This window comes from Hyperoodon ampullatus, assembly GCF_949752795.1.
Source record: "Hyperoodon ampullatus genome assembly, chromosome: 6".
Taxonomy (NCBI): Eukaryota; Metazoa; Chordata; class Mammalia; order Artiodactyla; family Ziphiidae; genus Hyperoodon; species Hyperoodon ampullatus.
In genome coordinates, this window is record NC_136919.1 from 125251628 (window position 1) to 125395806 (window position 144179).

Below are 144179 nucleotides of genomic sequence, written 5' to 3' on the forward strand. Positions count from 1 at the left end.
TAATCAAATTTCCTCAAGTCACATCAGACCACATGTGATCAGATACATCTTTTCAGGAATCCAAGTTTCCACTCAGAATCCATTTTAAGATAAATAATGTTTGAAACATCCATTCACCATTCAGAACATTGTTTCCAGGGGGACAAAATGTTGTTTTGTTCAATCAGCCAAAAGATGAACTCCCGCCCACAATGTCTTTAAAATTAGGAACTTGCTCACCTCAAAGCTTGTTCATTAATGACCACTTGCCTTTCCTCAAGCCAAATCTTCAAGCAAAACATGCACACCTATGTGCTCTGGGAATGCCGGGGGGAACCACAGGCCCTAACCCTTCCTGAGAGAGGGTGCCACACCCAGAGAGAGTAATGACAGGAAGGACAAGGGAAGGAAAGTCAACATTCTCCTGCCCGGGGACCCCTCAACTCCATCTCCCCTTCCTCCCATCCAGCCGAGAGCTGCGCACAAGCCCAATGCCCGCTGGTAGCTTGGAGGACAAGTTCATCTCTGCAGTTGAATGTGGTCACGCTCCTCCTCTTCTTTACCACCACCATTCTAGGACTTGCCCAAATTAGCAACAAAAACCAGTGGAAATCCACTTCTACATCCTCCCCCAATGCATTCAGTACATTTGTGAGTGCAGTGGCCACCGCCATTCTTTCCTCTGGGACACTGATTTATGAAAAAATAATAGGAGTCCTGTCATTCCTTCTAGACCCGCAATCGTCCCACCCGAATCTAAGCCTCTTCCCATGATCCCTACCTCAGTAAATAGCACCACTGTCCACCTAGCTCTGCCAACCAGAAACTTGGAATCACTTTTGTCACTTCCTTCTCCCTGGAACCCATTTCCAATCCATCAAGTACTGTCAGTGTTACCTCCTGGTCTGTCCATTCCTCTCAGTTTCCACCATCATAATTAATTCTCAGCTAGATAATTATCGTAATCTCCTAATTGGTCTCCCTTCACCCACTTTTGCTTCTTCTAATTCATCCTGCGCGTCAAAGGCAAAAGGCACTTATCAAGTTGCCCCTCCAGCTCTTCTGCAGCCCCACCCCACCGCCATCCTGACCTGTATCCTTCAACGTGAACCTTTCAATAGCTCCCTTGTTCTTGGGATAAGAATGAGGATGTTGCCTGTAGCCAACAAGGACAGTATTCTTTGGCCTCTGCTCTTTCCTACTTTCATCTCTTCTCACTCAGCTCTTCAGCCTCTGGCCTCCCTTCCCTTTCGTGAATTCACCGTGTTTCCTTCATCTGGGAAATCTTTGCACATTCTGTTCCTGCTGCTGGGAGTGCTCTCCCCTCATCTACTCTGTCTGCACCAACTTCTACTCAGCCTTTCGACCTCAGTGGAAAGATATCTTCCTCGGAGGACTATACCCCCCAAGACTGCACCCCATGTCATCCTATATCCTCATGCACTGAGTGCCTTTCTGCTCAGCCCTGACCACTGCATCTCAAAGCACCAAACATAGGGAACGTAAAACAAACCTTGTCCAGTTCAGTCTTTGCCCTGGGGGCTTCAACTTGCCAAGAAGAACAATACTTTGCTGCCCATCTTGAATCTTGTTTCCACTGCCACCTGCATACTTCTTTTTGCCCTTTCCACCCCCCACCCCCCCAAAAAAAAGTCAATGGTAGGTGAGATAGTATCACCTCTCTTTACTACAGATTTTAAGCCCAGAATGCTCACCAATAAGCTTGGTTGTCTAAAACTTAAATCTCTCTCAGATCATGGATAGATTCTGGGGTAAACATGTTGGTGAGAAACAAGGATCTCTTTTAAAATTAAGCACTTGATCTTTGTGCTCTATATGTGCACTATGCTCAGACAATTTATACATTTCACTTTGTTCTCTCATTATTTTTTGACTTTTGGAAATGACACATACATTTACTCATCAATAATAGGAACTGTGTGTTATGTGTCTTAGTAAAATCAGTCCACAGTTTGCACTTGGTAAACATTTAATAATCATTTTTAATATAATGGATTTAGTCCCCTTAAGCTTGAGGGAAGAATTTGAGATACATCCTTCTTAAGTAGGATTTCTCAGAATATTCTGAGTTTCCCCTTTTATCATTATTAATATTGCTGATAAGAATGAAAACACCTGACATTTATTAGCACTTATATATCAGAAACTGCAAGGCATATTATGCATTTAATATTCATAATAAGCCTATGAAATAGGTAACATTTTTCACCTATTTTACAGCCTAGGTGATATAAAGAGGTTAAGTAATTTGTCCAAGGACACACAGAGTGTAAGTGATAAAGCTAAGATTTGAAACCAGGCAGTGTGATTCCAAAGCCGTGATCACTCACCACACCACACTGCCTTTTATCACTTTAAAAAAGCCACCACCATAGTTTTCCACTTTGGATAAAACCAACTATGCTCTTACCTGACCCAAACTTCCTACAGATAACAAATATGAGTACTGTCCAAAGTACAAAAGAGAAGGAAGGAAGGAAAGAAAGAAGGAAGGAAGGGAGGGAGGGAGGGAGGTGAATTCTACCAAACATTTAGAGAAGAGTTAACACCTATCCTTCTGAAATTATTCCAAAAACTGCAGAGGAAGAAGTACTTTCAAACTCATTCTATGAGGCCACCATCAACCTGACACCAAAATCAAACAAAGATATGAAAATAAGAAGAAAACTACAGGCTAATATTACTGATGAACACAGATGCAAAAATTCTCAACAAAATACTAGCAAATCAACTCCAACAATACATTAAAAAGATTGTACACCATGATCAACTGGATTTATCCCAGGGATCCTAGGATTTTCAATATCTGGAAATCAATCAGTGTGATATATCACATTAACAAATTGAAGAATAAAAACCATATGATCACCTCAATAAATGCAGAAAAAGTTTTTGATAAAATTCAATATACATTTATGAGAAACACTCCTCAGAAAATGGACATAGAGTGAACACCAACACTCCTCAGAAAATGGACATAGAGTGAGCACACCTCAACATAATAAAGGCCATATAGGGCCTCCCTGGTGGCGCAGTGGTTGAGAGTCCGCCTGCCGATGCAGGGGATACGGGTTCGTGCCCCGGTCTGGGAGGATCCCATGTGCCGCGGAGCGGCTGGGCCCGTGAGCCATGGCTGCTGAGCCTGCGCGTCCGGAGCCTGTGCTCCGCAACGGGAGAGGCCACAACAGTGAGAGGCCCGCGTACCACAAAAAAAAAAAAAAAAAAAAAAAAAAAAAAAAAAAAAAAAAAAAAAAAAAATAAAGGCCATATAGGACAAACCCACAGCTAACATCATACTCAATGCAGAAAAGCTGAAAGCATTTCCTCTAAGATCAGGAACAAGACAAGGATGCCCACTCTTGCCACATTTATTCAACATAGTTTTGCAAGTCCTAGCCACATCAATCAGAAAAGAAAAAGAAATAAAAGGAATCCAAATTGGAAAAGAAGAAGTAAACCTGTAGAAAATCCAAAAGATGCTCCCAGAAAACTACTACAGTTCATCAATGAATTCAGCAAAGTTGATGGATACAAAATTAATATACAAAAATCTGTTGAATTTCTATACACTAACAACAAAATATTGGAAAGAGTAATTAAGAAAACAATCCCATTTACCACTCCATCAAAAAGATTAAGATACCTATGAATAAACCTACTAAGGAGGCAAAAACCTCTACTCTGAACACTTTAAGATGCTGATGAAAGAAACTGAAGACGACACAAACAGATGGAAAGATATACCAGATTCCTGATTTGGAAGCATCAATGTTGTTAAAATGATCATACCATCCAAGGCAATCTACAGAATCAATGCAATCTCTATCAAATTATCAATGGCATTTTCACAGAACCAGAACAAAAAATTTTTTAATTTATATGGAAACACAAAAGACCCCAAGTAGCCAAAAGAATCTTGAGAAAGAAGAATGAAGCTGAAAGACTCATGCTCCCTGACCTCAAACTACATTACAAAGCTACAGTCATCAAAAAAGTATGGTACTGGCAGAAAAACAGACATATAGATCAATGGAACAGAATAGAAAACCAGAAATAAACCCACTCACTTATGGTCAATTAATCTATGACAAAGGAAGCAAGAATATACAATGGAGAAAAGACAGTCTCTTCAACATGTGGTGCTGGGAAACCTGGACAGCTACATGTAAAAGAATGAAATTAGAGCATTCTCTAACACCATATACAGAAATAAACTCAAAGGCACGTGAAAAGATGCTCAACATAGCTAATTATTAGAGAAATGCAAACCAAAACTACAATGAGGTATCACCTCACAACAGTCAGACTGGCCACCATAAAAAGTCTACAAATAATAAATGCTGGAGAGGGTGTGGAGAGAAGGAAACTCTCCTACACTGTTGGTGGGAATGTGAATTGGTACAGCCACTATGGAGAACAGTATGGAGGTTCCTTAAGAAACTAAAAGTAGAGCTACCATATGATCCAGCAATCCCACTACTGGACATATATCCAGAGAAAACCTAATTTGGAAAGATACATGCATCCCAATCTTCACAACAGCACAATTTCCAATAGCCAAAACATGGAGGCAACCTAAGTGTCCATTGATGGATGAATGGATAAAGAAGATATGATATATATATATATATACACACACAAGGGAATATTACTCAGCCATAAAAAAGAATGAAATAATTCCATTTGCAGTAACACGGATGGACATGGAGATTATCATACTAAGTGAAATAAGTCAGACAGTGGATGACAAATATTATATGATATCACTTTATGTGGAATCTTAAAAAATTACACAAATGAACTTATTTACAAAACTGAAATAGACTCAGACATGGAAAACAAACTTATGCTTACCAAAGCAGATAGCAGGGGCATAGATTAGGAGTTTGGGATTCAAATATATACACTCCTATATATAAAATAAGTTCCTACTGTATGGCACAAGGATCTATACTCAATATTTTTTAAAACCTATAATGGAAAAGAATCTGAAAAGAATATATATGTTTAACTGAATCACTTTGCTGCACACTTGAAACTACCCAAATTTGCAAATTAACTATACTTCAATTTTAAAAAAAGATACTTTGTAGTCTTAACTCCCACTACCTAGGAATGTGACCTTATTTGAAGATAGAGTCCTTGCACAGGTAACCAAGTTAACATGAGGCAATGAAGGTGAGCCCTAGTCTAATGTGACTGGTGCTCTTATAAAAATCCAGAAGTTTGAAAACAGGGACCTGCACACAACAGGGAGATGCCAAGTGAAGATGAAGACAGAGATCAGGGTGATGCAACACAAGCCAAGGAACATTAAAAATTACCAACGGGCTTCCCTGGTGGCGGAGGGGTTAAGAATCCGCCTGCCAATGCAGGGGACACAGGTTCAAGCCCTGGGCCGGAAGGATCCCACATGCCGCAGAGCAGATGGACCTGTGCACCACAACTACTGAGTCTGTGCTCTAGAGCCCAAGAGCCACAACTGCCGAGCCCGTGTGCCGCACCTACGGAGCCCACATGCCTAGAGCCCGTGCTCCACAACAGGAGAAGCCACCGCAATGAGAAGCCTGCGCACCGCAGCAAAGAGTGGCCCCCACTCGCCACAACTAGAGAAAGCCCACGCACAGCAACAAAGATCCAGTGCAGCCCCAAATAAATAAATATAATAAATAATTTTTTTTCTCAATTACTAGCAAACCACCAGCATCTAGTCGAGAGGCCTGGAACAGATTCCTGGTCACAGGTCTCAGGAAGAACCACCCCTGCTGACACCACCATCCTGCACTTCCAGCCTCTGTTGGGGACAGTCATCCGTCATCTCTTTAAAGGTGTTACAGCCCCCAGCACAGAGGAAGCACTGAATAAATGTTTAGAGGATGACCGGGTCCACGCGCCCTGGCCCTTTCCTACATTCGGTCCCCAGGAGTCCTAAGCCAAGTCTGTAAACGGCAGCCTGAGCTGTGACCCTGCTCACTCACCCCACACCGGGAAAGAACTCCTTCTGCGGTTGCTCCTGACAAGTTCAAAGTCTGCTCTGTTGGATTTCTCTGGCGATCAGCTATCTCTTCAGTTTTCAGCTTCTGGTTGTCACGTAAGCTGTCCCCAGCTTAGCCCTTGCCTACCTTTTCCCACCACTGTGGCCCTTCTCTGCCTGCATTTTCTAAGCACAACCCTCAGGTCCCCTGCGTTCCAGTAGCCGCCCTGATGGGCCACTTCTCTGCCTCCCTACCTGACCTAAATCATCACCACCACCTCATAATGAATCAGCACCCTCAGCCTCTCACCTGTCCAACTCCAGCAGCCAAGGAGAAAATTCAGCAAACCCATGAAGCTTGAGAGCCTGCATCTTATGACGAGCTGGCCTGAAATCTCTTTAGTTTTGGCTCCTTTAGTTTTATTGCCATTGATTGGAAGTGTGTGTGTGTGTGTGTGTGTGTGTGTGTGTGTGTGTGAGGGGGTCACGGGATGAGTTCCACACTTCAAAAAATTGTTTGTATGTAATAAATAGTATAAGAAACACAGACCTGTGCATGAATATGGCTACAAAGGCTAAACCTTCCTTTTTTTCTTGGCTCAGAACATGAAACACCTTTCACCAAACAGTTTCCTAGTGACAAAGGGAAGAAGTGTAAGTTGTATTAAGTATCTAAGGGAACCACACTAATTAAAAGGGGAAGAAAAATCCTGAAGTCTCTAGTAACATCAGTATCTCTAGTTTTATTCCATAATTAACTATGGTCTCTAACTTAGTTAGATGTTAGAGCTTCTTGAGGTAATTTCCAGGAACACTCAGAGGCAACGCTTTTTAAAATAGATAACCTCACAAAGATCCTTAATTGTGTCCACGAATTAACTAAGAACATAATTTGCCTTAAAAATTTCCATTTGGAGGCTGAGTCCTTAAGTTTTGCTAAGAGCATTGTTACTATTTGTAACAACAGCTAACAGCCACTGAATGCTTTTCCAGTGAGCAGGCCGTTGTGCTGAGAAGCTTCTGAGATTCTCTGATTTCATCTTGCCCACAGCCCTGTGAGCAAACGGATGCCCAGAAAGATTAAGTACCTTGTGCAAAATACCCAGCTGGCCAATCATGAAGTGGGACTTAAAACAGCAGTCCCCAACCCTTTTGGCACCAGAGACCGGTTTCGTGGAAGACAGTTTTTCCACAGAGTGGGGAGTGGGGTGGGAATTGTTTGGGGATGATTCAAGCGCATTACATTTATTGTGCACTTTATTTCTACTATTATTACATTGTAATGTATAATGAAATGATTATACAACTCACCATAATGCAGAATCAGTGGGAGCCCTGAGCTTGCTTTCCTGCAACTGGATGGTCCCCCTGGGGGTGATGGGAGACAGTGACACCCGAAGTGTGTTGCTATGTCCACTCTACTCGGTGATCTCGTTTCGGTGGCCATCACTGCAGAAAACCCTGCTTCACAAGGATAGGATGCTGGAAATGGAAGCAGGCTTTTCAGTGCTTTTGTGGCAATCTCAGGATATCCCACCTTGACTTTAATCCAGAACACATGGAGATATGAAGTTGTCTCAAGCATACTTTTAAGGCCACCGTCACTTGCGATCTCAAGCAGTTGATCCTCTTCTAGCAGGGACAAGGTCAATTCACCTGCCTTATTCACAAATGGGTCGCAGATCCATTCCTTCCCAGTTCAGGGGTCTTTTGTGGGAAAAGTAACGCTCAAACTCTTCTGAAAGCTGAGATAGGTGATCATGCACCAGCTGGGAGAAAGAAGGCCCTGGCTCAGTCTCTTTCAAAATCTCTGCTAATGTTTGAATCATGTCAAAAATCCCAGTGTTCACTCCTCACCCCCGTAATTCCAGTTCGGCTTTGAATGCAGCCACTTTATCTGCTGACTTGAACACAGTTGTCGTTCTCCCCTGAAGTGACAGATTGAGGTCGCTGAGCAGGTGGAATATGTCACACAAGTAAGCAAGTTTTGTGACCCCATCTGTGTCACTGAAATGTGCTGCCAGTGGTGACTGTTCTTCTAAAAGAAATCTCTGGGGAGCAGCTCTCAAAACTCAGAAACTCTGGCCAGTGATCTGCCTTTAGAAGCCATCTCACTTCTGTGTATAAGGGAAGATGCGGATGTTCTGTGTTCAAATCCTCACAGAGCTGCATGAACAGACGTGAGTTAAGGGCATGTACTTTAACGTGGTTGATAATTTTAATCATATCCTGCAAAATGTTGTTAAATTAAGGTGACATTTTTCAGCTAGCCAGCATTTCTCTGCGATGACACGGTGTGTGGACTCACATTCAGAAGTGACCCCTTTGACCCGAGTAGTGAAACCAGAAAGCCGTCCAGTCACGGCAGCCGCTCTGTGCATGCATATACCGACGCAAAACGACCCATTCAGTTTTCCTGACATGTAATCATTCAAAGACTTGACTAGTTCTGCAGCTGTGGTGTCGGTCGGCAACAAAAGTGCACCTAACATATCCTCAGGCACATCCTCATGAAAAATATATCGCACAAAAACAAGCACTGTTGCCATGTTGTCAACAGCGGTAGACTCGTCAACCTGGATTGCGTGCCGTGGTGACTCATTGATCCTAACAATTGTGCCTCAATATCCTCTGCTATTTCATCAATTCATCTAGTTAGGATGCTAGCCGAAAGAGGAACACGTGCCGCCTTTTGAACTGCAGCCTCTCCTAAAAGTTCACGACAAACGTCCTTAGCAGCAGGCAGGGTCTACTCTGCACCAACAGTAAACGGCTTCCTAGCTTTAGCAATGCGGTCAGCCGCTAAGAAGGATGCTCACAGTGCAGACACATGTGATGAAGTGGTGGCCTTCAGTAATTGCTTCTGTTCTTCGTGTTCATGTTTTTTTCTTTTGAAAAACTCCAAAGCCTTGTCTTTTAATGCAGGGTGCTTGGTCTCCATGTGGCAAAGCAGTTTTGAAGGTTTCATGGCTTCATTGGATAGCCGGTAGCCACATATTATATAAAGCGGGCTTGGAGAATGTCAATCACCTGTTGCGATGAACCCATAATTTAAGCAGGACTCTTGGTATTTTCTCTTAAATGCAGCTTTCTTCTTGTTGGCAGCCTTAGCGTCTTCTGCTGTCTCATCACTGGGTCTTTACCCCTTTGCAAAGAAGCTCTCCCGTGACGTTTGTTTTTTACTCATTTTGGCTCGGGTTAGCTTGTGGGCTTACTAGAACTGTGACTGAGACAAGTGCGCAGTGCGGGGAAGAGGCACGGATGGAAGTGGTAAATAAAATAATGGGCGGGTCACACACGGACTAAAATAAGTGTCGGATTCTGACGTAAAGCCTGCCACCAGATGCAGCTGTACAGCTGAAGTACATCAACTCACCTGCCACTATAACGCCTGCCACCAGATGCAGCTTGTCACTTGCCACTCACTGATAGGGTTTTGCTATGAGCCTGCAAGCAGCTGATTTATGATGGTCTCTGTGCCGTCAAACCTCTCTGCTAAGGATCATCTGTATTTGCAGCCGCTCCCCAGCACTAGCGTCACCACCTCGGCTCCCCCTCAGATCATCAGGCATTAGATTCTCATAAGGAGCGCACAACCTACATCCCTCGTGTGCACAGTTCACAGTAGGGTTCGCGCTCCTGTGAGAATCTAATGCCACCGCTGATCTGACAGGAGGCGGAGCTCAGGCGGCAATGTGAGCGGTGGGGAGCGGCTATAAATACAGACGGAGCTTCACTCGCTGGCCCGCTGCTCACCCCCTGCTGTTCCTAACAGTCCATGGACCGGTACTGGCCCGTGGCCTGGGAGTTGGGGACCCCTGATTTAAACCACTTGAAGTCCCTGAATCCAGAACTCCATCCCCGCTTGGGTTTCTAGTAGCTTTCTAATGATATTCCCTGTGTTCCTCAGCTGGGGCCATAAAGATTTCCCTGGGTTATCTTATCCTGTGGTTGCCAGGACCTACTAAGGGCAGACGTGTCTCCAAGACCAAATGACTTATGTCTAAGAAAGCCCTTGGCCGAGGGTCAATACTCACTCATGCAGGAAGAATTCAATAATGCTTACCGAATGAATGAATCCAGGGTGGAATTTGGTGAAAAGAAATGATTCTTTAATACCCACTTAAGAATTAAAAAAGAGAGACTGTCTCCAAATCTTCTCTCATTCAGGGCTCACATGGAAGCCTGTGCATTCCATTTGGATGATTCAGGAAGGAGAAATCACGGCTAAAACTGGTGGGAGTGTGAGGACAAGGATTATTCTGTGAGAAAAGGGGACAAGGTGCTGGCCCCAAAGACAGGCATCTTTTTGGATCGACACTTGCAACCTAAATCTACACTGAGTGGTCAAAAAAACCCACGCGGAGGGGAGACGCTAAAATTTGAGGAGACCCTCAGAGTGATTCTCCCAAAATTTCTATCATTGCTCCATCCTCACTCTAAAACGCTCAGATCTTGAAAACAGTGGCGCTGGAAGTCACCCGCGTCGCTTTGGTGACTTCCCAGGAGGCTGTCTACAGTCATCCTTCTGAGGGGAGTCTTGCGCCCTGTTGCTCAGGCAGCCAGGCCGTGCGGCTGGCCCTCGAGGACCTGGGCACAGAGGACTCAGGCCCCGCGCCACCAGCCCCTCAGGGAGATCCCCGCCGGCGCCCCGGCCAACCCGGCGCTTTCCGGAGGCGGCTCCAGCTGCAGGGTCAGGAGTCAGACCGGGTTTTGGATTGACTCAGGCCCTGGTTCAGGCAGGCGGCCAGCCTCCCCGCACCTCCTGCGCCAAGACACATGGCCAGGTTGGAGGCGCGTGGCCAGGTCTCCAGGCGGAGCCGCGGCCTGGGGCGGAGACCAGTGTGCAGGCGTGGAGGGCGGGCCGGGCCGTGAGGCGCTGCCGGGGGGCGGGGACGCACTGGATGCCCGGCCGGGGTGGGGATCGGCCAGGCGGGGCGAGGCCAGTGGGTGTGCTGAAGGGCCTGGAGGCGTGGTCACAGGGCTGGAAACCCGCTGGAGGGGGGGCCGGTGGCCATAGGCCGCGTCGCGCGGGGCGGGAGGGGCACGCATCCTAACCTGCCAGCGGACTTTGCCAGTCCTGCTACGCGCCAGACCACACTCGGAGGACAGCAGAGGTGGCCTTTCCAGGGCCGGTATCAGGGGGCAGGATTGACGCGGATCCTTGGTTTTCCCAGGCTTCAACCACCTAAGGCGGGGCTTGCCGCTTGGAATCCGAGAATGAATTACACACGGTTCATCACGGCTGCGAGCGCGGCCAGAAAGCCTTCCGCCCTTCGAGTCATGGGTGAGTCCGGGCCCTGCTCTCCCGCTGGAGGGGGCGGTCCCCGCACAGCTGCTCGGGGCGGCCTGAGCCCGGCTCTGCGCAGACCTGGCACGGAAGGCGCGCTGGAACGGGCACGAGGGCGGGCCATCAGCAGTGGAGAGAGGGCAGGCCGCTGTGGACACGTCCTGCTTCGGCTCCAGAGGGCTCTTCCGGGCACAGGAGTCGGGGTTCGGCTCGGCGTGCGGGCGCGTGCGGAGTGGGGAAGGCGGGCTCGCCGGAGAGAGAGGGGTGCGCGCGGAGCCGGGCAGGGACGGGCCGAGTGGAAGACCGTTTTCTGGTACTGTGGCCCTTGGCTTGTCTGCCTGATCACTCCGCCTTCTTAGACGCACGTGTCTATTCCTTAGTTCCTCCACCGGTGAGGTCGGTCCACAAACAAAGGCATCTTCTATGTTTCTTTCGGACTAGCATTGTATCACTAGAAACCGTTACACTTTAAAGTTTTACTGACTTTAATGCAACATGCTGAACCATCGCTGTTTAGGAAAGCCTTCACTGTTTCTTCTTCTCCTCCTTATTTGTTGTAGCTGAGATATTGGGCAAGTCATCGAAATCTGTCCTCTCCCTGGCGACTGGAGCACCAAACCCCAACATGTTCCCTTTCAAGTCTGCGATTATCACCACAGAAAACAAAGAGACCATCCAATTTGATGAAGAGATGATGAAGAGAGCGCTGCAGTATTCTCAGAGCGCCGGGTACTGATCAGTAGACAATGTAACCTTGTTGGGTCATGTTCATGAGCAATATTCTACAGCCCGCTGATAGAGTGACGTGTGCGTTTTTTAACTGGGTATTCAGCAGTGAGGAAGGTTTGGGGAAGAGCTTTAGAAGAAAAAATAATTGCAGCAATGATAGTGAATGCCTAAGACGCCAGGGACTGCTTCTCAACCTTACACGACTAGGAGAGGGAGAGAAGGCTTTTGAAAGTAGGTGCCATTTGAGCTGAGACTGGAATAAAAGAGAGAGAGAGACGATAGCTAGGTGAAGCAGGGTAGGAGAAAGGAGGAAAAGGATGACCCAGGAAGCAGCTAGTTTAGGTCCTGGGGAATTTTTTTAATGATTATGTTCCCTTTCTAAACAGGCAGCTATGTAAGCGTGTTGCCCTCAGTTCAGATGTGTTTAATTTCATAAAGGCAACTGGAACACATATTCTAAGGCTTTCCTTAGCTGGTCTTCTTCCAGTGATAAAGGGTAACTTGCAGAGTGTCTATGAATTCTACTTTATTAAAGCCTGTTTGCTCTGTGATTCAAGAATAATGCATGTTGGGGGCATAAAAATTGTATCGTATATAATGTATACCTAGGCTTTTCTTTCCATGGTGCAAAGAACTTACTGAACCTGCACTTCCAGGTATCCTACAGAAATCTCCCTAAGGGAAACAAAAAATGAATTATGCAGTGAGTGCTCTAATGTAAAAGAAAAAGTACAGGCTTTGGAGTGAGAAAGCTGTAGATTCAAATCTCAGCTCTTTTAATCACCAACTGATTAACTTTATGTGGATTTCTTAATCTCTAAGTCTGTTGCCTTGTCTTTTAAGTAAATATATTAATATTGGCAAAAAGCATTTGAGGACCTTTAAAGTGCCTGGTATAAAGCCACCATTTAGTTCCTGTCTACTATTATTATGATTTTCACTACTGTCAATTTTTACATGCATTTTATGCTTTAGCGTCCCAGAGCTGTTATCTTGGCTAAAACAGTTACAAGTAAAATTGCATAATCCTCCCACCATCCATTATCCACCCAGCCAAGGACAAATGGACATGTGTGTCACATGTGGCAGCCAAGAAGGTCTCTGTAAGGTAAGACTGGAAGGAAAGGCACCCGCGGGAAGAATCAAATACTATGTTCACCCATACAGCCATCTCTCCCTTAGCCACAGAGCATCATGTTCTGTGGATTATGAAGGCTTCCTTGTCTTCACCTAGAACCAGAAGTGGAACTTAAAGACATTCACCAACCTGATTTCTCTTAAACAGAGATCCCACCATCAATGACCCAGACCTCTGAGTCATTAGGACAAGAGGTTGAGGAAGAACTCAACCCCTACCTGCAGCTTAGTGAGCGCTGCTTACTTTCATCTAGCTTGGAGATTCAGGCTACATTTCAGCTATGTTTGTGGTTATGACATTTCAATGCATGACTTTTAAATTCTTCGAGGGTGTATCCTGATACCCCTGAGATGAAACGTCATTCCTTTGTGTGTCTGCTGGTGTTATCATCTGTGCCGGCTGCCTCTTGTACCCTGACTCCCTCTTGGCTGTGGTTCTCCAGGTCTATGTATATGTCTGTGTCTGTGGCTGACTTCTCCTCTGGGTTACTTTCTCTCTCTCCTTCTCTCTCTCTCTCTGTTTCTGCCTCTCTCCTGGGTTCCAGGAACTCCACAGAGGTAACCACCACTGGGGGATCCCCCGATGAAGAGACTGCATATATGGTTCTCAGTTTCATCTATTTTTTCTTTTCTTTTTCATGAATAATTAGTCCTGGATAAGGAGGCTCTACATTCAGTCCTCACATCTAGATGAAAGCATGACTCTTGTTTATCTCAAAGCAGAGTAGCTTTCTTGCTCTTCTTTTTTATGTAAATGTGAAAGCTGGTTAGTTTTAATGAATTTTAATTGAATTATTATTACATAATAATGTGTTAAAGTAATAAGACTATAATTTTCCTCCCTCTTTTTGGACTGAGTTAGGAAAAACAAAAGGATTAGCTGATGTTTCAGTTTTATTGTTGAAGAGAAATATTTGTGATGCCCCAGACAAGTAGGGAAAAAAAGGACTTCAGTGAATTTCTTTTCTTAGGAAGACACTATATGCCTTTTTTTTTTTTTTTCCAGAAAGATGCACAAGAAAGTTTCTTCTTTGTCTCTTGCAACATCAGTCATATCAAAGAGGAAGAGAGCATAGACGGCCAAATGCATCAGTAACTCACTGGCTTAAAGCCATGCTTGTTCCCGAGGCCTCCTGAGAATCCGGTTTAATATTTCTCCCACTTTGTTCTCCAGGATGGATATTATTTTAGGTGTCTGTGTCTCAGATAATAAACAGCCCTCCCTCCTCATTTAGGATATTTGACTTTCTCATGTCCCCTAATTGACATGGGCAATGAATGTGCTGAGGTTTTCATCTGATCCACAGGTGATACACAAGCCACCCCAGTGATCCGTTTGGTCCTAGGAGGCCCTGTAAATCCTGAATCAATGAACTTATCAGAGGAAGATACTGTTTGTCATAAAATGCCAAAAGGTCATAAGGAAAAGTAAATGGAATATCCTAATCCAAATTGGAAAAAAATGTCACATCTTCTGTCTCAATGGATAGTGGCCGTGCTGTTTGTCAAGAGATCTAATTTGTTATAATGATATAGGGAGGAGAGGCTTGACCTGGGGATTGTGAAATGTCACAGGTTGGGAAAGGATTATTCTCTGACTCCTGTAAGATTTAGTCAGAATGGACCCCTGTGGTTTAGGCTGGAAAACTCTCTTGTGTGGCTCTACTGATGTCACGAGGCATCATACTGTCCTCAGGATCCCCCGAGATTCGTGGGCCTTGTCTTCCCTGACCTCTGAGTCTCCTTCACCCTTGCTGAGCCCCCCTCCTTTCTGGGATGCTCCCGTTCCGCCTTGCCCTGCCGCCCCTGCAGTGTCCCTTATGTATGGGAGCCCCGTGAGGCTGGGCCCCCAAACCTCTTTCCCCTTCACACACACACCTTCCCTGGGCATCACACCCGGGCGATCACGTCCATGCCATTAACTCCAGGCTCCCTGCACATCCACGCATCCACCGACCCACCTGATCCATCCCAGGCTGTTCCAAAGGCCCCTCAGACCAAAACACACTCATCTGCTTCTCCCTCAGAACAGACAGCGTTGGGGGCGTTTTTCAGTCAGTGGCACTCCTCCCACCACCTCCCCACCTGCACAGCCAGAAATCCAGGGGTCCCTCCTGACACCTCTCCTTCCTCGCGCCCCCTCAGTCCACAGTTAGGTCTGCTGGTTCTGATTTCTTAAATGCCGCTCCGTTCTCTCCAGCCCCACCATCATCAACCCATCCAGACCTCCCTTACCTTTCCCAAGGACTGCAGCAAAAACCTCCCAAATGAGCCTAAAAACTTCCCAGACTCCACCTGTACTCTCGTTCCTTTTTGATACTTTGAGTTTGCAGCCAGAATGACTTTCTCAAATGCCTGTCTGGTCACCTGACTCCCCGGTCCCGCCCTCGACTTAAAATTCTCACTGGGCTCACTTGGCCCAAAGACCTCCCTGGACGCTCTCTGCCCACTTCCCTCTGACCTCCTTCCAGTCTCCTCTTCACACTCCACCTCAAGGCACAGGATTCTTTCAGTTTCTCAAACTGTGTACGTATTGTCATCCCTCCTTCTACTCGTCACTTCCTCAGGGAAGCCCTCCCTGAATGCTCTAAGTTCCCTGAGTGCCCAAGTCCTCCTACAATGAGCACGTAGGGTGTTGGCATCTATACGTAATAGCGCTTATCACTGATTTTACATATGCATTTATCTGAGTAGTTATTTGATTAGAATCTAGCTTTCAGTGGGCTAGCACCTCCACGAGGGTAAAAACCATCCCACTATACTCATCAGTTTGTCTCCATAGGTCCTGGCTTATAGCAAGGATTTTTAAATTATTCAAAGAAGGAATACATGAATTTTAGGAGCCAAACCAGTTATATATATATATATTTTTTAAACCTAGAATGGAGGTTTGCAAACTATGGCTTGAGAGACAAGCCAGCCATTGTCTGATTCTGTAAATAGAGTTTTATTGGAACTCAGCCACACCATCGGCTGATGTACTGTCTACAGCTTTCTCACCATAGAGGCAGAGATGAGTAGTTGCAATGGAAACACCAGGGCTCACAAAACACGTCCCATCTGTTGGCATTTACAGAACACTTGCCAACTCCTTCTCTAGAATCCTAGTGAGCCCAAACCAAAAACAAAAAAAGGTGGTGGGGGGGGGTGTTTCTAAGACCAGAAATCAAACTAACCAAGCTAACCTATGCTTCTTTTGTTAGGTATTTGAAATGATCGTTAATCCTGGAGATAATATCCTCGTCAATGAACCTATTTATTCAGGAACAATTCATGCTGTGAGTACACATTTCTACAAAAGGCAACTCTTTCTTATAAGAAATAAGAAACCACTGCACCTTGAGAATTATCTGTCCACTGAAACATAAAATAGCATCTTTCTTCTTCAACATATGCAAAATATGTGAAATGTACCCTCTGCTTTATACATTTCTCCTTACAAAGTCTAAATGTAGAGGTGCTAAAATTGGGTTGTGCAAAATCATGTCCAGATTGCTTAATATTCCACCTGAAATGTGACTTAATTTACAAAGACATTTTTCACTACCATCTATACTACCACATGCCTAAGGATGATCATATGTCAGTGTAGAATAACTGTACAGGAACATGGTATGATTAGGAGTTTCCTCTCCAGTGTTAATTAATGGGACTTTAATATCCAGAATGGGGAATCGGATCACCTGCTCTGCTGTGCCCTGGGCTGAACACACCACTGTCGGGGGCACAATACTTTTGGGTCGATGTGAATACAGCCTAGAGCACAGTCGGAGAAAAGCGACCAGAGTGAACAAAGGAATGGAAGTAATACCATAGGTTGAATTGTTTTAGGAACTATGCTCTTTTCTGAAGAGAGAGAAGACTCCACGGGGACATGAGAATTGTCCTTAAATACATTAAAGCTAGCCATGTGACAGAGGAGTTAGATTTGTCTGTGCATGTCCTCAGGTTCGTACAGCTGGAATCAAAGGATGGAAACTACAGGGAAACAGTTTCAACTCAATGTAACAACTGTCTAACCATCAGCCTTCCCAGCTCTCTGAGGAGTACAGCACTGCCCATCACTGCAGGGGCTCAAAGAAAGAAGCCAGACACAAAAGGACAAATATTGTATGATTCCACTTGTACTAAATATCAAAAATAGGCAAATTCATAGAGACAGAAAGTTGATGAGAGGTTACCAGGGCCTGGGGGAGGGGGAAATGGGGAGTTGTTGCTTAGTGACTACAGGCTTTCTGTTTAGAGTGATGAAAAGATTTTGGAAATTGCTAGTGAGAGATGCACACATTAGGAACGTAATTAATGCCACTGAATCCCACACGTTAAAATGGCAGATTTTTTGTTATATATATTTTACCACAATTTGAAAATCTAAAGTAAAATAATGGCCTTAATCATTGGATACTAATTATTCATTATTTTCCTGAACTCCAAAGATGTAAGATTACACAATGCCTGTAAATGTAAAACTTGTATCTATGTAAAAATAGCACGATGCACACACGTTTTCACACACCCAAACAGAAACCAGTGCCACACTGTGAGGGAATATGCTGACGAGTCATGTGTGTTTACCTCATGGCCCAATATGAACTTGTTTTATTCATGTAGATGTGTTTTTAAAGTCTAAGACCTTTAAAATTTGCCATAAGTAGGGTCTGGATTATTCTCACTTAGTGCATAAGTCTACATTTGACCACTAATATGTGTGTTTGCATATCCTTTGAAAAATTTTCTTCTGAGAACTTCACTCAATTATTGGGGTTTTTTTCTTAATTTTTATTGAAATATAGTTTATTTACAATGTCATGTTAGTTTCAGGTATACAGCAAAGTGATTCAGATATATGTATATATCTGTTCTTTCTCACATTCTTTTCCATGATAGGTCATTACAAAATATTGAGTATATACTTCCCTGTGCTATACAGTAGGAGCTTGCTGTTTATTTATTTATATATTGTAGTGTATATATGTTCATCCCAAACTCCTAATTTATCCCTCCCCACCCTTCCCCTTTAGTAACCATAAGTTTGTTTTCTATGTCTGTGAGTCTGTTTGTTTTGTAAATAAGTTCATTTGTATCCTTGTCTTAGACTCCACATGTAAGTGCTATCATATGATGTTTGTCTTTCTCTGACTTACTTCACTTAGTATGATAATCTCTAGGTCCATCCATGTTGCGGCAAATGGCATTATTTCATTCCTTTTTATGTCTGAGTAATATTCCATTGTATATATGTACCATATTTTCTTTATCCATTCATCTGTTGATGGACATTTTAAGTTGCTTCCATCTCTTGACTATTGTCAATAGTGCTGCTATGAACATTAGGGTGCATGTATCTTTTTGAATTATACTTTTCTCCAGGTATATGCCCAGGAGTGGGATCACTGGATCATATGGTAACTCTACTTTTAGTCTTTTAAGAACCTCCACACTGTTCTCCATAGTGGCTGCACCAATTTACATTCCCACCAACAGTGCAAGAGGGTTCCCTTTTCTCCACACCCTCTCCAGCATTTATTATTTGTAGACTTTTTGATGATGGGCATTCTGACTCATTTGAGGTGTTACCTCATTGTAGTTTTCATTTGCATTTCTCTAATAATTAGGGGTGTTGAACATCTTGTCATGTGCCTGTTGGCCATCTGTATGTCTTCTTTGGAGAAATGTCTACTTCAGTCTTCTGTCCATTGTTTGATTGGGTTGTTTATTTTTTGGTTTTTTGTTTTTTGATATTGAGCTGTATGAGCTGTTTGTATACTTTGGAAATTAATCCCATGTCAGTTGCATTGTTTGCAAATATTTTCTCCCAGTCTGTAGGTTGTCTTTTCATTTTGTTGATGGTTTCCTTTGCTTGTTATTAATAAGTCCCAATTTTTTCTTTATGAACATAAAACATAAAAATACAAGACTTTTATAAAACTATGTCTATAAGCAAGACCACTACTTTCAACTTCAGCCTCTGCAATTGGTACAGTATTGAAATACTTCCACATGCCTTGATGAGCCACTGCCATTATGCTCCCTGGCTCCCCTGGCCCCTCTCCTAAGACCACCCTGAACCCCCCATGGTACAGAGCTAATGCTGGCCTGGCATGGGGCCTACAGGATGTATCTGAAGTGCCCATGCTATATCACTTGTCCAATATTTTGAATATCACCTCTGCTTATAACTATTTTATGTATTAGCATCACAGATGCTTTATATGATTAATTTACTTTGTAAAAAAATTCCTTAATAAACTCGTATTTTATGAAGCAGTTGTAACCATAATTATAAAGATGATACAGTCAGAAGAGGCTGGGTTATGCTATGGAATATCTGACTCCTTATCTCGCTGGCCTATGGCTGCAAAGTCCTGTCTTTCTCTCACACACCGTGTCCACGGTCAGGCCATCGAGCTCTGTGCCATGCCATCTTCATCCCAGGCCCCAGAGTGACAGAAGCAGCCTCACCTGGACCGCTGCCAGTCTTAGAGCAGAGGGAACAGGGAACGAGAGACCCAAGCTGGGATTTAAAGCTTCTGCTTGGAAGGAACACCCATCACTTCTGCACGCAATTTATTGACCAAAGCCAGACCCCTGGCCAAGCCTGACATATATGAGCAGGGATGTCTACCCTTCCTCTAGGAATTGACAGGGAATATATTTGAACCATAATGGAAGCTTAACGGGAGCAACAATAGAATCGGAAAATACAACCTCAGCCCTTGGGTGTAGGGCTGAGTGCAGGTTTGTGTTTAAGGGTATAAATGGTCACATTTTCATTACTGTAAGATCCAGTGACTATGATATTTTGTATCATGTCTGAGTCTTGGGCTTTCTTTTCTCCTGTCCTCCGCAGATGCAACCACTGGGTGGAAACATTATTAACATTTCCAGTGATGAACACGGGATTATTCCAGACTCCCTCAGAGAAATACTTTCCAAATGGAAACCAGAAGATTCAAAGAACCCCGAGAAAAACACCCCCAAATTCCTTTATACTGTCCCAAATGGCAACAACCCTGCCGGCAACTCATTAACAACTAACCGCAAAAAGGAAATCTATGAGGTATTTTCAAAGAATGTGCTCCGTGGCTGTGTTCTTGTTTCTCTCTGACCCTTCAGAAGAGTGCGCTCAAGCTCCTTCTCTGATTAGCCTCTTGCTCTCAAGGAAGATGATTTTTAATAAAAGGGTCCCCCTAAATTTAAACTCAAGAAACTATTACACTCTTGCTATGAGGCTTTCCTTGCCCTTTAATGGATATTTTCGTTGAAAGAGATGTTACTGTTGGTGTAGTGTTAAACTCACCTCTTCCTCGCCTCTCTTCCTCCTGTCTTCCCCTCATCCCCACCTCCAATCCATCCCGTGGCTCCCAGCACCAACGTTATCCCAACCCACCGTCTCCTTGGCCGCCCGCCCTCCCGGACCCCGTGACTGGCCCCCTCCTCACAGCTCCCTCCCCCGGCTCGGGGCGTCTGTCCTGCTCAAGTGTAGATCTGCAACCCTTCCTCCAGCTGCTTCCCTGCACTTAACACAAGATCAGAGTCCTTCACCTCCATGCACAGCGATGCGGCCTGGGCCTCGGTTCTCAGGCTGGGGTCTCTCACAGCCTTCTTGGTGCAGCTACACAGCCTGCCTTCTGTCCCTGACACACCTATGCCTCTTCTACAAACGTCTGTCCCTTAAACATGCCAAGTACTTTCTCAGCCCCAGGGCCTTTGCTCCTGGTCCCTCAGTCTGAAACCTTCGGCCCTGTCGTCGGCACGCCGGGTCCTTCCGGCCGGCCTGAGCCCTCCGGGAGCTCCCGTGTCCCTGTCTCTCTCTCACACATCACCCTCTTTAGCCTTCGGCCCAGCCCTCAGAACCCCCTCCTCACCCTCTGCTCACTGTCTACTGGCTCATGTTCCCTCTGTCTTTCCCGCCAGAACGTAAGTTCCCTGAGGATGGAGCTTTTAGGGCTGCTTCCTGTCCTCCTCCTGCTCCTAGGACACGGAGCCCTCAGGAGCTTCTTGGATGAATGAATGAATGAGTACCAAGAACTAGGATTCCAAGTGATTTTCAGCTTCGAGCGCTCTGAAGAAATAAATATGCTCCTTTAACCTTTTTTAGCTCGCAAGAACATATGACTTCCTCATCATAGAAGACGATCCTTACTATTTTATGCAGTTCAACAAGGTAAGTGCAGGGTCACCTCAGCCCACAATCAGTAGATAAGTGGCTGTCAGTTCCTGTGCTGATGAGAGTTTAGCCCCGGGCTGCGGAGGGTTTTCAGCTCTGGTATTACTGCGCTTTCCAGCTATCCCTTCCCTTTAGAATAGTGGCTGGCGCTCTGTGCGTGGCTCCTTAGACACCGGGCCAGGGTTACGGAGTGGGTGTCTCCTTGGGTGTCAACCTCAGTCTCTCGGGGGTGGCTGATGGGCGGAGGACTTGGGAGGCGTGTCCAGACGGAAGGAGAAGGAGGGCCGCGCTCCCTCAGTGAGGCGGTGCTGGGCAGGGGAGGGGCGTTCCCAGCATCACGCTGCCTGCTCGCCATCCCTGTCACTTAGGCTCGGGGACCTTCCTGCAGAATCATGGGCTTTTAGATCCTTTCCCACTATATACGTACACCACTGTCCACGAGCATGGTGTCCTAGGAGACAACAGTAGTGGTACAGACCCCAATGCCCAATTCCTCAAAATCCAACACTGTATTTGCTCTAAGGGCTGCACAGAACAAACACATGCACTCAGTCCCCACTCTGTATCTACGGAGAAGAAACAGAACTCTTGGCTTTTTATCTAGTTTGCCTGAATACCATGTCTGCCTGCCGCCCACCTTCAACACGACCCTGGCCCCCTTTCTTGTTGGCATTTACTTTTGAAGTAAATATGGAAGTTTCAGCACTGCATACTGACTACACGGCTCATCTTCATCTGCACCTTTTTCGTGTTTCTAGTTGGTCTAAGGGGCAGCATTCTCTTCCTAAACAGCCCTGAATGCTGATGGCCCTCTTCGTTTTGGTCTTTTCCAAACGAGTTTTTCTTGAATCCTTCCTCGAAATCTGTTCCTCCTGGATCTCAAGCCTTGGGACAAGGAGGTCCCGTGTGAGGTTTCTCTAAACTCACGGGAGTGGCATCGTGAGCAAGTGAGAGGACGTGTGTGTGTGTTTGGCAGAAAAGCCGTGAAGATCGGCAGATACGAACAGAAGAACACGCATCTCTGGTTCTTACTCCATTTCAAGGGGCTGAGATGAAGACAAGAAAAAGGATGTTTGTCCTACTGTTCTCCAAATCCATTCCTCCCCACTCTCCGCACAAAGTAGGGATACGGTGTCTAACAGACTTCCCAAACCAACAGTATTTTTCTTCCATTTCAAGCCCTGGGCACCAACTTTTCTCTCCATGGATGTTGATGGGCGTGTCATCCGAGCTGACTCATTTTCCAAAGTCCTGTCCTCTGGGTAAGGCCCTGGCTGTGCCTTCAGGCTGCATCTAAAGGTGACAGAGGCTGCACCTCAGCATCTTTTACTGCAAACAGTTCTTCTCATTTAAGATGCTTGTATCCCCATTTGATTGACTTAATACCAGGCTTTTCTCCCAATCTGTCCCCAGTGGTCAAAGATACTTGGCCATTAAATTATAGCTGTAGGGGGACTGGTCAGGTTTTTGGTTCATATATGAAAGAGCACATGTAGAAATACATGGTTCATTTTAAGTGTACAATTAAGTTTAAATGTGTATTTTAAATAAGTAGTTTTATTAGAATGTGTTAACTGTCTAAGTGTGTTTGTCCCCAGGTCACAAAATTCTTCCCCATGAAATCACTAACATGGTATTAATTGTTAATGCAGGGTTGGTATTGTGCCTTTTCTCTCTTTGTGCAGGTTGCGAATAGGGTTTATAACTGGTCCAAAGCCCTTGATCGAGAGAATTGTTTTACACATACAAGTTTCAACAATGCACCCCAGCACTTTTGCCCAGGTACGGACAACTTAGGAAATAGGAATTTTTTTGAATCAGATCATAAAACAATATACATGTTGGCAAATAAGACTGAGTGAACATGGCAGGGAGAGAAATCACTGATTGCATCTCTAGTTCCACATGGACTGAATTAGGAGACCACACACAGCAGATGTTTGCTCTAAAAGCCAAAAGAGATTTGAATGGACCTGGTGCTGTTTCACAGTGTAGACCAAACTCCTTGAGGGTCAGAGATCTTATTCAGCTGTGTCCTGGTATCTAGCTCAGGAATCCCATAAAAACTGTGTTGGACTTGACAGGACAGAAGAGGTTTGGTGAAGTAACACACCGTTAGCTTCATTGTCCTGGAATCTGAGAGCAAGGGTTCAAACCTGCATGGCGGCCTGACCTCTCCCTTCACTGCCCATGTGCTAAGCTCCCTACAGACAGCGGCTGGAATGTATTTTAATTAAATACAGTAAAATTATTTGCGGCGAATGTATAAATTTCTTCACAAGCTTTGAGCAATGATTGGACCCATCCCTAAGGCAATCTTGAGAACCAACCATAAGGACAGGGCTGCTACCTAACAACTCAAAAGGCGTAGTTTATGTAGAATGGACATTTCTTTGACATTATACATTCCACAAAGTGCACGTGTCCCCGTGTTTTATCAAGTTGGGGACTTTTTCCATATTTTCTGTATCTGTTATCAACCAAATTTCACTATCCATCTACAACATTTAGAACTTCCATTTTGGATAGAAAATCTCTGAATATATTATATAACTTCATGTATTGACTGTAGGTGTTTTGGGGGCTCTTTTTGTTTTTTTGTCAATTTATCTCTTTATTTTGATCATAACATTTATTCAATTTCTGGAACTAATTTTTTTTTAAACATCATTATTGGAGTATACTTGCTTTACAATGTTGTGTTAGTTTCTGCTGTATAGGAAAGTGAGTCAGCTATACATATACATATGTCCCCATGTCTCCTCCCTCTTGCATCTCCCTCCCACCCTCCCTATCCCACCCCTCTAGGTGGACACAAAGCACCAAGCTGATCTCCCTGTGCTGTGTGGCTGCTTCCCACTAGCTATCTATTTTACATTTGGTAGTATATATATGTCCATGCCACTCTCTCACTTTGTCCCAGCTTACGCTTCCCCCTCCCCGTGTCCTCATGTCCATTCTCTATGTCTGCGTCTTTATTCCTGTCCTGCCACTAGGTTCTTCAGAACCTTTTTTTTTTTTTTTTTTTAGATTCCATATATATGTGTTAGCATACAATATTTCTTTTTCTCTTTCTGACTTACTTGACTCTATATGACAGACGCTAGGTCCATCCACCTCACTACAAACAACTCAATTTCATTTCTTTTCATGGCTGAGTAATATTCCATTGTATATATGTGCCACGTCTTCTTTATCCATTCGTCAGTCGATGGACACTTTGGTTGCTTCCATCTCCTGGCTATTGTAAATAGAGCTGCAATGTATACTGTGGTACATGAGTTTTTTTGAATTATGGTTTTCTCAGGGTATAGGGGTTGCTGGGTCATATGGTAGTTCTATTTTTAGTTTTTTAAAGAACCTCCATACTGTTCTCCATAGTGGCTGTATCAGTTTAGATCCCCACCAACAGTGCAAGAGGGTTCCCTTTTCTCCACACCCTCTCCAGCATTTATTGTTTGGAGATTTTTTTTTTTTTTTTTTTTTTTTTTTTTTTTTTTTTGCGGTACGCGGGCCTCTCACTGTTGTGGCCTCTCCCGCTGCGGAGCACAGGCTCTGGACGCGCAGGCTCAGCGGCCGTGGCTCACGGGCCCAGCCGCTCCGCGGCACGTGGGATCTTCCCGGACCGGGGCACGAACCCGTGTCCCCTGCATCGGCAGGCGGACTCTCAACCACTGCGCCACCAGGGAAGCCCCTGTTTGGAGATTTTTTGATGATGGCCATTCTGACTGGTGTGAGGTGATACCTCATTATACTTTTGATTTGCATCTCTCTAATGATTAGTGATGTTGACCATCCTTTCATGTATTTGTTGGCAATCTGTATATCTTCTTTGGAGAAATGTGTATTTAGGTCTTCTGCCCATTTTTGGATTGGGTTTTTTTTTTTTTGATATTGAGCTGCATTAGCTGCTTCTATATTTTGGAGATTAATCCTTTGTCAGTTTCTTCATTTGCAAATATGTTCTCCCATTCTGAGGGTTGTCTTTTTGTCTTGTTTATGGTTTCCTTTGCTGTGCAAAAGCTTTAAGTTTCATTAGGTCCTACTTGTTTATTTTTGTTTTTATTTCCATTTCTCTAGGAGGTGGGTCAAATAGGATCTTGCTGTGATTTATGTCAAACAGTGTTCTTCCTATGTTTTCCTCTAAGAGTTTGATAGTGTCTGGCCTTACATTTAGGTCTTTAATCCATTTTGAGTTTATTTTTGTGTATGGTGTTAGGGAGTATTCTAATTTCATTCTTTTATATGTAGCTGTCCAGTTTTCCCAGCACCACTTATTGAAGAGGCTGTCTTTTCTCCATTATATATATATTTTTTCTTTTCTTTGCTGTATGCGGGCCTCTCACTGTTGTGGCCTCTCCCGTTGCGGAGCACAGGCTCCGGACGCACAGGCTCAGCGGCCACGGCTCACGGGCCCAGCCGCTCCACGGCATGTGGGATCCTCCCAGACTGGGGCACGAACCCGCGTCCCCTGCATCGGCAGGCGGACTCTCAACCACTGCGCCACCAGGGAAGCCCTCTCCATTATACTATATTCTTGCCTCCTTTGTCAAAGATAAGGTGACATATGTACGTAGGTTTATCTCTGGGCTTTCTATCCTGGTCCATTGATCTATATTTCTGTTGTTGTGCCAGGAGCATACTATCTTGATTACTGTAGCTTTGTAGTATAGTCTGAAGCCAGGGAGCCTGGTTCCTCCAGCTCTGTTTTTCTTTCTCACATTGCTTTGGCTATTCGGGGTCTTTTGTATTTCCATACACATTGTGAAATTTTTTGTTCTACTTCTGTGAGAAATGCCATAGGTAGTTTGATAGGGATTGCATTGAATATGTAGATTGCTTTGGGTAGTGTAGTCATTTTCACAATGTTGATTCTTCCAATCCAAGAACATGGTATATCTCTCCATCTGTTTGTATCATCTTTAATTTCTTTCACCAGTGTCTTATAGCTTTCTGCATACAGGTCTTTTGTCTCCTTAGGTAGGTTTATTCCTAGGAGTGTAAATTGGAGTGTTTCTTTAATTTCTCTTTCAAATTTTTCATCATTAGTGCATAGGAATGCAAGAGATTTCTGTGCATTAATTTTTTATCCTGCTACTTTACCAAATTCATTGATTAGCTCTAGTAGTTTTCTGGTGGCATCTTTAGGATTCTCTATGTATAGTATCATGTCATCTACAAACAGTGACAGTTTTCCTTCTTCTTTTCCAATTTGGATTCTTTTTATTTCTTTTTCTTCTCTGCTTGCTGTGGCTAAAACTTCCAAAAGTATGATGAATAATAGTGGTGAGAGTGGGCATCCTTGTCTTGTTCCTGATCTTAGTGGAAATGGTTTCAGTTTTTCACCACTGAGAATGATGTTGGCTGTGGGTTTGTCATATATGGCCTTTATTATGTTGAGGTAAGTTCCCTCTATGCCTACTTTCTGGAGAGTTTTTATCATAAATGGGTGTTGAATTTTGTCAAAAGCTTTTTCTGCATCTATTGAGATGATCATGTGGTTTTTATCCTTCAGTTTGTTAATATGGTGTATCACATTGATTTATTAGCGTATACTGAAGAATCCTTGCATTCCTGGTATAAACCCCACTTGATCATGGTGTATGATCCTTTTAATGTGCTGTTGGATTCTGTTTGCTAGTATTTTGTTGAGGATTTTTGCATCTATGTTCATCAGTGATATTGGCCTGTAGTTTTCTTTCTTTGTGACATCCTTGTCTGGCTTTGGTATCAGGGTGATAGTGGCCTCGTAAAATGAGTTTGGGAGTGTTCCTCCCTCTGCTATATTTTGGAAGATTTTGAGAAGGATAGGTGTTCGCTCTTCTCTAAATGTTTGATAGAATTCGCCCGTGAAGCCATATGGTCCTGGGCTTTTGTTTGTTGGAAGATTTTTAATCACAGTTTCAATTTCAGTGCTTGTGATTGGTCAGTTTATATTTTCTCTTTCTTCCCGGTTCAGTCTCAGAAGGTTGTGCTTTTCTAAGAATTTGTCCATTTCTTCCAGGTTGTCCATTTTATTGGCATAGAGTTGCTTGTAGTAATCTCTCATGATCCTTTGTATTTCTGCAGTGTCAGTTGTTACTTCTCCTTTTTCATTTCTAATTCTATTGATTTGAGTCTTCTCCCTTTTTTTCTTGATGAGTCTGGCTAATGGTTTATCAATTTTGTTTATCTTCTCAAAGAACCAGCTTTTAGTTTTATTGATCTTTGCTATTGTTTTCTTCTTGTTTACTTGAGATTTTTCTTGTTTCTTGAGGTGAGATTGTAGTTAGTATGATTTTAGGCAGCCTCTCTGCTAATGGGAGAGGTTGTGCCCCTGTCTTACTAGTTGTTTGGCATGGGGCGTCCAGCACTAGAGCTTGCTGGCCATTGGGTAGAGGTGGGCCTTAGCGTTGAGACAGAGATCTCTGGGAGAGCTCTTGCCAATTGATATTACATGCAGCCGGGAAGCCTCTGGTGGTCCAATGACCTGAACTTGACTCTCCCACCTCAGAGGCTCAGGCCTGACAACAGGCTGGAGCACCAAGACCCTGTCAGCCACACAGCTTAGGGAAGCCTTCAGCCAAACAGAAACATGGCGAACGGAGCACACACCTGTAGAAACCCTCTGCGACTGTATGTGTTTTATATTTAGAGACCATCCAGGGTGGCAGTTATTGGGTGGGTCTGAGACTGGACAGTCTGACTTAAGTCCAGGCTCTTTGAGGAGCAGTGACCTCAGGAAAGTTAACTTCACCTCGTGCCTCAGTCTGTTCCTCAGTATATTAGAAATCATGACCTGCCTAATAAGGGTATTACGAAGATCAGCTTAGCTGAAATACGTTCATATGGTACAGCAGTTTCCGGCACATAGGAAGGACCATATAAATATTTTGTTATTTTTACTATTATTCTTGTCATTGTTAATAATCAACCTTATTATAAATCGCTGGCTCTACAGAGCTTGGTACAGCTTGTAGCATCCTCTTAGGGTGGTTTGCACATGATCAAGAGTGGTTTGCTTTTATGTTTGGGCAAAAAACACATTTTAGAGGATGAATGATGACCTTATTACTGTCTCATCCCGTTTAGCTCCTGGTATCACAGCTTCTGTACCAATGGGGAGGAGAGGGCTTCCTGGCTCATGTAGACAGGTATTGTATTTTAGCTTCCATACTTTACATAGAAATGGACTTCACTCTATTAATTTTCATTTTTGAATTATTCCAAAATAATGGAAAAACCACAATGGTAAAAAGTTTACCACCCAAGAGGTCAAATAAATATGCTCTATTCCCTCATCAAGAATTCAACATTTTCATCAAGATAGAAAATAGATTCTTACAGACTGGACTTCAGAGCCTTTTAATTTCTGCCATCAATGTACTAAACACATCCTTTTCATTTTATTGTTCTTTTAGGGTTATTGATTTCTATAGGAAGCAGAGGGATGCATTATTGGCAGCTGCAGACAAGTGGTTAAGTGGTGAGTGGAACTTACATCCTGTCCTGGGATGAATAGTAGCCCTTATATGAGTGAGTGATACACACCACAGGGTATTGTTAATAACCCTGGGGAAGGAAACAGGGTCCAGGAGTATTCTTTGTCAAGAAAATGTTACCTTATAAATAGTCTCAGAAGTAACAGCACAAACCCTGGCACAATTCTACGCATTTCTACTATACTTGACTGCTGCAAAGAATCTGTGGTTTAAAGAAAAATGGCCAATTAGTCTAACACCAGCAATAATCTACTTAAAGCTAAATAATATCTGTACTCAAAAGGTTTTCAAAATTTTGCTCCAAATAGAAGAGGAATTGTGACATGACATATTCCTTTTCTAACTAGACTCTATAAAGACAAAACAGTACAATAGTACAAACTAAGTACAGTCTAAGGTGGGTTTCTCATTACAGATGATTTGACTTTTAATCATTTACCTCATTAATCAGTAGTATTTCTATTGCTAATTTGATTTCAGAATGCTTTAGATTTAATTTTCTATTAAGGAAGAAAGTAAAATTAATTACCTGGCTTTAATTACACCACTAAAAATGCCTTTTGTAGGAATAATAGTAAATACAAAGTATTCAGTTCTTATTTCCCTCATATCTTGTTCCCTCTGTAGTCCTGGTAAAAACACAATTACTATCTTTTTGATAAGAGTACTTAGTCTACCACTTCCTATAGTGAAGTTGAAAAAAAGGTTTTAATCAACATCAAGGTTTTTTTTTTAAAGGTAATAATCAAAATCAAAATAACTCTTGTTCCTTCTTGGTTTCTCTATCCTTATATTCAATGAAATATAAAGCCTACAAATACACCAGGAATTCCTGAATTTTAAGTACTTCTTAATTGCATTGCAATAAAAACTTCAATTCATTGGACTTCTGAACGATTATGTAAATGATAGGATTTATTGAAATGCTAGAAGGCTCTAGAAAGGGTTGAGGAATCCTCTTCTAAAATTGAAAGAGCCACGTTTGGCTTAGGGACAATTCTAAGAAAGGGAGGTGGGCATGGCACTGGATTTCCTGCACTGCCCTGCGACCCACTAAAATCAGAAATATACACGAGTTCCCTCTCTCCCTTTCAAACCCTCCCCTCACTTTTTAAAATAAAACTCAGAACACCAATTTTCAGGACTCCTAAAACTATATTTTTAAAAAATGCTATCACCAAAGGAACTTTTCTGGAAATACTGGTTTACAGTTACTGCAATTTGTCATTTCAGCGATATAGTTGACATCATCAAAAATGGTCTCAGGAAACATTTCTTCTCTTCTTTTGTTTGTAGGTTTGGCAGAATGGCATGTTCCTACTGCTGGAATGTTTTTATGGGTCAAAATTAAGGGCCTTCATGATGTAAGAAAACTGATTGAAGAGAAAGCCTTTAAGAAAGAGGTAAAACAGGAAGGAAAGCTATATTTTTTCTTTAAAGTAATATCTTAATAAAAATGGCGAGAGATGTTTATCACTGCCCACCAACCCAAGGGAAAATGTTTGCCTATCAGATACATTATCTCCTTACTAAGATCATAATAGATTTTGGGTTACAGAATTAGTCTCCTGGTCTAAACCAGGGGAAATACTGTCATTCAGCTCAGCTACTGATTAGCTTAGTGGCTAAGAGCGTACACTCTCTGGCGCCACGTCCTTGGGTGTGAATCCCAGTCCTGCCCCGATATGTGGCACTGGATGAGCTGCCCTTCCTGAGTTTCATCTGGAAAATGCAGATAATAAGAATCCCTCCCTCTTAGGGTGGCTATGATGAAAGCAGTCAATATGGATAAAGCACTTAGACTAATACCTGGCGTATAGTAAATGCTTGATAAATATAAGCCATTAGTATTTACAATAGAAGGATTTTTTTCCTGATTATGAAAGTAAAGCATACTCATAATAGCATTATACTTCATTAAAGCATAATGAAAATTTTTTAAATAGCCCATAATTTGACCACCCAGATTTTATGATCACTTGTGATACATTTTCTTGAAGAGGTTGTATACATCTAGTATTTTGGCTATGAAATTATTGTTTTATTACAGTACAGTTGATTTACAATAGTACATTAGTTTCAGGTATATAACATAGTGATTCAGTATTTTTAAAGATTAGACTCCATTTAAAGTTATTATAGAATATTGGCTGTATCCCCTGTGCTGTATAATAAATCCTGTATCTTCTTTATTTTATACCTAATAGTTTGTCCCTCTTAATCCTCTACCCTTATTTTGTCCTTCCTCCCTTCCCTCTTCCCACTGGTAACAGCTAGTTTGTTCTGTATTATCTGTGAGCCTGTTTCTTTTTGTTGTATTTATTCGTTTTATTTTTTTAGATTTTGCATATAAGTGATAACATGTTATTTCTCTTTTTCTGACTTATTTCACGAGGCATAATACCCCTCAAGTCCATTCATGTCACAAATGGCAGGACTTCATTCTTTTTTATGGCTGAGTACTATTCTAGTGTGTGTGTGTGTGTGTGTGTGTGTGTGTGTGTGTGTGTCTGTGTATGTATACACACATACCACATCTTCTTTATCCATTCATCTGTTGATGGACACTTCGGTTGTTTCTATATCTTGGCTATTATAAATAATGCTGAAATGCATACTGGGGTGCATGTATCTGTTTCAATTAGTGTTTTCTTTTTTCCGGATATATACCCAGGAGTGGATTGCTGCATCATATGGTAGCTCTATTTTTAGATTTTTAGGAACCTCAGTATTGTTTTCAATAGTGGCTGCACCAATTTGCACTCCCACCAACAGCGGAGGAGGGTTCCCTATTCTCCACATCCTCGCCAACACTTGTTATTTGTGTTCTTTTTGTTAATAGCCATATTTACAGGTGTGAGGTGATATCTCTTTGTGGTTTTGATTTGCATTTCCCTGTTGATTAGTGATGTTTAGCATCTTTTCATGTACCTGTTGTTCATCTGCATTTCTTCTCTGGAAAAACATCTATTCAGGTCTTCTGCCCATTTTTTAGTCTGGGTTTTTTTAAAATACTGCTCTGCAATTATGTTACATGACTAAAATAACACAGAAAAGTTTATATCCTGCTTTTTTCACTTAAAATTAGCCCGCAAGGATTTCTTCTAGGTTTTTTTTCTCCTTTTGTACTTAAATCATAAGTCTACTTAGATTTCATTCAGAGGCACTAATTAAGCTGAGACATCTAAATATGCTTCTCTGTAGCTTTCCAATTTACAAAATCAATCAACCGTTCTCCATTAATTAATTCCTTTATCATGTTCGTCACTCTTTTGTAAACACCAAGTTCTGTTTCGAGTATCACTTTTGTCTTGAGTCAGTGAGTACAAAGAATAGATCATGTTGTTGTTGGCAAACTCCTGTGCTAGAGCATAAGAGACAGTCTAGAGATCAGAGCTGGGAACTGGCTGCCTGGACCCAAGAGCCAATCCACTCCCCTGGGAAAGTCATTCATTCCCTGTAATCATCATACTTGACTGCAGGACTCATGCTTTATTAATTGTTTTAATGCTAATAACAGCACATAGAAAGTGCTTAATAAATACTTAAATGACTTAACTCATATAAGTGCATTTTAGTACAATAAATCAATTTTATTACTTTTTTTTTTGCATTCTTATCAATGCCATTATTCTCCAGAACATTTGATGTGTGTATCCCTGAACTAGGAGCTAAGGATACAGACTTCATATTTATTGTCATTTTTTTTCAGTCCCTTTCTTTTATTCCATATACCCTGTTGCACGTACCTTTACCTTTTCTAAGTAATCTCTATCACTGCTGCCTTAGCCCAAATTTTGGTTATCTTGCAAGGAGATTATTACCATCCCCTCCTTCTCTACAGAAACTTGCTTCTGGCACATCCCTAAACTGTTCCACAATATTGGTAGAAATTATGGTTTTCATTTCATTGTTAATCAGGACAAAAAAAAAAACTCATCTTCTACCTTGAAATTTCCTCCCCAGAACGCCCCCAAATCATTTCATTCCCAGCTCACCTAACTTCAACAACCAGGGGCCAGATTTACACCATGAAAAATCAAGCAGTTTCTTAAAGTTCTGAATGTCATGATTTTACTAGACAACAACCTCAAAGACTTAACAGAACCCAGCTTAGTTCTGACTCACGCACAGTTTTCAAAGACATGGTCTACAGGCTCCTCTGATCCTGCCGTGAGTCAGAGACCCGGGTTCCATTTTAGTTTCACTGATCTTTTCTATTGTCTTCTTAGTCTCTATTTATTTCTGCTCTGATCTTTATGATTTCTTTCCTTCTACTAACTATGGGTTTGGTTTGTTCTTCTTTCTCTAGTTGCTTTAGGTGTAAGGTTAGGTTGTTTATTTGAGATTTTTTGTTTCCTGAGGTACGACTGTATTACTATAAACTTCCCTCTTAGAACTACTTTTGCTGCGTCCCATAGGTTTTGGATCATAATGTTTTCATTTTCATTTATCTCTCGGTATTTTTTGATTTTCTCTTTAAGTTATTCCATGATTCATTGGTTGTTTAGTAGCATACTGTTTAGCCTCCACATGTTTGTATTTTTTGAGTTTTTTTCAATATCCACAAATCAATCTGTGTGACACACCACATTAACAAATTGAAGAATAAAAACCATATGATCATCTCAATAGAGACAAAAAAGCTTTTGATAAAACTCAACATCCCTTTATGATAAAAACTCTCTAGATAGTGGGTATAGAAGGAATACGCCTTAACATAATAATGGCTATATATGAAAAACCCACAGCTAACATCATACTCAACAGCGAAAACCTGAAAGTATTTTCTCTAAGATCGGGAGCAAAACAAGGATGCCCACACTCACCACTTTTATTCAACAAAGTTTTGGAAGACCTAGACACAGCAATTAGAGAAGAAAAAGAAATAGAAAGAATCCAAAGTGGAAAAGAAGAAGTAAAACTATCACTGTTTGCAGATGAGATGATGCTATACATAGAAAATCCTAAAGATACTACCAGAAAACTACTAGAGCTCATCAATGAATTCAGTAAAGTTGAATGATACAAAATAAATACACAGAAATTTGTTGCATTTCTATACACTAACAACAAAAGATCAGAAAGAGAAATTAAGGAAAAAATCCCATTTACCATCACATCTAAAAGAATAAAATACCTAGGAATAAACCTACCTAAAAAGGCAAAAGACCTGTAATTGGAAACCTATAAAATGCTGATGAAAGAAATTGAAGACAACACAAACTGATGGAAAGATACACCATGTTCTTGAACTGGAAGAATCAATATTTTCAAAATGACTTTATTATCCAAGGCCAATTACAGGTTCAGTGCAATCCCTATCAAATTACCAAGGTCATTTTTCACAGAACTAGAACAAATAATTTTAAAATTTGTATGGAGACACAAAAGACCCCTAACAGCCAAAGCAGTCTTGAGAAAGAAGAACGGAGCTGGAGGAGTCACATTCCCTGACTTCAGACGACACTACAAAGCTGCAGTAATCCAAACAGTATTGTAGTGGCACAAAAACAGTAATATAGATCAATGGAACAGTATAGAGAGCCCAGAAATAAACCCACACACCTATGGTCAATTAATCTATGACAAAGGAGCAAGAATATACCATGGAGAAAAGAAAAGACAGTCTCTACAATAAAGGATGCTAGGAAAACAGTACAGCTACATGTCAAAGAATGAAATTAGAACATTCTCAAAGATCATATACAACAATAAACTCAAAATGGTTTACAGACCTAAATGTAAGACTGGATATTATAAAACTCCTAGAGTAAAATGGTCAGAACACTCTTTTTTTTTTTTTTTCCTGCGGTACGCGGGCCTCTCACTGCTGTGGCCTCTCCCGTTGCGGAACACAGGCTCCAGATGCGCAGGCTCAGCAGCCATGGCTCACGGGCCCAGCTGCTCTGCAGCATGTGGGATCTTCCCAGACCGGGGCACGAACCCGTGTCCCCTGCATCAGCAGGCGGACTCTCAACCACTGCGCCACCAGGGAAGCCCTCAGAACACTCTTTAACATAAATCACAGCAATATCATTTTTGCTCTGTCTCCTAGAGTAATGGAAATAAAAACAAAAATAAATATATGGGACCTAATTAAACTTAAAAGCTTTTGCACAGCAAATGACACCATAAAGAAAACAAAAAGGCAACCTACGGAATGGGAACAAATATTTGCAAATGATGCGACAGACAAAGGATTAATTTCCAAAGTATAGAAACAGTATATACAGTGCAATATAAAGAAAAAAAACCCCACAAATAACCCAATCCAAAATTGGGCAGAAGACCTAAAAAGACATTTCTCCAAAGAAGACATGCAGATGGTCAACAGGCACATGAAAGGATGCTCAATATCGCTAATTATTAGAGAAAATCAAATCAAAATGACAATGAGGTATCACCTCATACCAGACAGAATGCCCATCATCAAAAAGTCTACAAATAATAAATGCTGGAGAGGGTGTGGAGAAAAGGGAACCCTCATACACTATTGGTGGGAATTTAAATTGGTGCAACCAGTATGGAGGTTCATTAAGAAACTAAAAATAGAGTTACCATATGATCCAGGGATCCCACTCCTGGGAATATATATATGGAGACAGGTATAATTCAAAAAGACACATGCACCCCAATGTTTCCTTGCATCACTATTCACAATAGCCAAGACATGGAACCAACCTAAATGTCCATCAACAGCTGAATGGATAAAGAAGATGTGGTACATATATCCAATGGAATATTATTCAGCCATAAAAAAGAATGAAATAATACCATTTGTAGCAACATGGATAGATGTAGAGACTATCACACAAAGTGAAGTCAGACAGAAAAAAAGCAAATATCATATGGTATCACTATATGTGGAATCTGAAAAAATTATACAAATGAACTTATTGACAAAATGGAAATAGAACCACAGACATAGAAAACAAACTTATGGTTACCAAAGGGGAAATGGGGGAAGGAATATATTAGGAGTTGGGGATTAACATATATACACTACTATGTATAGCATAGATAACCAACAAGGTCCTACTGTATAGCACAGGGAACTATACTCAGTATTTTATAATAACCTATAAGGGAAAAGAATATGAAAAAGAAAAGATAGATAGATAGATTGATATACATACACATATACATGTACACATATGTGTAACAGAATCACTATTCTATATACCCAAAACTAACACAACATTGTAAATCAGCTACAGTTTAACTTAAAAAAATGAAATAAAAATTTTTTAATGATATTTCATTGTTTGGATTTATTTTACTTTTCTAGTTATGTTAAACATTTATTCATGTTTATTACCTATTACCATTTCTCTTTCTTGAATAAGCTGTCCTTGTCCATTTTAAGGTTTTTCCTCTGTTTCTGTGCATTCTTTATACTATATGGAGAAGACGTAGAATTGCCGTATTTATTGTAAACACTGATTTCTATGCTTTTAGTTTTATTGTACGACATGCAGTAATTTTATATAAATTGATTTTTCTCTTGTGATTTCTTTCACTGCTTTTTAAGTTTAAAAGTCATCCTCCACTCTGAGATTAATTTCACCTATATTTTCTTTTAGTTTTCTTTAACGGTACATCACCTGTTTTCCATAAACTCTCTTAGATATTCATGGTTCCTGGATACAATTTCTACCTTGATAGTTCAGCTCCTTGCCCCTACTTCAGAGCATCCTTCTCTTTAGCTTCTCCAGAGCAGATGGACATGGTGAGTACAATATTCTCTTCAGAGTAAAACTAGATATCCATTTATTTTTTGTGTTCATTTTGTGAGTTACAACATTATTTGATATCTTCTTGGGTTTCTGCAAAATGGGTATTAGTTGGAAAGTCACAAACTACCATTCAGAGAAGTTGCCAGGTTTCTATAGACAAATGATGCGACCAACTTGGAGTTGAATTTTATTGCTTTCATGAATACATGTCAGACCTGCTCAAAAGTGTTAGCAAATTATCAACACGTTAAAAAGAGAACCTCTTTCACTCCTTCATAGAATTAACATGAGCCATAGTACAAATTCATGAAGCCATCTATCTCTATCTCTTGAGGAAGGGTCAAATAGAATAAGATTAATGATTAGAGTTAAGTAATTGCTTAATCACAAACTCCAGCTTTAACCAGGATTACAGGAAACCAAGAAGCAAGTTCCTAAGAACTGTGTGTCGGGAACCCACAGAAGAGCCATAAACTGAAGAGTCCAGTAAGTGTAAGAAGAGTGTATACTTATCCTTGGAGATGGGTTGTCTCCGGGTGTGTTCTTGATTGACTTGCTTTCTCATGTCATTAAATATGCTTTTCATAAGTTATATATGCGTAGAGCTGGACAACTGAAACTATACAGAAGGCATGTGAAGGTGAGAGAGTATATGAAAAAAATAATTTGTGTTCTGGGAGAAAATGATGATCTTCAGGAAATAAGGATTTGAAAAATTTCCTGGGCCTCTGATGTGCTTCCATCTATGTATATTAGTGGACATGACGGCCTCTGACCCAGATGAAACTGAGGTTAATCCTGACCTTTCACTGTCTGATCTCAACCTAAGATGGATACTCTTTGTTTAAATTTCTAAAGTTATGACAGACTTTTCCTAAACAGCGTCCTAATTTTATTAATTCTTCTCTCTGTTCACTTTTAGGCCTTCCAGGGATTAGCCCAACTTATAAAGGAATCTTTATGAAGAAATCGAACTCTTCACAGCACTCACGGTTTTCAGATAAATTATTTCTATGTTTTAGCAGGAAGAAATAATTGTTGGTGTCAGACTTATAGATTGGGTTTCACCAAACACGTCATATTTGTAGTAATTTAACTAGACAACTTTTAAAGTGCCCTTGAACCCATCAGATTGCCAAAATATATTTATAATCCACCTATACATGTTGATGAATTTTCAACCCACAAAAAAATATTTTTATTCTGGATTTTATTGTAAAGATTTTTGTAGTTGCTTTATCATTTCCCATAAATTTTCTTTGAAAATAACATTTTTACAGTAAATTATTTGTAAGCAAACAATCATGTTCAAAATGGTATGTAATGTGAACTTTTCCTATTTTGAAGAAAATGTAATGAGAGCTTGTTGCAAAAATTGTTAGAATTTGACTGTTATACATAATTTTTAGTAAGAGTATCACAGACATTATGTTATGGCACAGAAATCCATTTAAAATAAAATTCTGAATCTAAACATACCTAAACGTCTGCCTATTAATTCTAAGTAAGGAGGAGAGATTAAGGACTGAGAAAAATGTACTACATTGTATTTTTATGAAACTACACAACTTTCAATTCAGACCGTCTTTGCAACAAATGCTAAAGGAACTTCTCTAGGCAGAAACAAAAAGGCCACAACTAGAAACAAGAAAATGATGAATGGAAAAGCTCACTGGTAAAGGCGAACATACAGTAAACATAAGAAATCATCCACAAACAAGTATGATAGCAAAACCAGCAATCATGAGAAGAAAAGAGCACAAATGCAGGATATTGGAATACATTTGAAATTAAAAGACCAGCAATTTAAAACAATCTTGTTTATATACAGACTGCTATATCAAAACCTATGGCAACCTCAAAACAAAAATCTACAATAGATACACACACAAAAACGAAAAAGGAATCCAACCACAACACTAAAATTAGTCATCAAATCAGAAGAGAAGAGAAAAAGAGGAAGGGAAGAAAAACGACCTACAAAAACAAACCCCAAACAATTAATAAAATGGCAATAACAACATACATATATCCATAATTACCTTAAGCATAAACAGAATAAATGCTCTAACCAAAAGACACTGACTGGCTGAATGGAAATGAAAACAAGACCCTTATATACACTGTCTACAAGAGACCCACTTCAGATATAGGGACACACACAGACTGAAAGTGAGAAGTTGAAAAAAGGTATTTCATGCAAATGGAAATCAAAAGAAAGCTGGAGTAGCAATACTCATATCAGACAAATAGACTTTAAAATAAAGACTGTTACAAAAGACAAAGAAGACACTACATAACAATCAAGGGATAAATCCAAGAAGATATCACAATTGTAAATATATATGCACCCAACATAGGTGCACCTCAATATATAAGGCAAATAGGAACAGCCATAAAAAGAAAACAGTTGTCATCTGGCATGGTTTCCTTCTGAATTAAATTTAAATATTGACTTGTCCACTTTAGGAAACCGCTGCCCCCCCATGTAAGAAAGTCGCTGATGCTTCCCTATTGATCAATGAAACTAAAAGCTAGTTCTTTCAAAAGATAAACAAAATTGACAAACTTTTAGCCAGACTCATCAAGAAAAAAAAGGGAGAGGACTCAAATCAATAAACTTAGAAATAAAAAAGGAGAACTTACAACTGACACCAGAGAAATACAAAGGACCGTAAGAGACTACTACAAGCAACTATACACCAATAAAATGGACAACCTACAAGAAACAGACAAATTCTTAGGAAGGTACCAAGACTGTACCAGGAGGAAATAGAAGATATGAACAGACCAATTACCAGTACTGAAACTGAATCAGAAACTTTAAAACTTTAAAATCCAGGACCAGACAGCCTCACAGGTGAATTCTACCAAACATCTAGAGGAGGGTTAACACCCATTCTCTGAAACTATTCCAGAAAAAATTGCAGGGGAAGGAACACTTCCAAACTCATTCCATGGGACCACCATCACCCTGACACCAAAACCAGACAAAGATATCATTAAAAAAAAAAGAAATTTACATGCCAATATCACTGATGAACACAGATGCAAAATTCCTCAACAAAATACTATCAAATCAACTCCAACAATACATTAAAATGATCATACACCATGATCAAGGGGATTTATCCCAGGGATGCTAGGATTTTTCAATATTCGGAAATCAGTCAATGTGGTACGTCACATTTACAAACTGAAGAATAAAAACCATATGATCAGCTCAATAGATGCAGAAAAAGCTTTTGATAAAATTCAACATCGATTTATGATAAAAACTCTTCAGAAAGTGGGCATAGAGGCACCATATCTCAACATAATAAAGCCATATATGACAAACTCACAGCTAACATCATTCTCAACAGTGAAAAGCTGAAAGCATTTCCACTAAGTTCAGAAATAAGACAAGAATGACCACTCTCACCACTTTTATTCAACATAGTTTTGGAAGTCCTAGCCACACCAACCAGACAGGAAAAAGAAACTAAAGGAATCCAAATTGGAAAAGGAGATGTAAAACTCTCACTGTTTGCAGATGACGTGAAGTATACATAGAAAGTCCTAAAGACACCACCAGAAAGCTACTAGAGTTCATTAATGAATTCCATAAATTTGCAGGGTACAAAATTACTTTACAGAAATCTGTTGCATTTCTATACATGAACAAGGAAATATCAGAAGAGAAATTAAAGAAACAATCCCATTAACTACAGCACCAAAAAGAATAAACTACCTAAGAATAAACCTACCTAAGGAGGCAAAGACCTGTGCTCTGAAAACTATAAGATGCTGATAAAAGATATAGAAGACAACACAAACAGATGGAAAGAGATACTGTGTTTTGGACTGGAAGAATCTATATTGTTAAGATGACCATACTATGCAAGACAATCTACAGATTCAACACAATACCTATCAAATTACCAATGGCATTTTTCACAGAACTAGAACAAATAATTTTAAAATTTGTATGGAAACACAAAAGACCCCTAAGAGCCAAAGCAATCTTGAGAAATAAGAACAGAGGCAGAGGAATCAGGCTACCTGACTTCAGGTTTTACTACAAAGCTACAGTCAGAACAGTATGATATTGGCACAAAAACAGAAATATAGATCAATGGAACAGGATAGAAAGCCCAGAAATAAACACACAAACTTATGGTCAATTAATCTACGACAAACAAGGCAAGAATATACAATGGAGAAAAGACGGTCTCTTCGGTAAGTGGTGCTTGGAAAACTGGACAGCTACATATAAAAGAATGAAATCAGAACACTCTCTAACACCATAAACAAAAATAAATTGAAAATGGCATACAGACCTAAATATAATACTGGATACTATTAAACACCTAGAGGAATACATAGGCAGAACATTCTTTGACATAAATGGCAGCAATATCGTTTTGGATCGTCTCCTAGAGTAATGGAAATAAAAACAAAAATAAACAGGTGGGACCTAATTGAACTTAAAAGCTTTTGCAGGGCAAAGGAAACCATGAACAAAACAAAAAGACAACCTACAGAATGGGAGAAAATATTTGCAGAAGATGCTACTGACAAGGGATTAATTTCCAAAATATACAAAGAGCTCATACAGCTTAATATCAACAAAACAAACAACCCCATCAAAAAATGGACAGAAGACCTAAACAGATACTGCTCCAAAGAAGACCTACAGATGGCCAACAGGCACATGAAAAGATGCTCAACATCGCTAATGATTACAGAGGTGCAAATCAAAACTACAGTGAGGTACCATGTCACGCCAATAAGAATGGCCATCATTAAAAAGTCTACAAATAATAAATTTTGGAGAGGGTGTGGAGAAAAATCAACCCTCCTACACTTTGGTGGGAATGTAAACTGGTGCAGCCAGTAAGGAGAGGAGTATGGAGGTTACTTTAAACACTAAAATGGAGTTAACATATGGTCATGCAATCCCACTCCTGGGTATATATCTGGAGAAAACTCTAATTCAAATAGATACATGAACCCCAGTGTTCATACCAACACTATTTACAACAGTCAGGACATGGAAGCAACCTAGCTATCCCATGACAGATGACTGGGTAAAGAAGATGTGGTACATATTACTCAGTCATAAAAAAAAGAATGAGGGCTTCCCTGGTGGCGCCGTGGTTGAGAGTCCGCCTGCCGGTGCAGGGGACAAGGGTTCATGCCCCAGTCCGGGAGGATCCCACATGCCGCGGAGCAGCTGGGCCCGTGAGCCATGGCCTCTGAGCCTACGCGTCCGGAGCCTGTGCTCCACAACAGGAGAGGCCACAGCAGTGAGAGGCCCGCATACCACAAAAAAAAAATAAAAATAAAAATAAAAAAAGAATGAAATAACACCATTTGCAGCAACATGGGGAGACCTAGAGATTATCATATTAAGTGAGGTAAGTCAGACAGAGAAAGACAAATATCATATGATATCACTTATATGCGGTATCTTAAAAAAAAAGATACAAATGAACTTATTTACAAAACAGAAACAGACTCACAGACATAGCACACAAACTTATGGCTACCAGAGGGGATCCCGAGGGGTGGGGGCAGAGGGAGGGCGAGGTTACATTAGGAGTTTGGGGTTAACATGTACACCGTACCATACCTAAGATGGACAACAAGGTCCTACTGCATAGCACAGGGAACTATCTTTGAAATTGTGTAATAACCTATAATGGCAAAGAATCCGAAAAAGAATAGATACATATGTATAACTGAATCACTGTGCTGTACGCTTGAAACTAACAGAACACTGCAAATTAACTATACTGCAATTTAAGAAAAAAAGATACTTTGGAGTCTTAACCTCTAGTACCTAGAAATGTGACCTTCTTTGAAGATACAGTCCTTACAGAGGTAACCAAGTTAACATGAGGTGATGAAGGTGAGCCCTAGTCTGATGTGACTGGTGTCCATGTAAAACAGGGAAGTTTGAACACAAAGACATGCACGCAACAGGGAGACACCATGTGAAGATGAAGATGCAAACACAAGCCAAGGAACATTAAAAATTACCAGCAAACCACCAGCATCTAGCCGAGAGGCCTGGAACAGATTCCTGATGACAGGTCTCAGGGAGAACCACCCCTGCTGACACCACCATCCTGCACTTCCAGCCTCCGTTGGGGACAGTCATCCGTCATCTCTTTAAAGGTGTTACAGCCCCCAGCACAGAGGAAGCACTGAATAAATGTTTAGAGGATGACCGGGTCCACGCGCCCTGGCCCTTTCCTACATTCGGTCCCCAGGAGTCCTAAGCCAAGTCTGTAAACGGCAGCCTGAGCTGTAACCTTGCTCACTCACCCCACACCGGGAAAGAACTCCTTCTGCGGTTGCTCCTGACAAGTTCAAAGTCTGCTCTGTTGGATTTCTCTGGCGATCAACTATCTCTTCAGTTTTCAGCTTCTGATTGTCACGTAAGCTGTCCCCAGCTTAGCCCTTGCCTACCTTTTCCCACCACTGTGGCCCTTCTCTGCCTGCATTTTCTTTCTTTCTTTTTTTTTTTTTTTGTGGTACGCGGGCTTCTCACTGCTGTGGCCTCTCCCGTTGCGGAGCACAGGCTCCGGATGCGCAGGCTCAGCGGCCATGGCTCACGGGCCCAGCCGCTCCGCGGCATGTGGGATCTTCCCAGACCGGGGCACGAACCCGTGTCCCCTGCATCGGCAGTCTGCCTGCATTTTCTAAGCACAACCCTCAGGTCCCCTGCGTTCCAGTAGCCGCCCTGATGGGCCACTTCTCTGCCTCCCTACCTGACCTAAATCATCACCACCTCATAATGAATCAGCACCCTCAGCCTCTCACCTGTCCAACTCCAGCAGCCAAGGAGAAAATTCAGCAAACCCATGAAGCTTGAGAGCCTGCATCTTATGACGAGCTGGCCTGAAATCTCTTTAGTTTTGGCTCCTTTAGTTTTATTGCCATTGATTGGAAATATGGGCGGGTATTAGTTCCGTACTTTAAAAAAAAAGTCTCTGTGTAATAAATATTATAAGCAGCGTAGACCTGAGAACACCAAAGACCTTTCACAAACAGGTTCCTACAAGCAAAGGGAAGAAGTTTAAGTTTGTGTATCTAAGGTATCTAAGTATCCAAGGGAACCACACTAATGGGGTGGGAGGGGAATCCTGAATCTCTAGTAACATCAGAGTCTCCACTTTTATTTCATAATTAACTATGGTTTATAATTTAGAGGTTAGTTAGAGCTTCTTGAGCTAACTTCTAGAAAAATGCAGAGGCAACACTTCTTTAAATAGGTAACCTCACAAAGACCCTTAATTGCCTACATGAATGAACTAAGGACATAATCTGCCTTAAAAGTTGCCAGTTTCTCAGGCAAAAACCATTAGGAAACTGAGTCCTTAGCTTTGCTAAGAACGTTGTTACTAGTCATAATAGCTAACAGTTACTGAAGGATTTTGTAAGATCAGGTCACTGTGCTGAGGAGTGTCTGAGATTCCCTGATTTCATCCTGCCCACAGCCCTGTGAGCAAACTAATGCCCGGAAAGATTATTACCTTGTGCAAAACACCCAGTGGTAAATCATTAAATGCGGCCTCCCGCACTGCCTGCGCCAACAAAGAGAGCAGGCTGCAGGCGCGTGGTCAGGTCCCCAGCAGGACAGGCGGTCACAGGCGGGACTGGCTAGAGGCATACGAGGGCGGGGTCGGGTCTGGAGGCGCGGCCCGGGGCGGGATGGAGGGGCGTGGCAGGGCGTGGCAGGGGCGGGGCCGGGATGGAGGGGCGGGGCGGGCGTCGCCCGGATGGAGGGGCGCGGCAGGGGGAGGTACCAAAGGGAGTGGGGCGGGAGGGGCACGCATCCTAACCTGCCAGTGGACTTTGCCAGTCCTGCTACGCGCCAGGCCGGATCCTAACCAGGCTCTCGCGCAGCCACCAGCCGGGCCTTCGGCGGCCTCTCCTGGCTCCGCGCGCCAGACCAGACGCGGGGGACAGCAGAGGCGGCCTTTCCAGGGCCGGGATCAGGGGGCAGGATTGACGCGGATCCTTGGTTTTCCCAGGCTTCAACCACCTAAGGCGGGGCTTGCCGCTTGGAATCCGAGAATGAATTACACACGGTTCATCACGGCTACGAGCGCGGCCAGAAAGCCTTCCGCCCTTCGAGTCATGGGTGAGTCCGGGCCCTGCTCTCCCGCTGGAGGGGGCGGTCCCCGCACAGCTGCTCGGGGCGGCCTGAGCCCGGCTCTGCGCAGACCTGGCACGGAAGGCGCGCTGGAACGGGCACGAGGGCGGGCCATCAGCAGTGGAGAGAGGGCAGGCCGCTGTGGACACGTCCTGCTTCGGCTCCAGAGGGCTCTTCCGGGCACAGGAGTCGGGGTTCGGCTCGGCGTGCGGGCGCGTGCGGAGTGGGGAAGGCGGGTTCGCCGGAGAGAGAGGGGTGCGCGCGGAGCCGGGCAGGGACGGGCCGAGTGGAAGACCGTTTTCTGGTACTTTGGCCCTTGGTTTGTTTGCCTGATCACTCCGCCTTCTTAGACGCACGTGTCTATTCCTTAGTTCCTCCACCGGTGAGGTCGGTCCACAAACAAAGGCATCTTCTATGTTACTTTCGGACTAGCATTGTATCACTAGAAACCGTTACACTTTAAAGTTTTACTGACTTTAATGCAACATGCTGAACCATCGCTGTTTAGGAAAGCCTTCACTGTTTCTTCTTCTCCTCCTTATTTGTTGTAGCTGAGATATTGGGCAAATCATCGAAATCTGTCCTCTCCCTGGCGACTGGAGCACCAAACCCCAACATGTTCCCTTTCAAGACTGCGGTTATCACCATAGACAACGGAAAGACCATCCAATTTGATGAAGAGATGATGAAGAGAGCGCTGCAGTATTCTCAGAGCGCCGGGTACTGATCAGTAGAGAATGTAACCTTGTTGGGTCATGTTCATGAGCAATATTCTACAGCCCGCTGATAGAGTGACGTGTGCGCTTTTTTACTGGGTATTCAGCAGTGAGGAAGGTTTGGGGAAGAGCTTTAGAAGAAAAAATAATTGCAGCAATGATAGTGAATGCCTAAGATGCCAGGGACTGCTTCTCAACCTTACACGACTAGGAGAGGGAGAGAAGGCTTTTGAAAGTAGGTGCCATTTGAGCTGAGACTGGAATAAAAGAGAGAGAGAGAGAGACGATAGCTAGGTGAAGCAGGGTAGGAGAAAGGAGGAAATGGATGACCCAGGAAGCAGCCAGTTTAGGTCCTGGGGAATTTTTTTAATGATTATGTTCCCTTTCTAAACAGGCAGCTATGTAAGCGTGTTGCCCTCAGTTCAGATGTGTTTAATTTCATAAAGGCAACTGGAACACATATTCTAAGGCTTTCCTTAGCTGGTCTTCTTCCAGTGATAAAGGGTAACTTGCAGAGTGTCTATGAATTCTACTTTATTAAAGCCTGTTTGCTCTGTGATTCAAGAATAATGCATGTTGGGGGCATAAAAATTGTATCGTATATAATGTATACCTAGGCTTTTCTTTCCATGATGCAAAGAACTTACTGAACCTGCACTTCCAGGTATCCTACAGAAATCTCCCTAAGGGAAACAAAAAATGAATTACGCAGTGAGTACTCTAATGTAAAAGAAAAAGTACAGGCTTTGGAGTGAGAAAGCTGTAGATTCAAATCTCAGCTCTTTTAATCACCAACTGATTAACTTTATGTGGATTTCTTAATCTCTAAGTCTGTTGCCTTGTCTGTTAAGTAAAGATATTAATATTGGCAAACAGCATTTGAGGACCTTTAAAGTGCCTGGTATAAAGCCACCATTTAGTTCCTGTCTACTATTTTTATGATTTTTACTACTGTCAACTTTTAAATGCATTTTATGCTTTAGACTCCCAGAGCTGTTATCCTGGCTAAAACAGTTACAAGTAAAATTGCATAATCCTCCCACCATCCATTATCCACCCAGCCAAGGACAAATGGACATATGTGTCACATGTGGCAGCCAAGAAGGTCTCTGTAAGGTAAGACTGGGAGGAAAGGCACCCGCAGGAAGAATCAAATACTAGGTTCATACAGCCATCTCTCCCTTAACCACAGAGCATCATGTTTTGTGGCCTACAAAGTCTTCCTTGTCTTCACCTAGAATCATAAATGGAACTTAAAGACATTCACCAACCTGATTTCTCTTTCTTTTTATCACATCTTTATTGGAGTATAATTGCTTTACAATGTTGTGTTAGTTTCTGCTGTACAACAGTCAGTCAGCCATATGCATATATACATCCCCATATCCCCTCCCTCTTGAGCCTCCCTCCCACCCTCCCTATCCCACCCCTCTAGGTGGTCACAAAGCATCCAGTTGATCTCCCTGTGCTATGCAGCAGCTTCCCACTAGCTATCTGTTTTACATTTGGTAGTGTGTATATGTCCATGCCACTCTCTCACTTCGTCCCAGCTTCCCCTTCCCCACTCTGAGTCTTCAAGTCTGTTCTCTACATCTGCATCTTTATTCCTGCCCTGCCACTAGGTTCATCAGTACCGTTTTTTTTTTTATTCCATATATATGCATTAGCATACGGAATTTATTTCTCTTTCTGACTTACTTCACTCTGTATGTCAGACTCTAGGTCCACCCACCTCACTACAAATAACTCAATTCTGTTCCTCTTTATGGCTGAGTAATATTCCATGGTATATATGTGCCACATCTTCTTTATCCATTCCTCTGTCGATGGACATTTAGGTTGCTTCCATATTCTGGCTATTGTAAACAGTGCTGCAATGAACATTGTGGTACATGTTCCTTTTTGAATTACGGTTTTCTCAGGATATATTCCCAGTAGTGGGATTGCTGGGTCGTATGGTAGTTCTATTTTTAGTTTTTTAAGGAACCCCATACTGTTCTCCATAGTGACTGTATCAATTTACATTCCCACCAACAGTGCAAGAGGGTTCCCTTTTCTCCACACCCTCTCCGGCATTTGTTGTTTGTAGATTTTTTGATGATGGCCATTCTGACCAGTGTGAGGTGATACCTCACTGTAGTTTTGATTTGCATTTCTCTAATGATTAGTGATGTTGAGCATCTCTTCATGTGCTTCTTGGCCATCTGTATGTGTTCTTTGGAGGAATGTCTATTTAGGTCTTCTGCCCATTTTTGGATTGTTTGTTTTTTTTGATATTGAGCTGCATGAGCTGCTTGTATATTTTAGAGATTAATCCTTTGTCAGTTGCTTCATTTGCAACCTGATTTCTCTTAAACAGAGATCCCATCATCATGGACCCAGAGCTCTGAGTCATTAGGACAAGATTCCCATTCAGGGAGAACTCAACCCCTACCTGCAGCTTAGTGAGCGCTGCTTACTTTCATCTGACTCAGAGATTCAGGCTAAATTTCAGTTTTGCTTGTGGCTATAACATTTCAGTGTATGACTTTTAAATTCTTTGAGGGTGTATCCTGATACTCCTGAGATGAAACGTCATTCCTTTGTGTGTCTGCTGGTGTTATCATCTGTGCCGGCTGCCTCTTGTACCCTGACTCCCTCTTGGCAGTGCTTCTCCAGGTCTACGTATATGTCTGTGTCTGTGGCTGACTTCTCCTCTGGGTTACTTTCTCTCTCTCCTTCTCTCTCTCTCTGTCTTTCTGCCTCTCTCCTGGATTCCAGGAACTCCACAGAGATAACCACCACTTGGGGGTCCCCGGATAAACAGACTGCATATATGGTTACAGTTTCATCTATTCTTTTCTTTTCTTTTTCATGAATAATTAGTCCTGGATAAGGAGGCTCTACATTCAGTCCTCACATCTAGATGAAAGCATGACTCTTGTTTATCTCAAAGCAGAGTAGCTTTCTTGCTCTTCTTTCTTATGTAAATGTGAAAGTTATAATCTGGTTAGTTTTAATGAATTTCAATTAAATTATTTTTACAGAATAAGGTATTAAAGTAATAAGACTTTATAATTTCCCCCCCCCTTTTTGGACTGAATTAAGAAAAATAAAAAGATTAGCTGCTGTTTTATTTTTTTTCTTGAAGAGAAACATTTGTGATGCTCCAGACTAGTAGGACAAAAAAATTCTTTTCAGTGAAATCCTTTACTTATGAAGGGACATTATGTGCCTTTTTTTTTTCCAGAAAGATGCACAAGAAAGTTTCTTCTTTGTCTGTTGCAACATCAGTCATGTCAAAGAGAAAGAGAGCATAGATAGCCAAATGCATCAGTAACTCACTGGCTTATGGCCATGCTTGTTCCAGAGGCCTCCTGGGAATCCGGTTTAATATTTCTCCCACTTTGTTCTCCAGGATGGATATTATTTTAGGTGTCCGTGTCTCAGATAATAAACAGCCCTCCCTCCTCATTTAGGATATTTGACTTTCTCATGTCCCCTAATTGACATGGGAAATGAATGTGATGAGGTTTTCATCTGATCCATGGATAATACACAAGCCACCCAGTGACTTGTTTGGTCCTAGGAGGTCCTGTAAATCCTGAATCCATTAGAAACTTGTCAGAGGATGACACTGTCATAAAATGCCAAAAGCTCATAAGGAAAAGTAAATGGAATATCCTAGACCAAATCAGGAAACAAAAGTCAAATCTTCTGTCCCAGTGTATAATGGCCATGCTGTTTATCAAGAGCTCTAGGTTGTTAAAATAACAGGGAGGAGAGGCTTGACCTGGGGATTGTGAAACATCACAGGGTAGGAATGAATGATTCTGTGACTCGTATAAAATTTAGTCAGAATGGTGGACTAGTATCTCCATGAGGGTAAAAACCATGCCTTTATGCTCATCACTTTATCTCCATCCTTTACACAGGCCTGGCTTATAACAAATATTTTTAAATTTTTCAGAAAAGGAATAAAAGGAATAAATAAATTTTAGGAGCCAAAGCAGTTATGGTTTTTTTTTTCCCAACCTAGAACGGAGGTTTGCAAACTGTGGCTTGAGAGCCAAGCCTGTCCTTGTCTGATTCCGTAAATAGAGTTTTATTGGAACTCAGCCACACCACCGGCTGACGTATTGTCTACAGCTTTCTCACCATAGAGGCAGAGATGAGTAGTTGCAATGGAAACACCAGGGCTCACAAAATACGTCCCATCTGGCATTTACAGAACACATGCTAACTTCTTCTCTAGAATCCTAGTGAGCCCAAACCAAAAAAAAGGGGGGGGTGTTTCTAAGACCAGAAATCAAACTAACCAAGCTAACCTATGCTTCTTTTGTTAGGTATTTGAAATGATCGTTAATCCTGGGGATAATATCCTCGTCAATGAACCTATTTATTCAGGAACAATTCATGCTGTGAGTACACATTTCTACAAAAGGCAACTCTCTTTCTTATAACAAATAAGAAACCACTGCACCTTGAGAATTATCTGTCCACTGAAACATAAAATAGCATCTTTCTTCTTCAACAGGAGAATCATTAATATATGCAAAATATGTGAAATGTACCCTCTGCTTTATACATTTCTCCTTACAAAGTCTAAATGTAGAGGTGCTAAAATTGGGTTGTGCAAAATCATGTCCAGATTTCTTAATATTCCACCTGAAATGTGACTTAATTTACAAAGACATTTTTTCACTACCATCTATATTACCACATGCCTCAGGATGATTTTATGTCAATGTAGAATAACTGTACAGTAACATGGTATGATTAGGAGTTTCCTCTCCAGTGTTAATTAATGGGGCTTTAATATCGAGAATGGGGAATCGGATCACCTGCTCTGCTGTGCCCTGGTCAGAACACACCACTGTTGGGGGCACAATACTTTTGTGTCTGGAGCACAGTCGGAGAAGAGTGACCAGAGTGAACAAAGAAATGGAAGTAATACCATAGGTTGAATTGTTTTAGGAACTATGCTCTTTTCTGCAGAAAGAGAAGACTCCACGGGGGCAAGAGAATTGTCCTCAAGTACATTAAAGCTAGCCATGTGACAGAGGAGTTAGATTTGTCTGTGCATGTCCTCAGGTTCATACAACTGGAATCAAAGGATGGAAACTACAGGGAAACAGTTTCAACTCAGTGTAACAACTGTCTAACCATCAGCCTTACCAGCTCTCTGAGGAGTAAAGCACTGCCCATCACTGCAGGGGCTCAGAGTAACTCTCAATGGCCACCTGACATGAATGCTAGCAAAGTAATTCTAGCTTAGCGTAGGGGATTTAATGAGATGACCCTTAGGCTCTACTGAATCTAACTTCATGGATTATCTTTTTTTTAATTTAATATTATCTTTGTGAAAAATGAATATATATAGAAAGCAATTAGCTAGTCTTGATGAAAGGCATATTTCCTCAACACTCCCAAGTAGGGGTAAAAATATATTATACACATTGCTTTTCTAATGAACAATCTGAAAAGGAAATTAAGAAAATTCCATTTGTAATAGCATCCAATAGAATAAAATATCTGGGAATACATCTAACAAAATGGGTGAGAGGCTTCCACATTAAAAACTAAAAAACATTGCTGAAAGAAATTAAAGAAGATGCCAATAAACCGAAAGGCATCACCTTCTCCTGGGTTGGAAGACTGAATACTGTTCAGGTGTCAATACTACCACAGCAATTTACAGATTCCATGCAATCCCTATCAAAATTCCAATAGCCTTTTTTGCAGAAAGAGAAAAGCCAATCCTCAAATTCATTTGGGATTGGAAAGGGTCCAAATAGGCAAACCAATCTTGAAAAAGTGCAGAGTTAGAAGATTCTCGGTTCCCAATTTCAAAACCAACTGCCTTAATCTGTAGTAATCAAAACCGGCTGGTACCGGCATTAAGGATAGATACATATCCCGATGGCATAGAATTGAGAGTTCAGAAATAAACCATGCAACTGTGACCAACTGATTCTGACAAGGGTACCAAAACCATTCAACAGGAAAAAAAAAGTCTCTTCAACAAATTTTGCTGGGATAACTGTATTTCCACGTGCAAAAGAAAGAAATTGGACCCTCACCTCATGCCATATAAAAATTTAACTCAAAATGGATCAAACATTTAAATATAAGAGCTAAAACTATAAACTCTTAGAAGAAAACATAAGGGCAAATCTTCTTGACCTTGGATTTGGCACTATTCTTAGATATAACAACAAAAATACAAGCAACAACAAAAATATAGATAAATTGGACTTCATCAAAAATTAAACTCTTTTGAGCATCAAAGAACATTATGAAGAAAGTGAAAAAACAGCCTACAGAGTGGGAGACAATACATGCAAATCATATATATGGTAAGGGTTCAATATCCAGAGTATATAAAGACCTCCTACAACTAAAAAACAAAAGACAAAGAAATTAATTTAAAAATAGACAAAGGGGGCTTCCCTTGTGGCGCAGTGGTTGAGAGTCCGCCTGCCAATGCAGGGGACATGGGTTCGTGCCCCGGTCCGGGAAGATCCCACATGCCACGGAGCGTCTGGGCCCGTGAGCCATGGCTGCTGAGCCTGCGCGTCCAGAGCCTGTGCTCCGCAATGGGAGAGGCCACAGTAGTGAGAGGCCCGCGTACCGCAAAATAATAATAATAATAATAATAATAGACAAAGGACTTGAATAGACATTTCTCCAAAGAAGATATATAAATGGCCAATAAGTACATGAAAAGATGCTCAACATCACTAGCCATTAGAGAAATGAAAGTCAAAACCATAGTGAGATACTACTTCACACCTACTAGGATGGCTATTATTTTTTTAATGGAATGAAAAATGGTGAATACATAGAGTAATGGTGAATACATAGAGAAATTGGAACAGCAGTACATTGCTGGTGGAAATGTAAAATGGTGCAGGCCCTGTAGAAAACAGTTTATCAGTGCCTCAAAAAATTAAACATAGAATTACCGTGGACACACAAATTCCACTCCTAGTATGTACCCAAAAAGATTTGAAAACTGGGTCTCAAACATAAACATAAACGTTCATAGCAGCATTATTCACAATAGCCAAAACATGGAGCAGCCCAAGTGTACATCAATGCATGAATAAAATGTGGTCCATCCACACAATGGAATATTATTCAGCCAGAAAAAGGAAGGAAGTTCTGACACCTGCTACAACATGGATAAACCTTGAAAGCACTAAGCCAAGTGAAAGAAGCCAGACACAAAAGGACACATATTGTATGATTCCACTTGTACAAAATATCTGAAATAGGCAAACTCATAAAGACAGAAAGTTGCTTAGTGGTTACCAGGGGCTGAGGGAGGGGGAAGTGGGGAGTTATTGCTTAGTGATACAGGGGGGTCTGTTTGGAGTGATGAAAAGGTTTTGGAAATTAATAGTGACGATGAATGCGCACATTGTGAACGTAATTAATGCCACTGAGTCACACACTTTAAAATGGCAAATTTTTGTTATTTACATATTTTGCCATAATTTAAAAAACTAAAAGTAATTACCTTTTCTTAGTGACTGGATACTAATTGTTAATTATTTTCCTAAACTCCTAAGTCATAAGATTACACAATGCCTATAAATATAAAATTTTTGTCTACGTAAACAGCACACATGCACACACGTTTTCACACACCCAAACAGAGACCAATGCCAGGCTGTGAGGGAATATGCTGACAGTCCATGTGTGTTTACCTCATGGTCCAATATTGACTTCTTTTATTCATGTTTATGTGATTTCTAAGTCTAAGACCTTTTAAATTTACCATAAGTGGGGTCTGGATTATTCTCAGTGCATAATTCTACATTTGACTGCTAAGAAAAGTGTTTGCTTATCCTTTGAAAATATTTTTTTCTGAGAACCTCACTCAGTTATTGCTATTTTTTAAAATTTTTATTGAAATATATTGTACTTGATTTACAATGTTGTGTTCATTTCAGATGTACACCAAAGTGATTCAGTTATACATATATATATGTATAACTTTCAGATTCTTTTCCATTATAGGTTATTACAAGATACTGAGTGTAGTTCCCTGTGCTATACAATAGGTTCTTGTTGGTTACCTATTTTATATATAGTAGTGTGTATATGTTAATCCCTAACTCCTAATTTATCCCTCCGCTCCTCTTTCCCTTTGTTGCCAGAAGTTTGTTTTCTATGTCTGTGTGTGTCTATTTGTTTTGTAAATAGGTTCATTTGTATCATTTTATTAGATTCCATATGTAGGCAATATTATATGATATTTGTATTTCTCCATCTGACTTACTTCACTTACTATGATAATCTCTAGATCCATCCATGTTGCAGAAAATGGCATTATTTCAATCTTTTTATGGCTGAGTAATATTCCATTGTGTATATGTGTGTGTGTGTGTGTGTGTGTGTGTGTGTGTGTGTGTGTATATATATATGTATATACATACATACATATACATACCACATCTTTATCCATTCATCTGTCAATGGACACTTAGGTTGCTTCCATGTCTTGGCTATTGTAAATAATGCTGCAATGAACATTGGGGTGCATGTGTCTTTTAGAAGTATGGTTTTCTCCAGATATATGACCGGGAAGGGGATTGCTGGATCATAAGGTAATTCTGTTTTTAGTTTCTTAAGGAACCTCCATACTGTTCTCCATAGTGGCTGCACCAATGTACATTCCCACCAACAGTGTAGGAGGGTTCCCTTTCCTCCACACCCTCTCCAGCATTTATTATTTGTAGACTTTTTGATGATGGCCATTCTGACCGGTGTGAGGTGGTACATCATTGCAGTTTTCATTTGCATTTCTCTAATAATTAGTAACATTGAGCATTTTTCATGTGCCTGTTGGCCGTCCGCATGTCTTCTTTGGAGAAATGTCTATTTAGATCTTCTGCCCAATTTTGGACTGGGTTGTTTGTTTTTTTTTGATATTGAGCTGTATGAGCTGTCTGTATATTTTGGAAATTAATCCCTTGTCAGTTTCATTGTTTGCAAATAGCTTCTCCCATTCTGTAGGTTGTCTTTCCATTTGTTGATGATTTCCTTTGCTTGTTACTTATTAAGTTCCGGTTTTTTTCTTTATGTTCATCCACAAACATAAAACATAAAAATACAAAACTTTCATAAAACAATGTCTTTAAACAAGGCCACTACTTGTGACTTCAGCCTTTGCAATCGGTGCAGTATAGTATCCACCTGCCTTGGTGAGCCACTGCCCTGATGCTCCTTGGTGCCCCAGCACCACCCTGGCTCCCCTGGTCCCTTTCCTAAGACCAACCTGAACACCCCATAGTACAGAGCCAATGCTGGCATGGTAGGGGGCCTCCAGGACCCCATTCCAGCCTGCTCTGTATCTGATGTGCCCATGCTACACCACTTGTCCAATATTTTGAATATCACCTCTGCTTATAACTATCTTATGTATTAGATGCTTCATAAGATTAATTTACTTTGTCAAAAATCATTCCTTAATAAATACCTATTTTATGTACCAGTTCTAACCATAATTATAAAGATAATGCACTGTGGGCGTAGAGCTGAGTGCAGGTTTGTGTTTGAGGGTATAAATGGTAACATTCTCCTTAGTGTAAGAACCAGTGACACTGATATTTTGTATCAAGTCTGAGTCTCCGGCTTTCTTTTCTCTTTGTACTGGACAGCTGCAACCCCTGGGCTGCAACATGATTAATGTTTCCAGTGATGAACACGGGATTATTCCAGACTCCCTCAGAGAAATACTTTCCAAATGGAAACCAGAAGATTCAAAGAACCCCGAGAAAAACACCCCCAAATTTCTTTATACTGTCCCAAATGGCAACAACCCTGCGGGGAACTCATTAACAACTAACCGCAAAAAGGAAATCTATGAGGTATTTTCAAAGAATGTGCTATGTGGCTGTGTTCTTGTTTGGTTCTGACTCTCTAGAAGACTGCTCTGCAAGTTCCTTCTCATGGCCCCTTGCTCTCAAGAAAGATGATTTTTAATAAAAGGAAGTCATCTATGCCAGGGCCACCATGAATTTAAATTCAAGAAACTATTACACTCTTGTTGACTGAGATTTTTCTTTCCCTTTAATGGATATTTTCATTGGACGAAATGCTTTTCTTGGTGTGATGTTAAACTCTATGAGGTTATTTAGTAATTGGCCCCAAGTTTGATCTTCATTATTTTATGTCTGTATTTTCAACCTGTCCCTTCCCTTTCCTACTTCTTGTCATTTCAGGTTACAAAGAAATTCCTTTAAAACAGGAGGCAGGCTCCTTTTGTAAAGTCTCCTCTAGGTAGCTGAACAGGATGCCTAAGATTTTCACTATAAACACTGTTCTAAAATCACATAATAAGCTACACAGAAACGAGTACAAAGAGCTATGATTCCAAGTGATTTTCATCTTCGAGCGCTCTGAAGAAATAAATATGCTCCTTTAACCTTTTTTAGCTCGCAAGAACATATGACTTCCTCATCATAGAAGACGATCCTTACTATTTTATGCAGTTCAACAAGGTAAGTGCAGGGTCACCTCAGCCCACAATCAGTAGATAAGTGGCTGTCAGTTCCTGTGCTGATGAGAGTTTAGCCCCGGGCTGCGGAGGGTTTTCAGCTCTGGTATTACTGCGCTTTCCAGCTATCCCTTCCCTTTAGAATAGTGGCTGGCGCTCTGTGCCAGGCACGTGGAGGCTCGAGTGAGTCAAGGGTGAGGGTCGTCTGGACTCCGAATCCAGGTCGTGGCTCCTTAGACACCGGGCCAGGGTTACGGAGTGGGTGTCTCCTTGGGTGTCAACCTCAGTCTCTCGGGGGTGGCTGATGGGCGGAGGACTTGGGAGGCGTGTCCAGGCGGAAGGAGAAGGAGGGCCGCGCTCCCTCAGTGAGGTGGTGCTGGGCAGGGGAGGGGCGTTCCCAGCATCACGCTGCCTGCTCGCCATCCCTGTCACTTAGGCTCGGGGACCTTCCTGCAGAATCATGGGCTTTTAGATCCTTTCTCACTATATACGTACACCACTGTCCACGAGCATGGTGTCCTAGGAGACAACAGTAGTGGTACAGACCCCCAATGCCCAATTCCTCAAAATCCAACACTGTATTTGCTCTAAGGGCTGCACAGAACAAACACATGCACTCAGTCCCCACTCTGTATCTACGGAGAAGAAACAGAACTCTTGGCTTTTTATCTAGTTTGCCTGAATACCATGTCTGCCTGCCGCCCACCTTCAACACGACCCTGGCCCCCTTTCTTGTTGGCATTTACTTTTGAAGTAAATATGGAAGTTTCAGCACTGCATACTGACTACACGGCTCATCTTCATCTGCACCTTTTTCGTGTTTCTAGTTGGTCTAAGGGGCAGCATTCTCTTCCTAAACAGCCCTGAATGCTGATGGCCCTCTTCGTTTTGGTCTTTTCCAAACGAGTTTTTCTTGAATCCTTCCTCGAAATCTGTTCATCCCGGATCTCAAGCCTTGGGACAAGGAGGTCCCGTGTGAGGCTCCTCTAAACTCACGGGAGCGGCATCGTGAACAAGTGAGAGGACGTGTGTGTGTATTTGGCAGAAAAGCCGTGAAGATCGGCAGATACGAACAGAAGAACATCCATCTCTGGTTCTTACTCCATTTCAAAGGGCTGAGATGAAGACAAGAAAAAGGATGTTTGTCCTACTGTTCTCCAAATCCATTCCTCCCCACTCTCCGCACAAAGTAGGGATACGGTGTCTAACAGACTTCCCAAACCAACAGTATTTTTCTTCCATTTCAAGCCCTGGGCACCGACTTTTCTCTCCATGGACGTTGATGGGCGTGTCATCCGAGCTGACTCTTTTTCCAAAGTCCTGTCTTCTGGGTAAGGCCCTGGCTGTGCCTTCAGGCTGCATCTAAAGGTGACAGAGGCTGCACCTCAGCATCTTTTACTGCAAACAGTTCTCATTTAAGATACTTGTATTGCTGTTTGATTTTATCTATTAATAACAGGCTTTTCTACCAATCTTTCCGAGTGGTCAGAGATACTTGGCCATTAAGCTATAGCTTAATGGGGACTAGTCAGGTTTTTGGTTGCATATTTGAAAGAGCACATTTAGAAATACCTGGTCAGATATGCATTCTATTTTAACTGTACAATTTAATTTAAATGTGTATTTTAAATAAGACGTTGTTTTATTAGAATGTGTTAACTGTCTAGGTCCATTTGTCCCCAGGTCACAACTTTCTTCCCCATGAAATCAGTAACAAGGTATTAATTGTTAATGCAGGGTTGGTATTGTGCCTTTTCTCTCTTTGTGCAGGTTAAGAATAGGGTTTATAACTGGTCCAAAGCCCTTGATCGAGAGAATTGTTTTACACACAGAAGTTTCAACAATGCACACCAGCACTTTCACCCAGGTAGGAAATTTTTGAATCAGATCATAAAATAAAATAGACGTTGGCAAATATGACTGCGTGTAGGGGGCAGAGACAGAAATCACGGATTGCAACTCTAGTTCCGCGTGGACTGAATTAGGAGACCACGCACAGCAGATGTTTGCTCTAAAAGCCAAAAGAGATTTGAATGGACCTGGTGCTGTTTCACAGTGTAGATCAAGCTCCTTGAGGGTGAGAGATCTTATTCATCTGAGTCCTGGCATCTAGCCCAGGAATCCCATAAAAACTGTGTTGGACTCAACAGGGCAGAAGAGTTTTGGTGAAGTAACACACCGTTAGCTTCGTTGTCCTGGAATCTGAGAGCAAGGGTTCAAACCCATGTGGTGGCCCGACCTCTCCCTTCACTGCCCATGTGCTAAGCTCCCTACAGACAGCGGCTGGAATGTATTTTAACTAAAATACAGTAAAATTATTTTTGGAGAATGTATAAATTTCTTTACAAGCTTTGAGAAACTATTGGACCCATCCCAAAGGCAATCTTGAGAACCAACCACAAGGACAGGACTGCTACCTAACAACTCAAAAGGCGTAGTTTATGTAGAATGGACATTTCTTTGACATTATACATTCTACAAAGTGCACGTGTCCCCGTGTTTTATCAAGTTGGGGGCTTTTTCTATATTTTCTGTATCTGTTATCAACCAAATTTCACTATCCATTTAGAACATTTAGGACTTTCACTCTGGTACAAAAATCTCTAAATATATTGTATAACTCCATAAATAGACTGTATGTGTTTTATATTTAGAGAGGCCATCTAGGGCGGCAGTTATTGGGTGGATCTGGGGCTGGACAGTCTGACCTAAGTCCAGGCTCTGTGATGAGCAGTGACTGCAGGAAAGTTAATTTCACCTTGTGCCTGATTCTCTTTATCAGTAGAGTGGAAATAATGACCTGCCTAATAAGGGTATTGCAAAGATCAACTTAGCTGAAATATATGCATATGGTACAGCAGTTTCCAGCACAGAACAAGTACCATATAAATATTTGTTATTTTTACTATTATTATTGTCATTGTTATTAATCAACGTTGTTGTAAGTCGCTGACCCTATAAGGCTTCGTGCAGGTTGCTGCATGTTCTTAGGGTCGTTTGCACAGAATCAAGAGTGATTTGCTGTTATGTTTAGCAAAAAACACATTTTAGAGGATGAACCTTATAACAGTCTCATCCCTTTTAGCTCCTGGTATCACAGCTTCTACACCAATGGGGAGGAGAGGGCTTCCTGGCTCATGTAGAGAGGTACTGTATTTTAGGTTCTATACTTTATATAGAAATGGACTTCGCTCTATTAATTTTCACTTTTGAATTATTCCAAAATAATGGAAAGCCCACAACGGTAAAAATGTTTACTATCAGACAGGTCAAATAAATACGCTCTATTCCCTCATCAAGAACTCAACATTTTCATCAAGATAGAAAATAGATTCTTATAGACTGGACTCCAGAGCCTTTTACTGTCTACAATCAATGTAGCAAACACATCCTTTTCATTGTTTTCTTCTTCTAGGGTTATTGATTTCTATAGAAAGCAAAGGGATGCATTATTGGCAGCTGCAAACAAGTGGTTAAGTGGTGAGTGGAACTTACATCCTGTCCTGGGATGAACAGTAGCCCTTATATGAGTGAGTGATACACACCACAGAGTATTGTTAATAACCCTGGGGAAGGAAACAGGGTCCAGGAGTATTCTTGTCAAGAAAATGTTACCCTATGAATGATCTCAGAAGTAAGAGCACAAACCCTGGCACAATTCTACACATTTCTACTATACCTGACTGCTGCAAAGTAACTGTGGTTTGAAGAAAAACGACCAATTAGTCTAACAATCAACCAGCAATAACCTACTTAAAGTAAATAATATCTGTACTCAAAAGGTTTTCAAAATTTTGCTCCATATAGAAGAGGAATTGTGAAATCAACAACATACTCCTTTTCTGACTCTATAAAGACAAAATAGTACAATCTAAGGCAGGTTTCTCATTACAGACAATTTGCCTTTTAACCATTAACCTCATTTATCTAATATTTTCTATTGCTCATTTGATTTCAAAATGGTTTAGATTTAATTTTCTATTAAGGAAGAAAGTAAAATGAATTGCATGGCTTTAATTACACCACTAAAAATGCCTTTGGCAAGAATAATAGTAAATACAAAGTATTCACTTCTTATTTCCCTCATATCTTGTTCCCTATGTAGTCCTGGTAAAAAGAGAATTACTATCTTTTTGATAAGAGTACTTAGTCTACCACTTCCTATAGTGAAGTTGAAAAAAAGGCTTTAATCAACATCAAGGTTTTTTTTTTTAAAGGTAACAATCAAAATCAAAATAATTATTCTTCCTTCTTGGTTTCTCTATCTTTATATTCAGTGAAGCATAAAGCCTACAAATGACCAGAATTTCTTAATTTTATGTACTCCTTTCATAATTAGTTATATTCTGATAAAAACTTCAATTCATTAGACTTATGAACAATTACATAAATGATAGGATTTATTGAAACACTAGAAGCCTCTAGAAAGAGTTGGGGAATCCGCTCCTAAAACTGAAAGAGCCGTGTTTGGCTTAAGGGCAGTTCTAAGGAAGGGAGGTGGGCATGGCACTGGATTTCCCGCACTGCCCTGAGACCCACTAAAATTATAAATAAACACACGAGTCTCCTCTCTCCCTTTCAAACCCTCCCCTTACTTTTAAAAATAAAACTCAGAGCATCAATTTTCAGGACTCCTAAAACTATATTTTTAAAAATGCTATCCCTGAAGGAACTTTTTTGGAAATTCTAGTTTCCAGTTACTGCAATTTGTCATTTCAGCAATATAGTTGACATCATCAGAAATGGTCTCGGGAAATATTTCTTCTTTTCTTTTGTTTGTAGGTTTGGCAGAATGGCATGTTCCTACTGCTGGAATGTTTTTATGGGTTAAAATTAAGGGCATCGATGATACAAGAAAACTAATTGAAGAGAAAGCCTTTAAGAAAGAGGTAAAACAGGAAGAAAAGCTACATTTTTTCTTTAAAGTAATATCTTAATAAAATGGCAACCCACCAACCCAAGGCATAATGTTTGCCTATCCTATACATTATCTCCTTACTAAGAACAAAATAGATTTTGGGTTACAGAATTAGTCTCCTGGTCTAAACCCGGGGAAATACAGTCATTCAGCTCAGCTACTGATTAGCTTAGTGGCTAACAGCACACTCTCTGCAGTCACATCCTTGGGTGTGAATCCCAACTCCAGCCCTGCCCTTATATGTGGCATTGGCTAAAATGCAGATAATAAGAACCTCTCCCTCTTAGGGTTGCTATGATGATGAAAGCAATAAATATGGATAAAGTACTTAGACCAATACCTGGTACATAGTAAATGCTTGATAAGTATTAGCCAGTAATATTTTTTATTATTTTTTTAAAATTTTTATTGGAGTATAGTTGATTTACAATGTTGTGTTAGTTTCAGGTGTACAGCAAAGTGATTCAGTTATACATATACATGTATCCACTCTTTTTTAGGTTCTTTTCCCATATAGGCCATTACAGAGTATTGAGTAGAGTTCCCCGTGCTCTACAGTAGGGCCTTATGAGTTATCTGTTTTATATATAGTATTGTATATGTCAGTCCCAAACTCCCAATTTAACCCTCCTCCCCTACCCCACTGGTAACCATAAGCCATTAGTATTAAAATAAAAGGATTTTTTTCCTGATTAGGAAAGTAAAGGCTACTCATGGTAACATGATTCTTCATTAAAGCATAATGAAAAATTTTTAAATAGCCCATAATTTTACCACCCAGATTTTATGACCATTTGTGAAACATTTTCTTGAACAGCTTGTATATATCTAGTAGTTTGCCTATGAAATTATTTTTTTATGAAAGTATAATGCTCTACAATATTACATTAGTTTCAGGTGTACAACATAGCGATTCAATATTTTTAACAATTAGACTCCACTTAAAGTTATTATAAAAAATTGGTTATATTCCCTGTGCTGTACAATATGTCATTGTATCTTCTTTATTTTATACATAATAGTTTGTACCTCTTAATCCTCTACCCCTATCGTGCCCTTCCCCCTTCCCTCTTCCCACTGGTAAGCACCAGTTTGTCTCTATTATGTGTGTCTCTCTCTTTTTGTTGTATTTATTCATTTTATTTTTTTAGATTCTGCGTATAAGTGCATATTTGTCTTTCTCTGACTTATTTCACTAAGCATAATACCCTCCAAGTCCATCCATGTTGTCACAAATGGCATTATTTCATTCATTTTATAACTTTGTGTATCACATCACTGTATGTATATACATATATATATATATATATATATATATATCTCACATATTCTTTATCCATTCATCTGTTGATGGGCACTTAGGTTGTTTCCATATCTTGGCAATTATAAATAATGCTGAAATGAACACTGGGGTGCATGTATGTTTTTTAATTAGTGTTTTCGTTTTCTTTGGACATACACCCACAAGTGGAATTGCTGGGTCATATGGCAGTTCTATTTTTCGTTTTTTGAGGAACCTCCATACTATTTTCCATAATGCTTCACCAATTTACATTCCCACCAACAGTTTACAAGTGTTCCCTTTTCTCTGCATCCTCACCAGCATTTGTTATTTGTTGTCCATTTGATGGTTGCTATTTTGATAAGTGTGATGTGATATCTCATTGTGGTTTTGATTTGCATTGATGATTAATGGCTAATGACTGGCATTAACCTGATGATTAATGATGTTGAGCATCTTTTCATGTGCTTTTTAGCCATCTGTATGTCTTCTCTGGAAAAATGTACATTCAGGTCTTGTGCCCATTTTTTAATCGGGTGGTTTGTTTGTTTGATATGGCTGTGCAATTATTTTACAGGATTAAAATTACACAGAAAAGTTTATATCCTGCTTTTTTCACTTAAAATTAGCCCGCAAGGATTTCTAGGTTTTTTCTCCTTTTGTACTTAAATCATGTCTACTTAGATTTCATTCAGAGGCACTAATTAAGCTGAGACGTCTAAATAGGCTTCTGTGTAGCTTTCCAATTTACAAAATCAATCAACCATTCTCCATTAATTAATTCCTTTATCATGTTAGTCACTCTTCTGTAAACACCAAGATCTGTTTCTAGTATCACTTTTGTCTTGAGACAATGAGTACAAAGAACAGATCGTGTTGTTGTTGGCAAACTTCTGTGCTAGAGCATAAGAGACAGTCCAGAGGTCAGAGCTGGGAACTGGCTGCCTGGACCCGAGAGCCAATCCACTCCCCTGGGAAAGCCACTCATTCTCTGTAATCATCATACTTGACCGCAGGACTCATGCTTTATAAATTGTTTTAATGTTAATAACAGCACATAGAAAGTGCTTAATAAATACTTAAATGACTTAACTCATATAAGTGCATTTTAGTACAATAAATCAATTTTATTACATTTTCTTTGCTTTGTTATCACTGCCATTATTATTCACAATATTTGATAAGAGGCTATTTGTTTGTATCCCTGAGCTAGGAGATAAGGATACAGGGTTCATATTTTACTATAATTTTTTCAGTCCCTTTTATTTATTCCATATACCCTGTTGCATGGACCTTCAACTTTTCTAAATAATCTCTAACTTTAACACCACTCTCTTAACCCAGATTTTGGTCACCTTGCAAGATTATTACCACTCCCTCCTTCTCTACAGAAACTTGCTTCTGGCACATCCCTAAACTGTTCCCCAATATTGGTAGAAATGACAGTTTTCATTTCATTGTTAATCAGGAAAAAAAAAACCCTCATCTTTGGCCTTGAAATTTTCTCCCCAGAACGCCCCCAAATCATTTCATTCCCAGCTCACCTAACTTCAACAACCAGGGGCCAGATTTACACCATGAAAAAACAAGCAGTTTCTTAAAGTTCTGAATGTCATGATTTTACTAGACAACAATCTCAAAGACTTAACACAACCCAGCTTAGTTCTGACTCACGCACAGTTTTCAAAGATGTGGTCTACAGGCTCCTTTGCTCCTGCCATGAGTCAGAGACCTAGATTCCTGCCACCTTCTTGCTCTGAGTTTTTCAACACACGGATCCATGATGAGCGCAGCATTGAGAGGGCATGGTGGGTCACACAGGGAGACGTTCGGGGCCGGGCCAAGAAGTAGCACCACAACTTCCCCTCTCTTGGCTGGGATTCAATCACGCAGCCACAGGCATCTAGAAAGAGGCTGGGGACAGTGTGTTTTCATGCGCAGGAAGCAGAGGACACGTGCTCTGGGGCAGCGAGCTGTTGGCCACAGAAGTCACCAAGAAGAGCAGGTGTCCCACTGTTTTGACACCATTACCTATCATTTTTATTCCTTCACTCTATGTATTAAGTGTTTCCACCTCTTTGAGTGACCAATTTGCTTGCACCTCGGGGACACTACACTCTGTATCTTCTCCCTGACAGACTCTTCCCCTACTTTTTGCTTGGCCTATACCTACTTATCTTTCAAATCCAGGCTGAAAGGTCACCCCCAAATTTGGTAACTCTAAAAGGGTATTTAACACTGATTGATTTGCAGATGTTGAAAAATCCTTGCATCCCTGGGATAAATCCCACTTGATCATGGTGTATGATCTTTTTGATGTGTTATTGGATTCGGTTTGCTAGCATTTAGTTGAGGATTTTTGCATCTATGTTCATTAGTTATATTGGCCTGTAATTTTCTTTTTTTGTGGTGTCTTTGTCTGATTTTGGTAGTAGGGTGATAGTGGCCTCATAGAATGAGTTTGGAAGTGTTCCTTTCTATGCAATTTTTTGGAATAGTTTCGGAAAGATAGGTGTTAACTCTTCTCTAAATGTTTGATAGAATTTACCTGTGAAGCCATCTAGTCCTGGACTTTTGCTTGTTGGGAGTTTTTAACTTACTGGTTCGATTTCAGTACTGGTAACTGTTCTGCTCATATTTTCTCTTTCTTCCTGCTTCAGGTTTGGGAGGTTGTACCTTTCTCAGAATTTGGCCATTTCTTCTAGGTTGTCCATTTTATTAGTATATACTTGCTTGTAGTAGTCACTTATGGTCCTTTATATTTCTGTGGTGTTGGTTGTAACTTCTCCTTTTCATTTCTGATTTTACTGAGTTGGGTCCTCTCCCTCTTTTTCTTGATGGGTCTGCCTCAAGGTTTATCAATTTTGTTTATCTTTCCAAAGAACCAGCTTTTAGTTTCATTGATCTTTTCTACTGTCTTCTTAGTCTCTATTTAATTTATTTCTGCTCTGATATTTATGATTTCTTTCCTTCTACTAACTATGGGTTTGGTTTGTTCTTCTTTCTCTAGTTGCTTTAGGTGTAAGGTTAGATTGTTTATTTGGGATTTTTGTCGTTTCCTGCGGTATGATTGTATTGATATAAACTTCCCTCTTAGAACTGCTTTTGCTGCATCCCATAGGTTTTAGATACTTGTGTTTCCATTTTCATTTATCTCTAGGTATTTTTGATTTTCTCTTTAATTTCTTCAGTGATCCATTGGTTGTTTAGTAGCATATTGTTTAGCCTCCACATGTTTGTGTTTTTTGAGTTTTTTTCAATATCCACAAATCAATCCATGTGATATACCACATTAACAAATTGAAGAATAAAAACCATATGATCATTTCAATAGAGGCAAGAAAAGCTTCTGATAAAAATGCAACATTCATTTATGATAAAAACTCTCCAGAAAGTGGGTATCGAGGGAACACACCTTAGCATAATAAAGGCTGGATATGAAAAACCCACAGCTAACATCATACTCAATGGTGAAAATCTGAAAGGATTTCTTCTAAGGTGAGGAACAAGACAAGGATGTCCCACTCGCCACTTTTATTCAACAAAGTTTTGGAAGATCTAGACACAGCAATCAGAGAAGAAAAAGAAATAGAAGGAATCCAAAGTGGAAAAGAAAAAGTAAAACTGTCACTGTTTGCAGATGAGATGATGCTATACATAGAAAATCCTAAAGATACTACCAGAAAACTACTAGAGCTCATCAATGAATTTGGTAAAGTTGCATGATACAAAATAAATACACATAAATGTGCTGCATTTCTATACACTAACAACAAAAGAGCAGAAAGAGAAATTAAGGAAAAAATCCCATTTACCATCACATCTAAAAGAATAAAATACCTAGGAATAAACCTATCTAAAAAGGCAGAAGACCTGTACTTGGAAAACTGTAAGATGCTGATGAAAGAAATTGAAGACAACACAAACAGATGGAAAGATATAGCATGTTCTTGGATTGGAAGAATCAATATTGTCAAAATGACTTTACTATCCAAGGCCAACTACAGGTTCAATGCAATCCCTGTATCAAATTACCAACGGCATTTTTCACAGAACTAAAATAATTTTAACATATGTATGGAAACACAAAAGACCCCTGACAGCCAAAGCAGTCTTGAGAAAGAAGAATGGAGCTGGAGGAGTCACGTTCCCTGACTTCAGACTATACTACAAAGCTGCAGTAATCAAAACAGTATGGTACTGGAACAAAAACAGAAATATAGACCACTGGAACAGGAGAGAAAGCCCAGAAACAAACCCATGCACCTATGGCCAATTAATCTACAACAAAGGAAGCAAGAAAATACAGTGGAGAAAAGACAGTCTCTTCAGTAAGTGTTGCTGGGAGAACTGGGCAGCTACATGTAAAAGAATGAAATTAGAACATTCTCCAACACCATAAACAAAAATAAATTGAAAATGGCTTACAGACCTAAATGTAAGACTGGATAATACAAAACTACAGCAAAACAGGAAGAACACTCTTTGACATAAATCACAGCAATATCTTTTCCATTCTGTCTCCTAGATTAATGGAAATAAAAACAAAAATAAATAAATGGGACCTACTTAAAAGCTTTTTCACAGCAAAGGAAAGCATAAAAAAACAAAAAGGCAACCTACAGAATGGGAACAAATATTTGCAAATGATGCGACCAACAAGGGATTAATTTCCAAAGTATACAAACAGCTCATACAGCTCAATATCAAGAAAACAAACAACCCAATCCAAAATTGGGCAGAAGACCTAAAAAGACATTTCTCCAAAGAATACATACAGATGGCCAACAGGCACATGAAAAGATGCTCAATATCACTAATTATTAGAGAAATGCAAATCGAAACTACAATGAAGTATCACTTCATACCAGTCAGAATGCCCATCATCAAAATGTTTACAAATAATAAAGGCTGGAGAGGGTGTGGAGAAAACAGGACCCTCCTACACTGTTGGTGGGAATGTACAATGGTGCAGCCACTATGGAGAAAAGTATGAAGGTTCATAAGGAAACTAAAAATAGAGTTACCATATGATCCAGTTATCCCACTCCTGGGAATATATATGGAGAAAAGTATAATTCAAAAAGATACATGCACCTCAATGTTCACTGCAGCACTATTTACAATAGCCAGGACATGGAAGCAACTTAAATGTCCATCAACAGAGAAACAGATAAAGAAGATGTGGTACATATATACAATGGAATATTACTCAGCCAGAATTACTCAGAATGAAATAATGCCATTTGCAGCAACATGGATCAACCTAGAGATGATCATACTAAGTAAGTCAGACAGAGAAAGACAAATATCATATGATATCACTTACGTGAAATCTAAAAAAATGATACAAATGAATTTATTTACAAAATGGAAATAGACCCACAAACATAGAAAACAAACTTATGGGGCTTCCCTGGTGGCACAGTGGTTGAGAGTCCACCTGCCGATGCAGGGGACACAGGTTCGTGCCCCGGTCCGGGAAGATCCCACATGCCGCGGAGCGGCTGGGCCCGTGAGCCATGGCCGCTGAGCCTGCGCGTCCAGAGCCTGTGCTCCGCAACGGGAGAGGCCACAACAGTGCGAGGCCCGTGTACCGCAAAAAAACAAAACAAAACAAAACAAAAAACAAACTTATGGTTACCAACGGGGAAAGGGGGAGAAGGGATAAATGAGGAGTTTGGGATGAACATACACACACCATTATGTATGAAATAGATAACCAACAAGGACCTGCTGTAGAGCACAGGGGACTATACTCAGTATTTTATAATAACCTATAAGGGAAAAGAATGTGAAAAAGAATAGATAGATCGATAGATAGATATACATACACATACACACATATGTATAACTGAATCACTATGCTGCATACCTGAAACTAACAAAACATTGTAAATCAACTATAGTTTAACTTTAAAAAATGAAATAAAATATTTTTAAAAATATTTCATTGGATTTATTTTACTTTTCTAGTTATGTTAAACATTTATTCGTGTTTATTACCATTTCTCTTTCTTGAATGAGCTGTCCTTGTCCATTTTAAAGTTTTTCCTCTGTTTCTGTACATTCTGCATAATATATGGAGAAGAGGTAGAATTGCTGTATTTATTGTAAACACTGATTTCTATGCTTTTAGTTTTATTGTACGACATGCAGTAATTTTATATAAATTGATTTTTCTCTTGTGATTTCTTTCATTGCTTTTTAAGTTTAAAAGTCATCCTCCACTCTGAGATTAGATTCACCTATATTTTCTTTTAGTTTTCTTTAACGGTACATCACCTGTTTTCCATAAACTCTCTTAGATATTCATGCTTCCTGGATACAATTTCTACCTTGATAGTTCAGCTCCTTGCCCTTACTTCAGAGCATCCTTCTCTTTAGCTTCTCCAGAGCAGATGGACATGGTGAGTACAATATTCTCTTTAGAGTAAAACTAGATATCCATTTATGTTTTGTGTTCGTTTTGTGAGTTACAACATTATTTGATATCTTCTTGGGTTTCTGCAAAATGGGTATTAGTTGGAAAGTCACAAACTACCATTCAGAGAAGTTGCCAGGCTTCTATAGACAAATGATGTGACCAACTTGGAGTTGAATAGATTTCAGACCTGCTCAACAGTGTTGGCAGATTATCAACACGTCACAAAGAGAACCTCTTTGGCTCCTTCATGGAATTAACGTGAGCCATAGTACAAATTCATGAAGGCATCTATCTCTATCTCTGGTGGAAGGGTCAAATAGAATAATATTAATGATAGGAGTTAAGTAATTGCTTAATCACAAACTCCAGCTTTAACCAGGATTACAGGAAACCAAGAAGCAAGTTCCTAAGAACTGTGTGTCGGGAACCCACAGAAGAACCATAAACTGAAGAGTCCAGTAAGTGTAAGAAGAATGTATACTTATCCTTGGAGATGGGTTGTCTCCGGGTGTGTTCTTGATTGACTTGCTTTCTCATGTCACTAAATATGCTTTTCATAAGTTATATATGCATAGAGCTGGACAACTGAAACTATACAGAAGGCATGTGCAGGTGAGAGAGTATATGAAAAAAATAATTCCAGTTCTGGGAGAAAATGATGATCTTGAGGGAAAAAGGATTGGAAAAATTTCCTGGGACTCTGATATGCTTCTGTCTATGTACATTAGTGGACACGATGGCATCTGACCCAGATAAAACTGAGGTTAATCCTGACCTTTCACTGTCTGATCTCAACCTAAGATGGATACTCTTTGTTTAAATTTCTAAAGTTATGACAGGCTTTTCCTAAACAGCATCCTAATTTTATTAATTCTTCTCTCTGTTTGTTTTTAGGCCTTCCAGGGATTAGCCCAATTTATAAAGGAATCTTTATGAAGAAATCGAACTCTTCATAGCACTCGGTTTTCAGATAAATTATTTTTATGTTTTAGCAGGAAGAAATGATTGTTGGTGTTAAACTTACAGGTTGAGTTTCACCAAACACGTCATATCTGTAGTAATTTAACTAGACAACTTTTAAAGTGCTCTTGAACCCATCAGATTGCCAAAATATATTTATAATCCACCTATACATGTTGATAAATTTTCAACCCCAAAAAGTATTTTTACCCTGGATTTTATTGTAAAGATTTTTGTAGTTGCTTTATCATTTCCCATAAATTTTCTTTGAAAATAACATTTTTATAGTAAATTATTTGTAAGCAAACAATCATGTTCAAAATGGTATATAATGTGAACTTTTCCTATTTTGAAGAAAATGTAATGAGAGCTTGTTGTAAAAATTGTTAGAATTTGACTGTTATACATAATTTTTAGTAAGAGTATCACAGATATTATGTTATGGCATAGAAATCCATTTAAAATAAAATTCTGAATCTAAACATACATAAAGGTGCGCCTATTAATTCTAAGTAAGGAGGAGAGATTAAGGACTGAGAAAAATGTACTACATTGTATTTTTATGAAACTACACCACTTTCAAAAATGCATTCTTATCAGTTACATAATTTCAATCTACTAGACTCCTTTTAGGTACTTAGGATATACTTTTTAATGCTTTTCTTTCTCACTTTTAAGGTCTTTATTTTTCCCATCTGATTACTAAATATATGCTCACTTAATTTTTTTTTCAAACAACCCAGTAACTATAAGGAATAAAGTAAAAGCCACTGGGTATCTCACCCCCAACATTTATATCCATCCTTTTAGATGTTTTCTATGCATGTACATGTAATATGTACAAGAATGGGATCTCATTAGGACAGTATCATAAATACCCTGTATCCATTTTCTATTGCTGTAGAACAGTTTACCAGCATTCCAAGACCCAGTCCTTGTAAAGTTATGTGGTCCTTTGAGGAATTAGGAAGTTTACCTCTTTATCATTCCCACCATCCTTGTGTATATAAACATCTGCATCATGGTTATTATTTTCCCAGCATCTGAATGACATGTTATACCTCTGGCAGCTAAAGTTCTTGAACAAAAATCTTACCTTAAAGCTCAAATCCAATCGGCTGGCTCCAAGCCTGGATCCCCTTTCTAGGACAAGCGGTGGTGGTTCTCTGGGAGACTGGAGACACGCAGGCAGCAGAGGACAGCTGAGATGGGGGATCTGACATGCCTGTGAGGTGGGACAAGAGAGAGGAAAGTGCAAATTAATTCGTAAAAGTAAAACCGGCCTTCCTGCATTTTATTCAGTGGTTCCCAACAAGAGCCAAAGTGCTCAGCCCGGGCTATATACAGGAGGGCCTCGTTTTTCTTGTTAAGTCCCCGACATAGGGGAGTTGATGTACAGCCCCCTTTCAAGCCGGGAAACACGCAATCTAACGACAGTCTATGGGAATCTGCTTCTTCATAGGAAAATAGAAAGGCAGAGACAGGACGCACAGGAGATGGGCAGGCTGCCCCTTATCACTCAGGGTTCACTTTCATTTCCAGAGGTTTCCTGCGTCTCAAACGTTAAAGCACCACAAACAGGAGTCTCGCCTGGTGGCTTTGCCCTTGTGCGTCTTTCCAAGCTGGGAAAGCTGTCTGGCAGGATCCAGAAACACTAACAGGTTTATAGTCTTTGACACAGCATATCAGATACTGTGGCTTGGCTCAGGATCTGAGCTCCTTCCTGTGTCTTTGAGCTCTGGAAGGTGACATGCCACATTTCCAGATGGCCTTGCAGACACAGCCTCAGGTGTGAGCCCTGTCCCCCAGACGCCTGTGTTCAGAACTGAGTCAGGAGGCAAGCGGGCAGGATATGGGGTTCCCATCTCCCGGCACAGCTAAGGCAGCAGGACCTCACAGCAGGCCGCTGCCCGGCTGGGTGGGTCTGCTTCTTCTGTCAGAAATAGGGAAATGCAGGGCTAGAAATTGTCCCCAGCCCTGTGGGAAATGCTCCATCCACATTTTAAGTCATGCCAACCATTTGGAAACCACGGAATACATGATAAAAATGTTTTTTGCTTAAACTAGTCAGAGTAGTTTCCATTATCTGCAACTGAATGCCCACCAGGCCAGGTGTGTCGAGGTCTCTAAGACCACCCTTGGGCTTCATGGGTCACTGGAAGGACTCAGAGGACCAGATGTTGTTCTATTCACAGTTACAGGTTATTATAGCAGAAAGATAGAGCAAAATCTCAAAGGGAAAGTCACGTGGGCAAAGTCTAGGGGAAACCAGACACAAGCTTCCGAGAGTCCTCTCCCAGCAGTGCCACGGGACTCACTTAATTCCTTCAGCAATGATGGGTGATGCCGTGGCTGCAAGACTGCCCCACCTGCCACAGAGGGAGAGCAGGTGTTCAGCATAAAGACAGTGTCAGCATAAACCACCTGCAGAAACCATGACAGCAGGGATCAGCCCCCAGGCATGCAGAACACTCCTCCAGCCCGTGTACCCCGAGAGCTCAGTCCCCAGGAGCCAGCCAAGGGCAGACATGGAAGCAGCCCGTTCCTGGGTACGTGCACGGTCCCAGGGACCCAGAGCTGCTGCCTTTACCCTCTCCTGCCCGCCAGGAATCCCACTTCTGGACAGGTAAAGAGTTACCCGAAATATGCAAGACACTAAAAACTACAAAGAGAGTAATTGTAATTTAAAACAGCCAAAAGCTGGGGGTGGGAGTAGAGGTTTGGTGACTAGAGGTCTCACGACAGGAAGGTGTTACGTCAATTATGGTTCATCCACTTAACTAAGTGTTAGGCCACCACTAAACACCAGTATGGTAAAATGATTACATGGGATGAAAAGTCAGGGTATAAAAGTGTACACAAACTGTTACCTCACTGCCCGATGTACAGTGAGGCCAAACAATACCAAAACGTTGGAGTTTGGAGCAGACAAAGGTTCTGTAGGGCACCGCAAGGAGACGGATGGCTCAAGCTTTAAAAACCCTTATGTCCCTGAAAGCTTTCAGCAAAGTTCCTTTACAGGAAAGGTGAGGGAGGGGCGTAGTTAGTTGTTGCAGACTTCTTGGTGTCAGATCCATTGTTGTTGAGGTTGGGTCATGGTCACAACGTTCCTGTAAACCTCCCCCTAAACAAATGCTATCTCTGTTCTGATAAGAAAGGGCAAGATCCCAAGGCTCGACTTTCCCCTCCGAGGTACAGGCCCTGGCTAAGAGGAAGGGGTCCCTGCGGCGGGCTGGGGACAGGGGTGCGTCCAGCACCAGGTCTGGGTCCTCCAGCCAGTGCCCAGGCTCTGCTGAAGAAGCAGATCTCAGTTGGCGGCGCCCTCAGGACCGGGTCCCCGGACCCTGCCCAGCTGTCATCACTGAGGGAGCCAGGCGCCCAGGACCCAACTGGCCCTCAGGCTCCTCAGGCCACCCAGATGGCAAAGTCAGGTCCTGCAGACTGTGTTCGATCCAAACTGCCGCTGCCATTAGGTCACAGTGGCGGGGATGGGGGAGACGGTCACCGTAGCCTCACGGCCTGGGCCGGGCCAGTGGGTGGCCTTGGTGAGGGCTCTGGAGCCCTGTAGGACACACCCCCAGTCTGTTCCCTGGGCCCCCCAGCTCACCCATCAGGCCCAAGGCCGGGTGAGCTGGAGGGCCCAGGGGAGAAGGCCAAGATCCGCCTCTTACCTCACTCTCGCCTGAGGACCACTGGCTGAGGACCACTTGAGGGAGGGGCCCACTGTGGTGCCGACCAATGGCTGAGTGGGACCACTGACACAGCTCTAACCATGGTGTCTGTGGTCTCCCGGTAACCACTGCCTGATAACAGGGTGGGGGGGTGGGTGATAACAGCAATGGCTACGCCAAGGGCTGCACGGTGCTGTGCTCTATTACAATTCCCCCGTTTTCTTTGATACTCCTTAGTCTTGAGGAGAACACGAGGGTATGTTTTGGACAGAGTGGCTAATCATAAACTCGGCAGAGGAACTCGGTTTTGGGGGGACTTGGTCTCCACTTTCAATCCTGTTTCATCCTTCCCCAAGTCTTTCAGGGAATCGGACGATGACTGCTCTAGCTAATTCCTGCTGAAATGGGGTGTAGTCCTACCTTGATTTGGGGAATGGATACCAAGTTGGAAATATTCCCCAGTTCCAAGTCCTGGATCCAAGTCTTGTAAAAGAAAGATCTTGTATAAGGGATTCAGGAAAGTAAGACTGAAAACCAGTCTGGATCTTGCACTCTGAGGGAGACTTGCTCCTAGATAGCCAGACTCAAAGAAGTATAATTAACCAAACTGCTATAAGTCAAGAGTAACTTGAGGGGAAGGGCTTCCCTACATCTGGAGAACACAGATCAAAATCAGTAATATTCCAGACAAAACCCATAAACATAACCATATACAACAGTTTACTCAGTAACCAATCCTTTTACTTTTTATGAAACCATCAGGTCTTCCATTAGGATTTTAAATTTCTTACCCAGTTCAGTGGTATAATCTGAAATATACCCTAGATCTGTGTTTGTCAAAAAGTCCTTCCTATGAATCTTCTTGAAGATGAAGCACTTTTTTTAAACATCTTTATTAGAGTATAATTGCTTTACAATGGTGTATTCGTTTCTGCTTTATAAAAAAGTGAATCAGTTATACATATACATATGTCCCCATATCTCTTCCCTCTTGTGTCTCCCTCCCTCTTACCCTCCCTATCCCACCCCTCTAGGTGGTCACAAGGAACCAAGCTGATCTCCCTGTGCTATGCAGCTGCTTCCCACTAGCTATCTATTTTATGTTTGGTCGTGTATATATGTCCATGCCACTCTCGCATTTTGTCACAGCTTACCCTTCCCCCTCCCCATATCCTCAAGTCCATTCTCTAGTACATCTGCATTTTTATTCCCATCTTGCCCCTAGGTTATTCTGACCTTTTTTTTTTTCTTTTTTTAGATTCCATATATATGTGTTAGCATACGGTATTTGTTTTTCTCTTTCTGACTTACTTCACTCTGTATGACAGTCTCTAGGTCCATCCACCTCACCACAAATAACTCACTTTCATTCCTTTTTATGGCTAAGTAATATTCCATTGTATACATGTGCCATATCTTCTTTATCCATTCATCTGTTGATGGACACGTAGGTTGCTTCCATGTCCTGGCTATTGTAAATAGAGCTGCAATGAACATTTTGGTACATGACTCTTTTTGAATTATTATTTTCTCAGGGTATATGCACAGTAGTGGGATTGCTGGGTCCTATGGTAGTTATATTTTTAGTTTTTTAAGGAACCTCCATACTGTTCTCCATAGTGGCTGTATCAATTTACATTCCCACCAACAGTGCAAGAGGGTTCCCTTTTCTCCACACCCTCTCCAGCATTTATTGTTTGTAGATTTTAGGATGATGGCCATTCTGACCGGTGTGAGATGATATCTCATTGTAGTTTTGATTTGCATTTCTCTAATGATTAATGATGTTGAGCATTCTTTCATGTGTTTGTTGGCAATCTGTATATCTTCTTTGGAGAAATGTCTATTTAGGTCTTCTGCCCATTTTTGGAATGGGTCGTTTGTTTTTATATTGAGCTGCATGACTCGCTTGTATATTTTGGAGATTAATCCTTTTGTCCGTTGCTTCATTTGCAAGTATTTTCTCCCATTCTGAGGGTTGTCTTTTCATCTTGTTTATGGTTTCCTTTGCTGTGCAAAAGCTTTTAAGTTTCATTAGATCCCATTTGTTTTTGTTTTTATTTCCATTTCTCTAGGAGGTGGGTCAAAAAGGATCTTGCTGTGATTGATGTCAGAGAGTGTTCTGCCTATATTTTCCTCGAAGAGTTTGATGGTGTCTAGTCTTACATTTAGGTCTTTAATCCATTATGAGTTTATTTTTGTGTATGGTGTTAGGGAGTGTTCAAATTTCATTCTTTTACACATAGCTGTCCAATATTCCCAGCACCACTTATTGAAGAGGCTGTCTTTTCTCCACTGTATATTCTTGTCTCCTTTATCAAAGATAAGGTGACCATATGTGTGTGGGATTATCTCTGGGCTTTCTATCCTGTTCCATTGATCTATATTTCTGTTCCTGCCAGTACAATACTATCTTGATTACTGTAGCTTTGTAGTATAGTCTGAAGTCAGGGAGCCTGATTCTTCCAGCTCTGTTTTTCTTTCTCAAGATCGTTTTGGCTATTTGGGGTCTTTTGTGTTTCCATACAAATTGTGAAATTTGTTGTTCTAGTTCTGTGAAAAATGCCAGTGGTAGTTTGATAGGGGTTGCATTGAATCTGTAGATTGCTTTGGGCAGTAGTCATTTTCACAATGTTGATTCTTCCAATCCAAGAACATGGTATATCTCTCCATCTATTTGTATCATCTTTGATTTCTTTCATCAATGTGTTATAATTTTCTGCATACAGGTCTTTTGTCTCCTTAGGTAGGTTTATTCCTAGACATTTTATTCTTTTTGTTGCAGTGGTAAATGGGAGTGTTTTCTTAATGTCACTTTCAGATTTTTCATCATTAGTGTATAGGAATGCCAGAGATTTCTGTGCATTAATTTTGTATCCTGCTACTTTACCAAATTCATTGATTAGCTCTAGTAGTTTTCTGGTAGCATCTTTAGGATTCTCTATGTATAGTATCATGTCATCTGCAAACAGTGACAGCTTTACTTCTTTTTTTCTGATTTGGATTCCTTTTATTTCTTTTTCTTCTCTGATTGCTGTGGCTAGAACTTCCAAAACTATGTTGAATAATAGTGGTGAGAGTGGGCAATTTTGTCTTGTTCCTGATCTTAGAGGAAATGGTTTCAGTTTCTCACCATTGAGGATGATGTTGGCTGTGAGTTTGTCATATATGGCCTTTACTATGTTGAGGAAAGTTCCCTCTATGTCTACGTTCTGGAGGGTTTTTATCATAAATGGGTGTTGAATTTTGTTGAAAGCTTTCTCTGCATCTATTGAGATGATTAGATGGTTTTTCTCCTTCAATTTGTTAATATGGTGTATCATGTTGATTGATTTGCATATACTGAAGAACCCTTGCATTCCTGGAATAAACCCCACTTGATCATGGTGTATAATCCTTTTAATGTGCTGTTGGATTCTGTTTACTAGTATTTTGTTGAGGATTTTTGCATCTATGTTCATCAGTGATATTGGCCTGTAGTTTTCTTTCTTTGTGACATCTTTGTCTGGTTTTGGTATCAGGGTGATGGTGGCTTCGTAGAATGAGTTTGGGAGTGTTCCTCCCTCTGCTATATTTTGGAAGAGTTTGAGAAGGATAGGTGTTAGCTCTTCTCTAAATATTTGATAGAATTCACCTGTGAAGCCATCTGGTCCTGGACTTTTGTTTGTTGGAAGATTTTTAATCACAGTTTCAATTTCAGTGCTTGTGATTGGTCTGTTCATATTTTCTATTTCTTCCTGATTCAGTCTTGGCAGGTTGTGCATTTCTAAGAATTTGTCCATTTCTTCCAGGTTGTCCATTTTATTGGCATAGAGTTGCTTGTAATAATCTCTCATGACCCTTTGTATTTCTGCAGTGTCAGTTGTTACTTCTCCTTTTTCATTTCTAATTCTATTGATTTGAGTCTTCTCCCTTTTTTCTTGATGAGTCTGGCTAATGGTTTATCAATTTTGTTTATCTCCTCAAATAACCAGCTTTTAGTTTTATTGATCTTTGCTATCGTTTCCTTCGTTTTTCATTTATTTCTGATCTGATCTTTATGATTTCTTTCCTTCTGTTAACTTTGGGGTTTTTTTGTTCTTCTTTCTCTAATTGCTTTAGGTGCAAGGTTAGGTTGTTTATTTGAGATGTTTCCTGTTTCTTAAGGTACGACTGTATCGCTATAAACTTCCCTCTTAGAACTGCTTTTGCTGCATCCCATAGGTTTGGGGTCGTCGTGTCTCCATTGTCATTTGTTTCTAGGTATTTTTTTGATTTCCTCTTTGAGTTCTTCAGTGATCACTTCGTTATTAAGCAGTGTATTGTTTAGTGTCCATGTGTTTATATTTTTTACAGATCTTTTCCTGTAATTGATAGCTAGTCTCACAGCATTGTGGTTGGAAAAGATACTTGATACAAATTCAATTTTCTTAAACTTACCAAGGCTAGATTTGTGACCAAAGGTATGAGCTATACTGGAGAATGTTCCATGGACACTTGAGAACAATGTGTATTCTGTTGCTTTTGGATGGAATGTTCTATGAATATCAATTAAGTCCATCTTGTTTAATGTATCACATAAAGCTTGTGCTTCCTTATTTATTTACATTTTGGATGATCTGTCCATTGGTGAAAGTGGGGTGTTAAAGTCCCCTACTATGATTGCATTACTGTCGATTTCCTCTTTTATGGCTGTTAGTATTTGCCTTATGTATTGAGGTGCTCCTATGTTGGGTACATAAATATCTACAATTATTATATCTTCTGAAGATTAAGCACTTTTGCAAAGCATCAGCTTAACTGTCTATTAAAGACTTTATTTTTTTAATATTTCATTTTTTTAATTGATTGAAGGCAATTATCCCTTAATTGCATATTTAAATGAGGTATTAGGAGGTTTAACTAAGCAATGCCTCTTTTCTTTATTTTTTTTGTTTTTTTTATTAGTTTCTGCTTTATAACAAAATGAATCAGTCACACATATACATCTGTTCCCACATCCCTTCCCTCATGCATCTCCCTCCCTCCCACCCTCCCCACCCCACCCCTCCAGGCAGTCACAAAGCACCGAGCTGATCTCCCTGTGCTCTGCAGCCACCTCCCACTATCTATCCATCCTACATTTGGTAGTGTATACATGTCCATGCCTCTATTAAAGACTTTAAAAGGCAAAGTTAAAGATCTGATTACAATGGTTTGACAAAGAAGCTTAATCAAGTTGCAGTGATATACCCAGACTTATGGCTGATAGATTATACCAGGGCATATCTACATTTCTGATACTTTATATAATTTCTAGAATATCTATAGTAGTAACGTTTATCTGTACTGGATAATCTTAGAAGGCTTATCACTCCTTTGACAATGCTTCCCAAGTAATTCAATACACCAAATAATACTTACTAAATATTCCTCCTGACATGACTTAAGGGCCCCCTTACGAATCCCAAAGTTAGCTGGAGGTCAAAAGAACGTTAATTAAAATTTGATATTTGGGAAGTTTGTCAAAAAGTTTCAAAACACTTGGTCAAATAAGATCATCGGTTACTGTAAGACAATACTTCTTTCTTATCCAAAGTGAGAAGAGATCTTAAAAGCAAATACAGATCACTTAAAGGCAAGGAAGTTCATATAACCTCTTATCAAAAGCAGCATTCTAAATAAACTTGTTTTCTTAGCAGAGAGGAACCAAATCTAGTCTTGCACCAGCTTACTTTTAATAACAAAATCCATTTACCTAATTTTAATCTAATCTCAGCCCAACTGTGCATAAAACTCAGTTTTTACTCAAAACACAGATCCTACTTTCTCACTTTATAATGAAAATTTTTTCATTCGATTATTTTTTGTAGCTTTAATTACACATTTAGATTAGAATCCTCAACTCTTTTTTTTTTTTTTTTTTTTTTTTTTCTTTTTCTTTTTTTTTTTTTTTTGCGGTATGCGGGCCTCTCACTGTTGTGGCCTCTCCCATTGCGGAGCACAGGCTCCGGACGCGCAGGCTCAACGGCCATGGCTCACGGGCCCAGCCGCTCCGCGGCACGTGGGATCTTCCTGGACCGGAGCACGAACCCGTGTCCCCTGCATCGGCAGGCGGACTCTCAACCACTGCGCCACCAGGGAAGCCCTAGAATCCTCAACTCTTAAACACCTTAATTTTTAGAGAAAACTAAGAGGCAAGTCATTGTGAACTGTTTGTCATTCCAGCATTTTCTGATTGGAAATTTATGCTTTAGTTTTTCTCTCCTAAGGTGGCAAAGGTAGATAAAGTTAGATTTGCCTGGCAACCAGTGTTCAAATATTTTATCCTATTTGAAATGACCCAGATAGTCAATGATTTCTTGTCATTTAACTTAGTTCAGTTTCAAGTTACCAAAATCTAGAGACGCTATTCTAGATAGACTTAAAGTTTCATCATATCAAGTTATTTTCCTTGCTGACAAATTTGCAACAGATATAAGGTCTTATTTGATTTCTAATAAACCTAGGTACAACAGAAGTATTATACTTAACAAACCAACAAGCTTAAGCTAGCTTCAATACCAGATATAAACTCAGATCATGAGGACCTGAAATTCACTTTGGCCAATTTTCTAAGTATTAGGAAGTATTAAATTTGTAAGCACTTACTTTAGAGTCAGTTAAATAGAGCTCATTTACAAGTTAATTCAGCAGTATTATAACCTAAAATGGTCCAAATCTGGTGAATGCCTCTCAAGGGGCTGCATTTGGGAAACAAATCTGAGTTTCCCATAGCCAGCGCACTTACACACAAGACCAAATCAAACGTACACACAAAAAACAAAGTCTACTTCCTGCAGGACAAAAAAAAAAGGGTGAAGTTCAACAATTTCCTTAACTTTTTCAAACAAAGATCCCTCTTTTTAACAACAAACAACATGCAAATGGAAAGATAGGGAATCGTGACCACAAGTGTCATGGCAATTCACCTGGTAAACGCAAAACCAAAAGTAACAGTTGGAATAAGTTAAGTTTACTTAGTTAACTTCAAGCTTTTTCCTAGAATACTTTTATTTTCTCAGGGTCAGAATTCTGAAAAAAAGTATTTCATCAAGCCAGCTTTCTCTAACTGCATATGCAAAAAAGCAGTTTTGGAATTCCAAAAGAGTTTCATCTTAACCAATTTTTCTTTAGAGTCTAAAGAATACAGTGGCCATGCAGTGTTAAGAAAAATCTTCTTTCTTTTATGCTAGGGAAACTATAAGATGGAATAGAGCTCTTATTATCACAGCAGGTGTTATCAAATACCAAACAAACAGGGCTTCCCTCGTGGCGCAGTGGTTGAGAGTCCGCCTGCTGATGCAGGGGATGCAGGTTCGTGCCCCAGTCCAGGAAGATCCCATGTGCCACGGAGTGGCTGGGCCCATGAGCCATGGCTGCTGAGCTTGCGCGTCTGGAGCCTGTGCTCCTGAATGGGAGAGGCCACAACAGCGAGAGGCCCGCGTACCACCAAAAAAAAAAAAAAAAAAACCAAACAAACAAATGCAGTGCAAAACGGTCTCTCAGAATCACAGTTCTCTAGCATCAAAAAGGAGATTCCCATCCATTGCAAAGGGAAAATCCCAACCAAAGCTCCACCACAGGCAAAACCGAACACAATGGGAAAGGATACCTGGTGTCATCACACTTGAGCTCCGTTTTTCACCAAAGACGTCTCAACAAGCCAATGCAAGTACTGATTCACACACATACAATATACAAATAACAAACACGGTCCCACAAACAAAAGCACAAGCCAGAGTGGCTCACCCCAAAATGACATATACAAAAATACAAACAACAAATAAGCTACAGTTGCATAGACAGAAAATCAGAGGAAGTGTAGTCTAAAATTCCACTTCCACTCCCAGACGGAGGCCTCCAAACAGAGTGGCCCAGCTCTCAAGAGAACAGACCCAAAGTGGCTCACTTGCTGCAACAGAAGCAGCCCAAACACAGTGGAGAGAATTCCCAGCCTGCACAAGCTGGAGTGACTTACCCCCAAGCAACACCAAATGTGGACCACAGCTCCGGATGTTTCTCTGCTCGCAACAGCCTCGTGCACTGGGGCAGCTGACTTCTATCAGGGAGAGTCCCTCCCAGTTCCCTGGAGCAAAATGAGCTCCAGCAGCTGCTGGGAACTCAGGAAAGGGGTTGCCCCTGGCTGGGGTCCACTTGCCACTGGCACAGACCTCCTGGCTGGCTCACCATAATTGTTACCGAAAAGCAAGTTTGTGTGCCTGATACACAAGAGAGGCCAAACAATACCGAAACGTCAGAGTCTGGAACAGAGAAAGGTTTACTGCAGGGCCATGCAAGGAGATGGGTGGCTTATGCCTTAAAAACCCCAAACTCTAGCTCGAGAAGAAGATGGCGGAAGAGTAAGACGCGGAGATCACCTTCCTCCTCACAGATACATCAGAAATACATCTACACGTGGAACTGCTTCTATAGAACACCTACTGAACGCTGGCAGAAGACCTCAGACCTCCCAAAAGGCAAGAAACTCCCCAAGTACCTGGGTAGGGCAAAAGAAAAAAGAAAAAACAGACAAAAGAATAGGGAAGGGACCTGCACCAGTGGGAGGAAGCTGTGAAGGAGGAAAGGTTTCCACACACTAGGAAGCCCCTTCATGGGCAGAGACTGTGGGTGGCGAAGGGGGTAAGCTTCAGAGCCGTGGAGGAGAGCGCAGCAACAGGGGTGCGGAGGGCAAAGCAGACAGATTCCCACATGGAGGATAGGTGCCGACCAGCATTCATCAGCCCGAGAGGCTTGTCTGCTCCCCCGCCGAGGTGGGCAGGGGCTGGGAGCTGAGGCTCGGGCTTCAGTCGGATCCCAGGGAGAGGACGGGGGTTGGCGGCGTGAACACAGCCTGAAGGGGGTTAGTGCGCCACGGCTGGCCGGGAGGGAGTCTGGGAAAAAGTCTGGACCTGCCGAAGAGGCAAGAGACTTCTTCTTCCCTCTTTGTTTCCTGGTGCGCGAGGAGAGGGGATTCAGAGCGATGCTTAAAGGAGCTCCAGAGACGGGCGCCAGCCACGGCTAAAAGCACGGACCCCAGAGACGGGCATAAGACGCTAAGGCTGCTGCTGCCGCCACCAAGAAGCCTGCGTGCAATCACAGGTCACTATCCACACCGCCCCTCCTGGGAGCCTGTGCAGCCCGCCACTGCTAGGGTCCTGTGATCCAGGGACAACTTCCCCGGGAGAACGCACGGCACACATCAGGCTGGTGCAATGTCACGCTGCCCTCTGCTGCCGCAGCCTCGCCCCGCACTCTGTACCCCTCCCTCCCCCCGCCCCAGCCTGAGTGAGCCAGAGCCCCCAAATCAGCTGCTCCTTTAACCCCGTCCTGTCTGAGGGAGGAACAGACGCCCTCAGACGACCTACACGGAGAGGTGGGGCCAAATCCAAAGCTGAACCCCAGGAGCTTTACGAACAAAAAAGAGAAAGGGAAATCTCTCCCAGCAGCCTCAGAAGCAGTGGATTAAAGCTCCACAATCATCGCAAATTGAGGAGTTGGACTTTGGGAGCAAGATATAATAATTTTTCCCCTTTTCCTCTTTTTGTGAGTGTGTATGTGTATGCTTGTGTGTGAGATTTTGTCTGTATAGCTTTGCTTTCACCATTTCTCCTAGGATTCTGTCCGTCCGTTCTTTTTTGTTTTTCTTTCTTTACTTTTTAAAATTTTTTTCAGAATTATTTTTTATTTTACTAACTTTATTTTATCTTTATTTTATCTTCTCTCTCTCTCTCTCCCTCCCTCCCTCTCCCTCTCCCTCTCTCTCTCTATTTTTTTCTCCCTTTTATTCTGAGCCGTGTGGATGAAAGGCTCTTGGTGCCCCAGCCAGGAGTCACTGCTGTGTCTCTGACATGGGAGAGCCAACTTCAGGACACTGGTCCACAAGAGCCCTCCCAACTCCACGTAATATCAAACGGCGAAAATCTCCCAGAGATCTCCATCTCAACACCAAAACCCAGCTTCACTCAACGACCAGCAAGCTACAGTGCTGGACACCCTACGCCAAACAACTAGCAAGACAGGAACACAGCCCCATCCATTAGCAGAGAGGCTGCCTAAGATCATAATAAGGCCACAGACACCCCAAAACACACCACCAGACGTGGACCTGCCCACCAGAAAGACAAGATCCAGCCTCATCTACCAGAACACAGGCACTGGTCCCCTCCACCAGGAAGCCTACACAACCCACTGAACCAACCTTAGCCACTGGGGACAGACACCAAAAACAACGGGAACTACAAACCTGCAGCCTGCAAAAAGGAGACCCCAAACACAGTAAGATAAGCAAAACGAGAAGACAGAAAAACACACATCAGATGAAGAAGCAAGGTAAAAAACCCACGAGACTTTACAAATGAAGAGGAAATAGGCAGTCTACCTGAAAAAGAATTCAGAATAATGATAGTAAAGATGATCCAAAATCTTGGAAATAGAATAGAGAAAATTCAAGAAACATTTAACAAGGACCTAGAAGAACTAAAAAGGAAACAAGCAATGATGAACAATACAGTAAATGAAATTAAAAATACTCTAGAAGGGATCAATAGCAGAATAACTGAGGCAGAAGAACGGATAAGTGAGCTGGCAGATAAAATAGTGGAAATAACTACTGCAGAGCAGAATAAAGAAAAAAGAATGAAAAGAACTGAGGACAGTCTCAGAGACCTCTGGGACAACACTAAATGCACCAACATTCGAATGATAGGGGTCCCAGAAGAAGAGAAAAAGAAAGGGATTGAGAAAACATTTGAAGAGATTATAGTTGAAAACTTCCCTAATATGGGAAAGGAAATAGTTAATCAAGTCCAGGAAGCACAGAGAGTCCCTTATAGGATAAATCCAAGAAGAAACATGCCAAGACACATATTAATCAAACTATCAAAAATTAAATACAAAGAAAACATATTAAAAGCAGCAAGGGAAAAACAACAAATAACACACAAGGGAATCCCCATAAAGTTAACAGCTGATCTTTCAGCAGAAACTCCGCAAGCCAGAAGGGAGTGGCAGGACATATTTAAAGTGATGAAAGAGAAAACCTACAACCAAGATTACTCTACCCAGCAAGGATCTCATTCAGATTTGATGGAGAAATTAAAACGTTTACAGACAAGAAAAAGCTGAGAGAGTTCAGCACCACCAAACCAGCTTTACAACAAATGCTAAAGGAACTTCTCTAGGCAAGAAACACAAGAGAAGAAAAAGACCTACAACAACAAACCTAAAACAATTAAGTAAATGGAAATAGGAACATACATATTGATAATTACCTTAAATGTAAATGAATTAAATGCTCCCACCAAAAGACACAGACTGGCTGAATGGATACAAAAACAAGACCTGTATATATGCTGTCTACAAAAGACCCACTTAGACTTAGGGACACATACAGACTGAAAGTGAGGGGATGGAAAAAGTTATTCCATGCAAATGGAAATCAAAAGAAAGCTGGACTAGCAATTCTCATATCAGACAAAATAGACTTTAAAATAAAGACTATTACAAGAGACAAAGAAGGACACTACATAATGATCAAGGGATCGATCCAAGAAGAAGACATAACAATTGTAAATATTTATGCACCCAACATAGGACCACCTCAATACATAAGGCAAATACTAACAGCCATAAAAGGAGACATCGACAGTAACACAATAATAGTAGGGGACTTTAACACCCCACTTTCACCAATGGACAGACCATCCAAAATGAAATAAATAAGGAAACACAAGCTTCAAATGATACATTAAACAAGATGGACTTAATTGATATTTATAGGACATTCCATCCAAAAACAACAGAATACACATTTTTCTCAAGTGCTCATGGAACATTCTCCAGGATAGATCATATCTTGGGTCACAAATCAAGCCTTGGTAAATTTAAGAAAACTGAAATCGCATCAAGTATCGTTTCCAACCACAACACTATGAGACTAGATATCAATTTACAGGAAAAGATCTGTAAGAAATACAAACACATGGAGGCTAAACAACACACTACTTAATAACCAAGAGATCACTGAAGAAATCAAAGAGGAAATCAAAAAATACCTAGAAACAAATGACAATGAAAACACAATGACACTAAACCTATGGGATGCAGCAAAAGCAGTTCAAGAGGGAAGTTTATAGCTATCAAGCCAACCTTAAGAAACGAGAAATACCTCAAATAAACAAACTAACCTTACACCTAAAGCAATTAGAGGAAGAAGAACAAAAAAACCCCAAAGTTAACAGAAGGAAAGAAATCATAAAGATCAGATCAGAAATACATGAAAAAGAAATGAAGGAAATGAGGGCAAAGATCAATAAAACTAAAAGCTGGTTATTTGAGGAGATAAACAAAATTGATAAACCATTAGCCAGACTCATCAAGAAAAAAAGGGAGAAGACTCAAATCAATAGAATTAGAAATGAAAAAGGAGAAGTAACAACTGACACTGCAGAAATACAAAAGATCATGAGAGATTACTATAAGCAACTCTATGCCAATAAAATGGACAACCTGGAAGAAATGGACAAATTCTTAGAAATGCACAACCTTCCGAGACTGAACCAGGAAGAAACAGAAAATATGAACAGACCAATCAGAAGCACTGAAATTGAAACTGTGATTAAAAATCTTCCAACAAACAAAAGCCCAGGACCAGATGGCTTCACAGGTGAATTCTATCAAACATTTAGAGAAGAGCTAACACCTATCCTTCTCAAACTCTTCCAAAATATAGCAGAGGGAGGAACACTCCCACACTCATTCTACGAAGCCACCATCACCCTGATACCAAAGCCAGACAAAGATGTCACAAAGAAAGAAAACTACAGGCCAATATCACTGATGAACATAGATGCAAAAATCCTCAACAAAATACTAGTAAACAGAATCCAACAGCACATTAAAAGGATCATACACCATGATCAAGTGGGGTTTATTCCAGGAATGCAAGGATTCTTCAATATGTGCAAATCAATCAACGTGATACACCATATTAACAAATTGAAGGAGAAAAACCATATGACCATCTCAATAGATGCAGAGAAAGCTTTTGACAAAATTCAACACCCATTTATGATAAAAACCCTCCAGAACGTAGGCACAGAGGGAACTTTCCTCAACATAATGAAGGCCATATATGACAAACTCACAGCCAACATCGTCCTCAATGGTGAGAAACTGAAACCATTTCCTCTAAGATCAGGAACAAGACACGTTTGCCCATTCTCACCACTATTGTTCAACATAGTTTTGGAAGTTCTAGCCACAGCAATCAGAGAAGAAAAAGAAATAAAAGGAATCCAAATCGGAAAAGAAGAACTAAAGCTGTCACTGTTTGTAGATGACATGATACTGTACATAGAGAATCCTAAAGATGCTACCAGAAAACTACTAGAGCTAATTAATGAATTTGGTAAAGTAGCAGGATACAAAATTAATGCACAGAAATCTCTGGCATTCCTATACACTAATGATGAAAAATCTGAAAGTGACATTAAGAAAACACTCCCATTTACCACTGCAACAAAAAGAATAAAATGTCTAGGAATAAACCTACCTAAGGAGACAAAAGACCTGTATGCAGAAAATTATAGGACACTGATGAAAGAAATTAAAGATGATACAAATAGATGGTGAGATATACCATGTTCTTGGATTGGAAGAATCAACAATGTGAAAATGACTCTACTACCCAAAGCAATCTACAGATTCAATGCAATCCCTATCAAACTACCAATGACATTTTTCACAGAACTAGAACAAAAAATTTCACAATTTGTATGGAAACACAAAAGACCCCAAATAGCCAAAGCAATCTTGAGAACAAAAAATGGAGCTGGAGCAATCACTCTCCCTGACTTCAGACTATACTACAAAGCTACAGTAATCAAAACAGTATGGTACTGGCACAAAAACAGAAATATAGATCAGTGGAACAGGATAGAAAGCCCAGAGATAAACCCACGCACATATGGTCAACTTATCTTTGATAAAGGAGGCAAGAATATACAGTGGAGAAAAGATAGCCTCTTCAAAAAGTGGTGCCGGGAAAACTGGACAGGTACATGTAAAAGTATGAAATTAGAACACTCCCTAACACCACACAAAAATAAACTCAAAATGGATTAAAGAGCTTCCCTGGTGGCGCAGTGGTTGAGAGTCCACCTGCCAATGCTGGGGACACGGGATCGTGCCCTGGTTCGGGAAGATCCCACATGTCGCGGAGCAGCTAGGGCCGTGAGCCATGGCCACTGAGCCTGCGCGTCCGGAGCCTGTGCTCCGCAACGGGAGAGGCCACAACAGTGAGACGCCCGCGTACAGCAAAAAAAAAAAAAAAAAAAAAAAAAAATGGATTAAAGACCTAAATGTAAGGCCAGACACTATCAAACTCTGAGAGGAAAACACAGGCAGAACACTCTATGACATAAATCACAGCAAGATCCTTTTTGACCCACCTCCTAGAGAAATGGAAATAAAAAAAAATAATAAAGAAACGGGACCTAATGAAACTTCAAAGCTTTTGCACAGCAAAGGAAACCATAAACAAGACGAAAAGACAACCCTCAGAATGGGAGAAAATATTTGCAAATGACAAAGGATTAATCTGCAAAATTTACAAGCAGCTCATGCAGCTCAGTAACAAAGAAACAAACAACGCAATACGAAAATGGGCAGAAGACCTAAATAGACATTTCTGCAAAGAAGATATACAGATTGCCAACAAACACATGAAAGAATGCTCAACATCATTAATCATTACAGAAATGCACATCTAAAGTACAATGAGATATGATCTCACACCGGTCAGAATGGCCATCATGCAAAAATCTACAAACAATAAATGCTGGAGAGGGTGTGGAGAAAAGGGAACCCTCTTGCACTGTTGGTGGGAATGTAAATTGATACAGCCACTATGGAGAACAGTATGGAGGTTCCATAAAAAACTAAAAATATAACTACCATAGGACCTAGCAATCCCACTACCGGGCATATACTCTGAGAAAACCATAATTCAAAAAGTGTCGGGGCTTCCCTGGTGGCGCAGTGGTTGAGAGCCCGCCTGCCAATGCAGGGGACACGGGTTCGTGCCCCGATCTGGGAAGATCCCACATGCCGCGGAGCGGCTGGGCCCGTGAGCCATGGCCGCTGAGCCTGCGCGTCCAGAGCCTGTGCTCCGCAACGGGAGAGGCCACAACAGCGCGAGGCCCACATACCGCAAAAAAAAAAAAAAAAAAGAAGTGTCATGTACCAAAATGTTCATTGCAGCTCTATTTACAATAGCCAGGACATGGAAGCAACCTACATGTCCATCAACAGATGACTGGATAAAGATGTGGCACATATATACAATGGAATATTACTCAGCCATAAAAAGAAATGAATTTGAGTTATTTGTGGTGAGGTGGAAGGATCTAGAGTCTGTCATACAGAGTGAAGTAAGTCAGAAAGAGAAAAACAAATACCGTATGCTAACACATATATATGGAATAAAAAAAAGGTTCTGAAGAACCTAGGGGCAGGATAGGAATAAAGACACAGACCTACTAGAGAATGGACTTGAGGACACAGGGAGGGGGAAGGGTAAGCTGGGACGAAGTGAGAGAGTGGCATGGACATATATACACTACCAAATGTAAAATAGACAGCTAGTGGGAAGCAGCCGCATAGCACAGGGAGATCAGCTCGGTGCTCTGTGACCACCTAGAGGGGTGGGATAGGGAGGGTGGGAGGGAGATGCAAGAGGGAAGAGATATGGGAACAGATGTATATGTATAACTGATTCGCTTTGTTATAAAGCAGAAACTAACACACCATTGTAAAGCAATTATACTCCAATAAAGATGTTAAAAAAAAAACAAACCCAAACTCGAGGGGTTCGAGTTCCTTCTAGTGCCCCACCGCCCTGCCCCGCCCCACCCCATCCCCACTCACCCTGAGGACTCAGGTCCCACACACTTGGAGAGGAGGCTCAGACCCCACGGCCAGGCCAGGAGCCTGATCTCTTTTCCTTTGTAGCTCTTCCCACAGTAAGAAGTAATGCTGTGTGCACTTGTTAATTGATGTTCTCTCCCAAGCCCTCATCTCTGAGGACAAAAGCTATGCCATGCTCATCATGGCAGCGTCCTCGGGGCCTGCAACAGAGCCTGGCTGAGGGCAGGCCTCCAGTAAACATGCATTGCCACTGGATTGTGTACTTTTAATGGGGAAGTTTGTGGTGTGTGAATTACGTCCCAACAAAGCTATTAAAAAAAGACATTACCATTAAAACAAGTAAATTAACTAAACACTAAAGAGAATTACCATACAGTGGCATTTAATGTAGTTAGAAAAAAAGTTTGAGTTGCATGTCTATTGACATGGGAAAATATTCAAGAGACACCATGCAAAAGAGTTTTGCTAAAGCAGTTTATTTATAAAATATGAGCCCCATGTTTTTTGTTTGTTTGCTTTTTGGTGTTTTTTTTTTTTTTTTTTTTTTTTGCTTAACAAAAGGATATATCCACGTTTAACCAGTATTTTTGAATGCCCATATCTGTGGGTGCAGTTATAAGTGTTTGTGACGCATCAGTGAATAAAGACACTTGTTATCATGGGGCTTACGTTCTAGCACGGGAGGTTTACCACAAATAATAAGCACAGTACACAAGTACATCATATAGCCTGTGAGATGGGACAAAGGGCTGGCAGAGAGGGTTGGGAGGCTGGCAAGGAGCATGGTGCAGCCTGAAATTAAGATGCTAGCCTGGTCCTTGGGAAGGTGAGCAAAGACTCAAGTGGGCATTAGCCAAGCGGGTGTCTGAGGGCGTAGCAAGACCCCAGGTTTGAGCCTCTTCGGTTCAGGGGACAGCCAGGGGACCAGTGTGGCTGCAGCAGAGCAAACAAGAGGGACCCACTGGGAGAGGAGGGGGGTGTGGCCAGAGCATCCTGTTGCCCAGGTGAAGACGGTGGTTTTCACGCTCCGAGGGGGAGAACCATGGTGGGATTTCGACCACAAGACAGACGGGATCTCCAGTCTGAGTGGGTGGCTCTGGCTGTGAAATTGAGGGGAACAGGCAGGGAGGCCTGTCCAAAGGCTACTACACTAACCCAGGCCCGGGAGGATGGCGGCTCGGACCCAGCAGAGGGCAGACGGGTCGTTAGGAGAGGCTGCTGTCCAGGTTTTTAAAAACAGAGCCAAGGAGGTCTCCTAATGGACTGAATGTGAGGGGTGACAGAAAGAGGAATCAAAACCCACAGGTCTTCGTCTAAGCAACCGGGAGTGGAGTTGACAACCAAAAAGATGAAGGCAAAGGATGAAGCCAGTTTGAAAGAAAGAACTGGGGCTTAGCCTCGGACGTGTCACTTTTGAGGAGGCTGCCAGGCATCTGTGCGCCACTGTCTGCAATGGCCTGTCACAAAGTATCTGCTGACCAGAGGCCGGGAACCACTTCCCCGGAATCCCTTCTCCATCAGTCAGCCGATGAGAGGCCTCAGATATGAGGCCCGATTCCCTGGGAGTGGTTGTAGCCAAAGGGAGGTTGGCAGTGGCTTCTGAGTGAGCTCTGTGATAACTGCCCACATCTGGGATGCTGGTGGGTGCCTGTTACCCACAGCATCTTATTTTTCTTTAGTTTATTTATTATGTATTTATTTATTTTTGGCTGCATTGGGTCTTAGTTGTTGCGTGCGAGCTTTCTCTACTTGTGGCAGGCGGGGGCTACTCTTCGTTGCGGTGCGTAGGCTTCTCATTGCAGTGGCTTCTCTTGTTGCAGAGCATGGGCTCTAGGTGCGTGGGCTTCAGTAGTTGTGGCACGCGGGCTCAGTAGTTGTGGCTTGTGGGCTCTAGAGAGCAGGCTCAGCAGTTGTGGCACACGGGCTTAGCTGCTCCGTGGCATGTGGGATCCTCCTGGACCAGGGCTCGAATACTCACATCATCTTCAGGACAGTATACTGGGGGAGCCTGAGGGAGCCGGCCGGAGGGCCCTGGCACCTGGTGGCCTCCAGTGTGTGCTTGCTGCAGGTGAAACAGAGTGACAGCTTGGCTGACTATCCCTCCCCGAGGCCTTCTCACCATGGTCTCAAGTCCCAATCCCTTGAACAAACTATGTACTCAGAACACAGGGAGCACCATCTCTTTTCCTGACAGAACACCCAGATGGAAGCATGGATGAAGTGGCTGGAAGTGTCCACCTGGAGTCTGGAGTGACGTTGGGGCTAGAGGTGAGACTTGGGGTTACCCAATCAGGTCCGGCTGCTTACCACTCAAAAATCAACACTCGAGGGCTTCCCCGGTGGTGCAGTGGTTGAGAGTCTGCCTGCCGATGCAGGGGACATGGGTTCGTGCCCCGGTCCAGGAGGATCCCACATGCCGCGGAGCGGCTGGGCCCGTGAGCCATGGCCGCTGAGCCTGCGCGTCCGGAGCCTGTGCTCCGCAATGGGAGAGGCCACAGCAGTGAGAGGCCCACGTACCGGGAAAAAAAAAAAAGAGCCAGGCCAGTGTGCGCTCTGGAAGCCAGAGGACAAAGGGCAAAGGTCAGGAGAGAACACCCGCCATGCCCAGTGCTGCTGAGGTCAGGTGGTGCTGAGGCCGAGGACGACCCATGGGTCATGCAGAGCAGGTGACCTGGACGAAAGCAGCTTTGTGGCATAGAGGCGGCGTGAAAAGCTGAGTGGAGGGGGCTTGGGACAGAGTGGGAGGGAAAGACTCCACACAGCTGTGTTCACTGTAAACCCCTGGCAACGTGCAGGAAAATGTGAGCAGGCAGTGTGCCCCTGTCAGGAGGTTCCAGGTGAGGTCCCGTCCCCCGCACCTCTTTACTGGGGAGCTAAAATGATCATGCAAATCAGTCTATAATAAGTGAAAATACAGTGATCAACATCCCCCTCTAAATGCTTCAGCCACAAGCAGCCCGCGCTGGCCTGAGGCTGACTGAGTCCCGGGGGCTCAGGTCTGAGCCGTAGAAAGTGTAGGTCAAATTCAACGGTACATGAGACAGTCCAGTACATAACAGTTCAACTGCTGCAAAGTAACAGTCCCCAGGCAGTGCCCACTTTCTGATTCCCAAGAAGATGAGACAACTCACATCCGGTCTACTGTTCCCTAACTTCCATGATGGAGCACTGTGAAATTAATGAGGCCCCTGACAACTTGAAGATTCTTTTCAGTAATTCAAACAGATGTTTCTGGAACCCTTTCCATGCAGCAAGAACAAGCTAAACGCCACATTTAAGGAGATGAATGGGGTCGCCGAATGCTTACTCTACACTGTGGCCATGTTTACCCAGGATGAGTACAGAGCCAGCCACACCCACACCCGTCAGCTCCACTGAGAAGCAGGCAAAGCAGAAATTTCAGGCAGTTGAAGCTCGGAAGACCTAAAAAGGTAAAAAACCTGGGGAAACCCAACTGTAACACAACACATAAAACAGCCGCAGAAGGGACCTTATTACTGGGATTGACACAGTCAGGGGACTTTCTCGCAGGGCTCTGGACAGGGTCCTGTCCTGACCTCGTGCTCCCAGCACCTCCCCCGGCCACTGTGTATGGTTATCACTTAATTAATACTTATTGCACTAATTATCTCCCTTGCTCTTTCCTGAGTCATGACAATTACTCCTCTTTCTAGCAAATACAAAGTCAGGTTTAATGAGTGCAGATGAATCAACAGCCGAATCAACAATGGAGAAGCTTCAAATGCTCGCAGGACCCACCGACGTTTCTCTCCAGCCTCAAGGCAGTTTCTATGCTGTTCATGGTGATGCCCTGAACATCCAGTCCCTGGGATTGCAGCCTGCCTGCCCATGAAGCAGGTCTTCAAAGTACAACAGGGAAGAAAAAGAGGACTAAAAGCCAAGTTGGGTGACACAGATGAGGTGAAAAGTCACAGGGCTGTGTCTTGGCGAGTCTTTGAACTGCTGACGATGGACACACACAGGAGAGTCTTACAGTCAGGAGGCTAAGTGCTTTCCCACAATTACCTGACTTAATGCTCAAGGCAACCCAGGGGAATCATCAGCCCTACTTCACAGATGAGGAAGCTGAGGTCCTGGGACACCTGGGGGATGAATGACCCTGGGCTGGGCTCAGGGCCAGACAGAGGAGTGGGGAAGCCCAGCTGGGGTCCTCCACGGGGACATGGTGGCTGCACCAGTGTGTGTGTGCGCAATGTGGTCAGGAAAGAAAAGGCAGAGGAGTGAGACTCTGCAGGAGGGTTGGCTGCACTTACGGGCCGACTTGGCACACAACTGCTCAAGAGAAAGAAGCCTGATTGGAACTTGGACTCTGTATCAAAGGCCCAGAAATATACAGCCGTAGATTTATCACCAATGGTCATCAGAAGGGAAGAATAAACATGAAAGGCTTGTGGGAATGACAATGGTTAGGATGTTCAAGCTTCAATAATTCATGACAGCCTGGGAAATCTCAGAAGTCCATATGTAGGATTGCTTCAAATTGTATCACATTCTTTTTTTTCTTAAATTATATTTATTTATTTATTTTTGGCTGCGTTGGGTCTTCATTGCAGTGTGCAAGCTTCTCATTGCAGTGGCTTCTCTTGTTGCGGAGCACGGGCTTTAGGCGCACGGGCTTCAGTAGTTGTGGCACATGGGCTCAGTAGTTGCGGCTCGCGGGCTCTAGAGCACAGGCTCAGTAGCTGTGGCACACGGGCTTAGTTGCTCTGTGGCCTGTGGGATCTTCCCGAACCAGGGCTCGAACCCATGTGTCCTGCATTGGCAGGCGGATTCTTGACCACTGCGTCACCAGGGAAGTCCCACATGACATTCTTTGGCTGTAATGAAAAATGCCCAGGTTATTTGAAATGTAGGCTGAAGTAACATGCCTTGACCAGCAGGTGGCAGGCTTGCCTCATGATGACTTCGAAAGCTCACAGAAAGGATGACTAAATTTTTGATTCTGAGTGATACCACCACAAAAATCCAGATGTATCTCATATTTAGCAGGAATTATGAACGGAGCATTGTTTAATCATACTATGGCCTTGCGTTTCATGAATCATGTTGTCTGAATCTGTTCATTCAATTAACTGCAAGAATACAAGATAATACATGTAGGTATTAAGCGAATTAATTGTCAAGACATTTCTGCACACTCCACGTAATGCACAATGTCTAGGCCATTCTAAGTCGTAGTGGGAGGAAGTAACATATTTAAACATTGATTTTCCCATTAAGATATTTAACATATTTTGTCTTCCTATGTGAGGCCTGTCACTAACTGTATATTGCATACTCCTGGGTCTCATTTAATTAAAAAAAAGTTCAAGTTTTCATCAAAAAGTTCAAGTTTTCATTCATTGTAGAGAAATAACAAAATTTACTGTTAACTTTTCAGAAAGATTCATATGTGGCTGTGATTTTTATAATATTTAAAAGTATATTTCATATAGTACTCAAAATGGTAAACCTTGTAGGATAATCATGGTAAGTATACGTTTACTCTCAAAATGTTTGCCGAGTCTAGTCCAGTAAGATAACACACTTTCCTCTGTTGACCTTATTTACATTAAGTCAACCTCTGGCTTCCGTAGCCGGTGTGACAGGTCAACAAGTACGGCTCTGCCCCAGCAGGGAGTTGGCATGAAGCAGGAAAGAGAAGGTTCCCGCCTTCAAGGAGCCCATAGCTTTGTTATACAGATGAGACCATCAGAGTCTTAGGTCCCTGGAAGCTTTCGAAAGCTCTCAAAGATATGATTGCACCTACAGTCCCAATAAAAGACTTAACGTCATCAAGGTGCAGAATGTCATCGAGTTTCACATTTAGGTAAAGAAAGGCCAGCCAGGCACTCATTACCTGAGTCACCCATTACCACCCACTCCACAGCCCAGCCCCACACGTCCACTGTTCAAAATCCACGTGATTAAAACCTGTATTTCAGGGGACTTCTCTGGCAATCTAGTGGTTAGGACTCCACACTTGCACTGCAGGGGACCCAGGTTCAATCTCTGGCCTGGGAACTAAGAGCCCGCCTGCTGCGTGGCGTGGTCAAAAACCAAACCAAACCAAACCAAAACAACCCACCTTGTATTTCAGAAACATTTTACACGCCTATGTATCAGACTTCCTTTTAATAGCGGAACCAGAAAGTTTTCCTTCAACAAATGTCAGGAGACTAATAAATGCATGGCGTGATTAAAACATAAGATGGTGTGTACATTTCAAATTTCAGTGAATAAAAATCAGGAGACAGAAGGAACCAAGTTCCTAAAGGCTGGTGGTACAGAGTTGGGCCGTCTGCTGGTGAGAACAGCTAGGGAACGTTTCCTGGTAGTGATGGAGGTGGGCTGGAGCCAGGAGGATGGGCAGAGTCGGAGAAAGAAGAGAAGGACCACTGGGGCTGGAGAGGCACGTGGGCAAACAAAGGAGCTTTAATTATTTTGCAGCATTTGAAGGACCCTTTACCTGATTTAATTTTTAAAATAATACGATCTTTACTGCCCACTGATCTCACGTGCAAAATAATCAGGTTGCATCCAATCATCTCCCAAGACCCTACTGGGTCTACGCCTCCATGAGCTGATTATCTTCATGCCGATCACACTCTTATGTACTGAACTGTGTCCCCCAAAATTCATATACTGAAGTCCTGACGCATCCTTCCCCAGAGGGACACGTCACGTCGGGGGAGGACCAGGCACCCTGGTAAATGCAGGGCAGCTCAGATGGCACGAGTGCATGGGTGGGGGAGAGACGCCCCTCGGCAGGATGGCCAGGGGACGCCGGCAGGACGAGCAGTAGGCAGAGCCTCTGGCTTCTGAGGACCTCAGCACGCGGAGGTCCAGCTGCTCGGCCACCGAGGGACGCCAGGACGCCGGGAAGGGTTCGTTGTTGGGAATATGAAACTTAATTATTATTAAATTATTAAATTAAATAGAATTACTATTAATAAAAATTAAATGTAATTAATAAAAAAGAGACGACACCAAACTCACGGGGCTTACGGAATCCACACTCTCCACATGCAGTTCCGACTCCTCTGTCAGCATGCCTCTCGCTGGAAGATAAGCCGTTGTGGGCCCTTAAGCCTAAACTTAAGCAGCATCCCTGGCATTTAAACCATCAGGTTGTTTCAGAGTAAATCTCGCACTGGCTTTGATCACCCAGGTTCCTGAGCAGGTTACAAACAGGACCCTGATGGCACTTAGATTAGCAAGGTCATCGTTAAAGGAAAGGCCGAGAAACACACAGTGCACTCGTACCAATGGAGCAGGAATACCGCACCTCCGGTCCAAAGACAGTACTGCTGATGCACTTCAGACACAAAATCAACTTCCAACTGCCCACCCGAGCTCCCCGGTTTTCTAATATCGGTGACAAGCTACACTCGTCCGCCCTGCCTCATATGCAACCTCCCGTGATCATCTTAAAACCACAACAAAGTGAGGTTAAATTCCAAACATAAATGATACCCTGGCTTTACTGTCACGCTGATGTGTCTTGTGACCTGAGAGCAGTAACCAACCAAACAGGCCTTTCTTGAATAGTTCAAGTTGGATCAACACAAGTGCGTGCAGCCCAGCTCCAGAACAGCCGCCTCTCACCTGACATAACTCAATCAAAGAACTGCCATGACCTCCAGGCTCCTTCACATCACAGAATCCCCACTTTTAGCACAAAAGGCAATGTGGTCTCTGGCCCCGCATCTGACCCTTCCCTATGTGGGATGCAGAAAATGCAACTCCTGATGTTTAATCCCCATAGTGAAATGTACTAAAGAATAAAGGTTTAATATCAGGGCAGACGCGTAGAGGGGTTCCTTCAAGACCGTGGATAGGACTGCCCGGACATTTGTACAGACGTCCTCTCATTCTTCCACTGGAGAGAGATTATATACTCAAACGGGAATGTTAAGCTTTATGGTCAAGGCAAGGGCTTTTCTAGAGTAATTTTTACTACATACTAATCTCAGAGATTAGCCGTACATGAAAAGCCACCTCCCCAAATACCAACCTGCTTCTAATCAAGTCATCATTCAGGATTTTTAGGTAAACAACTATTCAAAAGGAAGTCATTGCCTTTCTTTCATGTACATTTCCTCATAAAGAGTAGCTCACTTAAAACCACTATATATAAAATGGGTAACTAATAAGGACCTACTGTATAGCACAGGGAAGTCCACTCAACACTGTGTAATGACCTATATATATGGGAAAATAATCTAAAAGAGAGTGGATATATGTGTATGTCCACTCACTTTGACTCACTTTGCTGTCCACCTGAAACTAACACATCATCGTAAACCAGCTATACTCCAAAAAAATTTAATTAAAAAAAAAAACTGTTTAAGTCACTCTTAAGTTCAGGTTTTACCCAGCAGACACTGAGCCAGTACCAACCACATGTAGGATAACACCCTGGATGCAGAGACTGCACGGACAGGAGACGTGGCCTCCGTCCTCAAGGAGTTCCAACTAGTTTGGGGGGATGCGCAATGTGTGTTCAATGCCGTTTGCATGATAAAACAATTTTAATGTTGTACCAGATAAAAATAAGATTCCTTAATTTGTGTGTAGTAAAATTCTTTAGCCTGATTAAAAATGTGGCATTCGTTATTATTTGTTCTTGCTGTAACCCTGTCACAGCAAATGCATTCATCATGCTTAATGTTTTTATTAATATTCCTACATAAATAACTCACGGGCTAAGAATCACTCTCCAATTTGTTTTATGGCTTAAAAAAAGGCACCCTAGTTCTTTCGTAAATGAACTGTCACTATAAGTTATGCAATGTTCCTAAATTGTTAGACAAATCTGGCATATTAATTTCATAATAAATTAAAATGTATGTATGAGACTCAATTTTCCCACTTATGTGCAGTATTAGTCTCACTGGCCCAAAATATTGCATCTAATGCAGTCTGAAAGTCACAGATTCTACGGCTAATTTCTTGCACCGACATTAAGAGTAAAGTGTTGTAATGACTGTACAACACTGCCCCTTTAACACTTCAAGTGGGTACCATCACCTTAATGTTTAGGAGGATGCAGTTCGACAGTTAATGCAGCAACTGAAAAATATTCTCACTCTAAAACCATCAATATGTGTTTATAGATATTAAAGATTCTGATTCCATGAAAACATTGCACTCACCTGACAAGAGGATGAAGTGCGGACATACATCCCCTCTTAAGCTCCTGTTTCCTATCTCTCCATGGTCCACCTCAAGGAACCCACGGCTTTCACTAAGACTCGGGATTGAGCTGCAGCTCCAAGAGGCTGCTGGCTTTGAGGGGCTCGAGGAAAGCCCAGGGAGACCCACAGGATGCTGGGAATCCTCAACAGGGCTGGGTCAGGGTAAAAGAATCTAGCCCCAGAAACCAGCGGGTTATCAGCCTGTGCTCGGGGGGAGCGGAGGTAACAGGAGAGCAGCGGGAGGGTCACCCGGCCCCAGTGCCAGGCCTCCACCTGGTGCCGCCACGAGGGGGGGGACTGGGGGTGGCTGAAGGCAAAAGACCCGCACCCTCCTCCATCACCCCCGACGCTGAGGACAGGGATGGGAGAGGAGGTGGGACAGGGAAACCGCGAGCCCCCGGAAGGCGGCATCACCCTGCGCTTTCAGCCTTCAGCCTCCTGGCCCCCCAGGCCCTGCCGGCAGAGAGGCCCACTCAGACCACGGCCTTCTCCCACAGGAAGTGAGGCCCTGGTGGACCCAGCGACAGGGGGCACTTTCGGAGAAGCTGGGGCGGCCATCCTACTCTCTTAGCCGGTTCCTGACAATCAAATGCAGCAGATCTCACAAACACCAGAAAGGTGTACTTCATGTCTAAAAGCTGGCAATGCTAGAATGATGTAATTCTACGTTCCTAACTTGCCTGTCAGATCATATTTTGAATACTTTAAGTTAATAACAACTACCATTTAAAGGAAACCTGAGCCAGAATCTCGTAAGAAATAAATCAATTCAACCCTCTCCACGTGCGGTCTTGGGAGCCGTCCTGGACGCGAGGTCAGCGGGACCAGCCTGGCTTGACGCTGGGGGTCTCAGCACTGACTTGGTTCCTCCTTTCCCTGGTAGTTTTCTCATGACTCTCCCCCTGACACTACGAAAGAAAGGAAATAACGCTCTCAAGAAGAAGTTGTGTGAGAGTCAAAACAAGCGAAAATAAGAGAGAGACAGAAAACCAGATACAGCCTTCAGAACCAAAGCCCCCAGGTAGTGGAAGGTGGTCATGGGAACCTGACAATGCAAACTCCACGCCACAGCGGGAACGTGGTCTCCCCGCAGGACTAGCTTGGTGCTCAGCTAGTACTGACCCCTTCAGAGCTGTCCCCGGCTCTCCGGCTTCTCTGGTGCCCTCAGGAGTCGGGGCCCAGCACCAGGTGAATTATAGGTTGCTAAGTGCCTAACAGATGATGAGGTACTGCCTGCTGCGTCTCTTACGGGGAAGAAGCAATAGCGGACTTCTAATGTAATTAAATGTAATATTCATGTACCAGCCAGAGTTTCCTGAAGCTGCGCTGGTTAGCTCAGGCCATTTGCAGTCATTAGGACTACAGGCCAAAGCGCAGACCCGCAGCTATAAATCACTGAAATCAGCCACGTGGAGACAGCCGGGCAAAGCCCTCTCCCGCTCCACTCTGATTGCTGCCGACATCGTCAGCCAGTGTCACTAGGCATCTCAGCAATTCCTAGCTGCACTTCTCACCTGACCCTACACCCCACACTGTGGGCAGCAAATCGCAATTTCCATTCAACTTAAGCAAACTGGCTCGTTTAGTTCATTCATACGATTACAACATTCCTCAAGTTTTAGGGATGGTGGATTCCAAGACACGTTTAGATTTCCTATTAAAGCAAAAGGAAAGGCTCATTGAAATTAAGAGCAGAAATGCTGACCTATTACAGTAGAGAGCCCTTGAACCACGATGCTAAAAAATACAGCCACTTAGTAACCTTCTCCTGCAAACATTTTCATGAACTCAGCCATACACTCCTCCAGGTTATATGTGCAGCTCTGCTTTTTTGCCAGCTGACCCAAATCAGGGAGGAACAGTCTGGTAACCGACCTGAAACACTTCATCAGAAAGAAAAGCCGAATCAAGATGACACAGACCGAGGCCAAAGTCTGGATGGCGTTTCCCACTAACCAGCTGAATGACAGATTTTGTATTTTTACACGCCTGCCTCCGAGATACTCCGACCTGTAGTTCTAACACCAATTTCAACACGTGATTCAACAAAATCGATGGGCATCAATTATGTGCCAGAACCTACACGCGATGAGACTGAAAAGATTACTGAAGAGAAGCTGCACAGTTTGTGTCCGCCTGACACGAAGGCGTGGTCCGGGAGGAGAGCCCCGTGCCCTCAGCCGGACAGTTCAGCTGTACCAACCCCCGCGCGTGCGCCAGAAGCAAAGAAAAACTATTCATGAGCCCACTCGCCACAATGGAGAACACACCACACAACCATTCCTGTAGTGACAGGTGGAAACTGTACTTATTATCCGGCAGACGGGGGCAGGGATCTGAGTGAAGGCCGCCATGCTTGGACTGTGTCTCTCGTGCCGGGAGGGAAGTTCCAGTCTGTTAGGAAACTTCATCCCCAGGCGGGGCTCAAGCCGCAGTTGTAAGAGCATCAAAAGTAAGTTTCAGGCCCCGCGTCAGCCCCGGCCCGTGGTAACGCATCACGTGTGGATATCCAGCGCCTCCACGCTGCCCGCTGCGGAGCCCCGTCCCCGGGCAGGGCCTGGGCTTGGGCCGCCAGCTCCCTGGACCCTAACCTCGGCCGGCAGACGGGAGGGCTCCAGAGGAAGACGGTACCCACGTAAAAGCAAGGCCTCCCACCTCCCAGTCCTTCCAATCTCCTGTGAAAACCAGCTCTTTCCACCTTCTGTGGGGCGAGCATCTCACTCTCCCCATTCCTGCCTCGGGAGGGCCCCTCCCCCCGGCCCCTCCCACCCACCACGTGGCTCGTACCCCCTGTCAGCCGCCTTGGCCTCTGCCCGCCCGGCTCGGCTCAGCCGCCCCTCGGGGCTCCCCCCTCGCTTGCATCCCGGCTGGAGCCCGTGTCCACTTTTTATCACATGTATCCACGGATGGAATTTCCTTTCCTTCCCTCTTAATTCTAGCAAATGACTGCTGAGAAAAGCACGAGGCGTGGAATCGCCAGCACAGAAATCACACCTCAACTCTCCGAGCCCACCTTGTGCAGGGGTCCCGGTCACTCCTACGCAGGTCAGAGAGGCTGCCGACAGTCCCCTGGGCGGAGCCCAGGACTTCGAGCCGCACCTGACCTGGGCGCAGGGCCTCCCAAGCTGCTGTACTCCTGGAGGACACCTCGGCCCCCCTGGGTGTCTCTCTCCCACGTGCTGACCAGTGATGTGTTTGTTAGTTTCATGACACGGGTCACCCAGCTTTGACCCGTGCTGGGAAAGTGGATGTTTGGCCTTCCCTCCTTCCCGAGGAAATTATAAACTCAAAGACCAGGACACCAAGCTACGCGCAAGACCTAACTTCCTCAGAATCCAAGGGAAACGCAGCTGTGAAGTCCGTTTTCACAACGCCCCTGCCCCTGGACCCGCCCCACCTCCCAGGCAGCCTCTCCCGGCTCTTCACGGAGAGGTTCCCGCCTCTGCCTTTCCCACCGCCTCTCAGGAAGGCCCTGCACACGGAGGTGACCCCCGGATCCATCCCTTCTCCTGCCAATAACCCATGTCCCTAAATCCAAGTCACCGTCGGGAGTGAAACCCAAAGGGGGCAGCAGGCTCAGCTGGAAGGTGACCAGGGCCTTGCTGTGGCCTCAGAAAACAATCAGGGAGGGCGGGACCCCCAGCTGGGTCACCGGGCTGCAGGCAGCCCTTTGCTCTGCGGTTCCTGGCTAACTGGTTAGACGACACACGTGCACACACCCCTCAAAGGACCAACATCAGGGCTCCGTCTACACCCAGACGAGGAAGGGAGTATTTTCCTAACCCTGACTCAGACTTTTCAGGAAGCTTCGCCCTCCTCAGCCAGCAAGTCACAGGGTTGTGGAGAGAAAGGCTTGCTTCCTTCCATTCCTCCCCCGCCCCCTCCTTACTGGCCTGGTCAGGCTCCCAGGGACAAGGACGCTGCCTAATGAGAGTCCCACAGCTCTTCCTGGCCTCTTCCAGGAAGGGGTCAGGTCGGAGCCTCCACGGCCCGCTCACCCCCGCCAAGGGGGCTGCCCTGAGGACACAGGTGCTGGGGAATCACACGTGGCCTAAGAGGCCACCAAGTAAAGCCCCGAGCGGCTCAACACACCGGCAAGCAAGCAGCTGCCTTACCTCGTGCTGGTCTAGATCCCGACTCCCCAACACGAGCCCCGGCTGTTTCACACGCACAGACACGGGTAACACTTCTGAAACGGGCCAACTCTCTTCCCACCCACGTGCATCTCTCCACCAGAGAAAACCAGTACACGGGCTACTTACTTGAAGTTCTGGACTAATACTTTGTTTTTTTCCTTTTATCCATATGACTTACAACTGTGTTTCTCAAATGTATCCAGAATCACCTGGAGGGCTTGTTAAACTCGCCGCCGCCGCCACCCACCCCCCACTCCGTCCACTCTGCTCAGGAGGTCTGGGTGGGTTAAGCCTCCCCGGTGAATCTGAAGCAGATGGCCAGTCACCACCCCCACCCCCCACCCCCAGTCAGCTGAAAGTGCTCTTGGAAGGCAAAACAAACTGGCCGAACTGCAAAAAGCATGTTCCTTCCTAAGTGGTTAATCTGCCCTGTGTGCCACACTCTCATCAGAAAAAAAATCAAACGCAATCTATTCTAAGGAGTAACCTGTAATTAGAAGCTTCTGACTACACTGTAGAAGGAAACAAGGAGACAGAACAATGGAGTCTGTGGATTAATTAGCAAAACAACACGGAACTTTGTGCAGCCACGTGATAAACAAGGACCTCAGACATGCCCTGATCTCTGAAGCTGAAGAAAATCCACTGGGTTGAAAGTCAAATCTGAGGTCTCACATCACGCAAAGGACTAGAACCGTTTGGCAAACAGCATATGATGTGACCTTGTTCTAGTATATTTTTCCGTGCACTCTACTTACAATTCTTGGGAAGAATTTTTTAAATTGATGAACTTTAAACATTAGATGAGTATATATACCTATCATTCATTTATTAAGTAAAAATCTTACCGAGGATTGAGAGCGAAGACACAGAGAGGGCTGACAGGAGCCCTTGTGGTCACGCTGCCTCAGTGCAGCGGAGATGAAGGAAAATAAATCAAGGTCAGGTGTGTCGGATGGAGACAAAGCACACGGCACAGGCGAGGTACCCAAGAGAAACCCCTGGGGAGGTCAGAAGAGATCCAGCGTGAACTGGGTGTTGAAGATGTAACCGTTTGCCAAGGGGTGAGCAGGGCAAAAAGAGGGACAAGAGAACTACAGGAACACAGAGGTGTGACTTTTGGGGTCAGCTAGGATGGGGGACACGAGGGGACACTGGCTGGAGGCCAATCAGGAGAGGGAGACAGGGGCCAGTTCATGCTTAAAAACTTGGACTTTCTCCTGAAGGCAGCAGGAATCCGTGTAAGGATTTTTCACAGATATACTGCAATATAATTTGCTGAGAAAGCAAAGTGTGTGGAGGCACAGAGGGAGGATCCTTCTGGAAGGTCGTTGCTCTGTGGCTGATGGGGAAGCTGACACGGCCCGGAAAGGGTGGTGCAGGTGGAGGGTCCGCATCCAGCGAGGTTTAAGGGCAGGGTGGACAGGCCAGCGACTAGCTGGATGACGGGGGAAAGCAAATGAGCGAATCTGGGATAACATCCATATGTGTGCTGCGCATAGCTAAGAAGGGGGTACCGGTCACCAAACTAGGACATGCAAGGGAGGAGCAACTACAGCTCGTGACTTCTGCTGGGGACATACCGGGTTCAAATTCTCATCCATCCTCTCCCAGGCTAGACTCTTCGCGGTGTGGACCTCCAAGGGGCCTGGGCAAGCTCAAGCCCAGGGCTCAGGAGGCACGGGCAATGATGGAGCCTCACAGTTCGCAAGAGGGAGGCGGGGGACCTCAGCACAAGGTAGGGCTCTGGGGAGCACCAGAGTAAGCCCCCCAGGAAATTGTTCCCCAGAGGGACCTTCACTACAGGTGGTGTCCCCAAGCATGCTGGCGCTGGGGCTGGACTAGGGGAGAGTGAAGCCGCCCTTGGAGGAAATCCCAATGAAACAGTGTAACTCAGATTGGGACTTGAACCCATGGTGTTTTAACTGAGGTCACACACCTGGTCTCAGGACTTAATGAAGCTCAGGTTCTTGACGTCTCGACACAAAGAATTCAGTGAGAGACAAAGTGATAGGTAAGAAGTGGATTTATTTAGAGAGAAACACACTCCAAGAGTGTGGGCCACCTCAGAAGGTGAGAAAGTCACCAGGGCATGGGGTTGTCAGTTTTTATAGGGGTGGGTAATTTCATAGGCTAATAAGTGGAGGAGTATTCGAGCTCTTTGGGGGGAGGGTGGGGATTTCCAGGAATTGGGCCACCGCCTACTTTTTGACCTTTAGGGTCAGCCTTGGAACTGTCATGGCGCCTGTGGGTGTATCATTTAGCTGATGTGTTACAATGAGCCTATACTGAGGCTCAAGGTCTAGTGGATGCTGACTAGTCCGCCATCTTGGACCTAGCTGGTTGTAACCAGTTTATGTCATGTCCTCAGGCTATGTCTTCTTTTAAAGGTTGTGCCCTGCCCCCTTCCCTCATATTCCACCACCATGGCACCAAGCTTGGTGCGGCAGCGTCCCCTCCCCGGACAGGAAACCCGCAAGTCCCCACTCACCTGAAAGCATCTCTCGGGGTTCCTGAGTTTACTCCGCTCCTGCCTGTAGCCTCCCTTCCCTGGAAGCTCTCCATTCCCGTCTTCTCCTCGGAAACCGAAGGCTAGCAGCAGGTTCCCACGCCCACCCAAGTGCATCCAAGGCGGCGCGAGCACGCGCTGCAGCGTCCTGGAGAACGTGGAGTCTCAGAGGAAGGAAGAACTGTCTGAAGAAAACATGGACTCTAACACCGCGCAATGATCTGAGAGTGAGAACAAGGCCTTCATCTTCGAAAAAGCAGGTGAAAACTTCGTGTCCTCAAGCACTTGTCAAAGATGCTTATTAAATACGAGAAGAGAATGAAAGATTTGGGTTTCCTGAAAAAGAAACCAGCTGAAAGTTCTTGAGGTAATGAAACTAATGTTGAAATAGGATTTCTAATTCTCACTTGTGACCCAGACGCCCCCGCCCCCTCCGGCCCGCGGCCCGGCCGGGTACCGCGCACCTGCTCCCGGACCGCGCACCTGCGCCGCCCCCGCGCGGCCCGACCGGAGGCCCGGCTGGGTCCACCTGGGGGCCCGACGCGGCCGCGAGCCGGCGAGCATGCTCAGTCGGATCCTGACCCATTTCTGCGGCCGGGCCCGCGGCGGGGGTCGGGGCGCTCCCCCGCGAGGCTCGCCGGGTACGGGAAGAGAGGAGAGCGGAGCTGCGTCACCCCGCCCCCGGCAGCGCTCCCGCCTGGGTACTACCGGCGACTACCGGCTCCCGGGCGCCGTGAGAAATCTGCAGCTCCATGTTTTCGCCGCAGCCTGAGGGGGCGGGGCTCGGGGCGGGGAGGGGCGGGGCTGGCAGGGGCGGGGGCAGCCCGAGGAGGAGCTGGGGGCCGGCCTGGCACCAAGCGGTCCCAGAGTCTGGAAAAGGGCAGCTTGCACTGCGGGGCCGGGCCGCTCAACTTCTGCAGGCGCCTTAGAAAGCCCGTCTTTCCTCACTGACAAAACACCACAGTGGTCACTAGAGAAAACTTAGAAACTCCAGATAGTCACAAAGGAGGAGACTAGAACCCCAAGCCCGCCGCTCAGAAGCCTCCGGTGGACGTCCCGCTCCTGCGGCTCCGCGCGCGGCGGGGGGCGCTGCCGGCGCGGGCACCGCGGCCGCAAGGGGGCCCTGCTCGGGGTAGGTCCGGGGTCACGGTCCCAGGGCGGGTCCAGAGCCCCGCGTGTGGGAACCCGGGACCCACGCCGAGACGGCCGCGCGGGGCGGGCGCCGGCCCGGGACAGCTGGGCGCGGGGTCCAGTCGCGGGGCCGCGGGGACCGAGGAGCCGCCCCCCGGCCCTGGCCCCTCCCCCGCGGGCCGGCCCGCTGCCCCTCCCCGCCCCGCCCCGCCGTGCTGCCGCGAAGACCCGGCGACGCCGCGCGCACTGGGCATGCTCCGCCCTGCCGCTCGGCCCCGCTGCGCTGCGGGAGGCTCCGCGCTCCCGCCGACCGCAGCCCGCGCCGCCGCCAGCGCTGGGGCAGAGGCGGCCGCCGGGAGGCTGCGGGCGACGGCGCGGCTCCCGGGCTGGCCATGGCTAGGGGCGCGCGGCAGCCGCCGTGGTGGCGAGGCGGCGTCAGGTTAGCCGGGCGCCGGTGGGCGGGGGCGCGGGCGGCGGGGAGCCCCGCACCGCGTGTTGGCCGAGTCGCCGCCGCCGGCAGTGCGGCCGCGCAACTTTGGGGCTCTCGGGCTGGAGGGGCCCGCGGCCGGGGCTGCGCTCCGGGAGACGCCCGGGTCCCCGCGGCGGGCTCCTGGGTCGCAGGATGCTGCGGGATCCGGGAGCGGCGGGTAGGGGACACGGCGTCCCACGGCTATAGGAGCGTGGTGTCCACAGCACGCTGCCGAGGAGCCTCCCGGTCTCCGGGGAAAGGGGACGCTAAGCCGTGGCGGGGCCTTCGCCGACTTCAGGTCGCCCGGGTCACCGGGCCTCAGTGTCCTCGGGACGGGGGGTGGCGGTGGTGCACTGTCCCGGGCCCGCAGGCCCTGAGCACGGGCTGCGCGTCCTGGTGCCGCAGGGGTGCGGGGATCTGTGGGCGCCGCCAGCCGCCGCCTCCACTGGAGCTCTCGGAGTTTGTCGCATTTGACTCCATAGCAAGTTGACATCGAATTGCTTCATGGCGTGGAGTGGGTAAACGTGTTTCATCGGCTTAAAAAATTGCAGAGCCGATTTATTTTAAGCTCGACCATTAACCGGCCTTCCCCTCCGAAAAACTTGAGCTTGCAAGTTGCAGAATTTTTAAAGCAAGCTAGCCAAAAAGAAAAAAATGTATGCGGGTCCAGTACCCGCTCACACTGTAGAAAATAATGTACTGTGGTTGAATGGTCACTGTTTTTAAGCATACTCGTTGCAGAAAAGTTGGGTTACTGTAGCCATCTATATTGTGCGTTATTTTGGCTTTATGTTAAGAACTTGGAAGCGTAGCGTCGCAGAAGCGCAATTTTTTTTGTGTGAAGTTTTCTCACTTTTGTTTCTAAAGGAAACATTTTTTTCTCAGTTGCTACTATGCTGAACATAGTAAAATTGTTTAAGATGAAACGCAAGAGAAAATTTATTTTCAGAAGGGATTAAGTTAGAACAATGTAGTTCTACTGGGTGTTTTACTTTTATGGAAAACGAAATTTGTAGGTCCCACCACCGTTTCTGCTGGTTCTTAAAACATTTAGTACCATTATCACCCTTAGGATTACTGGATTTTAGGAGCAGCGCAAACAACCCTTTTCCTAGTGGGAACTAGTTCCACCTCTGACTAAAGCTCTAACTCTCAAGCCAGTTTCCATAAGTACCACTTAGTGGGTTCAGTTGTTTTATTTATTAAGGTTATTACAGAACATCCGGTTTGCGTTCTTCATAGACCTAGACTTTTGAGGTGCATTTGCTTTTCACTGGGTTGTGAGTAGCTTTTAATGTTTGTTCTTTCGTGAGATGGCTCCAGCTCTCATTCCAGATGCTCCAGACCATTTCCCCAAGTGGGGTCTGTGTCGTGCCTGTAGGTGACCGAGATGTAATAACAGGAGTGAAGTGTCCAGACAGTAAGAGCGGCAACATGATGACTCTTTCTGCAAATTAGGCCTGCAGTCCTCCATTTTAGCCAAAGAGTTTGGTTGGTGGTGTTCATTGCCCTAAATATTTTTCTTAATATATTTATAGAAGAATTTAGAAGTTTGAAAAAAGCCCGACACAAATACTGAGAAATTTTGCTTCCCTTTTCTATAAAAATGCATCCAGTTCAAAATCTGCCGTGTGTACTACATGTATGTACAGCTTATCCGTTACGGCAGGGCCTGTGTTCTCAGGCTCCATTCCTCAGTGGGTGTTCGAACCGTCTACCCTCACCCTTGGCTTTTTGCTGACCTGGAGGAAGCAGCTAGGCCTGAGTTTCCGCTTTGTGAATGTGAGGTTTGATACAGATCCATAGGCGCCCCCCCTTGTGGATCTGAAAATTCTACCTGTTTTATCAGTGTTAGGAAAGACAATGAAATTTAACAGGAGGCACATTTAAACACTACTCTTGGCTTTGGGAACTCCACATTCTGCTAACCTGAAACTAACAAAACCAACAGGAGTTAGGTTGAAGAGAGGTTTTATTACTGCTAATGAAAAAATAGCAGAGTAGACTTTGTATTCAAATTCAGAAACTGAAACTAACAAAACCAACAGGAGTTAGGTTGAAGAGAGGTTTTATTACTGCTAATGAAGAAAAAATAGCAGAGTAGACTTTGTATTCAAATTCGGAAACAGGTGATAATCTCTCCTCTTTTGTACCTAACTGTTGGGTTCTTGCAGCTCAACTGCTGGGCACATAGATTTTACTTTGAATTCCATGTCTTTAGGTTTCTATAGTGCATAGTCCTATTAGTCACATTGGATATTCGTGGCAAACTATTGCCTTTAAAAGTACAGCTTTGCCCATTCACGAGACCGAAATTTATTCAGTTCCTTGTTTGCCTTGCAATTTAAAGATTTGAGGCCATTTAAACTTTGCTTAATTTGAACTTTTTGTTCTATGCAAGAACTTCCAGATACTGAAATATCAAACAAATATTGTGGCAAAGTTGCTTTTAACCCCCAACAAAGTGCAGTCAGATTTGTTAGATGAGAAGCATTTTCTTGGAATTCAGAAATAGTGCAAATAAGGTCACTTCCCTAATTCAGCATCTAAGCAAGCATTTGGGTTGTGGCTTGCCCTTTTCTAGCCAAGCCCAGGAGGACACTTGACAACACTTTGTGATCTATGGCAAATCACTTTAAAGTCAGAAACAGCCTTAGATGCAAATGATTGATTTTAAGTTTGCAGGAAGACCTCCCTGGAATCGTTAAAGGATTAAGGGGCTTGGTTGATTATGTGATAAGAGCCAGTTAAGAGCTGTCAGAGCTAGTTTCTAAGTTATACTCAGAAGTCCTGTGTGTTTATTGGTCTTGCCTCTGCTTGAGCCCCTTACTCATTAAAATATTCATTTTTCTTCCCCACTATCTTTTATAGTTAGGCCCCTAAGGCTGCAAAAATGAGTAAGACGCAGTGATTCACAGTCTAATCAGAGAGACAGGCTTGAGCACAAATAAACTGGAGTACAAAGTCAGTGCTGCCAGAGACGTGTCTTGGGTTGGGAGGGGAGGGGCCTCGTGAAAATAGTGACATTTCCGTAGGATCTTAAGGAATGCCTAAGGAATTGGTTAGGAGTCTTCTACCAGGGAAGTCCAGGCAGACAGACCACCATGATGGTAGTTAGGGTAATGCCCCTCCCACCCAAGATGTCCACTTCGGGACTGTGCAGATGTGGTTAAATGGATCTGGAGATGGAGAGATTATTCTGGATTATCCAGTGGGCCCCATGTAATCGCAAGAGGGAAGCAGAGGTGAGTGTCAGATGCACGTGAGGAAGACTGGCTGGCCATTGCTAGCCTTGAAGATGAAGGGGCCAAGGAACGGGGGCAGCCTCTGGAAGCTGGTAAAGGCCAGGACACAGATTGCCGCCCCCCGAGCTTCCAGAAGGAGCACGGGCCTGCCGGCTCCTTGATTAGCCCATCCTGACCCATGTGGAACTTTTCACCCACAGAACTGAAAGATAACAAATGTGTGTATAAGTCAATAAATGACTCGGTGCCTTAGAAAGGAGCCATAGAAAGGTCATCCAGCCATATACAAAGAAAGATTTGGTGTGATGGAATCAGGGGTCGGGGCAAAGGAGTTTGGATTTCATCCTATTAGAGATACATGATGGGAAATCAACTGAGGATGTTTAAACAGGAGCATGTGATGGACAAACCGCTGCCAGTTTTATCTTCCTGAAAAAGCAGTATACAGCTAAACCCCAGGTTTCACAGGGCAGCTCGACAAAGGGTGTGTAACTAGAGGTGGTCGGGGGCAGATGGGAATCTGGAACCAGCGTGTCGTATAATTCAGTTCTCTCCATTGATCTGAAATGACATTAGTGTGCATGTGTGGAATTAAGAGCTTAAGAAGACTTGTGTTCACAGCTAGCAATGCAGGAAGGACGTAGAAAGTGAAGCAGAAGGGTGAGTCCCGTTCGGACTACTTTGTTGCTGTTCATTTCCCTCTTAACCGGCAGCTGCTCTGCTGAATACACACCCGTGCAGACCAGATGTGGGCAGGGACCTGCGGGAAAGTCAGGGTTAACATAGTTACCTTGAGAACGATGCCACGTCGCCTGGGCCAACTCTGACCAGTTGGTAGGAGCTGCTTGGCCATGTCGTGGGCTTGTACAGGCTCAGCTGGGAAATTCCAACAACCCGTCAGCAGTGTTTGCTGTGGGCTCCATATTTGCTGGGGGATGGGCAACAGCTACACTACCAGATGCCCTAACCTATGGGTTTAAATATAAGAAATTCAGTCACTCTCTCCAAACATATTATTCAGTCTCTTTTACGTACAAGGGCTTAACAGTGTATAAAAACGTATGGTCTGGGCTTCCCTGGTGGCGCAGTGGTTGAGAGTCCGCCTGCCGATGCAGGGGACGCGGGTTCGTGCCCCGGTCCAGGAAGATCCCACATGCCGCGGAGCGGCTGGGCCCGTGAGCCATGGCCGCTGAGCCTGCGCGTCTGGAGCCTGTGCTCCGCAATGGGAGAGGCCACGACAGTGAGAGGCCTGCGTACCGCAAAAAAAAAAAAAATACGTATGGTCTGGTTGAATTGACATCTCTGTGTGTCTGGAAAACCTCATCTGAAGAAATCTTCTACCTTAGTGTTACAGGAGTGGCTCCAAGTTGAAACCTAACTATATGTAGAAAAATTAGTAAGAGAGAACAGATTTTTCAGACAACATGGTGCAGGAAGCCCTGCGTTGGCAAAATCCGATCCTGGGAATGACAGTAAGACTTGATGAAAACTTATCTTAATGAAAATGAAACTGTGGATCTATATTGTTTAGCTTCCGTTTGCATAACTTTGTAAGATTTTTACCCATACTTATATAGTGATGCAATAATTATTGTTTTCCGCTATACAGGATAAGCTCAGTGTAAACCGTTCTATCTGTCTTGAATCTCCTCTCCCCTGGGCTCTGGGATACGGGCCCCTCGTTCTCTGAGGGTCTGTCCTCCCTGGGTTCTAACCTTAGTCCTCTCATTATGGGGCCCGCTGTGCTCCTTCTGGGTGATTTATTTTTCCTCATGACTGCATCAGTCCCCCACACACCGATGTCCCCAAATCTGTACCTTCAGGTAAGCCTGTCTCATTCATTCACTGATTCATTCAGCAAATATAACCTGAGAGCTTATAACCTAGCGGAGGGATGGACGTGCACAAAGACGATTACAGTGAACATCTGAAGTTCTGGGTGAAGGTTGGTGAGAAAAGGGGTGTCCGGGGCTACCTGGGCAGTCCTGGGTGGCTTTGAACTTGAAGGCTGAGTAGGGGTTTGCCAGACGTGTGAGAACATGGAAGGAAGCACGGTGCAGAGGTGCCAAGGGAGCTCCAGGGATGAGGTTCCAGAGGCGGGCGGGAGTCAGAGCAGGAAGGCTCACGTATGTCCTGCCGTGGACTTCAGTTGTACGCCGGTGGCGGGATGAGCACCTGGAATACGCCTGACTCACATCTCTCAGAGTCAGCCCACTTCAGCAGCGCATGGCGTGTGGATTGCAGGCAGGCAGGACGCGAGGCAGGTCAGCCAGGACGGGGGCGTCCATCAGAGTGATGCTGGTGGAGGGGATGCGGAGCACTTAAACCAGGGACAGACCTGGACGTGGCCGCCATGTGGGCAGGGAGGGAGAGCAGGCATCGTAACGCCCGTGCAGTTGGAGCATCTGTCAGGTGTGTGCCAACACCTTCTGGAGGGGTTGCGGGCAGAGAGACTGACTCTACCTCAGGTGCTCAACCAGGGGGACCTGAGGCTGGAGGAGCGGGAAAGCCCGCACACGCACGCGGGGCTGTAGACGGAACTGCACTGCCGCAGGGCACAGACTTTGTGAGACAGGCGTGGGAGAGAGAAAGAAGGGATTAATTCCCTGGTGGTTGTCCAGCTTCTGGACAGAAGCCTCTGGGGCTTGCCAGTGAGACTGAGAGGAAGTCGGTGTGGGTGGACTTCCTAATTCTGGATTTAGAAGGTAACTCTTTTAGAAGCTGGGCTGCAGTTGACTTTGTCATCAGTGGCAAAGAAGAAGCTTGCTGAGCAGATGTTTAGATACCATCCCAGCCCTTTCCTTCCATTGAGGATTTGAGTTGGCTGTGGGCTCGAGGAAGACTGTAAGGGAAGAGATTGCTCCTTAAAAAAAAAAAAAAAAAAAATCAGTGGATCGGAGTAGTTACCCATTGACAGCGCTGGAGGTGGCAGGCTGGATTCATTAAAGCAGTAGGTCTCCTAGACAAGACAGGATGTGCCTGTTCCCACGTCTGTACCTTTCTGTACCCTCTTGAAACTCTGTGATATTTGTGGCAGTGGGGACCATCCCAAGTTGGCCAGCTAACCCCTTTCTCCCCTGCAAAGGGGTAGGCAGGTATACAGCCGCTGTGCTTTCTTACAGGTACAGAGCCCACTTTTTCTGGTCCTCGGCAGGAGACGGTATTGGAGTGAAGACTGACTACGTTAGTGCTTGGCTCCCACCCAGTTCTTCCTCTGGGTCTTCTCACCCTGGGATGGCCGTGGGGTGGCTTAAACTTCCAGCAGCCATGGAGCCTGCTTGCTTCTCAGATGCTGTTGCTAGTTTCATTTTGTAGATTTCTGCTGCGATGCTAGAGCCCGGGCTGGGCTGCACTGCCCTGTTACTGGATGTGCTGGAGGGAACGGTTTTGTCCTTCAGGGTTTGGACAGCCCTAGATGACTTGGTCTCTGAGTGAGTCTGGCTCTTGTTAGACTCCCCAAAGGTAACATGGCTTTCTCCATTTTAAAACACTTTTGAGGAACTTGAAATTACTTTCCAGAAAATATCTGAGTATTACCAGTCCTTTACGTTACTGGGGGCTGGGCATTTCTCCCTGTACATCTGACCCCAGGACCTATCGTGGACTTGCTTCCCTCCTGCCTTTGTAGGGCATCCATCCCTTCCTCCAGATTTTGGCTGTCTCCCCTTCTCCTTTCACTGGGGTACTGGATCTCTGTCCCAAAGTCCTCTTTATCATTGCTCCTAAGAAGCCCTGGAGGCCTTCTTATTAAGTAGAGCTTCTGGAGACGTGCCCTGACGTGCCAGCATTCTTGAGATGAGCGCACACAGCAGATCCACTGCATGAGTCCTACTGAAACATACTGTAATGAAGTTGTGTTTTTTTTGTTTGTTTGTTTGTTTTCGGTACGCGGGCCTCTCACTGTTGTGGTCTCTCCCGTTGTGGAGCACAGGCTCCGGACGCGCAGGCTCAGCGGCCATGGCTCACGGGCCCAGCCGCTCCACAGCATGTGGGATCCTCCCGGACGGGGCACGAACCCGTGTCCCCTGCATCGGCAGGCGGACTCTCAACCACTGCGCCACCCGGGAAGCCCTGTAATGAAGATTTTTGTTTTTAACTGGGAGGCCGTGCTCATTTCCACCCCTGCTTGCTAAACTAAACTGTTACTCCTGCTGGGGAAACTGTCCTGTCTCCCTTAGTCACCCTTCAAGACTTGGCCAATCCCAGTGAACATTCTTTGACCTTTCCAGCTGGCCCTCATCTGAATTTCTGTGGTATTTACCCAGTAGTGTTTAATTATATATCATTTTGTATACAGGTTATCACCAAGATTGTAAGCACCCTTAGGGTAAAGACCTGGTCTTAAAAGTTTTTTTAAGCCCCACAGCAGTTGGAACCGAAGTGATAATAGTGGCCTCTTAAATACTTGGAGTTCCGCTTAATTGGGGTGACTGAGTCCTAACTTTTTATCACCCAGATGAATCTGACTGCCCCACTGAGAAATTGTTGAGAACACCCAGAGAGAGTGCTCAGCGTAGAAGGGCCTTCTCCCGTCAGAGCTGAGAGAAAAGCAAAGCTTCCTTGAGAGATTCTGCGTGGAAACCACTGAATCCACATTTTCAACTTTCTTCTGGTGTTTTTGTTAAGATAATTTTCCATAGTACCCCACTGAAACCCACTTCACTTTGGGGGAGGACCGGCCTTAGGAGCTACGCATTAAACTCAGCTAGAAGGTTATTCCGGTCCAACTGAATTTTGAAAAGTATTGCTCTATGCACAGAATTTTAAAATAATAATAATTCTTTAAATAATACATAATCACAACATTTTTAAATTATCATTTTAAAAGAACAGTTATGACAGTTTGGATGTTAGTGGCATTTAGCCGGTTTGCCGGGGCTGTGGTGTCCACTCCCAGGTCACCGTGGGCAGGTGATGGAGCCCTGGGGTGATGTGGTCCTGGAGCGGCTTCCATGCACAGGTTGGCGGCTTGGCCTCTGCCTCTTTGGCTGTCACTGTAGACAGATCTACATGGTCCTTCCCCACGTCGTAGGCTCGTGGCAAGGCGAGGCTGGGTAACGTCCTCGGTGTGTCTTGTAAACCATAAATGCTAGGTGAGTATAAGGGATGTTGCTTTCATGCTGTTAATAAGAATGAAACCGAGCAGCGTGTGAATTCAGGATCTCTTCTGATCTGTTTTTCCTGACATCCAGTTCTCAGAGAGTCTAGTAAGAACACTCGTGTGATTCGGAAACACGTTGGTCGTACAGTTATACTTTGTGAAAACGGGCTGGTAAAGGAGGGAGAAAGAAAAGAATTTTAACGACTCTCTGCCGTTACTGAGCATATTTTCTCAAATAGATGAGATTCTATCCTGATGAAAGAAGAAACCCTGGGTGATCCAGTTCCTCTGCGGTGACTCTGAATGGCCTTAATCACACACCAGCAAGACAAGGGATGAGGGATGGTCCTGACGCTGTGAAATATAAATTCCATTTCAGCAGCCACAGGAATGGACATTTCAGGCGTAGAAGAGAGTCCCGTAAACCTCACTCACCTCGCAGGCCCGAGTCCTCTGACGGCGGATCCTGCGGCCCCCGTGGTCCCCTCCCAGGACCTCTGCTCCCATGTCCACGCGGGAGCACGTGCCTCTCCTGCAAGGGAAGGATGTGCTGTGAAGACTGAGCTCTGGGGAAACCTTGGTTTATGTTTTAAAGTTAGATTTGTGGTAAAGAATGGACACAGTTACCTGGAATTCCTAAGCAATGGGTAGAACTTGGAGGAAAACAGGGCCAACGTGGATGCCCAGTGAGTTAGTCAGCTGTTTAAAGGAAAGGACCCCGAGCGGTTCAAGCTCACCCAGTGGGTAGCCAGGTGCTTGCCCTGAGGGGGGCGGCAACCCACCCTGACCACAAACCGCCCTCGTCAGGGACAGAAGCCCAGCCCCCGGGGGGAGGGAGGGGGAGCACACCGACTCACATCACACAGGGGGAGGGAGCTGACGCGGTGACATTTGAGAGTGAGAATGGGGGCGAGCAGCAGCCTCGCCGGCATCCCAGGGGCTCGGACCAGAGGGAGGAATGGCGCGGGCGGCGTCCCGCGAGCCTGGCGTCTTCCGGGGTTAGCGGAGCCCAAGTGGCTGGCAGGAAGCGAGAGGGGCAAAAAGGTCGGAACTGGAGGCCGGGAGGCAGCCGGTGAGCAGATACCGTAGTGGCCGTGGGAAGGCCCTCTGGCTTCTTTTTTTTTTTTTTTTTTCTTTTTATAAATGTATTTGTGTATTTATATTTGGCTGTGTTAGGTGTTTGTTGCTATGCGCGGGCTCTCTAGTTGCGGCGAGCGGGGGCTACTCTTCGCTGCGGTGCGCAGACTTCTCATTGCGGTGCCTTTTGTTGCAGAGCACGGGCTCTAGGCGCGTGGGCTTCAGTAGTTGTGACGCACAGGCTCGGTAGCTGTGGCTGGCGGGCTCTAGAGCACAGGCTCAGTAGTTGTGGCACATGGGCTTAGCTGCTTCAGGGCGTGTGGAATCTTCCCCAACCAGGGCTCGAACCCATGTCCCCTGCGTTGGCCGGCGGATTCTTAACCGCTGCGCCACCAGGGAAGTCCCGGCCCTCTGGCTTTTACCCTTCAGTGAGGAGCCCTGGGAAATGTGCATTGTGCTAACTGAAGAGTGTTCCTGGTGTGTTTTCCTTGAGGCCTCCCCATGCACAGGCCGCTACCAGACATTTACAAAAGTACGTAACGAACGCCTGGTGCCCAGGATGGCGGCAGGTATTTGAACACCAGCCACACCTTTCTGTAGCTCACATAGAATTCATAGAGAGTTTGTCCGGTCACAGCATCGCCAGGATAACAGTGATACCCCAGGTTGCAAAAGCAGTTGCAGGGCCTCTCTGTCGGGCATTAGCAAGCAAAGTGGAGCTGGCAGGGCCAGGGCAGGGGCGCAGCAGGGGCTAACTCCGAGGTGGGCCTTGGTCTGAAGAGGGGGCGCTCTGTGGTATGGCCGCGGCACCCGGGTCCTCACCGCCGTCCACGCGAGCAGCGAGGCTCCGTGGTGGCGCTGAGCTCGCCGGGGGTGGGGCTGAGCGAGAGCCCCGCCCCTGCCGCGGGAGGAGGGTCCCTCTCCGCAGCCCCCAGCCACCCCATCCCGGCTTCGCGTACAGGCGCCGCTAGGGACCCGAGCTGCTTCCCCTCTGTGTTGAGGTGAGGCATCTGGAGGGTGTGGGTGGAGGTCTGAAGGCTTCGGGAGCTGGAACCCTGTTGTACAGGATGGAGGGAACACTCAGGAAGGTGCATCCCCGGCAAAGGACAAGTCCCCACGTGCTGTGTGGTACCCAGGCCACTTCCTGGCCATCCACCAAGTCCCGGACGGCTGGCAACCTGGTGCTGTACCCTGACTGTTCCCTGCAGGGGGACCTTGGTCTGGACACAGACACCTCCCTGTTCCTCCCCTCCACAGCTCAGCCACACCGCTGCTCGTTGCGGTCACAGGATGGTGGATTTGGAGGAGAAATAATCAATCATCTCTTAGGGATGGCTTCTGTGGAAAAGGGCCCCCCTCAGTGCACACAGTGCATCATCCTTGGCAGTTGGGAGGTGGTCTCTGTACAGGCAGATGGGGTTGAGAAAGGGGCTTTCACTGCCACGGCCCTAAGTGTTTACGGTGTGTGCCAGAATCCGCGAGAAAATCTAAACTCGCAATCGCTTCGGGCCTAAACATCATATTTAGGAAGCAGGTGAAGAATATTGGTCTCTGATTTTGGCAGTCGGGGGTGTGGGGGGGCGGATTGCCCCTCTGTCCAGGCAGCCGGGGGTCAGCGTGTCCATCCAACATCACCCCAAGACGTCGAATGCTCTGGCCACTTTTCCAGGCTGGCCTGTTGATGTGTCCAGGCTCCCATACGCCCACCAGCTCCTGTCTGGCTTCACTCTGGACTGAGAAGCTTATGCATGAAATACATCAAGAGCGTCTCGGGAAACGGGCCTGCAATGAAATTAAAGCAAGCAGAATTGAAGGTTGGCTGAAGTCGTGCTGTAGGTTAGCCAGTAAGAGAAATTAACTGCACTAGGATGAACATATGTATCTCCCTCTATACACGTTCCAAAGAGCAGGGAGGATGTTTGGAAAGGACACGTTTTTTTAAGAGGTGGTGGGAGATGCTGGACAGAATGTCTAGTGGTAGAGACGGCAGAGGAAGACAGGCAGCTCCAGGTGCTTCTGGACCAGCTTTAGGTCCCGTATAGGGTCTGATCATCAGAGTTTCAAAGGGAAGAGAAAAATGCCAACACAGCGTCCTCACCTTTTATCTGCATCGTGATGTGTTTCAGGAACAGGTTTGGTCGCACAAAGGCACCATCCACCAGTGTATGTGTCCCATCTGTATTCAGTTCCCAGGTTTGGCTTATTCCCTGGCCCGTCAGATTCCTGAGGAAGAAGTATCTCTCTGAGCAATTAAGAATTTACATTAATTGGGCCCAGAAGTGTTTTAGCCTATTCATTTAGAATGACAATTAGAAGACGTTAAATACACCCTAAAACATCAATAAGTTCTTCTAAAAGATACGCTTGTGATTAGAATAGTCCTCTGTGCCTGTCTCAACTGCTAGAACAATGAAAAATGGCCTTTACGGAACTGAGAGGTTTTAATGTGATATCAGGCCTGACATGGACGTGACGTTTTATCCTGGTTTGAAGCCGATAAATTGTGTGACCCTAGGCAGTTGCTTACCCTCTTTGGTCTCCCTTCTCATCTTGCGTAAAAAAAACGCCTTTGAGAAGAGACACCCGGGTTCTTCCAGATCTACTGCTCTTGTTCTGTGAACAAACCCATGCGATGGGACCATTTTTATCTCACCTGATGATATTCATTGTCTGTAGAGGGAAGCCTTTAATACTCTTCCTTTTCTCTTTCTCCTTTTCTAACCATTATATTTATGAGAGTTTTATTTTATATGATTCTTACTTTTGACCAGAAAAACGTACCCTGTGGAAAAAAATGTGATGAAGATCCAAGAAGGGTTTCTTCATACGATGCACCCATAAAAAATAACGTATCACTTAGATGGCGTCTCTGGGCCTGTCATTCATTGTTAGGTTTGAAAAACAGTGATTTAAAACAGATCTGTTTTGGAAAACTAGGTGCCTTTTGTGTATCAGAAAAATAGAGGCCTGAACATCAGTGTAGCTGATAAAGTAGGGATGAGACCTTTTGTTCTAGCTCCTTCTGAATTGTTCAGTGAGCTTGCCGGCCTTGTCTGGGGGTCACTCCCTCCCTTACCTGTGGGCGCGCCCCATCCTTGGTGTTACAGGGCCCCCCCTTGTTATCCGGGCACTCTGCCTTTCCAGCCCCCCGTCTTGTGCACGTCACCAGTGGTGCCTAATGCATACCTTTCCCCGATTGTGTTGGGTCCTCTCTAATCACCGTTTCCTCTTATAGGGTCAGCTTCTGGCCCCTGGCCCCCTTGGTGAACTCCTGTGTCATTAAACCGCAGGGTCACTTCTTGTAAGAAAGTTCTTCCTGGACCCTCTACCACTTGGGTCTCCTGTCCTGTACCATGTGGATCCTTGGCCCCTCCCTGATGGGGCAGTTGCCACGCTGTCCTGTAATTACTGATGTACTTTGTACTCCTCCTTGACGCTTGGGTGACAGGGGTAAGGACCGTGTCTTCCCTGTGTGTTGCACAGCCCGGCAGTGTGCCTCGCACAGGGAACCTTCTCAGTTAAAGTGTAGTGATTCGGATTGGTGCTGGGCGCTTCTGAAAGTCACCTAAACAGGATGCTCTTCCTCCTTTCATGTAACGATCACCATCTGAGTCAAGAGTTACCTTTGTGCGGTTAGCGACATCAGGAGTCCCTGCACAGACGGACTCTAGGACACAGGTCGGGAAGAAAGAAGGCCCAGATGAACCTCTTTCTGTAGCGTGACTTTGGACATTGAGATAGAACTTAGCTGATTTAGAGCTTAAATGATGTGATGCTGGGCTGCCGTCACCGTGGCAGGAATGTGCTTGTTCCACAAAGCTCTTCATCTTTGACTTTGAATTCCCGTAGCCCATGTTCAGACATCACCTTAACTACCTAAAAACTCAACTTAGGGGAGAAAGAATGGGCTGGTAGAATTTTGTCATTTTTCTTTAAAATTGCAAAAGAAAATCGTTTTTAAACCATGTTTGTAAAACAGGTTAGCATAGGTATTTTTCATTGATTATGATGCCTGGGAAAGGAAGTTGCAGAAAGATATCTGTAACTAGGCGGGCCGCAGCTGGCTACGTTTTGAACATTAACATCTACGATGTAATGAGCACATCAGGCCCTGTCCATTCCACCAGAAGTTGAGATTTCCCACCTCGCCTGATGAGTAGGGACCTATCAAGATTGTGTCTTGGGCTTCCCTGGTGGCGCAGTGGTTGAGAGTCCGCCTGCCGATGCAGGGGACACGGGTTCGTGCCCCGGTCCAGGAAGATCCCACTATGCCGCGGAGCGGCTGGGCCCGTGAGCCATGGCCGCTGAGCCTGCGCGTCCGGAGCCTGTGCTCCGCAACGGGAGAGACTACAACAGTGGGAGGCCCGCGTACCGTGAAAAAAAAAAAAAAAGATTGTGTCTTATCTAAAAAGTGGCCACTGTGCCCGTCACATCATTTATGCAGAAATGAAAAATGGTGATAACTCTTCGTAGATTTTGTGGCAAAACCCCCTTCTGTGAAGTATAAAATTATTCATCACAGTTGATGGGGAAATGGCAGCGTGAACGCTGCCAAGACAAAACAGTCCTGTACGTTCACGTAGTTCAAAACCCCCTGAAACAAGAGGCCCTTTTCCTTCCAACTCCAGAGATTCACGGTCAATAGTCATGTTTTATTATAGGTGCAGAGATAGCAAATAAGCCTCCACAAAGCATTTTATTAAAATGCTTTTAGATAAGATGCAATTGTTGGAAAGTAAGAAAGGGGTCAAGTTAAAGAAAGGACATTTGATATTTGCTAAGCGTTTTCTCTTGTTTCATTCGTTAAAAAAAAAAAAAAAAAAAGTCAAGTATTCTGTGAACGTTTTCCCAAAGGCCCTGAGCAAACATGTGAACCTTAACCATTTGTCCATTGTGGCTGTCTCTAAACCCAGGTTTGGGAATCTGTGGCCTTCGTTGTTGGATTTTTTTTTTAAATTTATTTATTTATTTATTTATTGCTGTGTTGGGTCTTCATTTCTGTGTGAGGGCTTTCTCTAGTTGTGGCAAGCGGGGGCCACTCTTCATCGCGGTGCGCGGGCCTCTCACTGTCACGGCCTCTCTCGTTGCGGAGCACAGGCTCCAGACGCGCAGGCTCAGTAGTTGTGGCTCACGGGCCCAGTTGCTCCGCGGCATGTGGGATCTTCCCAGACCAGGGCTCGAACCTGTGTCCCCTGCATTGGCAGGCAGACTCTCAACCACTGCGCCACCGGGAAGCCCTCGTTGTTGGATTTTGAAGGACTGCGTTTTAAGCTGCCGGATTACAGTCCTCGTGGTTAATTCTACAGTGGCTGAAATGTCTTTCCCAGCGTGACAGTGTTATCAACTGAACTTGTCACGATGCTGTCTGCAGAGTCCGACAAGCTGAACGAAGCACGTTTGTAGGACGTTTCCCCGGCATCCAGAGGGACGCGACGTCTTTATGTTCTTCGGGCCCCTCCCTTCTCTTGAGCAGGTGCCGGTGGATCCCACCCCAGTGTGGCCACAGGGCAGGTATGGGAGGGAAGCAGGACCGCGGGCGGCCGAGGTGGAGGGAACTCTGCAGAGCCGCACCGAGTTCCTGCCCTCAACGCGTTCTCCTTGTCGCTGAGCGGAGGTTTCCCCAGCCCGGAACTGAGAAAAGGCCAGGGCCTGGGTGGGAGGGGTGCCAGGAGGCTGGCGCAAGCTGCATCTGCCCCGGGACGATTAGGACTGGGATGGGTGAGCGGTGGGCCTCCCGGAGGTGTGGGGGGGAGCTGGGGTGGGCCTGGACGCTGCAGGGGAGACCAGCGGCAAACAGCCACGCCCCGTCTGCCAGCACCTGCACGGCGCATTGAATTGACCTGTCTCTCTCCACAAGGCATCGTAAGCGGACGCGGCCTGTGGCTTGGTGAAGTCCTAGCGCTCCCAACGCCCCCTGCCGCCCCCAAGCCCTGGCGCTGTGCCCAACACATAATAAATACTTTTTTGAAAATCCGAACCGAAAGGCCATGGCATGAGATACGGTGAATTCTTACCGAAACCTGTTCATTCGTTAGTGCGTGTTTTCAAGAATGAGTGCTTTCTTTTCAAAAGTGAGTGATGGGGCTTCCCTGGTGGCGCAGTGGTTGAGAGTCCGCCTGCCGATGCAGGGGACACGGGTTCGTGCCCCGGTCCGGGAAGATCCCACATGCCGCGGAGCGGCTGGGCCCGTGAGCCATGACAGCTGAGCTTGCGCATCCGGAGCCCGTGCTCCGCAATGGGAGAGGCCACAACAGTGAGAGGCCCGTGTACTGCAAAAAAAAAAAAAAAAAAAGTGAGTGATCACAGTTTTAGGGTACAAACGCTTGGCTTCCAAACAGCGCAGAGGTGATGCGTTGTGTTTTCGAAGCACCTCAGTGACTTTTCAGGTGAGAAAAGCTGGGAGGGATGAGTCCGCTGTCCAGCGTGCCTGCAGCAGAGGGGAAGCCTCTCCCCTCGCCTGGTCAGGCCTCGCAGCCAGCTAGTGCCGTCTCAGAGCAGTCGCTGTGTGTCCGGCCCAGAGCACCCACTGACATGATTAAAAGATGACACAACAGCCGTCTCCCCTTCCCTTTGTCCCGGCTGGACAGTGTGTCGGGAAGTAGAAACCACGTGGCCAGCCTTTGTTTGAAAGCAGCTCTGATTGACGCACCTTAAAACCCACTGTGATCTCCCATTTGCTGCATTCTCCCTAGTTGTGGGAATAAAGGTCACAGTGTAGTTACTGCACATGTTTATGAGAACCTGTCTCCCTCGCCGACTTGTTTCTGATCCTCCCTGAGGTCCTTGGTCGGCGTCTGCCCTGGCCTCGTGCCAGGGAGTGCGTGTCCCCAGGCGCTCGCTGCCCGTGGCGCTCATGCTTCTCAGACCCGAGTCCCACCAAGAGAACCAGTGCCAGAAACCATTTGTCATGACTTCTCTGGTGGGATGGTAGTCATCATGTATTCAGCAAAACCGAAAACAAGGTGTGATAACAGCCTGAAATAAGGATAAACTCGAGAAGCGTAATTTCAGTAAAGGATGCTTTATATGCTATATTAGTCATTTTTATTTTTCAAGCTGAGCAATGCATGCTTGATGTATATTTGATCATGAATCCTTGTAACAGTCCTTATGTGGTAAGTCCTGGGCCGGAAACACCCAGGCCCTCAGGGTGGTTGGATCCAGGTGGGATCCCAGTCGCTCTCAAACCTGAGGCCATGCTCTTAAGCGTTCTGTATGGTGCAGGTCAGCTTTCCTGCTAAAAGGAAATCACAAGATGAGCCCAAGTATAGAAAACCATTGACAGAGTCACGGCAGGGTGTCTGTCATGCTTCTCGGCCCTACAGTTCCTACTGCGAAGTAGTGTGTGGGCCGCCCTGGGCAGGAAGGCACCCGGCCCCGTGGGGTGTATGTGTGGAAGGCTGTAGCTCTAAGAAAACGCGTCTCTTTCCGACTGAAGAAATCTGTGGTCCGAGGCTGCTTTATCACCCCTGGTACCTCTTCAGTGTTAGTGTCCATACGACTGGAGTGATAATTTCTGCTTTCTGATTTTGCAGACAGATTCGTTCGTTCAGCAATCCTTTGGGCGTGTAAAGTGTCAGGGACAATTTCAGACTCTGTAGATACCAAGAAAGATGAGGCAGACAGTACGGTCAGGATGACATCAGCCTCAGGGCAGACATTGGCACTAGTGGAACAGAAGGAAGAGTTTAGAAATAGAGTCATTGTGTTTGAGACACCGTCCACTGAGACAGGATGGTCTTTTCTACAGGTGGTGCAGAAATGGCTGGATGTCTGTGTGGGGAAGGAATGAACCTCGGTCCCTCCCTCACGCCGTACACGAAAGTAACTGGAATGGGTCCGTGGCAAAACTAAAACTGGGAAGGGACACAAGGGAACTTTTGGTCGTGATGGAAACATTCTATATCTTGTTGTTTTTTTGTTTGTTCGTTTGTTTTTTTGCGGTACGCGGGCCTCTCACTGTGTGGCCTCTCCCGTTGCGGAGCACAGGCTCCGGACGCACAGGCTCAGTGGCCATGGCTCACGGGCCCAGCCGCTCCACGGCATGCAGGATCTTCCCAGACCGGGGCACGAACCCGTGTCCCCTGCATCGGCAGGTGGACTCTCAACCACTGCGCCACCAGGGAAGCCCTCTATATCTTGTTTATTGTGGTGGTTATGTGAGTGTATAAATCTGTCAAAGCCTATTAAAATGCATACGTAAAATGGGCACTTTTTAAATTTGTAAGTTATGCCACAGTAAAGTTGATCTTAAGAAAGACATTATATCCTGTCCCTCTTCTGCTTAACATTTTTCAATGAACGTCAGCTAAAATCCAGATTCCTTACTGTGTCCTCCAAAGCCCTAGGTGATCTGGGCCTGTCTTGTAGCGCCCCGTTTCCTTTGGTTGTTGGCTCTTCCTGGAATGCTCTTCTCTGGGTCTAGGCATGGTTGATTCCCAAAGAGCCCTCAGCTCCGGGGCCACCTCCTCAGTGAAGTTCTCCTGGATTGCCAGCTGTCACGGAGGGCCTGGCTGGGGCTGGCGACCGTCCCGTTATTTTTGTGGTCACGTCACGGGTGTCGGATGCCCTCCCAGTCCTGCTCCGGCCTCCGGGGAGTAGGAGCTGGGACGACAAGCGACGGGTGGATCGCGGCTGGGTGCCGGCAGAGGGATTGTGGCGGGAGAGTGAGAGCTGAGGGCGCGGGAGGCGCAGTCCGTGTGCCCGGGTGCAGGCGGGGGCGGGAAGGCAGTGAGCCAGCTGGGTGGGAGGGAGGACCTGAGGAGAGGAGGGCGGCCAGGACGCCCAGCGAGGGGACTGAGAAGGTGGGGTGATCAGTGGATGAAATGGAGAGTGGAGGTGGAGGTGAAGGTTAGGTCCTTGGGTGAAGAAGTGCAGCCACCCGTCATGGCACCACCCCCTGCATATCCAGGGAGGCAGGTGAAGATGGAAAGCAAGGCATTCAGTGAGTGATGCGGGCGGGTGGTGAGGGTGGCCCGGAAGCTCCAGGAGCCGGGGCAGTTGCCTGAAAGGGGAAGGGGGTGTCCTGGTGGGGCTGAGGGGACACCGCACTGGTTCGGGGGGGCCCTTCCGATGGGGCAGGGCCCAGGTGCACACTGCAGGAGCTGGAATTCATTTCGGCCAGCAGAGAGGGGTTAGGAGGGCCCAGGTGCACCACCGGTGTCCACGGCGGGGACAGGTGAGGGATGGGAGGAGGCCTCGAGGTGCGGAGTGAAAGAAGCAGGGGTCAGCTTTTGAGCCCCAGAAAGTCGTGTGGTACAAAGTTAACGTGTTCCTGCTAAGAGTCGTATGTTTCAGTAGCAAAAATAACAGACGTGTATCATCACGATTTCCATGAATATTTGGAACATCTTCTGAATTTGTGTGCTATTTAAAAATGACACAGATGTGTACTTTAGCTGGGTTTCTAACATTTTATAAATAATCCTTTTAAAGTGTGTGCGCTAACATTTACATGTTTTTTTGTTTGTTTGTTTTCTTTACAGAGGTGCTTAATCCAGAGCCAACTCCATGGACCCAGGCCGGGTTTGGCCCTTGGCCTGCTGTGAGCAGGGTGTTGTCTGCTAGAAGACTCCCCTGGCCGACCTGCTCTGTTGCCTTACAGAGCAAGCGAAGAAGATGGACGGAGTGATGCGCCCTCTGCCTGTGTGCTTTCTGCCTTCTGTGCCCTTGCTAATCCTAGTGTCCACTCTGGCGACTGCTACGAGTGTGGCCAACAGCACTTTAAATGGCACTGACATGGTCGTGGGCTCAGTGCCTGTGGTCATTGCCAGAACCGACCATATCATCGTCAAGGAAGGGAACAGTGCCTTGATCAACTGCAGTGTTTATGGCCTCCCTGAGCCCCAGCTCAAGTGGTATAACTCCGTGGGCAAGCTGCTGCATGAGGACAGCGAGGACCGAGGGGCAGGTAGGCTGTCCAGCTGTGTCCCATGTCAGAAAATACGGGGAGGCACTTGGGGGCCGGCCCCCTCAATGTCCGTTGTTCTTATGCAGGTCATTTCAACATCTCCTTTTGTCTTATTTTTCTAAGGCAAGAGAGAGATCCAAGAAGTAGATCTCCTTAAGGATTCAAAGCAGTAATGCATTCATTCCTTCACTCTTGACTCAGAAGACAAAACGCAAACAGCTTCTCCCCTCTAATGAAAGTATTACAGTAACGAAAATGTTGTATGTATGTTTGAGTCTTTTAAAAGGCCTCTTGGAATGTTGCAGTATAATGCGTACAGAATATTGTAGAGGTGGATGTAAAGTAGATTTTCCTTAAGTATATGTTCTGTTTATATGGGAGTTTTCATTTGTTTCAAGGAACATAGCAGTTGTCTATCATTAAAGGTCAGTTTAATTCGTGGACTGTGGGTTTAAAGGTCACATCTTTTGAGAGTGGTCTCTGTGCAGCTTCTCACCAGCAGCCAGAGATGACGTGTGCTCCCGGGGACCTGGCTGAAGTTTCTGGACTGTTGGCCAGGGGGGAGAAGTAACCCGTGGCACAGGGGGAGTGCTTGGCTTCTCGTGAATGAGTTTCTGGCCAAAAGGTGCAAATCCCCCTCCCACGTACCAGCTCACTTCAGGAAGGACTGTGGCCGGAGGGGGCACCGTGGGTCCTCAGGAGTCTACGTGCTTCCTATCTCAGGTGTGAGAACCAAGCCTGACTGATTGGCCTGAAGGCCCGGGATGTACTTTCTGAGCGTCTCTGGTGATGACCTGGCGGGTGGGGGTGAGGGTGAGAGGACCCGGATCTGACTTAGCGGCTGCTCCGTTTCTGCCGCCCTTTCCCTCGTGTACCTCCCAGCCCACAGCCCTCTAACCCCCAGAAGAGTCTCTGCCCCAGGAAGGCCTGCATTGCTAATCTCTTTTCCTCATTTTATCTTAATTGCTCTGAAAAAGAACAGAGGCTGGGACTTCTCTGGCGGTCCAGCGGTTAAGACTTCGCCTTCCAATGCAGGGGGTGCAGGTTCGATCCCTGGTCGGGGAGCTAAGATTCCACATCCCGTGCGGCCAAAAAGTAAAAACACAGAGCAGAAGCAACATTGTAACAAATTCAATAAAGACTTTAAAAATGGTCCACATCAAAAAAATCTTAAAAAAAAAAAAAAAAAAGACCAGAGGCTAACACTCTGTCTCCTTAGGTGCCAGGTGATGGGCTGTCTGACAAGTCCAGGCTTCGGCTCCCAGTCCTGCCCCGACATTCACTGCCTGTGCTGCTCCTTACACAGCCGTTCAAGGCCAGGCAGTGTCATGCAGCTTCTCCCCTCTAGTGCAAGTATCATGGTCACGAAAATACCATGTGTATGTCTGCATGCTTCACCTGGTAGAGAGGAACTCCCTCCCCACCAAGTAAAACGATGGGACCGCAGAACTTTCCCATTAGAAGGGACCCTGGAGACAGTGCAGTACGAACCCCTCTTTTACGTGACTTTTCCCCGGTCCTGTGGTCCTTAAGTGGCTGTGACCGGACGTTCCGTGCTGACAGTGGGCAGATGGGACGGCGCAGCCTCTTCCTCCTACTGCAGGTCAGGAGGAAGTGACGTCACACCTGCGCAGGGGCGGTAACCATGGCAACGTGTGTACACGCAGGTCCCTGGACCCCACGGGGTCTTTGCGCTGGGCTGGGCCTCGGGGAGGATTCTCAGGGGACCAGGGACTCCGGACCGAGCCTGCGGCTCCCATGGGCCCGGAGCAGAGGTGGTCCCGGCTATAAAGAGCCAGGGTGGGGCTCTGAGCCCTGTATCCGGGAGAGGAGGGAAGCGTGGGAACAGAGTGGGGCTGGGGCCTGGATCTCAACCGTGGCTTTGCGAGGGCTGCCTTGGAGTCGTAGCGGCCCCGCCAGGGAGACTCCGCGAAGTCTTGATGGTAGGGGTCCAGTCTTGGCAAGTGGCCCCTGTATGTCGTTTCTCTCATTGGGAGGTTGGCGGAGCCGGGGTCCCCTGGGCTCACTTCTCTTCCGTCCATGGGCGCCGGGAGAGGAAGGAGCAGACACCAGTGCCTCGGAGACAGAGCCTGGGCGCAAGGCGGGGCATCACAACCCCCGGGGCCTGCTGGCGGCCGGTGGCCGTGCTGAGAAATCGGTTGGCTGTTCTCAAGCCTCATAAGGAGGACACACTGTGGAGTTTTTAAAAGAACTTGTGATCCTGGCACTTGGTGTTCCAGCCCAGCTTTGGCAGTTACCGTGCATAGTAGCAGGCATTTCAGGACACAAGTAACACGGGACAGTATTCAAAACAACCAGAGGAAACGGCAGAACATTTATCCTCATCGTAAAATGCGTCCATGGTGGTGCCACTCGAGGACCCCTGGTTTCTAAGTCTCCATTTCTGACAGGAAGATGCCCACGTGCTAACCAGGATGTAGATTTCCGTTTCTGGGCTGATTGGCTAGGAGTTTAAATGCAACAGTGCTAATAACTCAACAAGGAGGTGATGGGCACAGCATGGAAAATGGTGCTGCTACCCTGGAATGTCACCTGTGTACACAGTAGACCACTGTTGAAACCAAACAGTGAGTGTAATTCCCATTAGCAGCCACTCCCGTTGACTAAGCCCTTGTACCGCGTTGCACACCTTGTTTCTGGTCCTTCCCGTGAGTGTGAGGGTTTGGTGGCCTTGGTGCTCACACATCCAGATGAGAAGCAGGTGCGTGGTGCCCGCTGTGCCCACCAGCACCTGCTTATCCTCCAGGTCTTGGCAGGCGAGGGGTGGTGAAAGCCTCTGACCGGACGGAGTGGATGAGAGGCTGGATGGTCGCTGCACCAGCCCCGTCACCATCACAAAGAAGCAGGGTTAGGACCCCGCCGTGACCTGCGTACGAGGCGTGCACACCCCCAGGTGTGTTCAGAGCCGTCGGGCGAGTTGCCCGCCCCGTGTGCTTTGTGATTCCAGGAGGAGTTCCGTTTCTTGTAGGTGCTGAGAAAGTGAGACGGCTGCTCCTGGCGCCAGCCCCACGCGTCCTAGAAGGGATGGGCTATTTCCTGTCCCTGGCAGGAGCAGCAGCAGCTGCTTTGCTTTGTGTCCCTCGTGTTGTCACTTCATTCCCACAGATGAGGAGAGGCTAATGTGTGAGCTATTTCTGGAGGAAGACTTTTTTTGGAGTTCACCAAAGGACACGTTTGGGGTGGTCCACCAACCATGTTACAGAAATAACCCACAAGTCCAATACCATGAGGAACCACAAATGGCCACAAAATGTTCTGTTTTCAATTTTCCTTTTGCTGGAGGAAAGTAGGAATATATAGGTGCCAGAAAGTGGTTCCCTGTTGTTTCAGGTACCAGTTATCCGGTGTATTTTTGCTGTAGCTTCATACTCTGACTTTAAACCATTGAAATGCACATTGGCACCTTTATCAGATGATAAATAAGAAGCATTTCAAGAAAGTCAGCTTTACAGAAATAGAGACACAGATGTAGAGGACAAACTTATGGTTACCAAGCGGGGGGAGGGGAGGGTGGGATGAACTGGGTGATGGGACTGACGTATACACACGACCATGTACAAAATAGGTAACTGATGAGGACCTGCTGTTTAGCACAGGGAGCTCTACTCAGTGCTCTGTGGTGACCTAAATGGGAAGGAAATCCAAAAAGGGGATGTATGTATACGTACAGCTGATTCACTTTCCTGTACAGCAGAAACTAACACAACATTGTAAAGCAACTAGACTCCAATAAAAATTTTTTAAAAATAAAAAAGTCAGCTTTGGAAAAGGCATAGGCCTTTGTAAACATGCCTGCTTCGTTAGCGATTAACTTGGAAATTCTTCCTTCAGGTGGGGTTTTAGACTTTCCTGGGGATTTGTTTTCCATTCCCCTGTAGCATTCTGCCACCAAAAATAACTAAGCATTATCTCTGAAAATAAACATGCACAGCGTAAGTAAGCTGAGCTGAATTGTACAAAGTTCACAGTTGTCTCACAGCTACTCGACCTTTGTGGAATTCATTGTTATAAATTTTGCTTTCGTTTACATGGCTCTAGTGTTTTTATCCTCTGCTTTGCAAATGTTTTTAGTAGCCCGTGAGATGCTTTCAACTCCTTCTGTCAGGGGGCCTCAACATACTGTGCCAGCCACGTCTTGAGACCTGCGTGGATCACCCCCTGCAGCATATCCAGGAGGGGGTCAGCGCCCACAGCACTAAGTTCACATCATCCTTTGCCTCGCAGATGAAGCGTGGGGTAGTGCGTTAACCTATGGAAGTGTTATACTGAATTTCTCTTAAATATGTTCAATATCTTGAGATTTTAAAAATCAACTCCTCAAAAGGCATTAGACAAAATTTATGTAACTATAAATATATTGCTGCAAATTCAGCAGAACAGCACAATGGCATCTCTTTGAGCAAGTTCCTCAACTTTTCGGAGCCAGTTTTCCTATCTGTAGAGCAGAGATCATCCTCTTTTACCACCAGGCAGAGCTGTGCAATTTGCGTTGTGTATGAAATGTCAGTCCAGTACGTGGAACACACCAAGCCATCGGTAAACGGCAGCTGCCACCGTCATTGGTCACATCACCAATGTCCTGTGTTGTCACAGTCAAGATCCCAAGTGCGTCTGTCTCTGCTTCGTAATGCGGTGTGTTTTGTAAAGAAAGGAAATAGTTTTCTGGGCAATTTCTTATTCACTCTCTCAAGTTCTCAACCTTTTATAAAAACATTCAGTAAAGACCAAAAACATTTATATCCCTAAGTGTTGTTTAGAAGCTCGAGTTAACGCTGCGACGGATGTGATGGCGAGAGTGGCGCTTCCCCCTCCACCAGCGACATCCCCCCCACACACATCCCCCCCGCATGCAAGGGGCCCGCTGCCCTCCACCGCACCCAAGCCTCGGAGCAGTGAGTGTGCATGTTACGGAGTATATTATGCACAGGATGAACTTTCCCTTTGCCTAGCCCACTGGTTCTCTCACCCAGAGGACACCAGCCAAGTCTGGAGGTGTTTTTGGTTGTCATAGCCGGGGCAGGAGGGGAAGGACCGGGGAGATGTGCTGCTGGCATCTAGAGGATGGAAGCCAGGGATGCCCTCAGTATCCTGCAATGCACAGACAGACCCCTACAAAGAATTATCTGATGCAAAATGCCAGCCCAGGAAAAGAAACCCTGGTCTCAACTAAAGAAGCGTCCTCAGCCAGCTAAAGAATCATTCCAAAGTCGGTTAAGTCACTTGTGTGAGCCCATAATGTATTTTTCCATAAGAGTCGTACTTCGGTTCATTTTCCAAATTGAGTCACGTCGAGGGCCGGCCTGGTAATGAGCCACCATTTATAGTGGTGTTTTTCTAATGAGTTGTGCTCCCCCTTTGGGGTGTGAGCCCAGACTGCTTTAGTCTTAGCAGCGGGAAGACCCTTCCCCGTCCCCCTCAGATGAGGACGTGAGGGCTGAGATGCTATTTCCATCCACCCAGTGCAGGGTGCTCTCAGAAGACCACCTACGCCCACTCTCAGAAGAGACTCCTGCCAGCCTGCATGGAGTGACGTGCTTGGCACTTTTTTAAAAATGGAGATTATCAGGCCGAATGAGCCGGAGGGTCAGATGTTTCCTTTGCCAGGAAATGAAAAGACGGGTTCTTTTCAGATATTATTTATGCCTTGAAGCAAAGCACAACTGCAGGCTGTGAACAGCCCGGGCCTCCCCCCAACCTTCCTGAGCTGAGAGCTGAGCTAATCCCTGATGATCCCAGGCCACCTCTGTCCCACATGATGTAGGAAGCAGCTTGGTAGAGCTGCCCCAGGGCCATCCGAAGAGCCCGCTTGGGAAGCTGGGGGTGGTGTCGCAGGAGCCCTTGTGCAGCTTGCAGTGTTTATAACCTGGGCCTCTGCAGTGGCTTCGGGGAGCTATCATCTCCTGCAGAAGCCCCGTAACAGGTGCAGCCATGCGGGGCTCCATTTGTTCTCAATTCTGTTTTGTAAAAAGGCTTGGATCCTTTCCCCTCAATAGCTTCTATTTCACATGTTGGAAAATAGACCCCATGCTTATAGACACTCGCGCGTGTTTGGTTCTTACTTGAAGAGTGTGGATTCAGTGCGGTATCCTTCAAGTGAGTGTTGCACTTCCTTTCTGTTTGCATAAACGTTACTGGAACGCTCACCATCTGAAAAGTTTTAAGGTGGTTTCAGGAAAATAACCTTGTTTTAGCAGACTGAACTCTCCTCCTTGAAAAGTGTAAGAGCCTCCGTGTCTAAATGGCATTGTGAACAGGCTTAACGTTCTCATACCACCTATCGGGAATGTAGACGAACCACACATCAGCTTGTTGACACTTTCATGGAAAGATATCTCCAAGGAAAAAGAGAAATCCTTTTCTTCTAATAAATAATTTGAGGGCTTCCCTGGTGGCGCAGTGGTTGAGAATCCTCCTGCTAATTCAGGGGACACAGGTTAGAGCCCTGGTCTGGGAGGATCCCACATGCCGCGGAGCAACTGGGCCCGTGAGCCATGGCCACTGAGCCTGCACGTCTGGAGCCTGTGCTCTGCACGGGAGAGGCCGCGATGGTGAAAGGCCCGCGTACCGCGAAGAAGAGTGGCCCCCACTCGCCACAACTAGAGAAAGCCCTCGCAGAGGAACGAAGACCCAACACAGCAAAAATAAATTAATTAATTAATAAACTCCTACCCCCAACATCTTCTTTTAAAAAAATAATAATAATAATAATTTGAGGGAAATTCTAAGAGCTTTTCATTGGGGCATGGTGTTAATTTTTAATGCTGAGCCATCCTCAGGACTGCTGGAAAGATTGGGGATTTCGGCAGACATGGGTTTGGAGGAAAGTTGTAGTTACAGCGTCTTTGTGGTTGCGCTGTCACCTTTCTCATGATGCTTGGGTTCCGGGAGGAGTTGGTGCTGCTGTTTCTGTCTAGTGGTCATTTGGTTGGAAAGTGTTGGCACCAGCGTTTGTCCTGATCTGTCATGTCAAGTCACAATAACCCGTGTGCCGTGGCCTTTCTTGGTGGCACGGGTTTTAACTCACCACGCGACGCCGCTGACCTGCTTCTCTAGTTGCTGGATGGTCCCCTGACCCAGTTTGGGCGACATGACCTTGTGCCGCCCTCAGTGCTTCCCCCTCCCCGTGCCTGGGCCCCGCAGTGACACAGTGATACGAGGTCAGCCGCCTTCCTCACCTGTGACCCCGGTGACGGCTTCGCCCAGAGGATGTTGGCCGTGAGGAAGGCTCTAGAACTGTGTCCCTGGGGAGAAAGATGCTGACAAGGAGATTTTTTTCACTACCTTGATTTTCTTACACTCACTGATATTTTCCCAGTCAATCTAGGCCTGCCTGATTTGAAGCGTTTCAAGAATTCTAGAAGTGGGTCACAGGCTCCATTCATCTTGCACTTTGGTTGATGCGAAAACCCAGCCTTGCAGTGTGCCTTCCCATCCTCCCAGCAACACACTGTATAATCAGGGCCCCCCTTCCTCTGGCAAGGTGGAAAAGTCAGCTGTTTTTAAAAATTACTTCAATCCCTTTAAATTTAATTATGATTTAACCACGAGTGATTTTGTGCACTTAGACACTACCTGCATTCCTTTTTTCTGTGACTTCTCCGTCCGTCTCCTTTCCCTTTTTTTTTTCCTTTTGGGTTCTTTGTCTTGATTTATAGGAGTTCTTTATGTTTCGTAGTTATTAAGCATTTGTCTATCAAATATTCCAGAATTTTCTCCCACCCTTTGATTTGCTCTCAACTTTAGTGTAACGTGTTACAGTGTAAAACTTGTAATTTGGGAGAAATCCGATCCCATCAGGGTTCTCTGTTAGCGTTTCTGGGATTCTTGAAATGTTGAAAAAGGCTTTCCGGCCCCAAGGTTAGAAAAGTGTTCTCATATCTTTTATTAACTTCATAGTTTTAATTTTATGTTTAGAGTACTTGGAATTTATTTTTAGGTATCACATAAACTAGGAATTTAACTTCATTTTCTTTCAAACGAGTAGGCAGTGATCCCAGTATTCTTCCCCCCGATTTGAAATGACCTCTTCCTTCATTTAAAATTCCCACGCTTGCCAGCATCTTCCTCTGGACTCTGAGGTTTCCTCTGCTGATTGAACCAGGGGTCAGAGCGGGGGACGTGCAGGTGGAGCCTCCCCTCTTGGCTTGTACAGCGTCTGTCAGCTGCAGCAGTGCACGTGGGCTCCCCTCTTTTGCTCACCTGCCCTGCTGCCCCCTCTGGCCGTGGATGTGCTTCCTCTCCCTCCTCCTCCTCTGCCTGCACCCCCGTCCCGCTCGGGACCGCACCCCCACTGAGCAGCATCCTTACCGTCCCCGCTACCCGCACAGGGCCCGCGCCACATGCCCCGGGTTGGCTGCGAGTCTGCAGCCCTCTCGGGGCCCGCTGGTTTCTGCAGCCAGGGGTCACGTCTTACTCATCTTTGTAGCTGCATCTTCTGGCAGGGAGCCTGGTGACAGACAGTGTATTCAGTAATGTTTGTTGACCGAATGCATGAACAAGATAAAAAATACCGCTGTCCTTCTAAAGACGTCGGCTTCGTCACATAGCGCAGCACTCAGCGTGGTTCAGCTACAAGCGAACCTCTGTTAGCATTTGTCTTTGCAAAGGCGATGCCCCAGTTCACATGGGGGAGATTTCCACATGGGCCTCTCGTGCCTGGAGTATCCGGGGAGACCGTGAAGGATGCCCGAGAGCCACACGGCCCGTCTCCTGGGGTGTCAGCCTCCAGCCGTACATCAGGATCAGGACAGAGCAGGAGGATGGGATGGGGAAGGCCATCCCGAGGGGCAGCGGGGGAGCTGTTTGTTTGTTCTTTAATTCTTCTACGTCTTTGTTAAACATTTCTTGCATCTTCTTGATCTTTGCCTCCATTCTTTTTCCGAGGTCCTGCATCATCTTCACTATCATTATTCTGAATTCTTTTTCTGGAAGGTTTCCTATCTCCACTTCATTTAGTTGTTTTTCTGTGGTTTTATCTTGTTCCTTCATCTGGTACATAGCCCTCTGCCTTTTCATCTTGTCTATCTTTCTGTGAATGTGGTTTTTGTTCCACAGGCTGCAGGACTGTAGTTCTTTTTGCTTCTGCTGTCTGCCCTCTGGTGGGTAAGACTCTCTAAGAGGCTTGTGTAAGTTTCCTGATGGGAGGGACTGGTGGTGGGTAGGGCTGGGTGATGTTCTGGTGGGCAGAGCTCAGTAAAACTTTAATCCGCTTGTCTGCTGTTGAGTGGGGCTGGGTTCCTTCCCTGTTGGTTATTTGACCTGAGGTGACCCAACACTGGAGCCTACCCGGGCTCTTTGGTGGGGCTAATGGCGGACTCCAGGAGGGCTCACAACAAGGAGTACTTCCCAGAACTTCTGTTGCTAGTGTCCTTGTCCTCACAGTGAGCCACAGCCGCCCCCCGCCTCTGCAGGAGACCCTCCAACACCAGCAGGTAGGTCTGGTGCAGTCTCCCCTGGGGTCACTGCTCCTTCCCCTGGGTCCTGATGCTCACACTACTTTGTGTGTGCCCTCCAAGAGTGGAGTCTCTGTTTCTCCCAGTCCTGTCAAAGTCCTGCAGTCAAACCCCACTAGCCTTCAAAGTCTGATTCTCTAGGAATTCCTCCTCCCGTTGCCGGACCTCCAGGTTGGAAAGTCTTGACATGTGGCTCAGAACCTTCAGTCCAGTGGGTGGACTTCTGTGGTATAAGTGTTCTCCAATTTGTGAGTCACCCACCCAGCAGTTATGGGATTTGATTTTATTGTGATTGCGCCCCTTCTACCGTCTCACTGTGGCTTCTCCTTTGTCTCTGGATGTGCGGTATCTTTCTTGGTGAGTTCCAGTGTCTTCCTGTCGATGACTGCTCAGCAGTTAGTTGTGATTCCGGTGCTCTCGTAAGAGGGAGTGAGAGCACGTCCTTCTAGTCGGCCATCTTGAACCAGTCTGTCAGGGAAACGTTTGACACAGAATCTTTGGTATTAGAATCAGAAAGTGATGGCTCAACATCTGCCTTTAAAAAAAAAAAAATCTTGTTAACTTATTTGGCTGCGCCGGGTCTTAGTTGTGGCATGTGGGATCTTAGTTGTGGCATGCAGGATCTCTTAGTTGCGGCATGCAGGATCTTTTAGTTGTGCATTTCCTCCAAAATCATTGCCTGTTGAAGTGACTCAGCATCAGCGGCTCACATTTTAGGTGTTTATTTGTGCTGAAGTGATGCAGCTTAGTGAGAATTCAGCACATGGTTGTGACATCCCTGCTCAACTCCAGTTTAAAATCATCCCTGGAGCAGCAGCACCAAGCTTCCCCGCCCCAGGTGGCTGGTTCTTCAGGTCCCTCTGACAGTCACTGTGGCCCTTTTTATTCCCTCGACCTCCTGATGGCTGAAGTCAGACCTTCCAGGCTGGGTCTCAGGACAAGGTATTTACAGACTAAGGAGAAAGGCAACATGTGGCCTGGGAATGTTTTCGAGACGATCCTAGTGGGGCAGCTGCCAGTGATTCTCCATGAGCCTGGGCCCCTACTGATGTGGGAGGACCCCCAGGGTGGGGTTCATAGTGTTCCGGGCTGCATACAGCAGGAGAACATGCAGAAATCTTTATTTCTCACTAATCGAAGGTCATGCTGAGGCTGAGAGGAAGTATTTAAAGTCTTAGTTCCTAGGAGGGAAGGAATGTATCAGCCTTTAAACAGGACGTGATACAGACATACATCACCTTTGAGGTCAGAATCTTCTGTCATCAGAGTGTGTGTGTGTGTGAGTGTGTGTGTGTGTGTGTGTGTGTGTGTGTGTGCGTGCGTGTTGGCTTCCCAAGACTCGCTTTGAGATCTGGCAAAAGAATGTTTAGTCCAGGTCACACATTCACTTTACCTCGTTGTACCTGAGAAGCCTAAGCAGCATTAATATTACCTTAATCCATAAAGTAAATGTGATATGTGTTTTGCTTCAAGAGAAATACAGTGAAGGACTGAACCCTGAAGAGAGGGATGTCTTGGTGTCCTTGTCGTGGACTCGAAACAGGGACTTGTTGGCAGAGAGATGGGTCTCAGTTATTTAACTATAGTGTCACAGCTCCTATTAGGGGTAATACCTGCCTGTTTCAGGATAATCATATGTGATTCATTGTTGTGGTTTATCGTTAGGCAAATATAGTCACTTCGCAGATGCATGGCTGGGCTTCGGGCTTCCAGAACAAACGAGGTTAATTATTGGATAAGGTAATGATAGATGTTAGTCCAAGGACCCACTGCCCTGGGCTGAGAAGCGGAATAGGTGCCAAACTAATAATTTATGCACTCTACATCTCACCGGTTTCCCCAGAACGAACCACAAGTGTCACCTAATTGTGTTTGATTCCAGACTGTGCCTGTTTTGACCGTGCGACAGGGAACTTCTGGAGTGTCTGAGTCGGTATCTGCTTTGAATCACTTGGGTCAAGGATAGATAAATATGCATCAATAGACGATTAAAAACATGCCTAGGGCTTCCCTGGTGGCGCAGTGGTTGAAAGTCCGCCTGCCGATGCGGGGGACGCAGGTTCGTGCCCCGGTCCGGGAAGATCCCAGATGCCGCGGAGCGGCTGGGCCCGTGAGCCATGGCCTCTGAGCCTGCGCGTCCGGAGCCTGCGCTCCTCAACAGGAGAGGCCACAACAGTGAGAGGCCCATGTACCGCAAAAAAAAAAAACATGCCTAAAGATAACTATAAAATCCAAGTTCAGAAACCCTTTGAATAGTCAGTAGAGGAAACTGTTGGCATCTTGTAACTGGCCTGCATTTCTACACTTCACTGTGTGTGTGTGTGTGTGTTTGTGTGTGTGTGTTACATGGGCCTCTCACTGTTGTGGCCTCCCCCCCTGTGGAGCACAGGCTCCGGACGCGCAGGCTCAGCGGCCATGGCTCACCGGCCCAGCCGCTCCGCGGCATGTGGGATCTTCCTGGACCAGGGCACGAACCCGTGTCCCCGGCATCGGCAGGCAGACTCTCAACCACTGCACCACCAGGGAAGCCCTCTACACTTCACTTTTCTATCACAATCAGGTGCAGTTACCGCTGAGCGCCTTGCCTGGGTGTTGGGAGAGAGCTGTTTCTGTTACCGTCGGGTGCCTGCCTTCTGGGTTCAGCACTCCTTTCTGCCCTTCCTCCACACCCTGGTTCCCCCTACCCTGTCCTTGAATTTGTAGATAATTCCTCTGTGTCCTTGAATTTGTAGATAATAATTCCTTCACAGAGGGAGCGAGGGTGGGAGGTTAGGAGGTGGACAAATTGATCCTAACTGTTCCTCATACAAATCACCTCACCTTCACACCTTCTCCCTTCCTATTTTCTGTTGTTTTCCAACAATCAGTATGAGAAACTCCTGTAGGTAGAGTCTGTAATTCTCTGGCACCCGGTACTTTCCACATCTATAATAAGCTTTCAAGCAACCGGAGTTATTTTTTTCTATGCCTGCTGTAGTGTGTGGTTTGATGAAACATGCACATTTTAAGAAAGCTGATCATTTCCCTTGCTCAAATTCTTCTCTATTTGGATAAATCTGCCACTGAAGTATCAAGTTTCATGTTCGGGAACGAACGGACAGGGTGGGAGGCTTGCCTCTGCCCATCTGGACGAGAGAAGGTTTCACAGGCCGGGCGCTAGGTTGGTCTGTTCATACACGTTCACGAGAGACAGAAATTGGCTCGATTTCCCAAACCAGTGTTTCCTACTCTCGGGAAAGTACACTGGCTGAGTTATTAGAAGCAGGGTACTTGGGGACGCCAGGACCCACTCTTCACAGATGTTCCTTCAGGAAGCAGAGGAATGTGACAGCATCTACAAGAGGCTTCCTGCCAGGCTCCCCAGGCCAGCCCCCATGGCTCCGGCCAGCCTCCCGAAGAATGGTCCTTGGCGCAGAGGACCTGGAATAACGGGGGCCTCTGCTGTCTCATCCCACAGTCCCTGGAGAACCCTGGTCACTTTGGTGCTCACAAATTTCTTCTTTTTTTAAAAAACCATTGCTTGTTGCTTTGGGGAACTATCAGACTTTAATTAGAATTAAGTTACTGCCAGAAGGAGATGAAACAAGCAGAAATACAAAGCGATAATACACCCTTAAAAGGAAACCACACGCTAAGTTGCCGCATCTCTCAGGAGAGGCCTCTGGCTTGCTTGGGGACGCGAGTGCTTTTACGCTTTTACGCAGAAAGATTTTCCCGCTGCTCAGAACTCCCCCGAGGCCAGGCCGGGACCCTCCTCTCTACAGGACAGTCTAGGGAGGTGGAGGGTTTTCAGAAAGGCTCAGACCCAAGACCTGGAAGGCAAAGCTAGGATCACGTTTCCTGGGGTCCTCTGACCTGCGGGTACTCAGGCAGACTAAGGATTCATCCCTAGCAAAGATTAATTCAGATTAAGAACCTCATTCCCAGGGCAACGATCCTTTCCAGGCCCGAGGCGGGTAGAATTCTTATCTATTACAACGCTTTTCAATGTGCATTCTCCAGTGTGTGAGGCCTGGTTTCAACCTGATGGGTCTACGATTTATTTGCAAAGCGAAACCAAATTGTTGCTTATTCGCACCCAGCCTCTGAATCTCCACAGCGTTAGCTTGTAACTGTAAGTGACATAGTTCATTGTAGCTTCTCAAAATGAATTATTCATGTTTCCATCAACCGAGGTCATACCAGGACTACTTCAATCTCAAATATGAGAAACCCAGGTGGACAATTACAATTTAATTGATTTACTCCAGTTTTTATGTTGATCCTAAAGTACTTTATCTTCTGAAAAGTATTAAAACTCTCCAATGAACATATATATTCTGTAGAGCCGTGCTCACAGGCACGCTAGAAAATCAGATGCTACATTAAGGAATTCTCTAGTAAGAGCAAGTATTTTCCATACTGTTTATGTTTCTAATTTTTCTCTAGGATGTGGAATCACACAGTATGATTTGGTATTAAGAGTACAGCCTCTTGGGCTCGAGTGCACGTCTAGCTCAACTGCTTCCAAACTGACGCCCTGGGGAGGTGGCTTAGTGGACCTGTGCCTCAGTTTCCCCATCCTGTAAAATGGGCTGGTGCTGGTAGCTCCTCCCCGAGTTGTGAGGATTAGGCGAGCTAGCACTGTCACCGTCTGGCGAGGTCGGCGTTGGCCGTGGGCGCCGTCGGCAGTGGCAGACGTGGTGGTGGGAGATGCGCTCGGCGACGTGCGGGGCAGTGGCTGCAGGGAGCGGAGGGCCCGGCTGACTCTGTCCTCTTCCTCCTGCAGGAAAGTGGCAGATGCACGACGGCCTCCTGAACATCACCAAGGTGTCCTTCACGGACCGAGGTCGATACACATGTGTGGCCGCCAACATCCACGGCACCGTGAACAACACGGTGACGCTGAGGGTGGTCTTCACGTCGGGGGACATGGGCGTGTACTACATGGTGGTGTGCCTGGTGGCCTTCGCCGTGGTGCTGGTCCTCAACATCACCCGCCTCTGCATGATGAGCAGCCACCTGAAGAAGACCGAGAAGGCCATCAACGAGTTCTTCCGTACGGAGGGCGCCGAGAAGCTGCAGAAGGCCTTCGAGATCGCCAAGCGCATCCCCATCATCACCTCGGCCAAGACGCTGGAGCTGGCCAAGGTCACGCAGTTCAAGACCATGGAGTTTGCCCGCTACATCGAGGAGCTGGCCCGCAGCGTGCCGCTGCCCCCGCTCATCATGAACTGCAGGACCATCGTGGAGGAGCTCATGGAGGTGGTGGGGCTGGAGGAACAGGGCCAGAACTTCGTGCGCCACGCGCCGGAGGGTCAGGAGGCCACCAGCGGGGACGAGGTCTACACCATCCCCGACGCCCTGCAGCGGAGCGAGTCCCCCACCGCTGACTCAGACGCCTCGTCGCTGCACGAGCAGCCCCAGCAGATTGCCATCGAGGTGTCCGTGCACCCCCAGGCCCGGAGGGAGCCCACGGATGACCGGGACGGGGGGCCCCTCGAGGCCAGAGACGAGGAGGACACCGAGCCGTCGGCCGAGCACTCCCCCGAGTCCGCGGCGCCTTCCACCGAGGTCACATCCGCGGCGCTGACCTCCGAGGAGCCCACGCCTGTCGAGGTACCGGACCGTGTCCTGCCCCCGGGTCTCCTGGAAGCCACAGAGCCGGCTGGGGCGTGCGACAGGAACACCCGCGTCGTCTATGAAAGCCATGTCTAACAGCGCCCCCCGAGAAGCTATGCACACCCCAAGAATCAGGGCCGCCCCCACCCACCCAGGGCCAGACGCAGTCCACCCTCGCCGCTAAGCCTTACCGGAGACGCCTGTCCCGTAGGTACGAGCCAGGCCCCTTCAGAAGGAAGCGCCTGTGTGCATGCTGTGTGCCCGGACCGCGCCCCGTGACAGAGGATGCAGGCAGCGGCAGGATGCAGAGCCGGCGACCTTGGGCAGGTGTCTGTGCGCGCGGCACGACTCTCAGAGGCTCTTCTCTGCCAGCTACCTTAATCGCTGATGCCCTTTTGGTGTGAGAGACCCTGAGGTCAAGAGCCCTATCCAATGCACACTGCAGCGCTTTTCCTTTAAAAATTCTAGGTCTGCTACGAGAGCAGCTGCACGTCCGCGGGCCTGTTGCACTTTCTTCTCAGTTTTAACCCCCCTTCCCTGTTCCCCTGTAACCGCGTCGTCGTGACACCAACGCTAATCGTTCCTTCTGGTTTCGTCCCCTTTGCCACTTTGTCCTTATTTCTCTCCCCTGACCCCCTCAACCCCCCCGCCAGACTTTTACCTCAGAGGCTTTGGTGTCAGGGCTGATACCCACAAGTCATCTGTAATGTTCCAAAGCAGTTACCAGCCTCGTGATTTTTGTCATTTCCCAGGCCTGTCTCCATCCATCGCTTTTTTTTTTGTTTCCAATGAAGCTGCTGTTGTGAAACTGAGAAAAAAAAAAAACCTTGCCAAGGATAGCACTTTAATAGCCAAATAAAAATGTGTTGCCTGTCCGATTCTGAGAGCCTTTAGGTGAGCTCAGCTGAGGTTGCAGGGAGACTGTAAACTTGAATTTACGCAAACTGTCCATGAAAAGTGCTGTTTTTACGTTTAAGTAACGTCATCCTCCAAACACGGCTGCTGCTTGATCTGGAACGCATGTTGCTTCCAGAGACAGAGGCATCTGAGGAATCCGTGTACGTGTAGAATGTGGGCCTCCCTCGAGGGCCGCCAGGGGCCGTCCTGTGACCCAAACACTTGGTTTGGGGCAGCGAGTGTGAGGGTCCGTGGGGTCGCCTAGCCAGGCCCACTTCTCTGAACTGCAGGGCTAACTTGTCCGTCCTTGAAGGGGAGAGTGAAAGGTCAGGGTGATGGCATCAAATTTCACGCCAGAATTCTTGAATTAATTTTGTCCCACAAGAAAGCAGTTGTATGTGTGGCAGAATGATGTTACAGAAACGACAAAACTAGTCACCCAAAGGCTAGCATCTCGTCTGACGGTGCCAGTCAGCACCGCAGGCTCTGGGCAGGTGGGGCCTCCGTTCCTTCCCTGAGAGAGGGACAGACCGGACGGGCTCGAGCTCCATCTAGATGGTCCCCTGTCCCGCAGAATCACCTGGGCCTCCTCCACAATTACTCGAAAGATGTTTCACTTTTCTCTCTGGTTCCTCTAATCTTTTCTGCTGAAAGTTAGTATTGATGCAAATCAAGAGGATCGGTTTCAAAAACTCAAAACCCCAGATCCTTAGGGCAGCGTCTGCAGTTTAGATGTTATCGTGGGAAGAATGAGAGGTATTAGTTCATCTCCATTTATGAGCAGGGGAGCCATAACCCTGAAGTCGTCTTGAGGGTCACGGCCACATCATGGTTTCCGTGGAGGTTCCCCGGGCCACACGGATCGTGAGAGCAGACCTAATGTTTAGTCCTCACTCTCTCGCTATCGGGATAAGTGACCTTCAACACCCCCCTGGGTTTAATCTTTCTCATCTGACGAACACGGAGGTGGTACGTGATGGGCCCCCAGATCCCATCCGGCTCAGACATTTTAGAGTCTTACGGGAAGTTTGCAATGGCCCCCCTGGCAGGCAACGAGCCGTCTTGGGAGCAAACATGGGCACGTGAGGTTAGATAGCCTTGCTGCCGGCCTTCACAGCAAGAGCATCTGAATCTGTAGCTGAGGGCAGAGGGTTTGGCTTCAGGAGTTTCTCTATGTATAGATAACCGGTGTGACAGGTGGTCTGACAAGACTCAGAGTCGGTTCCGAGTCCTCGTGGCCTCACATGACCCATTGCCATCACTTAGGAGTGTCTCGGGTGGTCACCTAAAAAGTGAGTAGTGAACAGTCCAGAGCAACCTTGACTGCCCACTTGCACTTTCTGGACGAGGGTTTTCTGTATTTGGGTTGCAGAAGCGTTTTATCTCCACCTCTTAGAGTTTTCCACTTGTCCTGGAGGCCAGCAGATTCTCACCATGGATCTGTACGCCCACAGCACCAGCAGGGACCCACACTCATTTTGTGACACTGCGTGAACTTTTTCCCTTTCTGTCCAGTTCTCCGTCCACCGAAACCCACGTGCACATTTCCACGTGGAACTTACTGGAAAAGGCATCTCTCCCATCTAGACACTGATTAGGGATAGAAAAGTTAAAAATGGGCAGATTTTTAATGAAGCACGGGCAGAAATGTGTGACCAAAGAATGTTTTCAGGTTGGTTTTAGCTTCTTTAGACCGGCGAGGTTAGATAGATTTTCCAAAACCTTTCCCCTCTTTAAGGCATCAGAAAGCTCTTGATAGAATAACAGCCAACCAAAGAGGAGGCTGGCTTACAATGAAGATTTCTCTGTCCAGAAAGGCTACACTCTTCCTGTTCATCCTGTAGCTTCTTTACAGAATAGGAAAGCTCTCCTGCTAGGATATGGAACAGAGATGATCTCGTGACTTTTGGCTGATTTTTCAAAGATAAACTGTTCAGCTTCACAGAAATCCATAAAAGTATGGCTGCATGTGAGCGTGTGTGTGTGTGTATGCACACATGCATACGTCAGGCTCATTTGGGCAGTTTTAACAGCTTAGCACTAAATCCCAAGCCATGTCTTTTGGGTCTTAGGTCATTATTTTCAAAAGTAAGCAGTTTCTGGTTTCTGAGTCATCTGGTCATATCTCTAGTGATTTTTTTTCTTGAAGTTCTGAAAATGATTCAGATGTGTGTGCATATTTAATTCACTTAGATGATCTGTAAACTTGGATGGTATTTATTCTAAATGGGCAAAAATTTTATACTGCAAATGTATGTAATTTATAATGGTTTTGTTTTATATATTATATTTTCATATTTTTAGGGCACATCTATTCTCATCTTTTTGTATATCATGCTTGACAAAAAGAAATAGTAATACTTGACTAAAT

General features: G+C 44.9%; 3 protein-coding genes across 3 annotated transcripts; all 3 read left to right on the forward strand.

The window, feature by feature from the left end:
* Positions 1-11194: 11194 nt before the first annotated feature.
* On the forward strand, positions 11195-37484 carry AADAT (aminoadipate aminotransferase; the record flags this gene model as incomplete). Its single annotated transcript, XM_079705698.1, has 13 exons — positions 11195-11261; positions 11825-11993; positions 12969-13101; positions 16334-16408; positions 19981-20190; positions 21232-21297; positions 22480-22562; positions 22986-23082; positions 28372-28433; positions 28701-28765; positions 30078-30184; positions 36412-36513; positions 37443-37484. The coding sequence occupies 13 exons, from the start codon at positions 11195-11197 to the stop codon at positions 37482-37484; spliced, it is 1278 nt and encodes a 425-aa protein (XP_079561824.1).
* A 7106-nt stretch (positions 37485-44590) lies between these two features.
* LOC307054136 (kynurenine/alpha-aminoadipate aminotransferase, mitochondrial-like) lies at positions 44591-69437 on the forward strand (the record flags this gene model as incomplete). The annotated part of the gene is made up of 13 exons (XM_079705697.1): positions 44591-44657; positions 45221-45389; positions 46369-46501; positions 49711-49785; positions 55036-55245; positions 55813-55878; positions 57123-57205; positions 57645-57741; positions 58960-59021; positions 59290-59354; positions 60657-60763; positions 68383-68484; positions 69396-69437. The coding sequence occupies 13 exons, from the start codon at positions 44591-44593 to the stop codon at positions 69435-69437; spliced, it is 1278 nt and encodes a 425-aa protein (XP_079561823.1).
* Positions 69438-125527: 56090 nt separating this feature from the next.
* On the forward strand, positions 125528-141007 carry MFAP3L (microfibril associated protein 3 like; the record flags this gene model as incomplete). The annotated part of the gene is made up of 2 exons (XM_079707099.1): positions 125528-125837; positions 140079-141007. The coding sequence occupies exons 1-2, from the start codon at positions 125546-125548 to the stop codon at positions 141005-141007; spliced, it is 1221 nt and encodes a 406-aa protein (XP_079563225.1). The 5' UTR covers positions 125528-125545.
* Between the last annotated feature and the right edge of the window lie 3172 nt (positions 141008-144179).